General features: G+C 43.7%; 3 protein-coding genes and 2 long non-coding RNA genes across 10 annotated transcripts in view; 2 read left to right on the plus strand and 3 right to left on the minus strand.

Annotated features, from left to right (window-relative positions):
- The first annotated feature begins 1,822 nt into the window (after nucleotides 1-1,822).
- On the plus strand, nucleotides 1,823-28,387 carry gsg1l (gsg1-like). The gene is made up of 5 exons (XM_035399167.1): nucleotides 1,823-2,544; nucleotides 13,978-14,025; nucleotides 19,069-19,221; nucleotides 22,880-22,991; nucleotides 26,962-28,387. The coding sequence occupies exons 1-5, from the start codon at nucleotides 2,256-2,258 to the stop codon at nucleotides 27,278-27,280; spliced, it is 921 nt and encodes a 306-aa protein (XP_035255058.1). The 5' UTR covers nucleotides 1,823-2,255; the 3' UTR covers nucleotides 27,281-28,387.
- On the minus strand, nucleotides 28,211-35,323 carry LOC118217286. Of its 2 annotated transcripts, XR_004763157.1 has the most exons (3): nucleotides 35,166-35,323; nucleotides 34,710-34,778; nucleotides 28,211-29,134 (listed from the first exon to the last, which is right to left on the minus strand). It is a non-coding gene; the product is annotated as an uncharacterized LOC118217286 (long non-coding RNA). The 2 variants fall into 2 exon arrangements; XR_004763156.1 differs by having other exon boundaries at nucleotides 34,710-35,323.
- An 11,971-nt stretch (nucleotides 35,324-47,294) lies between these two features.
- Nucleotides 47,295-48,640, minus strand: LOC118217287. The gene is made up of 2 exons (XR_004763158.1): nucleotides 48,247-48,640; nucleotides 47,295-47,675 (listed from the first exon to the last, which is right to left on the minus strand). It is a non-coding gene; the product is annotated as an uncharacterized LOC118217287 (long non-coding RNA).
- A 6,614-nt stretch (nucleotides 48,641-55,254) lies between these two features.
- Nucleotides 55,255-72,377, plus strand: LOC118216243 (F-box/LRR-repeat protein 16-like). Of its 4 annotated transcripts, XM_035397318.1 has the most exons (7): nucleotides 64,945-65,499; nucleotides 66,166-66,287; nucleotides 67,406-68,068; nucleotides 69,747-70,255; nucleotides 70,902-70,986; nucleotides 71,110-71,173; nucleotides 71,516-72,377. In XM_035397318.1, exons 3-7 carry the CDS (start codon nucleotides 67,412-67,414, stop codon nucleotides 71,662-71,664), a joined length of 1,464 nt encoding a protein of 487 aa, XP_035253209.1. In that variant the 5' UTR covers nucleotides 64,945-65,499; nucleotides 66,166-66,287; nucleotides 67,406-67,411; the 3' UTR covers nucleotides 71,665-72,377. The 4 variants fall into 4 exon arrangements, with proteins under 4 accessions (XP_035253207.1, XP_035253209.1, XP_035253210.1 ...); XM_035397316.1 differs by lacking the exons at nucleotides 64,945-65,499; nucleotides 66,166-66,287 and adding an exon at nucleotides 55,255-55,586; XM_035397319.1 differs by lacking the exon at nucleotides 66,166-66,287.
- Nucleotides 72,378-78,181: 5,804 nt separating this feature from the next.
- Nucleotides 78,182-144,179, minus strand: part of sept12 (septin 12) — a 66,683-nt gene continuing 685 nt past the window's right edge. The window contains exons 2-11 of one of the 2 annotated variants that reach the window (XM_035397314.1): nucleotides 129,793-131,514; nucleotides 93,885-94,100; nucleotides 88,875-89,003; nucleotides 84,923-85,004; nucleotides 84,624-84,761; nucleotides 84,115-84,232; nucleotides 82,857-82,952; nucleotides 82,132-82,228; nucleotides 81,928-81,979; nucleotides 78,182-81,304 (exon numbers count right to left, since the gene is read on the minus strand). In XM_035397314.1, coding sequence (XP_035253205.1) covers nucleotides 81,148-81,304; nucleotides 81,928-81,979; nucleotides 82,132-82,228; nucleotides 82,857-82,952; nucleotides 84,115-84,232; nucleotides 84,624-84,761; nucleotides 84,923-85,004; nucleotides 88,875-89,003; nucleotides 93,885-94,100; nucleotides 129,793-131,514 — 2,807 coding nt within the window. In that variant the 3' untranslated portion in view covers nucleotides 78,182-81,147. Of the gene's footprint in view, nucleotides 81,305-81,927; nucleotides 81,980-82,131; nucleotides 82,229-82,856; nucleotides 82,953-84,114; nucleotides 84,233-84,623; nucleotides 84,762-84,922; nucleotides 85,005-88,874; nucleotides 89,004-93,884; nucleotides 94,101-100,940; nucleotides 101,280-129,792; nucleotides 131,515-144,179 lie in introns of those variants that run through there. The other variant, XM_035397315.1, reaches the window with a different exon arrangement.

Genomic DNA, 144,179 nt, shown 5'->3' on the forward strand with positions numbered 1-144,179 from the left:
AAGTGCTATATAAATGTAATTATTATTATTAATAATAATAATAATAATAATAATAATAATATGATCTGCTGTGAAAGTCTGCTTGGGATGTGAAAATGCTGTCAATATAGTTTAAAGGCTACAGTGTAAAAATTATGTCTTATTCTGTTTGATATGGTCCCATATTGGACTGATAGATTGCCCTACATTAGTCTGTTCTGCTTCTCAGAATTATTATTTTGGTCCAACCACTGCTGGTGTTGGAATCCTATTATTATTATTATTAATAAGAAGAAGAAGAAGAAGAAGAAGAAGAAGAAGAAGAAATACATACATATATGAATTAATTTTTGTTTTTCTTTCTTTTTCTGCCTTAATGAGGCGTGTAGCTCTTGAACCGTAAGTCATACAGCTACCAAACTTCACATGAACGGTCCTTTGGTCACCCGCTGCTCACTCACTTTGGCCAGATGGTGGCACTAGCACAAAATTGAAAAGTTGACCTTTTTCTGGCCATTATTTCTGAAATGTTGGGAAAAAGTTAAAAATTCATTTTTTCCAGCAGATTCCTTGGCTCAGTAAAAAAGCGTGCACACAAGCTCATCTCTTTTCAATTCATTACATTTACTGCCATTTGGACATTTGTCAACAAAAAAAAAAAACACTCTTAGAACATTTGACAGATCAGAACACTATTTTTTAAAGACTCTATCCAGGCAGCTCTTTTCTGTAAGAAAAGCTAATTATACAAACAATATGGCTGACAGAAGACAAAAAATGTAGGGTATCGCACAATTCAGAAGATTTATAATCCCTGAATGCCATTTCACATCCTCACAAATCTTGACAGACGTCATCGGTATGTGATTGCAAATAGCTGTGTAAAACAAATGACCAATTCATCTGAAATTTTGTATGCTTTGTCTTGATCAATGTTCCAGACAGATTGTTTTGGAGAAGTTGACCCTTCAAAAAACCTGGCTGTCATCAGCCAATACAATTTCAGCAGTCATTAGACAGACTTAATGATGGCCAATCATTATGAAATTTGATGGATGTTTACTACTCCCCATGGAGTACCAGCGTGTACAAAAATTTGTAGTGATCACTCAAACCTATATACAGTATATTTGAATTTATAAAAGGTTTTTGCTCATCTCCTTCAATATGCTGTTATAAACTTTATACCACGGATTTTTCTCTTTCAGAAGAATAAATGGCTTAATGACCCATTGTAGATGCAATATTAGATGTAGAGGCAATTGTTTTTTTTTTCTTCCTTTTTTCAGAGAACGGCCAACCTTTTTTTTTTAAGCTCAGTGCATTATCATTTACTTAATGTGTTAACATTGCTGAGGGATTATCTCAATAGTAAAGATTTTTATTACGTATGACGGTACGCTAAGTGAGCTTGAATCGATAGGAGGCAATAGAGCCTAGTTTCATTTCATATTTTCCACTTTAAGAGAGAAAAGCTTACATTTGTTTGACTTTCAACCAGCATTTTTGCAAAATGTGTCGATAGACCTTACCTATTTGAGAAGATAGTCTGCAAGATTTGTGCGTACAGAAGATTCTTTTTATTTTGGTCAATGTCACAAATCTCATATTTGCTTAGGCTATATTATGTGAAACTAATAATTTAATTAAATCAACAGGTTTCAGCAACCCCAGTATTATAGATTAGTGTTAATTGCAAATGTAGCCTATGTCCTGTGTTCGATGAACCCTTGATAAGCCGTTATTCGTCGTCATTCTTGACTTTTTGACAGGGTGTTTCTGTGTATGTTTTGTGAGGGCGTTGATAGAAAGAGACGGAGGAGAACGTGCGGGAGGGAGAGAGGGAGAGGGAGAGAGGGGGAGAGAGAGAGAGAGAGAGAATCGTGACTTTAATCTTTGGGCGGCAGGCATGAGGGGGCGCATATAGTCAGGCAGGCTTCCTACGCTCCTGTTGGTTAGTTTTATATCTGTCGGTGGAACACTTAAAACGAAGTATTAGGGAGATGTTGCGCTTAAGTTTGGACTGTTGTGAATTTTCCACGCGAGAGTCACTGGATCCCATTTCTGGAGCGCCAAACTGAAACATATATCCAATGATTCATAGGCAGGCTACTTTAATTTTTTTTAACAGATCGTCTTCGGTTTCAGTCAGTAGCCTAGCTTATAATTTGTGGGATTTAAATTTCACAGACGTTTTTTTCTTCATATTTTCGTTATTTGTTCCATATGACATTGATGAACTCGTTTCACTCAACCGAGCGTAACTCTCGCGGACAATGAAGACCACTCGAAAATGCCGGGCTCTGTTGTCCGTGGGTTTGAACCTGTTAGCCCTCCTCTTCTCCACCACGGCATTCATAACGACGTACTGGTGCGAGGGAACCCAGAGGGTACCCAAACCGAACTGCAGCAAAGAAAGGCGACACAACTGCATCGATTACGGGGTGAACCAGACGGACCAGAGCAAAGTTCACTACAGCTGGGAGACTGGAGACGACAGGTTCCTCTTCCGACATTTTCACACTGGAATCTGGTACTCATGCGAAGAAAATATAGATGGAGCAGGTAGGCTACGCTATGACATTTACGCAGATGAATTCATATGGTTTAAGCAGAAACAGAAATCAATTCTCCAATTCGCAGCCTATAGTTTAACTTGTTTTAACAAGTGTTAAATGTTCTCTCAACACAGGAGAAAATCAAGGTGAAAGTATACATGCTTGGCAATTTGTTGTATTCCGTGTGACCACTGAATAATTTGTAGAAAAACACAACATATATTTAAAAATTGTTCAAATAAAATAAATGAATGTGTGCTTAATTTGTAAACCCTGAATGAGGCGAGCCACTTTTAACTGAAAAAGTTATCAATTTATTTCCGAATTGTTACGTTCACTGATCGTCAGCAACTGTTACTGCTGCTGCGTCTCATATTACGAAAACTATTGTACACTTTTTTCAGAAATTATTAAAATATTTAATAGCTTAAATAGGTAGTTTTTTCTGTGCTGTTTTGTGTGGGCGGAACAACAGACAGTTGTAAAAATATGGGAAGTTCATACGGACCGCGAGAACATGGAATCTCAGCAACAGCCCAGATTCTGCGATGAAAGAAATGCCTGTAACATTATTAACCTTTCTCAGATTTTACAGTTTAGGTCCAATTCAAAGAAGAAAGGGGCTGAGTAGCCGAATTTTGGCGTTCGAGGGGGAGAAACGACTTCTTTAATAGCCTGTCTTCTGCGGCTTCATTTTGGTTTTTTCTCGTTTCACAAATTGTTTGTGGGTGTGTTCGTGGGTGCAGACTCTCTTCACCTGGAAAACACATCAGCTCATTACAGGTCGCCATTTAGCCCTTGAGCCTCTTAGTCCGGGATTTATAGGAAAAGGTTGGGCAAAGGTTGCCTGGCAGGAAATATCAGACAGCTGGGGGTGCAGTCCGGTTACGGGGTTAAGGTTGCCAGGGGCTTGAGGGTGGGGCCACGAGCACGGCCAGAGCTGCGGGTGCCATCGCATAGGCTTGGAACTGGCCCGTCTTCACAAATCACTGCATATTTAGACTGACCAGATACTGACCAGGTCCTGCATTCCTTCTGTCCTCAGCGCTCCTTAATTACAAAAGGTTCTGGTTGTTTCTGATGTTGTATAATTGCCATAAAGTTGCTCTTCATCACTCGCCTTAATAAACTTTAAAAACGAGTTAAGTTTTGGTCTCAGTGGTACAGAAACCGAATGTTATCTGGTGGATCTTAAGAATTTTTGACATGTCTTTTAAGCTGTGTCACTGTCCACTCTCTGAAGAGAATTGCAAGTGTGTTTCTGGTGCTCACCTGGAACTACACATCACAGTACCACATACAAAAGGGGTTTTGAGCAGCGGTCTACAATATTTTAATGAGATGGTGATTGTGGTAGGTCAGGTGGCTGAAATATGGATCAAACAGTGCAGTGAGAACAATGATTAAAATATGCCTTTACCATTTTGATAGAAGGATAGTTCATTTTCTGGTGTTTTTATGTTATTTTTGTGTTAATCTATGTTTTGGATGAACCCAGAGTTTTTGTATACAATTAAGGATATTTTAGATACTTAAAGAAGTTTTTTTTAATGCCCTGCTGGCCCTACAATGGTTGAGATTGTGGATCAACACTTCATGCAATAGAGGCTGTATGTGTATATACCCTGATTATTATCTTAAAATTAATTTTAATCTCATATTTGGTTTGAACCATTTCCTATGATGCATGCAGCAAAAATAAAATAGATTTTTATATTTTTAGTTGTGAGTAAATGCTATATAGAATTAATGTGTTCATATGTATTGGCCCTGGGAACTGTACAGGCTGCTTGGAGATCCTTGAAGTGTATTGCTTTAAACCACAAACCCATTAATGCTTGAAATCCCTGAAAACGGTGAAGTTGTCAAGGTGGTGCTAGCCCACAGTAATGCACAGTGATGTACAATTACTCTCAGACTGCAGCTGCACAGCAAATGTTTCAGTGTTAAATAAATGGTAGCAGAGTTTATAAGACCAATAGGGATTCAAAGTTCATTTGAGTTAGAAGTACTCTTGAGTTGAATTTTCACAATATTTTGCTATGTACGATTGCAATAACTCCAGTTCCAAGATCGCTTTCCTCTCCATTGCAGGATTGAACTTAGCATATGATTAACATCATTTTCATACTCATAAAACCATTCAGTGACCCCTCATACCCTGTGTGATGGGGGCATTGTCATCCTGGAAGAGACCACGACCATCAGGATATAAATGTTTCATCGTAGGATAAAGATGATCACTGAGAAAAACTTTGTGTTGATTTTCAGTGACCCTTCCCTCTAAAGGGACAAGTGGACCAAAACCATGCCAGGAAAATGCCCCCCCCCCCCCCCCCCCACTGCATAACAGAGCCACAGGACCCCCTCGATGTAGGGGTCAAGCATTCAGGCCTGTACCGTTCTCTTGGTGTTTGCCATACATGCACTCGCCGACTTGTCGAGAATATGGTGAAGGATGACTCATCTGACCGTATCACTTCTTTCCACGTTTCTGTAGACCAGAGCCTATGGTTTTTGCACCACTGATCTTTCTAATGTGCATTCTTCTTTGTAATGAGAGGTTTATGTACTACAACCCTATTATAATATCCCTCCCTATCTAGTCGATGGGCTGCTCTTTCTGACACAGTCTGATCACACCCTGTATTGACATTGACATCATTTGAGGAAGAGTTGCTCTTCTGTTTTTCCTTACATATCGCACTAATGAGTGAGCATCACAGTCATCAAATGTGTGCTTTCAACCACAATTTCCTACCCTATTTACTGATGTCTTTCCCTTGCCACAGAGCATGATAGCATGTTAATTGCTTAATTGTATTAATTGTAATCAAGAAAACTACAAGATGTTAGTGAGATTTATGAACAAAATATTTAATGTGGCACATTGCATTTCCAAGGAAAAAAAATACGCATGCAGTAGCTTTAATTGCAATTGTTTCATGTGTAAGGAACTTTTGCCAGGAATAAAATAATAGTTTTTTTTCTAAAACATTGAGGTCTCTTTTAAAAAGTGCAGTCACGTCATGAGTCAATGAACCCGGTAGAGTTATCTGTGTCTGATTAGCTGTGGGGTGAGGGGGCGGGGCATCGTCTGAGAGAGACAGAGGTAGGGAGACAGAGACAGAGGGTGAGGGTGAGGGTGGGGGGGGGGTGGGGGGGTGGAGTGAGAGAGCATGGAAATGAGGATTACATAACAGGGCTTGATGAGTTTTTCCTCAAAGCAGATGTCACAACCCGCCTTCCGCCTTATTAATCAATAGCTTTGCGCCTAATGCGGCCAGAGGCATGATGACGAGAGCATCTGGGGATCAGATGAGAGAGAGAGAGCGAGAGAGGGAGGGAGAGAGAGAGAGAGAGAGAGAGAGAGGGAGAGAGCGAGAGAGAGAGAGAGAGAGAGAGAGAGAGAGAGAGAGCGAGAGAGAGGGAGAGAGAGAGAGAGAGAGAGCGAGAGCGAGAGAGAGGGAGAGAGGGAGAGAGGGACGCTGCCAACGTCGCACACAAGAAGCGTTTCGGCACTGAATGAGTGAACACTAGTGCATTTAAAAATCTCAGAGCTAAGGGTCTGAGTGTATTGCTCACTAAGAAAGCCCCTGTTGGGTTATGGTGTCATAAATGACAAAAGAATCTAGGGACCAAGTTTTATTTATTTATTTATTTATTTATTTATTTATTTATTTATTTTTGTGTCTGAATGGTCAGCACCGAGGATTTAAGCTAATTCTCTATGGGTCAGTGATTTGCAGTCCATCTTGAACCCTTTCTTCATTGGGCAGTGGAGATTGGGCGGATGGATTTTTCGGTAAATTTTTAAATGCTTCATCTAGCTGAGGCTCTTATTGAGGGCAACTTACTGGCGTGGAGAAGAACAGTGTCAGCAGGTTCTGTTTAAAATTCTTCACCGTTTACTACTTTCCTGACAAAGAAAAAACATAAAAATGGCAATTAAGTGTAGATGTTGAGTTATAAATGTGAGGCTAATTAGTGATGTGCTAACAATGCCCTATGGTCAGTACTTTATTCTGTCTGTGCTTCAAGTCCGGCCTAATTAGTGATTATTTATACATGGCACTGGAGGCAACAGCAGGGTATCTGGTTAATATTACTCCTGCTAGTTTTGAATTTAATATATCTGATATGACGCCCGGGTTAGACCACTTTAAAGTTGTCAATTAAAATCTAAAATTGTTCACCCCGACTGTCATTTAAGACTTAAAACAGTGAATGTGGCTTTAAATTCCTGTGGTATTTTTTCCAGCATTTTTTCTTCTTCTTTTTAAGTTTTTTTATTCTGAGTTTGGAGTGTGAAATCGTTTTTGTAGTTGGTGCCATTGTGGAAACGTTCTGCGTCGATTCAGGTGGAGAGTGGGCACGTGAGCCAACCCTGTCAGCTTACTCAACCCCCCCCCCCCTCCATTCCTGGGTGACCCTTTAACTAATGACACCTTGCTGTCCTTCCAGCCTTAGTCAGAATTGGCACAGTTAGGTTCAATTGCTGCTCACAATTTACTGTTTAGGTATTTAGAAGGTGCTTTTAGCCAGTGTGACGTGCAGTAGGTGCGTTTAGTGTGGCTAGGAAACCACAACTGGATCTTGAGATAATGAAGGTATAATCAAATCGGTGCCATTGCACAGATGCTTGCCAGAAGACATTCAAAACAATGGGAGAGAACAAGTTAGGGTTTTAGGGATCAACCTGCTTGGTCTGTCTGAGAGTGCAGACAGACAAGCAAGCTCTGCCCTCCCAAAGACAGGATGTCAAGCTGCTGCTTCTTTTGACTCCACTGTCTACCAGTCAGACGGTCCCAAACAATGAGCCTGAGGTGAGTGGTGAGCCACTGACTGCCAAGCCATGCTGGTGATGCTGCCAGACTGCACTGCCCGGCTCCCGGGCACAACCGCTGTTGGCAGTCTGGGTTTGACACCAGTCCACGGGGCCCATCCGCACACTAGGACAGCGCCTTTACAGGACCAGCCACCCAGCAGCCCTCTGTACCGTGCACACCACCCAACAGATGGCCTCATTTGGCGTGGAGCGTACGGCTAAGCCCTTTTCTGTGGGTCTTAATTATTTCAATGAACGGCCAGGCTCCTTTGAAACATTGGGACATTTCAAACCTCGAAAGCGCCTCATATTAAACCAAAGTGGGTGAAGACGAGTGGGGGAAGGGGGTTGAACGGGCAAGACTTGTCCGCCATATGCGTCTGTGCTGACGCCAAGGTCGTTTTTTTTTTGTCCTTTTCTTTTGCCTCGTCGCTTCTCAGTGAAAGTTCAGCCAATCATGTTGATTAAACAGGCGTCTGTAGGGTCACCTGGAGCCTCATGGCTCAGCTCTGACCTTTGACCTCGGTATGAGTAATTGGTTCCTGTCCCCCTACAGGGAGTGTAATAATTGTAACTTTGTGAGAAAAGGAACCTTTGAATAATGACCGCCTGTCAATCTATCCCAAAGGGTGTGCCCTATACAGAGGAATAGTGTATCAGCAGTAATACAGAAGGGCTGTAGGGAATATGTCAGATATTCTGAATATAATAGAGTATATCAATCACCATGGACCTTTTATGCATATGATTGGAAACATAGTGCACATTCTGGAAGGAAATGGAAAATACATACTTTAAATAAGATGTGAAAGTGGCAATATGCATTAGAATTTTATGCTGTGCCATATATATCTTTCCCTGTTCTGTTGGTTTTGTGTACCTGGGGACTGATAAATTGTTTTGGCAGAATAAGAGCCCCTGGAGACTAAGAACTGATACTACGATCTGCTGAAACCTTGGATGGGAGTTTCAAGCCTGTGTAGCAGCAACTCTAAAAATAACGGATTGCATTTCTATAGCGCTTTTCACAGTATCAAAGTGCTTTGGAGTGAGGGGGAAGCTCACCTCACCCACTGATGTGTCGTACCCAACTGGGTGGTGCACACCAGCCATTGTGCACAAGAACACTCATCGCAGATCAGCTGCGGTGGCGAGGGAGGAGCATCTTGCGTCTCGTCACAAGAGAGACTATTTTGTGCATGTGCACCCCATGCAATGTGGTGCAATTAATGTGCATCTGTTCACATTTCGTACCACAGAAATTCTTTGCCTTTAACTGCAATCATTTCTTTCATGTACTTTCTGTATGTTTTTCGAAATGCATTTAATCATTTGCAGATATGTATTTTGTAACCTTTCCATTTTTAATGGACAATATTACTGTGAAACTCATTGTTGCTGTAAAACTCGGTGCCCGGTTTGTGTAAAATAGATGCTTTGTATAAAATAGGGATTTTTGTGTATAGTAGGTGTACTTTTGACTTTCACCGTCAAGTTTGCCTCAAAGTGGAATTTGCTTGAGCATTGGAGGCTGGGGGTGTGGGGCTGGGCTGCTCAAACCCAAAGCAGTCTCATCTAGAATGTCTTTGAATGTTTTGAAAGTATTTGTGCAGCTGTGTAGGAAGTGTTCACTGAGAGGGATCCGTGGGCCCTGTCTACAGACGGGTCTGTTAGGACGAAATGGGCGTGCTCGGCTTCTCTGCCTCTCCTCACCCCCGTGGCCTCCTGCATCTGTGCCATCACTCCCCTCCGCAGGTTGTGCAGATCCCAGAGTTTTCATCCCCAACATGGCTGACCCGTGCCAGCTCAGTTACAATATGTTCAGCTGGAGCTGTTTGGGGGCTTGTCCTGCTAAAGAAAAATAAACTGGGTCTCGGTGTACCAATCATCCCCAAATCCTGACCATGACATGCCCAGGGAATTTTGGGGAACAATGTGCTTGAACTGTACTTGCCAGAGCATGACAAAGCACCTGTCATATCTGGTCTGACAGCATATTACATCTTATGCCTAATGCCTAAGTGTCATAATGTTTGCTGCAGCCAGTTTTAAACAAGTTGTTCTGAATCTGTTTTGTGAAGTTTGCTGCATTCATTATAACAGGGTTATGTCATTGGTCTTGTTATGCATTTTGTTATGCCATGAGTTGTGTAAATTTATAATGACATAATTTTGAAATTAGGGCTTATTGAATTTTCCCCTCAAATATAAAGTATATTTCAAAGTGAATAGTGCAAAACTTTCAGAGAAAAAAAAAGCATAGGAGGTAAATCATGGATGAGAGTATTTTAGCACGGAAAATGGGAAGTAGTCTTGAGATGTTGAGTGGAACTCAGCAGCTTAAGATGGGGGATTTTGAGGACTATTCTTCGGGGAGGAATCGCAAGAAGGGGCAAGCACTGACCACGCCGGCAAGTGTGACTGAGATAGTGTGTCAGTGGAAGCGGGCCTTAGCGTGTGCGCATTAGACACCAGCGGCTGTAGCAAAGAAAGCTGCCTCTTTATTTCATTTAGACCCAGTGATGGTGCGGAGGGCATGTCTCACGTGGGGGCGCGTTGCGAAAGACGTCGAGGGAAATCAATGTGTGCGCCACCCTTTTAGACCCCTCCGATTCTCGGCGGGGCGGGCTGTCAAAGAGACGGGAGCGCCGGGGGCTTCTGTAGAGAGCGCCTGAGTCTGCCGTCTCCGATGCTGGATAATAGAGGCGGTGGGTCTGAGAGATCGTTCGTTACAATGGCGACAGCCTTGTTAAACAACCGCTGCTAACCGCCGCAAATTACACCCAAAAAAAGGGTCTGAATCAGAAGCCGGTATTCATTAGTGTGGACCGGGAGGGATGAGGGAGTTAATTACTCCGGAATAATTAAATCCTTTCATTCTGTGTTAAATAGAAGCGCGTTGTGTTCTGTGAGCATTTTTCTTTTTTTACTTTCACTATCATAAAAATAGCCATTCTGAATTATTTGCATGATTTTAATAAATGCAATACTCAGTATTTAGTGGATACTCTTCGTATCCATCATAAACTTCATTAATTTTGATACTGTAAAGCGATAAATAATAAAACATACTGTAAATGCGAACTGTTTGGAACACATTTGAATAAATGCCAAAATACGTGGTACATTTTTAAACAGGTCTTAATTATTGTTGTTTTCCGGTGTGGTCTTTTTCGGTGGCCTAATTATGTATGACCAGCAGCATGAATCAAACTCAGGAAATGTGGTTTTCCCCAAAGTTTGTGACAGTGGCCTATGAATATTAATAAACTGTACCCTCATTTGCATGTCCAAAAGAGAAGAAAAATGTCAACCTAAAAGTTTTTAATTACGCTTCGTATTCACCTTTTGCCATTACAAATGTTCCAGTGCTCCGAGGGAAGAGTCAATGGTAGTTTTGTTCTCACTGTGTTTAATTGGAGAGCCCTGCTCATGTATCCATATGAATAGTAAATGGATGATTAGCCTTATCTGCGACAAAAATGGGAATTAAAGGAAATGTGAGGAGAGGTGTCCAATATGGGTTGAAGCACGCGGTTGAAATAAATGGATGCAAATGGAGAGTGATTTGCAATGTTGGAAATGCACTCTGAATGCGAGTAGTCATAAGCCGTCGTTTTTTTTCTGCCTTCTGTTTTTGTATACCTTTTTTGTCCCAATTTTTTTTTTTTTTTTTTCACTTTACACAGCAAAATTGTCGGTGTTAATTCAACTCTAAGAGAGTTTTTATACAATTCCGGTGGGGAACGTGAGGCCACTAACAGAGCTGAAAGTACTCTTTCAGAATTTTCAGTGAACATTGTGCTGTATATTTCTGTGTGCTGTATAGTCTTTTTTTTAAGTGCACGATGGCTCACTTTAGCCCATTTCATCTGTCATTTTCAGAGGGTGCGTTTTATCTCTGCCGCCCCCCCCCCCCCCCCCCCCCGACCTGCTCGCAGCCAGCCGCCGAGCCCCCCCGTCCTGCGCCGCTGTCGCTGGTACCAGGGCGTTCCTTATTACACAGTGAGCCACGGGAACACCCAGCCCTCCCTCCCTGGCCGATATTTAAATAGGGATAAGACCGCTGCGATTGTGGCAAACAGGGAGGAGCTCCACCAGTCAGAGATTGTTGGCAACAGCTAATAGACCAGTAAAATGCAGGCAGCGTTTTGACCGGTGGGAGTTGCTGGAGAGCGATGAGACCGGATCCCGGGCCGACCGAACCCTCGCTAGCCGTGCGTCACCCGGCGGGATTACTGGCTGCAGTTGGCACTGGCGCAGCAGGTCCCCGTCCATGCAGGGGAACCGTGCCATGACAGGGCCAGCCACACACACAGCCCTGTCATCCTGTTCCTTTTCAATGGCAAATGATGATGTCAGAGAGTAATCTGTCACTCTTGGGGTTGCCAGTTGTCCATTTGCTCGAGTTTTTTTTTTTTTTTTTTTTTTTTTGGCACCATCTCAGAGTTGCCATATTTCAAAGCCTGAAAGTGGATGGAAACCGGCTCAAACTGAATGGTATTTCCCTCAGAATGTATTATCCCCCCGGTTTGCGCTAACTGTATTCTGAGGGCAGGCAGGCTGGGAATATTGTTATAAATGGAGCTGTCTGTGTTTGTCATATTCTGAATTATGGGCAGATGCTGTGCTTGGTGAATTGTGGTACAGCGCGTGTTCTTGTCGATGTGATCTGTCCTGGAAGGAAGGTACAAACACACACACACACACACACACAAGTACACCCATGCAGACTGAGAGAGACATGAAATCTCTCACTTTGGATGTCTTCGGATTATCCGCTCTGATGGTCAGTGCGTTTGCCTGTAAGAGAGCCTGAGGAATATAGATCCCAGGGCCTTTCTGTTCCAATGCCACGGAAATGGGTTGCGAGTTTCCTCCCTCCCCCTTCTCTGAACAAAAAAACAAACAAAAAAGTCAAGATTTCCAAAAGAAAATATGATACAACTCCATGTTTGTAATTCCAAAATATATTGTGATGTATAAGAAAGTATACAGATTGTTGACACTGTCTTACATGCAGTGGCTTTTACATAGAAATTATGTAGTTTGTTTAAAAATATTTTTATAATGTATCCCACTAAAGAAGTGAAAATTGCATTTTAAAGTGGGAATGATTGAACAGACTAGTTTTGTGTACACTGCATTTTGTAATAGTTGTGTTACCTTGGCATGCTTTTATTGTAGCTTTTCTTCAGGAGTCATTTAGTCTCTCCGGCAGCCTGGGCCTACTGTATAATGTACTCAAAAGGAGTATCAAGTGCCAAATTCAAAGTTTTCCGAACAATTTAGTCTCAAATTGACCCTGTAAGGAAGTGAGCTTTATTTCTAATGCCTTGTAAATCTACTGTGCATGCCAGTCCTTATTTAGCACAACAAGGACTTTTTCCTTTTGAAGGCGCTTTGATCTCCACAAAAGCCATTTTATCTTCGGTGAAGTGCTACTGGTTGCCGTAGGAACTGCGTCTTCAGCGCAGCTCACATTTGGTCGGAAACCGCAGTCCCTCAACGAAGGTTGCTGGGAAAGCATGCGTCGTCATGACGACAAAGTCTGAGTGGATGAGAAGTTTGGGAACTTAAACGTATACAAGAAACGCCCAAAATGGTCTTAAAATGTTTCTTAATTGCGGACTTTGCGTCCTATCAGGACTGTTGCAAAACAGAATGTGAGAAATCACGGTTCTCATATCAAACTCACACTCTCTTGTTTGCTGAGGCTCCGTCGTGTCTGTGATCAATAGTTAATCAATAGCTCGCCGGCATAACCGATGACTGAAGTGAGATAAAATAACTTTCACTGCGAGTTTCGACTTTGTGTGTTAGCCAGTCAATCGATATGCTGGATGAGTCCTGTCTATTGGGCTGAGTGATGAGGTCTAGTGTGGAACCCAGGATAGAGTTTACACATATTTATAAATATCTCAGTAACAAATTTGTTATTCTTTATAAAATAATAATTGCAAGACGTAATCCGCACAGCTACATTCTCACAGTTTATCTATGGCTCCAATAGGGACTAAATGTACCCTCGTAAGAGTTGAAGGTACGCAATAAGTAAACTGAATATTTTGCTGTTCATGCTTGGACTGTCTCAGAGGTATGCATGGCTATTTATTACAGTTCTCATTTCTTCAGTACTTGTTACATTTACCTGCATACCAAGCTTTATGTGCTAAGCAGACTGCATTTGCAAAGAAAAATCCCTTCAGTCGATTGTTTGCACTCAAGGTCATTTGCACACTTGCGCTTAAAACTTTGGAAACTATGGAGCTACCACCCACATTCAGCAATGGCACGACCCAGACTCGATCAGAGACCATGTGGCTTGTCCATGAACTGCCGTGTTGTTCCTTAACCGAGTGAGCCTCCCAGCACCCCCATAATGTGCATTGTTTTACATTGTTTGCTGAAATATTTGCCAATATTTTTGTGCGCTGCAAAATTTTTTATTGTAGCAAGCAGTGACCTCACATGTCCATTGTGTTTGGCATGTTTTTATTCTTATATACGCTGAGAGTTCCCTAGCTGTGTGCAGTGCAAAGGTTTCTTAACTCAACAACTTATAAAGTTGCACTCTTGGTCTCACGCCTTGTTAACCTTGTGTCTTCTCAGGTGAGAAGTGCAGAAGCTTTATTGATCTGGCCCCAGCATCTGAGAGGGGTGAGTATAGGCCTTCATTTTCTCTCTTAAGCCTGATTTATGCTTCGTGGCACAACCCTTTCGACGAGTGTCGCATGACAAAAAGTATTTAAAAAATGGAAAAAAGTGTCTCAACGCTTTTTTTCCCCCAGTGTCGCACACCTCTAGAATTTTGTTGTCGCAAACTTCATACTTTGTCTCCCACTGTTGATTGGACAGCCAAATGAAGTACCGGAATTCATTGTCATGGATATACGTCATTATTTTTTGTTTATATAAATCTGAGTGACAGACCGCCTTCTTTTTTCCTTTTGCATCATTTTTTAAAACAAAAGTAGATATTAAATTCATTCCTCCCCCTGTTTCTCAGTAGTTTCGCCGGGAGATAAACAGCATAAACATCAACAGTTTGGCGTCTCGTTACCACAGACAACAGAATCCTCTCCACAGACCTTCACCGAAGTATAAATGCGGAACGTTGTTTGAGACTCATTTTTGTTGCACGGCACTTGTCGAAAGGGTGTGCACGACGACGTATAAATCAGGCTTTATGATCTGTCTGGTTCTGGCAAGTCTGAGCTTAGGCATGTATATCATAATCATTAGCATCATCCTTGTCACAATAATCATTGACGTCAGCATTGTCATCATCAATATCATCACCAAAGAAGCTATATGTTTATTGGCCAACACTCAACAGTGAACCAGTGAACATACAGAGCTATAATATCAGGTGGCTTTGACTTTTAATACCAAATTGCTCCATGCAGACCACAATTATTCTGATAATGGTTGTACTAATGTAATGAGAACGATAATACGTTTGCATCTCCATTACATTTTACAGTTAGAGTGACTTTAAACTGAATGTTTTGGTCCATAAAACCCACATTGCTCAACCACTGCACTGCTCCAATTTTATACTTATCATTTATCTTAATGGGTGTTTACTGAACCAATTCGTATTAATCTCCTGAAAGGCACAGTGCTGTGCTTGCATTCATGCTGTATCTGCTTACCCACCCTTATAGGTATTTGATCCACTTGAATATATTACAATATTTATGGTATTATGGTATCTCACTGGAGTAAATGCACCAAACTGGACATGTATGCAGCACAGACCTGGGTCAAATACGTATTTGTTTAAGATTCAAATACTTTTTTTATGCTTTACTGATCTTGTCTGGTGTATTGGAACCAATGAAACACTCTCAAAAAGTGCAAACCCCGCCTTCTGGTCATATTGGCAGGCTCAGTTACACCAGGCAAGATCAATAGAGCGCAGAAAAGAATTTGAAACCAAAATAAATACGTATTTGACCCAGGTCTGATACAGTCTATCAATTAAAATAGTTGATATACGTATATCATACACACATGCTGTATGTATATTTTTATGTATAGGTGAATATATATACAAACACATATGAAATAAAACTGTTCATAGAATATGGCAGATGGTGAATATGAACAGTATGTATGTGACAATGTGAGCACATGCTTGTCTGTGCTCTTCTGAATCCGTAGCAGGAAACCAATTATGAGCGCTGCTATGTGATTGGCCGTTCCAGAAACGGGAGTACATGTGGAAAAGATGAATGCAAAGAAGGCTGACAAAAAAGGGTGTCTCTTTATGTTATTCTGAGGGTAATTTTGGTCATGCTGATGGAGTTTCTGGTGAAAGAGAATGTATTTCCTCTGTGTTATATACTGTATACAATCCCCAAGTGTGGTTTAAACATGAACATGCAAATAATCGTGTAATCATGTTACATTTATACTGCATTTAAGAGTTACATGGAACTCTTTCCCAGAGTTACTTGCAGGGCATAATGGTTTAGCAAAGAGCGGGGGCAATGCCTAGTCAGCAGTTTCACAACCAGCAGTCACAGTCCATACATAAACCTACACCAAACCATAGCAGGTGCGAGAGGGAGTTTGAGGGTGTAGCGCTTTGAACAGTAAATGGGTTTGAGGACATAGTGTTCAATGTAGCATAGCTAGGGCTAATAAACCAATAATAAACGCTTTCAGAGTTTGTTGAGCCAAGATGTAATGTAAACAGGTGTATTTTCTGTCTGCAGGAGAAGATAGACAGTGACTCTGTTGTCCTGACTGTAGTGAAAGAGACAGGTATTTACCTTAATGATGGACAGGGGAGAAGTGTGGGTTTGTGCTCTTTCCAGTCTGATTTATTTGAAAGTTAACTGCAGAATACTGAATTGGGAAGCATTTTATTATTGTTGTAAAAAAAAAACAAAAAAAAAACGGACTGAATTTCATTAAATTCCAGTTCATGCTGGCTTCTGGCAGCCCAGGGAAGCCCAGTGTCTCTTCACAAATAATTGTTTCTGAACAACGAGAGTATAAGCAACAGGGGGTAAACAATCACACTCAGATGGAAAGTCTTGCCAGATTCACCCACAGCACTTGTTAGGCATTAAAGTGTGACTGAGTAGAACCCTAAATCTGGCTGGATGCCAGCGGGCACTGTTCAGCGTGCATCCAGATAGGGCAAAACCAAATGTGAGTTGTGATGTTTTTAAAAAATAAAAACGCTCAGAGATGGGAATCAAATTAAAACACTGCAGATTTTAATTGGAAACGTTTATCTAATTGTGACCTGTTAAAATCACTGTGTAATTACTGAAATTCGGCTGCCTCAAAGGCAAAACTCTCGGTCCATGACCGTCATTACGAGCGAACCGTGAGCTTCGAATGCGGCGTGTAATTAATTCTCTTTTGTAAACACGGGCTCCTCTCAGAGCTGCACCGGAACCTTCCGCTGTTATTCATAGTTGGAGGTGAATTATTCGGAGACTTAGGAGATTTTTGAAAAATGCTGTGAAACACAAGCGGCGTTTATCCACCGAATTTGTGTGTGTTTCAGAATGGCTCTGCCGGACTCGGCAGCAGATGCCGAGGCCCTCGGGCCCCTCGGGGCCAGGCTCTGTACAGTGTGCAGTGGCGAGCCCACGCGACTGAACGGCACGTTCTGGGCATCAAACCTCCCTGCTTTTTTTTTACGCTCGCGTTGATTTGCTCATGATTTTATTTATTTTATCCTTGATCCTCTCCCGTGATTCTGCGGAGAGGTAGCCAGCGGCTGTTCCATCTGCGCGCAAATGCTCCTTTCGTTTCGTTAAGGGCCCAAAGTGTGATGGGAGGGGGGGCGTGGCCACGGGGGGGCTATTCACTTCCCCGTTGTCCTTGTTTGCGTCCGTCCCAGCTGCTCGGGGCGGCCCCGCACTGCCCTGGGAGGAATCCCAGCTGGAAAACTGAAAGGAGAAAAGAGGGCTGGAAAAAAAAAGCCCCCAGATTTATTATTACAGAACAAGCTGGGAGCAGGAAGGACGGATGGGTTTAAGGACCTCTATCTCAGCGCTGCAGCCTTTAAATTTATTGGATTCACTCTTCGGGAAAAAACCAGAGGCGACAGGGGACATATTTCTCCCGGGCTGCTACACGGAACTGTACTGACGTTGCATTTTCTGTCCCAAGCTTCCTGTGGGCTGCGCAGCTAGGGGTAAAGGGGACAGCAATACGTGCTAGCATCGCAGTGCTAATTTACCTGAGCTTCCCTAAGAGCGTGTGGACTGTTTCACAGAAATAACGAAGGATAAGAAAACAATTAGGCTTTGTCCGCATGGCATCTTAGCTGTGCAATAAATTGTCACTTTATTTTTTAACAGAGCTCAAATGAAGGGCAGGCCTGGGCCAGATTATCAGTGGAAACGTGAACTTTTCAGACACCAGCAGACACCAGAGGAATTTCTGCTGATCACTGCCAAATTTAAAAGAAGCTAATTTGTATACAGTATATAATAACACTGTTCAGATTAGCTATTCTTTCTTGTGACTGTGATGTTTTAGTCAGTAAGACGCTTGGATGAAAATTCTCAGGAAATACAGCATTTTTACTGGCATGTAAAAAGTGAAGGTATTTCAGATTCGACGCAGGTCCGGGAGGCAGGTTTGGGAAGGAAGGCTCCGATCCCGCCGTTTTCTCCGCGTGTACCGGATCGAGCCGTCCCGTCGCTGGCGGGGGGGAAAGAGAGGTCCCCCTTCGCGGCGGGAGTGACTTTGCGTTGCCCCCCCCCCCCTCAGTAACTCTCATTAATTACAGCCCGACCACACAAGGGCGCTGCGCTCACATTCACATGCGCGGCAGCCACCTCGGCCCTGACGCAGCGCGCGGGTTAGCCGAAGAGCAGTAAAGCAAATGAGCTATTAGCGCGCTAACTGATGGTGATGGTGTCATTACGCAGACCTGCAGCACAGCATTGGAGCACGGGGAGGGGTTCGGCCCTGGTCTCTCGGCACCCGGCGGCCATTACGCACCAGCTGCGTCGGCTGCGCAGTCCTCCCACGCAGCTCGTCTGCGCAGCTCGAGCGGTGGAGATGAGGGCCGGGGTAGGAAGGGCGGAGGGTGCACATGCTGCTCTTTGCCCTTCCACATGGACAGAGGACATTGCGCAGGCCCGGTCTAAATTGTGGAGAGAACTGGGGGAAGAGTAGGCCTTTGAGGAAAATAAAGGCAGGCGGTCTGTTTGGTTTGGAATACTAAGCCTCTCTAAATCAGCCCTGTGCGGATCTGTGGGTGGATTCGTCCCATTTCTGTTTAGTCAGTTCAGGAAATGAACAGAATTTCAATCTGTTCTTTGAAGAGTCCTCGTAGAATACGATGGGTGTTTTTCAACACAGGTGTTCGGTGATTCATTTCCTAATTTGATATATAGTGTGTGTGTGTGTGCATGTACGCGCGTGTGTGTCTGTGTGTGTGTGTGTGTGTGTGTGTTTGTGCATGTACGTGTGTGTGTGTGTGTGCACGTGCATGTATGTATGTGTGTGTGCATGTGCGTGCGTGCGTGCGTGCGTATGTGTGTGTGTCTGTGTGCATGCATGTAAAACATAACACCCATTGTGTTCTTTCACAATGGGTGTTATGTATTTCAGGTTGATGTATTTCAGAGCGTGTTTAATGGTGGTGTGAGGGGCAGAAGCCAGGTCCTGAGGGTGCTGTTAACACCAGCCGCTCTCCCTGCTCCCCTGTCTCTGCAGGAGTCCTCTGGCTGTCGGTGGTGTCGGAGGTGCTGTACATCATGCTCCTGGTGGTGGGCTTCAGCTTAATGTGTCTGGAGCTCTTCCACTCCAGCAACGTGATCGATGGACTCAAACTCAACGCCTTTGCGGCCGTCTTCACTGTGCTCTCAGGTACATCCCCGCCCGCACCCACCCCCCCCACCCGCTCCCCATGCCACCCCAAACCTCTCCACCCTGCCCCACCCCCAACACTGCCCTCCTTTCACCAGACAGCCCCAAATTCACCCCCAACCAGCACGACACCTGACCCCCCGGTGCCTCAACCCCAATGCCTTGCTGCTAAACGCAGCTAGCGACCCAAATCTCTCCACCCCGCACCCTCCTCACGCATCTACCGTTCCTCGTTTTGGTGACGGTTCCGATGGCATCGGTCTTTTCCCTGCGCTCTCGGAGCCGTGGCTGGGCCCGGCCGCGCCCTCGCTCCCTCTCAGGTGCAGCGGGACCATTAAAGACCTCCAGCCTGTTGTGTCAGCACGAGGGGAAATCGAGCGCGCCTGCTCACGCCACCGAAGAGCGTTCTGAAGGGTGACAGGGGGGCGTTTCTATCTGATGCATTTCTTATTTGTTTTTTTGGCGTCTGGCTGTTCTTTGTGTGCCAAGGTTGTCGAAAGGTTGCCTAATGGATCGGTTATTCTTCCGAACCTCTGTGGACCGTGGACGGGAGCAATTGTAAAATCACAAAGCGCAGAAATGCATGAATAAATAAATAAATAAAACAAATCAGCAGAATAACACATCTCTCCCACAGCTAGTACGCTGTAAACAACTGGAATAGGTCTCTATAATGGAATTTAAAATCCTAGTTATGGATTATGTATATTGCCTTTGTTCTGTGCAATATAAACTGTATCAACATTATATATGGAAAGGATAATTACATGAAATGATACATATCAAATGGATAATTCATGAAATTGATAAATAAATAAATAAATATATATATATATATATATATATATATATATATATATAACATAGTGTCGAACAGTTAAAAATGTTTTGGAGGGGAGCCTTTTCTTTAAAGAAATGCCACAGTAAAGTAAAAAAAAAAAATTTTATATTAGATTTTTCTATATAATTTAGTCGTTTCAGGACAGGTTTTCAGTACAATGGACCCTGGAATCCTTGCTTTTGGCAGCGGGTTCTGAGGAGGCAGGTAAAGCAGGCCGGTAGGGGGGTGGGGGGGGGGGGGGGGGGGGGATCCAGCGCTCGCCGTATCCGCCGCGTTTCTCTCCTGCCTTAGCGACCGCGACGGCGGCGATGGCGGCGGCGGCGTCCCTGTAATTCCCCGCTGCCTCTGAGCCCCGACGGCGGCTGGTTCCGGGCGGGGATTACTCCGCTGGTCTGCCGGCCCACGCCACTGTTCTTTTTGCCTGCTAATGCCCTGTAGTTCCAGCGCCAGTGCTGATCGAGCTCAGGGATTGCCATGCGCTCTCCCTGCTGTGGGTGAGCACAGTGAAAACACAGAGCCTGGAGACTGCACTTTTCTGTGACAGAGTACATTTGATTCCTCTTGGATATGACGGAGTTAAGCTGAAATTGGGAAAAATTGAACAGTGTGCTGTGAGCATTCCGGGAGTGTTTGCAGGAGTCACCTGGATGGGGGTGCACTTGGTCTGACCCAGCATTTTAAATCACCACAATTATGCCACTTGTTCATTTGTTGATTAAAAAAAACTACTTTTTTAGACAAAAACTCAGTGACGTGTTTAAGTTCTTGCTTCACTTCATGCTGGAGGTGTGATTGGCGCTGTCCATGGTGCTGAAGGCCTCCCGGGCTTCTGAGACAGTGTCACAATGTGTTTCTGAATTGGTGTGTAGTAACAAGCTAAAATTAAAGAAAAATGTGTGAGGACCAAATTCATCCTCACAAAACCAGGCCCCTCCCCGAGCGCTTGTCAGCTAGCTGATATTGTGCTTCACCGCTCAGTCCAGATAAGCTCGTACTCCGCTTGACCGGGCAGACCCCGTGGGTTCCCAAAGGACCAGAGGGGGTCACTACCGAGCAAGGATGTCACCTGGTCGGTTACCACCGAAAGTTGAAGGAATGATGTAGTTCTGTTTTTTAATACATATTCATTAACCCCCCCTGCCCCCCCCCCCCCCCCCACACACAGTTTTTTCACCTTTGACTCTCTTTTGAGTTTGAAACCTTTTTTGCTTCTCCCTCTTCCCCTCTCTGATATTCACTTTCCTCCTCTTTCTCACGCATGCACTTTCTCTCCATCCCCCTTCTCTCCCCTCCACCCCCCCCCCCCCCCCCCCCCGCTCTCTCCCTCTATGTCTCGCTCTCTCTCTCACTCGCCCGTTCGAATCAATGGAAGGAGTGGATGTAATTTAAAATCCGAATATCATTACCCCGAGCCGCGCTGCACCTGCATGATGAAACGGGACAACTCTGGACGGACTGCGAGATGGTTCAATTACACCCGCCATTAAAAAGCTATTTGGATAGATTTATGAGACGCATTTGCTTCCTGACAGGATCATATTCCTAATTTAATTAAAAGGACAGAGAGGGAGCGGGCCCACACACGCCGTTTCCCGGCTGAGCGTTTCCAGACCGTAACGCGTTCTCCCGCAGTAAAAATAGCATCCCCTGGCGATTGTGTCTTTGCGGGGTTACAGACTGGAGAAGTTTTTGAAAATATCTGTAAAAAAAAAGTTTTTACATATCATGGAAAAGCCTGAGGCTTTGAAGGAGAACTTTACCGCACAAAAAAGATAATAAGCTTCATTGGGATTTAATGTACTGTACAAAAAAAACTGTCTGTTACATCTGCAGAAATGTATTTTTCCACGTCAGCTGTTTCCAGTACAGTACAGCATCTCACCTCAAAACCTCAAAACTAACTGAACTGTGTTTTTTTAATGAAAAACACAAGTATACCACGCATGATGCAACGGAATGTAAACATAAAATCCTAAGCAGAGTTTTGTTCAGTAGTTTGTATTTATGGATATCCACGTGTGTGTGTGGGTGTGTGTGTGTGCCTGCTTGTGTGTGTGTGTGTGTGTGTGTATGCCTGCTTTTGTGTGTGTGTGTGTGTGCGCGTGTACCTGCATGTGTGTGTGTGTGTGTGTGTACCTGCATGCATGTGTGCCTGCTTGTGTGTGTGTGTGTGTGTGTTTGCCTGCATGCATGTGTGTGTGGGTGTGCCTGCATGCGTGTGTGTATCTGTATGCATGTGTGTGTGTGTGTGTACCTGTATGCGTGTGTGTGTGTGCGCGCGCGTGTGTGTGTGTGTTTGTACCTGTGTGTGTGTTTGTGTGTGTGTACCTGTGTGTGTGTGTGTGTGCGCGTGCGTGTGTGTACCTGTGTGTGTGTGTGTGTACCTGCATGCGTGTGTGTGTGTGTGTGCGTGCGTGTGTGTGTGTACCTGTATGTGTGTGTGTGTGTGTGTGTGTACCTGTATGTGTGTGTGTGTGTGTGTGTGTGTGTACCTGCATGCGTGTGTGTGTGTGTGTGTGTGTGTGTGTACCTGTATGTGTGTGTGTGTGTGTGTGTGTGTACCTGTATGTGTGTGTGTGTGTGTGTGTGTGTGTGTGGACCTGTGTGTGTGTGTGTGTATGTGTGTGTGTGTACCTGTATGTGTGTGTGTGTGTGTGTGTGTGTGTACCTGCATGCGTGTGTGTGTGTGTGTGTGTGTACCTGCATGCGTGTGTGTGTGTGTGTGTGTGTACCTGTATGTGTGTGTGTGTGTGTGTGCGTGCGTGCGTGCGTGCGTGCGTGTGTGTGTGTGTGTGTGCGTGCGGTGTTGTTTTGCAGGGCTCCTGGGGATGGTGGCTCACATGATGTACACACAGGTGTTCCAGATCACGGTCAGCCTGGGACCGGAGGACTGGAGGCCTCACACCTGGGACTACGGCTGGTCCTTCTGGTCAGTGCTTCACCTCCTCCACCTCCCTCTCCCGACCTCCACAGCCTGTCTGCCAGACTGGGTTAGGGTGGGGCGCAGACGTGAAACCTTGTTAGTGCCCTGATGGACTGCAGACTGCAGCCACCTGAAGGACCAGAGGAGGAGCTGTTGTGTGACGAGGGAGAATACCCAGCCAATAGAACAGGCTTCTTCTGTGGGCGAGGCTGTTAGGGTCAGATCCCCGCTGCCACACGTGGCTGCTGGCGACATTCTCCAGCGTGACAGTACAGTCATGCAGTGCTGTAACTGCTCTCATCTTTGTTATATGCTGCATGGCAAATTCCTTTAAAAAATGGCTGCGTTTTTTTAATTGATGAAATTATACACTGGCAAGTGAAATCAGTGGGGTGTTGATGCTATTGGCAGTAATTGCTAATGCTAATCAAATGTGAGGCTCAGTCGTTTGTTCAAACCAGTATGTTATGAGTAATGTGGAGAGCTCAAAGGTAAATCAAAAGCAGGCATTGTGTTAAAACTGTGCAGGACTGTGGGAAATTTACTTCCTAAACACTTGCATAATCACAATTACATACTGTACTCATTTCTGAAAAAGAATTTGGGTGCCGGCTCCTCCCCAAACACCAAGCAACTGTGTGACCTAAAATTGAAGGTTTTTTTTTTTTTTTTTTGAGGGATTCCTAGACAAGTCACTATCTGTCACAGCTGAAATCAGATGGGTGGAAAGGGTAGGTATTGAACAACCTCTTACTGAACCTGCTCAGTCAGTACTCGTTACCTGTTTGTGACTCATAGCAAATGTGTGGTTTTTTTTTGGGAAAAGACGGTTTAAAACTGGTAAATGTAGGTTGTCAGAAGGAACAGAAATAAGCTTTTGCGAAGATATCAAAATGCACTGTGGGTTCTTCGGCGATAAAAACAATCCTTTTTATACATATAAAGTCCGTCATTAGTTTCTCACACACCCAGACAGATCAGTGCTGATTAGTGGGTTCCCATGGAAACCAGCTCAAAGGTGAATGTTGGTGCATATTGTTCAGCGCAAACAGATATTCTCGCTTGGATGAAGGTCTGCGAATTCACAACACAGAAAATTCTTTGAAAAGAGTCCTCCCACACATCTGTGTTTCTCCTCACCTGGCCTGCTGTATTTCCAAGGTAAAACCCCGCTGAATAGACTCAAACCTGCTCATTCAACAGAGTTTCTGCAGCAGATTAGATCAGTGCTAACAGAACAGCACTTGATAAGACTTGATAAAAGTCACTTAAATATATTTGATTTTGGTGCAGAATGTGTTTTTTTAAATATTTGTTTGGCATTCTGTTATTTACTGGCAAAAATATTATTTTAAAAGGAATCACAATATTATTCAAGATTTGACATATGTTTTTTTAACATTCAGGTATGTTATACATTTAATCTTTGGGAGGATATTCATTATTATGCATAAATTAAAGTGTACATTTGCATAGATACATATTAATATATTTCACACTTGTGAAAATCATAATTGAATATTTAAAAATGCATGCAGTATATTTTGGTCAACTGTTAAACCTGCAGGCAGATGGCAAGCTGCTAAGGGGATTCTCATGCAGATCTAACACTTTTGCCAAGTCACTCTGGAGCCCAGCATTACACTACCGTAAAAATCTCTCTCTCTCTCTCTCTCTCTCTCTTTCTCTCTTTCTCTTTTTCTCTTTGTGCATTCAAATGAATTATTTGTTTTACCTCCTTGCTTCCTTTTCTTGCACCCTTTTCTAGCTCCTAGCTCCACCCATTGGTGGAAGGAAGGACGGAGGGATCAAGGAAACGTCTATTAGGCAAATGGAACGTCCTTGCTGTTTCAAGCATCAGTTTGAAGCCATGTCATTCACAGACGTGGCAGATGGGGAGGGGTGGATCCACAGGTCGATCGTTTATTCATTGTGTGTTCTGGGGGAAAAAAAAACTTCCACAAAGGATGCACCCGTGTTACTTTGCTCAAGCATCCTTCGGGAGCCTCTAAGCTCCTAGCTTCTTGAAGCCGCGTTTAATGGGTTGGAATGTCCTCAAAGCAAGGACTGAGGAGACAAGATAAAATAAGCAATTAGAAAGAGCGCCCTCCCTTTCTCTCTTTCTCTCTCATTCACTCTGTCTCTTTTTATGTGTGTGTGTGTGTACAGAGAGAGAAAGAGAGCACTTTTTAAGGTAGTGTACTTGAACTAATAGTATTGGTTACAATCAATACTTTTGCTCTGTTATAGTCCCATTTTTGCCAGGGATATTGGCATCTTGTGTCGTGTATCCTGGCCAAGTATGATTAATTACGCACTTCACTGGTATATTTCACAAACTTGGCTCCATTCAAAATAATCAGAACACTCGTGCATCCCATTCCAGAATACAGGGAAGGTCAAATCGTCTGAAAATTGCACTCATCTAAGTGATTCAATTTTTTCTTTTATCTTTTCCTTTATGGGGGGAAAACATTGCTATAAAACACGCAATGAAGATAAGATCCTTTAAAGCGAACAGTTTGCAGCAGAGTGATTATGTGGAGTTGCAGTGGAGCGTGACAGGAGTGCAGAGGCAAAGCGTTTAGTTCTGACAGCCGCGAAAGGGCCTTTTTCATTGGCCGCGGTACCCCAGCTGTTCCGTCGCCATTAATCCCAGCTTCTCCCCCGACCCACACCTCCCTCCCCACCATATGGCCCTGTTCTTCTTTCCTGCGATGCTTTTCAAAGATCTGAGGAAGCCCTCAAATTAAATAGCCCATTGTTAAAAATGCTCTCAGGTTCTTAAAGGCTAATTTGCGGCGCAAAGGGTTGCGTACCTCTCCGGCCGCATTGTCACAGCTGTTCAAGTGTGAAAATGGTTCTTTTGATTGGTCCAGACAAGTTTGTTTTTGACAGCTCAGCTTAGCCCCGCCCATTTTCATGTTCCTGGAACCGCCCACTCGTATCATAGGTGCATGTTTTACTTTTTTTTTTTTTTTTATGTTTTCAGCCAAACACATTTCCAAGTTCTGACTTTTCCGAGGAAACCATTTTGGATATGCATGTGAAGTAATAGTGGAAAGATAAAAGAAAGACGGATGATGACTTTTTTTAGGTTCCCTTTTAAGGAATTCTAAGCACTTTAACTACCTAAAGAAGGGCTTATCTAATGTTCTGGTGATTAATTAAGAGCGATAAGACTCAGCGCTGTGTTCCTTCAATGCTCTGTAGTTCTGTATCAAGAAAGTTCTAGTTAGGAACGGGATTTGGCAGTGATATCAGTGCTGTGCTTTCTTGCCCTTGGTTTTCGGTCCCGGGCCACACCCCTCTCATGAATTCTTATGATGACATAGCATATCAGTTATACTAAATGTCTCTTCAGTGAATTGTAATATCTTTGAATGTAACTCCTCATTCAAACTGTTGGTGATGAATTGTACAGTCTAATAAAATGTGCTTGGATGATTAATTGTATGTCGTCAAGCTTTGGCTACTTTTTTGGAATGTCTCACATTATGAATTTTAACTTAACCATGTTAACTGTAAGCACAGATTGTCGATAGTAAGCAGATGGTCAACTACTGCATTACCTTTGCCCCCTGTACTTCCTTACTCTGAAAGGGAATATGAATTGTCACAAAGAAGCATGTCCAAGGACAGAAAATCATAAGATTATTCAAATTGGAATGTTGCAGCTTCATTTGTATTGAGTAATGAGTTATGACCGTCAGACTTCTCTAGAGCATGGGGTCCCCGACCCTAATCTAGGAGAGCCACAGTGTGCTGAATTTTTGTTTGCACGCTAATGTTATTAACCCAAGAAACCAGAGGCTGCGTTCAGCACACGATTAAGTACGCGCTGAGTAACAGTGAAAGCCAGCAGCACACACCGGCTCACCAGGACCTATGCTGGGGACCCCTGGTTTAGAGAAGTTGCGGTGGAAGTGTTTTCGGGTTATTGACCCCTTACCTGCCTCCCGTTCTCTCCCCTCAGCATGGCCTGGGGCTCGTTCACCTGCTGCATGGCCGCCTCCGTGACCACCCTCAACTCCTACACAAAGACTGTCATCGAGTTCCGGCACAAGCGCAAGCTGTTCGAGCAGGGCCTGCGGGAGGAGCAGGCCATCCTGGACCAGGAGGCCTTCCACTACTTCCGGGACCGCTCGGTGCAGTCCGTCTCCGGCTCCGTCGAGGTCTTCCAGGCCCCGGGTCCGGGACAGGGCGGGGGCAGGGGCAAAACGCGGGGACCCCCGGTGGCCACCTCGGTAGACCTGGGCGACAACCCTGACTCTCTGGGAGAGGAGCAGTGCTGAGGGACGCCGTTCGGAGGGCACCTCTAGACCTGTGCCTGGAACCTTATCAGAGGACCGTGGAAAGAAATCGGCAACAAATTAGCGTTTTCTGACTGAAGATGGATGTCTTTCCAGAAGTATGATTACATGAAAGATTTTTTAGGGGGGCATGAGGTAGAGCGTTAAACAGGACAATAAATTGTATGTATTAATGTTAAGATCTTGACAAGTGGTGACAATGTGTGTGCTCTTGAAAAGGCAGGGGCGTACCAACAATCCAAATTTGATTTAATTCCAGACTTAGGAGCATAGGAGCCATTGGTTTATCAAAACAAGGAAAGGCCCACAACAGGTAAGGTTTGTGTGGGGATCAAATAGGTTTCTAGACTTCAGTGTAGGAATTTAGGTATGCACATTTTTTTGGACTGTATCACTGCCATTCGTAAATATATCGAATGTGGATTTAAATTTTATTATCAACCTGCTACTTTCTTGCCTTATCTTTGCGTGACAAATTTATGCAAGACTTTCACGCTTGCACAATATGTTTGTTCCATAAGCTGTCAGAATTCCTGAAGATAGGTGTAGGTATCACAGACAATGTAATACTTTAATTTGTCACTCAGAGTTAAAAAGCCAACACCACTGATGTTAGATGGAATGGCACTAAGGAACGAAACTCTTTATGCAAGATCACAGCTCAGTTTATATCCTGCTTGTCCGTGCTTGTGGTCGTTTATGAACTTTGCTGGATTCTTACCACAAAAGCTCAGTGACAAAGTGTATTAGTCATTTGTAATTCTTGAAGCATCCACTTATGTAAATGTACCCAAACAAACAGAAGCTACTTTGTCTGAATGCATACATTTATTCATGGTTTCTACTCTGTTTTCTCTTTTATATGTATAATTACACAATATTTGTACAAATTTAAATGCTATTATCGTGATCATCATTATATATTTTTAATTTGGCAGACTGTTGTCCAGAGGGAAGAGAGAATCAGAACATACAATAAAGAATTAAAAAATGTATTGATAACACTGCCAACATACTGTTAAAATTAAACAGAATTATAACATTCATAATAACAGTAAACTATGCATCCTTGTGATGTTGAACCTTAAACTCTGTGGGAACACTAGTTTCTGGATCTTATATTTGGTCAAAGCAATGTGAACGGAATATATTCAAAAGTTTGTTTTTTTCTCTTTTGAAAGTTTTTTGCAATATATTAAACATTAAAAAACAAATTTTGCGAAAATGCTGAACTTTAAAAGACATAAATGGCCTTTTAGAGTATGTTTAGTAATTTCAAATATTATGATGCTGCTTTTCAGCATTAATTGTAATGCACGTCAGAGCCTGCCCCTTTTATCAAACATTCTGCTTTTCCTTCAGCGCAGATTCAATTCTTAAGTTGTTATAATACACAATATTCAAAAAAGCAAAATCAACAATATCTTGTGCCAGAATAAAATAAGATTTCGATACTTTTTGGCCACCGTTGCCAACTTCACTTCTGTTTGATAACTACAAGGGGTTTGAGAAGTTCTCTCTCTCCTGGCATGTTTTTATAACTGTTCAACATGCACCCTAAATACCAGTCATAGAAGTAGATGTCAGAATTGTTATTCTTGATTAGCACATGTTAAAGTAGAACTGCAATATTTTAGGGAGTTATGGTGATCTAAAAAAAGCAATGCATAAAAACATTGCAGCTGTTAAAAAAGTTCAAAGTAAAATGTGTTAAATTGCCAAAAATGTAACTGGGTTGCAGCCATTTTCTTTGGAGTCTGTTGATGATGTCAGAAGGTTGGCTCCATCACTGCCCGTGTCTTTGGCTTGCATGCTGTCAGGTGGCATGGGAAGATCCTGCAAAAGAACAGTACTGCAGAATATTACAACACTAAAGGACGTAACAATACGGGACTGCAAAAGTGATACCCTCCATGTAGTTGCTTCTTTGCAGTTCCGCTCTTAAGTGTGACATGGCCAGTAACTGAGGAGAAGAAAAGTGACTGAATAGCAGAAACATCCTCGAGTCAAGAAACAAGAACTTTGTGCTGAATTCCAGAAAGTACACACAAATAGAATAATTGGACAGCACTCTCAAAACACTTAAAGATTTATGATTTATGTATTCGAAAGCAATCACTGAAATGGCCCGACTGAGTGAAATAAGTGACATTGATCAGTGACCTCAGTGAACACAAACACACCTAAACCAAATCTGTTCCATGATGCCGCCACAACTTGTAGGTTGTGTAACATCTTGTGGTCATTTGTCAGTGAAAGATTTGTTCTAGAGCCTTAAAAATTAAAAATAGACCCCAACTTGTACCATGTGTGTTTCCTAGAAAGAGGTTAGATGTGTTTAGAAGGGGCTAGACTGAATTTCAGGCCACGTGTGTGGAAAAACCATGAGTTGAAAGAAGACGGCCAGGCTGACCAGCCAACAACTGGGCAGTTGGTCAATGGTTGGTCTCGGAGATTTACGGCCATGCGGTCCTGAGGGTTTTAGAGACGCCGTCCAGCAGGCAGCTGATTGACACCTGGAGCGTTGGGTGACTTGAGCTCCCCATCTAATCACTGACGCCGGTCTTGAGATGATGCTCTGTTGGAACAAACACCTGGGCCACAGATACTCAATTTACCCACAAGATGTTCAGCCTGGCACACCTTCCTCGCACCCTGTGTCGGTATCCAGGACGCTCAGATTGGTTACAGGAGCACATGCGGTTGATACACAAGTGATTTTGCCAGAAAATTTGAACACTTCAGCTCAGACAATGACAGGAGACAAGTTACATACAAATCCAGGAGTTTAATATCTGATATTCTGTATGTGCAGTATATCTATGCCAGAGCACTGTGGATTTCAAAATAACCACTTTAGTAAAGAGGGTGTTTTCACCCCGGGACCCATTCCCATTGCAAAACTTACCCTTCTTTCGGGTGTTTGTTGGTTCAAGAATTTTACAACACTGAACTAGAAAAGAGTGCCCCAGAATTTTATATGTGAAACGTGCTTAAACAGGACAGCTTACCTTATGATTCAGAGACATGGCACATGCTTACCGTATTGGTTTTTACTGCCTGAAGGCCCTCCTGTACTTGGCATAGATTTATATCCATAGATGAATAATTAATTTACTGGTTATGCTTTGCATTCAATTTTGAGTGGGTGGAGGGTGCAGTCACAGTAATCAAGGAGTCAAAAAGGTCCTGCTTTATATGCAGCATAAAGTTATTTAGGAATCTCTGTGTTAAGTGCATTTATTGCCTGGGACTGCGGTTTTTGAAGAATGCTGTGAAGTTACTGTGTTACCAGTCAATAGAAACTTGTTGATAAGCACCTGAAAAACATAATTGGCTTTAGTCCCAGTGTCCAACATACTTGGAAAGCAGGATAATGATAGACATTCCTTTGAATCTATTTTGTTATTGTTCTCTGTCTTGAGAATACTATTTTTAATCCAGTGGAAAAATTGTCTGAAAGCAAAGTAATTTCAGCTTCAGAGCTCAAAATGAAGTGCTACAGGCAATGTATGTTTCAGCTAAACATGAATTTGGTCGAAGGTGTACGACAGTGTGTCCTCACCCTGTTCCTGGAGATCTACCATCCTGTAGGTTTTCACTCCATCAAACACCAAACACAGCACACCTCATTCAACAGTGATCTCTCTAAGCTGCTAATTAGTAGAATCAGGTGTGCCAACTTAGGGTTGAAATGAAAACCTACAGACTGTAGATCTACAGGAACGGGGTTGGAATCCCCTGGCATACATTCATGCTGGAATGCATGTCTCTATACCAGTGTTCAATGTTATCTGAAAAGGGGCCAGTATGTGAGCCAGGTTTTTTTTTCTTTTCGTTTTTTTGTAGCCTCATAATTAAACCCAATGCAAGTAATCAAGGTTTTGATTGGAGACCTTGATTAGTTCATTAGTTGACACAGGTGTTGTAGTGCTGGCCTAAAACAAAAGGCAGCACCCACACCTGTCATTCATTGATTCGCTTGGACACCCTTGTGATAAATTAAAAAAAATATATATATTATTAAGGTCAGTGGCTTCGGAAAGTCTTTAACTGACTGATAGGTGTTAGAGATTAAAAAATAAGGAAAACTCATGGACTTAGTTATAATATATGCAGTACCACTAAAGATATTTGAAATCATATGTTCTATGTATTTGCAGCTTGCATAGTTAGAAATTTAACAGGCATTGACGTGGATTGACGCCCTACCCTTCAACCACGAGATGCATGCATTGATGTTCATAGTTGTGAGAGGCAAGGCCTAGCAAAGATACATAATAATACAGAATTGTGAGGGGAGACACAGAAGTGAGCACCCTGACAAGCTGTTTTAAATGCTCTCTTCTGGGATTACTGCAACACTCAAATGCACTCAATTCATTAGCACACGAGAATACGTGTTGAAAAGAAGTGGCCATTCAATCCATCCAGGCCATCTCTGCCTCTACAACTTCACCAGATAAGCTGTTCCATACATTGATAACCCATAGAACTGCACAGAATATGCAACATGTATGTGTACAGAGGGGGAAAAAGGGGCAACATCACCCCACATCCAGAAAGGGAATGAGGTAAGTTCACCCTTTTCTTTCAGTCACACCCTCTGTGACAGTTATGGGGCTTCTAACCCATCTCTCTCGTACAAACGAGCATCCTTTTTTCCCTTTTGGGCAAGTGTCACAAATGCCATAGTGCAACTTGCAGGCGCTTCACTTCCTCAGATAGGAGATAAAGGTATGGGCACCCCGAGGAAGGACAGGCATTGTGGTGAGTTGGGTTTGGAAAGACTATGTGTAATAGGTTATAACCAGATAAACGCATTGGCTGAAGTTTAATTTTCACAGTAAATGGTTTTTCCTAAAACCCAGCTCACCGGTGTATATATATATAGGGCATATATTTTGACAAAGGATGGATGCATTGCTACACGCTGAGCTTGTGAGCTTCAATGTTTCAATAACTCCCTTCTTTTGGAAGGTGGAGTTTTGAGGAGGATGACAGAAAGGCACCATTCTGCAGTAGAAATGCTGTACAGTAACCTCCTTTTGGTTTCCTGTCTTTTGATTTTGTTGGAAAGACTGTTCGCAGTGCCTACTTTGATTGAGGGTAAAGCTCTGGAAAAAATTGAGACCACCCCGTATTTTTTGAAGAAGAATTGGGGTACTGAACCAAATTTAAATAGTTGAATCCATAGCAAAGACATTGTTATTTTTATTATTTTATATTTACTTGTGGGTATAAACTGGATTAGTTTGCATTATTCATTGTATACTGTATTTTAACCAGTTGTTTTCTGCAAATAAATGTTCTGAATGACAATGCTTTTTTTTGGAATCAAAATCAAATGTGGTCAGTAGATAAATGAAAGAAAATTGAAAGTTCAATTTTACAAACACATGCCCATAAACTGTGTAACTGAAAATTTGATGCGGTCTCAATTTTGTCCAGAGCTGTATCTTTCCTGTGTATATTTGTGTACTTTTTAAAAATCTAAAATTAAACTCCACCACAATAAAATTGAGCAAGAGGAAAATTCTGGGTTTTGGAAAGAGGCCAGAAGGCTGAGCTGGTGTCAAAGGACAGCTTCCTGCATCTTATGAGAAAAAGCAGAGCACAAGTAAAAACAATTACTCCAGAAGATACGGAATGCTCGTGAAAATATGTTTGTGTACCAATATATGCCAAACTGTGTATGTACTGCATATCCGTAAGTGTATCGGTTATTGCCATTTAATCAAGTATGCATACAATTTAATCTATAAATGTTGTAGTCTGTATTTCCGGTCACTTGTCTCCCCAGTACTGTCTCTGTGTCTGTGTTCCCTGAGCTGCTTCACTCCCCTGTACTTGTGTGATTTCACTATTCGGGTGGTTCCGGGTTTTCGTGGTTTCCCCCCTTCTTTCCAGTCTCGCTTTACTTTCTTCCTGCTGATTTCTAGTTTTACTAATTTCTACTAATCCCTACTAACTTATAGATTGTAAAGTACTAACCTCACTAATATACTAACATGTGAATATTACTAATGGACTAACACACACTAGTTTTGGGTTTTTGATAGTTTAGATCACTATACTAATACATTAACCAGTCTCCCCTTTTCCATGCTGCGCTGTAGCTCCGCCCCTTTTCTTTCTAGCCTGCTCTAACGCTGAGTTCTGCAATTGCCTGCACCTGTCTCTTGCTCTAACTGCACCTCTCTCTCTGCACGTGTTTTACCTGCTATACCCAGGCCGTCTGTTATCATTGTTGTCTATGTGATTCCAGTCCGCGTTTTGTCAGTCCCCTGTCATTTAATTAGTTATCCTAATGTTCTTCACCTGGATGTTTGTTACTCCGCCCTCACTCACTTAACCCCTCCTTGATTGTTATCTTCCCCAGTGTATAAATGTCAGTCTTTTCCACTTGTTTCTTGTCAGAACGTTGATCAGATTCATTGTGCCGATTATTTGTAAGCCTTTGTATTTTGAGATTCTTGCGACACCCCTTTGCCCGACTTCGAGTTTGCCTGCCCCTTTTGGTTTTGTTTGATCTGGTTCGACCTTCGCTTTTCTTTGACTTCTCTTTTGCCTGCCCCTTTGTACCTTCGCTATCTCTGATCTCCTGGTTTTTGACTTTTTGCCTGTCTTTTTACTTTTCTTCTGGAAACTCGATTCTGTACCGCACTATCTCTGATCACCTGGCTTCGAACTTCGCACGGAATAAAGATAACGTTTTCTTGGATTTCCCTGGTCTGCGTGTGGGTCCTTACTCTGAACGTAACAATAAAACTGCTAACTGGGCTAGGATGATAAATAGTTGTGTGTGTTTGTTATTTATTCATTCAGTCTCCACATAATTAAAAAAAACTGAAAGTGGGCAAGGGTTAGAGATTAGCATAAATGCTACTAAATAGAGGTTTCTAGACAATGTATGAATCACAATAAATTATAAAGAGCATAGTAACTAAGTGGTGCCTGCTCCTTTTCCTGTGCAACCTTGACTTTGACCTCTCCAAAGCTACAGTTGTAAGAGAAAACTGATGGTTTCATTTCAACATGTTGTCTTAAGAGCTTCAGATTTAATAAACAAGTTGGAATACCAATTACGGGCCAGAATGCATTTGCTAGATATATACAGACTTAGATCAGGGTTAGATGAGAGTTACTCTCACTCCCGATGGTGGCTGGCTTGGCATTGGGGTGGGATGGACAGACAGGAGTAACAGTCAAGAGGAAAGCAGACTGACTCAGAGAGAAACAACAAATGAACATTCGCAAAAAAATATGTCCGTCTATACTTCAGAAAGGAATGTTCACTGGATGCAGGCGATTGTATTGAGTGTCTATTTTCACATAAGATTACTTTTCCCCTCGCAATGTTTCTCTTGTCTTTGTTTCTTGTAAAAGAGAGAGGTAAGAAATTACTCACCCTAAGACGGCTGGCATAAGCGAAAAGCTAGTTCTTCATCTCCCCTGGTGGCAAAGTTGATTTCCTGTCCTGCCGTGACAGACGCAACATCTGGAGCGGTCGCTCGCGCTCGCAGCACATTTAATCTCAAGTATTTACACGAGAGCAGCGCTTTACGCTCCCCAGGGCTCTTAACTGCGGAGAACATTTACTGGTGGCCGTAAGAACGGCTTGATGAAGTAAATGCGTCCGTGGGAGACCGAAGCGGCTGGTCGCTTCCGTGGGTCGCGGGTGAAAGTAAGTCGGAGTGAGCGCTTCCGCTAAATCAGCCTAATTGCGCATGTTGTTACAACTCCTGGATCAAAAAGGCCTGGGAACCTCAAACCGACAGCTCCTGCATTTGCCAGGATATGTCTCTTAATTGTATGGCTCTTGTTATTGTTTTTACTCAAGAATGGATGAAAACAGGATGCTTACATTGGAGCACTTGCGTGTGGCTCAGTCCCAGTCAATGACTGAAATCGCCACCTCAGGTAGAACCGAAGCAGCTGTCTACGGGCTGTCCAAGGCTCCGATGAGGTCAACCACATGCAGCCTAGATAGCTCTTGTTAGATGCCTGCGATAGTGCTGGTCTTTGCTGAAGCGGATTGTGTGGACGAGACAAAAAACAAGTGGACAGTTTCAAATACGTGCAGTGACTGAAGAGTGTATGGATATGCCAGAGAGATGGATGGACAGGAATTGAGAAGTTTGACACTGTACATGGCCAGTCTGTGTAATGCAGTGGGCAGGAGTTCTTGTCTAAGAGTATGTGGTAGTTTAAACATGTGGAAACCTCAGTTAATTTTTGTACAGTATCACAGCACAAAGGAAGGGGGGAAGGGTGGCGCCAAGCATAGGGAAAAAATGGGATGTGCTGCATTCACGACAGTTGGAAATCCCCCCCAGTCAGTGATCAGTAACCCATTCCAGCCCCCCCCCACCCACCCCAGGGAATGATTAGTAACTCCATGCCCCCTTCCATTAAACATTACAATCAGTTTGGATGCAACTTGGGATATGGGGATGCAAATTCTCTTATCTGGAGCACTTTACACTCCTTTTTTCATTTTTTCATTTTAACAAAGTATTCATTTATATAGCTGGATATAAACGGAAGTAATGCAGGCTATGTGCCTTGCACTAGTGTACATTGGCAGTGCCCTATATGAGAATCAAATCTGCAACCTTTCAGTAACAAGACCAATTATTTGACTGTTGTACTACACTATCACCCCACAGTCCTGGTTTTCGACCAACCAGCAGTTGGGATTAACTGGTGATTCCAAATTCCCGTTCCAATTACTGGCCCCAATGCAAGTCAGTGAGAGAGTCGGAACAAAAAATCACCCGTGGAGCACTAGTGCATCACACAGAATGTTTTCACACTGGAGTGTCTGTGAGACACGGGCTGCAGCGTCATAAAGAACGCATTTTTTCAGAAGGATAAGTGAAGTGTTTGCAGCATACCTGCTTTGCTTGCAGCACGTGCCTTAGAGCAGCCAGCATCTGCCAGAGACCCCCACCCCCCCCCCCCCCCCCACCCCACCCTCAGTGGGGGGGCTCTGTCTTCACCCTCTCTCGGCTGCTGCGGCACCATCTGCTCACAGGTTACAGAGAGAGAGAGAGAGAGAGAGAGAGGGAGAGGTAGGGAGAGAAAGAGGGAGGGAGAGAGAAAAAGAGTGATTGAGAGCAATGAACATTTCTCAAAATCGTAAAGTCACCGGGCGGTGAACAGTGTGTTCCAGCCCCGCTCCATAAAACACCGCCTTGTCTTTTCAGCTGTGCTGTGGCCAAAAAAAAGACACTCAACCATTGATGCCATCCGGTATGACAGCACCTGAATAGAAATTATTTCTTTCTCTGTGATGATGGCAGTGCAAACAGTGTTACAAAATAGAATCTGAAACCCTGCCACAGTAAAACTGTTAGACTGTATATTATATATATTTACCATATGAAAGGCAGTGAATGTTTTTTTTTTTTGCTCCAAATAACAGTTAAATAGCAGGCATATTTCTTCAGGAATAAATATTGTCAGCTTTGGATGTACAGTGTATAATTTAAATGTATGTATGGCATACTGAAAGCTGCATTTTGTCTTGCCTCCTAGTGGCAACTCACTCCCACATGTATTATAAAGGAAAGCAGAAATTGAAACCGTTTTTCTCCGCTACAAAGAAGTAAATGCATGTGGAATAAGAGAATTGTGTAGTTGCTAGCTCCGGCAGTGCCAACATTTTCACTCTGGCTAATGACTTCTATCGCAGGGGTAATGGGAGCCTCTAATGCGTGCGCGCTGATGAAGGTCGCCAGCAGTCTGGAGATGCCGGGTCATATATCCTTAAGGGAAATCGTGAAGAACCTGCTGGGCTGTAAAACAGTGGGTTATTGGTAGACGGAACTGGGATTTGACAGGAGTATAAACTTTTATGGGAGGCAGAAAATATCAACCGTCTAATGTTTTAATTCTTCAGCCAGAATTCAATTTAGAGGGGACGTGATATGCAATATCCAATTATGTGGTCCTTTCTTGGCTATTTCTGAGATTTTGATTTGCATACGCTAGTGGTCCTTGACCACCGGAGGAAATATGTTGTTAGTGGCCACTTTGCTTTTGGAGAAACCAAGCAGAGTGGAGAAATTGTGGTCTAAAGGGTAACTTCACCACAACTTTAATACAGTATAAAACGCTTTGGTACTGTTGTCCTCTTATGTCAGCAAATCTACAGAGTCTGCCCGAAATTACAAAAATAATTTAATCTTATATATTTAATCGTAAAACTGAATCGCTCCCTTTCCACCTCCATGCTAAAAGAAGATCCTGTTCGTCTGTAATGTTGTGAGTAGTTAAAACAGTCTGTAATGGGATTACCGGCATCCTGAAATTGCTTCGTAAATCTGTTTCACCAATTTATTGCCGCTATTTAGACCTTAGAGAAACTGCTTTCACTGCGTGTTTGGCAGTGGGAGGGTGGGTTGGATGTAAATGTGAGTCAGATATCAGGACGCATTGGTGTACCTGCTGCACTGCCCAAGAGTGAAGGGCAAAAGGGCTGAAACATTTGGGCCCTGCATCAACAAACGAGCGCAGAGGATTTAATGCCCAAAAGGCACAATACCTGTCTCGGCGTGGGCGCTGGATACTGACATTGATTTATGAAGAAAAAAACACAACCGACAACTGGAACGAGATTAGTACATCAAGGCAAATGATTTGGGCTGTCAAACGGCTCCACAGATTGGTTCCCAGAAAAGAAATCGCGGCTTGATTTTAAATATGCGGCGACAGAGGTTGCTGCAGTTTGAGACCGGCTCAACATATGGTTGGGCATTTCAATGAGAGAGCAGAAAGAACGCAATAAATCAATTTTGGCCTCGTACTCAGTTTGCACTGATGCGATGCTTAGGCTCGTTTTCATTATCCACTTTGTAGCATGCTGCAGGCTAATGCGCACACCCTTTCTGTTGCACTTCTTATGGCTATTGGCAAGTAAGGCTGTTTTTTGAACAATGCTAACTGATGTTTTTGTCAGTTTGTCAGTTTCCTTACAGGCTGGTCTTTAAACATAGGATCAACCCTAACCCTAACCCTAACCCACTTGTTTAGGGCCACCAAAACCCTAGGGCTGGCCCTGGGTATTATAGTGTGCATGGCTCCCCTGTGCTATCTCAGTGTTTAGAGCTGAACTCCAAATCCGCAGTGATAACCCCACCTGGCCTAAAAAGTTGTTGAGAAAATAACTGCCTTACATTCCATCAGATTGTGATTAATGTTTCCATCCCTGTGTTTTCTCTTCAAAAACATTTTCTGCCCTCATGGTTTGTGCACAAACCCCTCCTTCCCAGTCCCCATATTCATCCAATCAGGGGTACCTGTCATTATCGAACTCGCTGGAGCAGGAAGACCGAAGAGACATCCTCAGTAATGTCTGAAATTCCTTTTGCGCGGGTGACACTTGCCTGTAATTGGGAAGCGCGGACTCGTTAGGAATCTGACCTGAACTCCATCAGCGTGGGGAAGAGCCGCGCTCCGTGTTTACTGGTCTCGGCGAGCGATTTCTTCAAATTGCCAAACTTTCACGAGACGCGCTTTCATTATAGACCACTCTTCCGCTTGCCATAATCGAGGCTTGAATTAGGAACATGTTCTGACGTGATTGAATTGTTTCAAGGCTCATAAACAGGAGATACGACAGGTTGTTGCAATATAAACATGGCAAAACAAGATTTGTGCGAGATCTTTTTCTTATAGGCCATATTCTTTTTTTACATTTTTTATTGAATTGCATATGATATGAACCAAACATTTTCCACCAGCTATTACAAAAACAATATATGAATAAATAGTTTGTATGTGTATAAACAGTATTGAGGTAAAATATTCATAGCTGTATTTTTATTATTCTGTAACTTGTAGGAGGTACACAGACCGTTCGTAGATGCAGACCTACACATTGTCAGAATTATTGATGTATATTGACAGTGCGTTTTAAAAATAGTTTTTTATGTTTCTCAGTGGTCAAAGAGCCAACAGCATCTCTACGTTGGGCTAGCTTGGCCCATCGGTAGTTGAGCTTTTAATTATAGCTCAGACTCCGGTAGCTCTGGGGGGGGGGGGGGGGGGGGGGGGGGGTGTCGATTGGGTGTGCTTTAAAATGCTGTCTTTTGTATCTGTATTAATCTGCACATATGGATTTGTCTACTATGCCACTTGCGGTTGTGATGTATGAGATATGCACACTTTTCAGATGGGAACAGATTCCCATGATGCATTGCCCTTGTTGGTAAGTGGTGGGGGTTGGTATTTAGAGTTCTGTTCTGAGCTGCATCAGTGACCGCTTTTAATGGATCTGGGAGATTTATACTATAAGCCCCCCAAGTAGACGGAACCATTATATTCCTAGAGTCACGTCAGCCATGTGCCCCCCCTGGAAATTTGAATCGAGGGGGTGGGTGGGGGTTGGTGGGGGGAGGGGGGCGGGTGTAGAACTGGGTTTCCATTATTCATATGCTTATCAGGCAAACTTGCCCAGGACGGCAAATATGACGTGCATCATCTGTTCATAAGGCAGAATGTTTGCTGGCAGGACTCCGTTTATGTACCGCTCAACCGCTGAGCTCAAGGTTAGCATGGCAGTACCACTCCACAACCCTCTCCCTCCCCCAACCCTGGGATTCAAACCTGCAACCCTCCTTGTTGCTGCCCCCTCCCACACCCAGTTACTTCGATCTCTCACACACGTCCACAGCCCTGCTCTCTATTTTAGACAAATCAAAGCCTTCTTGCCCCTCTCCTCTCATTCAGGTTAACTTACGTAAATTGTTATAGAAATGGACGGGAAAATTTGTCGTTCCTTAGTGGTGAGGACGTAAACCATGTTTTTATTTTATTGTGTGTTTTCACATTCACAGCGTGGCCTCAGTCTCTATCCCTGACTTGGCTTTTCCACAAAATATGAAATGAACCTGCTGTTCAGGTCGCTAGATGTAGGGGAGGGTCCTCAAAGCACTCGTGATCCGCAGTCTAAAACTGAATCCGGATCTCTCCAGTACTGGCTGTGGCCAGATGTCCCAGGGTTCCCAGCTGCCCCTATTGGTGCCCTGGCATAGTTTCAGTTTCAGGCAGCAGGATTTTCCTGGGCCTTGTCTGAAGGACTTTTCCTGCCGGGTTGGTTACCCGCAGTTTGCCTGCACCGGCTTGCGCTGCAGTGACTGCGCAGCCGAGCTGATGGGCTGCAGATGGGCTGTTCGACAGTGTTAGATTCCTGAAGTTTATTTTCGGCCCTGTGCTCCAGCTTGTCTTCGGGATTCATCCCTTTGTGGTGTATTATTTTGGGTGGAGGGTAGCGTCATTGACTCCAGACCGACAACAAGTCGAGGGAATGACAGGTGCAGTGACACGATAGTGCAGTGGATAGTACTGTTGCCTCACAAGTTCTAGGTTCGAATCCTGGCCAGGGGAGTTTGCATGTTCTCAATCTGTCCATGGGGGTTTCCTCCCACAGTCCAATGACATGTAGGTTCAGCTAAGTGAAGACTCTGTCTGTGTGGTAGTAATAACTCCTACAAGAGTTCAGTTTAAACTCTTGGAGAGAGATAAAAGATCAACTCCCAGAAGAGTTACTTAAGTTGGGACAGAGTCTATTGGATGATCACACATGTACACTCAAATTGAGTTCATTCTAACTGCCAGTTGTTTACTCCAAAGGTCAAAATTTGCTGTACAAGCTTGCCGATCTGCTCTCTCCCAAACTAGAGGATGACATTGCAGCAATGGAATTTTGACATGAAAATAAATTCTTACAAACTTGTTTAATCGTACCTCAACATGCAGCAATACAGTTGGAGAACAACTATCCTGTTTCTATCCTATTGTATCCTCTTCCTATTCTATTGTATCCTCTTCCTATCCTGACATATCCTCTTCCTATCCTATTCTAACCTCTTCCTTTATTTCTGTGGTTGCATGAACCATAAATCCCCCATAATCTCCTTTTTGGTTCTGTATTTCACGTGGAAGCTGTGCCCTAGGGGGCAACCCGATTTCAGTCAAACATTTTCATCCGTCAAAACTGTGCAACACTTAAGCTGTTTGCTCCACGTCTGTGCGTAACGCAATGCGTAGCGCAGCCTACCCACGTAAAGGCCACTCGCTGGATTTTGTTGGGAAAAGAGACAGACGGCTCTGATGGGTTTATTCAGAAGCAGTCTAACCAGAATGGACATGCGGGAGATGGGATCTAGCACTGCGCTTCTCCATCTCGCTGCTCCTCGTCTCGGTAGTGTAGCACAGTGGGTAAGGAACTGGGCTTGTAACCGAAAGGTCGCAGGTTCGATTCCCGGGTAGGACACTGCCGTTGTACCCTTGAGCAAGGTACTTAACCGTAATTGCTTCAGTATATATCCAGCTGTATAAATGGATACAATGTAAAATGCTATGTAAAAGTTGTGTAAGTCGCTCTGGATAAGAGCGTCTGCTAAATGCCTGTAATGTAATGTAATGGTAGGGAGACCTGGTTTTGACCATAAGCTGGCATGTCCTCGTTCCGCCCGCTCTGTAGTCCCTCCGGCGCTGCAGGGGGGGGCCAAGGGCTGTGTCAAAACTTTACACCAGTGTTCAGGGAAAAGTCTTTCACTTGCTTGTCTCTTCCCGATGGCTTTGTGACGCCACTCCTGAGCGCAGATATGTTTGCATTGGGGAAGAGGGGGCGATTCTCACCGTCACATCTGAGAACCCTCTCGACTTGCAAGCGTACAGTACCCTGCTAGCGGCCTGCCCTGGGCAAAGCTGACGGTCTGCCAGCATTTATTAAAAAATAAACAAAACGGAGCTTACAGTGGTCCGATAAAGGACAACTGAGGTGAGAACTGAGAATCGGCTGTTAAGACTGGGAAGGTAAATCGTTAAATATTCCTCCCATGAGGAGACGGCTGCAGTGCCGATTCGCACAGCTGGTATCGACAGAGGGCAAATAGGTACTTGCTTGCTGAGTTCTTTACCAAGTGCATGTTGAGTTTTAGTGGACGTTTCTGAACTTGTATTTTTTAAATATTATTGCAGCAGTTGTGCTTATTATATGCTTCTGCTCTGCCCCGTGAATGCAGATGTCAGGCTTGCTAACTGGACTAACGAAGACCAAGCAGTGAATAAATCATTAAATTGAATCATTGCAATAGGCCACGTACAATGGTGGGAGGGTGAGCAGAAGGGTAACTAAATATGAAGACTAATAGGTCTTCAAGTGGAGATTACAGTACTGTGCTGAATTTCTCAACCTCAGTAACTGTATTTATTATTTCAATGTTTTCTCAGAATAATTTCTTTTGTACAGCCTTTGCTCGTTACCTTAGTGCTGTGAATGCAGTTCTCAGGGGTACAGGAATGACCTTCCTTCATAAAGAGAATATCTTTTAGTATTTATCTCTTTCATTGTCAATGTTTATCTTTCCTTAGAATGAGCCCCATGTCTCAACCTTGGCATCAATCTCTTCAAATGTGTATTTCTTTTTTTGTTCCCTGTGAGAAATAAATGTGAATGTTGTGGGGTTTTTTTTATCCTGATAATGGTGGAATGAAACTGTGCTTCAGTTCCTGGGGTTTTGGCTCATGGCAGTGCCACAGGCTGCAACACTGAGAGTAATTTAAGTCATGGGGTAATATACCCAGTGTACCCAAACACATGCATCAGTTTTATAAAGCCTAATATCACCGCTCCGCCAGAAATGCAACCTGAGTGACAAGCACTGTTTTTCAGTGATTTTGTTTCTCCAAAAATAAGTATTTTAAATGACCTATTTATTTATTATTTATTATTTATTATTTATTATTTATTATTTATTATTTATTATTTATTATTTATTATTTATTTATTATTTATTTATTATTTATTTATTATTTATTTATTATTATTTATTATTATTATTATTATAAGTTGAAGTAGCAGCTTCATTGTTATGTTATTTCTTTTTCAGATTGTTTTCTTCCACTGTGACTTTCAAGCTCAATTTAGCAAAATGGATTAAAATGTGTATCACAGGAGCAGCAAAACATCGAGATCATAGTTGCAGAACAGCCAGTAATGGTACATTTGTATTAAGCAATAAAGCCGTACTAAAATATGCTATATTAGCATACGCATAGTGTGTTGTAAATCCTGGAGAGCCGAATAATGGTCAAACAGAGCAGAACTGCTTTTTGTCACAGTGTTCACATGATGCCAAATGGTGATCCGTAAGGGCAACATTATCTTGCATCATGGTATGATATGCATAGTGCTTAATAAGCTTCCATTAACCCCCATGGGAGCAGTATAGCAGTATAAGGTTTCACTTGGGAGTTTGTTGTGGTGGGAGGCTGAATACTGGGCATACTGTAATTCATTTCCAAGGTCTGGGAGCAAGGTAAAGTCCAGAGAGGTGTCTTTTTTTTTTAGACTTGGTCCAAAGACAGTGGATTGGCAGCTCTGACTCCATTGGGGAGGTATATCAGGTACTATCTAACCACCTTTAAACATTCTCACTTTACACCTTGGCAGGACTTGCCTTGGGAAGGCCTGAGGAAATAAAAGGAGTCAATGCCTGCGTGAAAGCTCCTTTTGACTCAATTTCATTTGGCTTAACTGTCTTGTTCATCTGACATGGAATATCAGGGGGTTCGATAGTCGCAGAAAAAAAGGTGTTACCCTGCTGGATCACATTTAAATCAACAGCTTCCCTCTCCTTCTCATATATATAGGACCTGTGACAAAATCAATACCTATTAAAAATGTATAGTGATATTCCACTATAAGTCTCTTTAACGTTTTTTGGCCTGAAAGGACTATATGAAATGCCAAGACCCCGGGAGGCATGCTATATCCAGAAAGTATATTTGTTGAATGAGTTATGCTAATGGAATTTCCCTATGGTCGCGGCATAAATCCTCCAAGTAATTTCTGAAGCACAAATTCAGCTCGGACCCAGCCAACTCAAGTGGGACTGAATGGAGTCCCTTTCATGGCAAACTTAAAAGCCGTTATTATTTGCCTGTACGTCTTCTGTGATGAAGCACTGTAAACAAAAAACCCACAGGACAGGCTCACGACCCGCCACTGTGAGCAGAAACCAGCGGAGCTTCGTTTGTTTCTGAAACACTGAAAGCTGAATTTGCAAGCAGTTTAAAATGGCGCAGCTTGCAATCTACAGCTCTTCCGAGAATGTGGCTCACCCGTGCTCGTGTGCAAATGGGGGGGGAAAAGGGGTGGTGGAGGGTGGGGGGGGGGGGTCTCTTGATTGAAATGACTTGATCAAATCCAGCATGTCAAATGTCTATCATTGCACATGTAATGTGAAGATCTTCCAAGAACAAAATCAATTCCAACCAGTCAATTCTCATTTGAACGTCTGTCTCGGAACAGTAGGAGGGACAGCGGAATGTATAACACATTCTACTCAGTTGGATGGAATTCCATGGAAACCCAAAAAGGACTTTAGTCCATTTCTGGTCAGTTATGCCTCCTGAATTCCCCCCCAAACACGCGCCAGCCCCCCAAAAAAGACATAAACGAATAAATGCATGCAAAAAACAATTCAGTGACCAGACTGACGAAACAGCTGCAGCGCCATATTGTCCTCTGTAATGACTGGATTTTCCAGGTGAGGATGAGATATACGAGCTATTCACCTTCATTACTGTTCATTTGCTTGGGGTGCGACGCATATAGATTAGAGCAAGGGTATCCTATTGGCTCCCGGAAGGTGTTACAGCAAAATGAGACACTTAAATTGGCATTCTAATGGACTAAGTGAATCGGAGAGGAACAGTGCAGCCATTGTTAGGTCCATGTGCAGTATTTTGGCAGATACCCTTGTTAGAAGGATCACATGGTCGTATAATTGTGAGGGAACTGGGCTTGTATCCCAAAGGTTGTAGGGGTGTATCCTGGCTTGGGTGCTGCTCTTATAGCCTTGAGCAAGGTACTTAACCTGAATTGCCATAGTTTAAAAAATCAAAAGCTGTGTTAATTGGATTGTATGCATAAAAAGTAATCTGTACAAATCACTTTGCATAAGAGCGTTGACCAAATGGCTAAAATGTATATGTTGTGTTTAACGCCATCTAGTGGAAAAGGAAGAGTATTGCCATTACATTGCAGGAGCTCAAACTGAATGCATGTGTAATAGTGATTGTCAATGAGTGAGTAAATTGAGTGAGTATGTAAATGAGTGTGTGAGTTTGTTGGCGACTAGGTGAGTACTTTCTGAGTGACCGTGCATGAGCACGTAAACAGGTGGGTGATTAAGCATGTGAGCAACTGATGTATCCATTTGGGGCTGCAATAACCTCGATACCTCAGTTTCCATATGGTGTTACATAAAGTGTGGCACCTCGTGAATGAGAGAATGAATGGAATTGTTATTACCTCTCAGGGGAACGTTTGTCTTGCAGCATCGCACAGGATGGCACACTATAAAAACGCAACACAACACTAAACACATGCACTGTACCTATAAAGCAGGATAAAGTGCAAGTGCAAAGACAAATGCCAGTTGCTAATGGGGCAGCAAGCAGACAGACAAAGAAGAAACTAGCCTGAAATGTAAAGAGGCTAATTATTTCAAGATAGTGGACTGTGTACACAGTCTGAATGTCATTGGCATGAATGAGGATCGTTTAAATGGGGCCCCACATGGCCTGAACCAGTGAGATAAGCACGGGGAGGTGAGCTCACGTAATCTCGTGTTCCTTGGACGCGTTTCACTCTGTACGAACGGACTGTCCACTGTTCAAAAAAGGCACGCCGAGAGCAACAGTTTACACTCTCCTCCTCTCTCTTCAAAATGAGCCACCATTTTGTGCATAATTACAATAATATTCCCACAGAGCCAGCTAATGTCAGTGTGATTATTTAGGCAGAAATAGCAACAGCTGGTAGGTGTGATGAATATTTATTTTTTTCCAGTAGAAAACTCACCAGTGGGTGTATTTATTTATTTATTTCTTTATTTAACTTTCCATTTTCTACTGGTGATTGTTGTCATGTACCCACCTAGTGACACAGCCTCTGTATTCTAGTCTGTGTTTAAATAAATCAATCATTAACACTTTACTAGTTAGGTTACACATTCTTTATCTTGAGCGTAAGCAATACCATTATACATCATTAAATATACATTGAAATACTTTGTCCAACATGAATATATTGGTAAATGAGTTATAATGGATGTGGGCACAGATACTATAATTTAATCATGTTAGACCATGCATCAGCACAGTATTTGTATTCTATGTTAAGCAGCTGAATGTATGCTTAAGTGAACATTTATAAATGTTTTATAAAGATGTTTTTATGTTGTGTTACTGTACATTAACATATTTTTTGAGGAATAAACTGTACAATAACATATTTTTTGAGGAATAGAACACCAGAAACTTCTGTAAATGTGTGAAACATCCTTCGTCGCACACAAAAATCATCTGTGGCAGTTGAAAACATGCACTAAAACTGAAATTATATTAAAAGCCATGAAAGTGAGCTATTCCTTTAGACCTCCCAATGTTTAAACGTGTAAGTGCTAAACTTAGAGCTGGCACCTACTGAAGTAGTACTGGCACCTACTGAAGGCATGAACAGCTCTCTCTTCACAACTGTTATGGTGTAATCCACAATGTCCTGGCACTGGAATATATGATCTTATCCAAGTTTATCACTCAGTGTATCATCCAACATTCTTGTAGATGCTTTCTTAGAACAATATTGTTGTAAAGTTGCAATTCAGAAGACAGCATGGGTCAATAGAACAACACTATGTTCAACAGTTTTTAGTATTTATAATAAAAGAATGTTATAGTTAACTGTAAATATTTAATTACAGCTTCCAGTCGTGTGCAAATTTCTTCCATGGATAGAATAAAGACAGACACAGACACGCGCGCGCACACACACACACACACACACACTCACACATACATGCAGAGGCTGGTGAATAGTATTCATATATGAAGCCAAGTTAATGGTCGAATCTTTATCTATAGCAATACATACAGTAATTTAATGGAACACCACTGAAAAAACATATTCGGATTAAGTCATTTATGCATCTATTGTTTATTAAGCAATCAGAAAAGCTTGAAGCTTTTATTTGAATTTGCTGCCACCTAGTGTTGAACATCACGGCCTCCTCTTTCGTCGCCGCCTCCTCCCTGCCAACTTGCCGCCGGCCGCTCGCCACCATCGCCACTCGGCCCCGCCTATCATCTGAGCCACAGGATTGTCACCTAGCTGACACTAAATTGATTCACGTGAACATTCACTGACTGATCATTTAAACCTACACCTTGAGCCGACCAGAGGAGGAATGGGTTCTGCCCTCGAGTCTGGTTCCTTCCAAGTTCCTTCCTTCCGAGTTTTCCCTTTGCACTATTGCCTTAGGTTTGCTCCTGTGGGGGTTTAGGCCAGGGTTATCTGTGAAGCGTAGGTGACAATTGTCTGTGAAATGCGCTATTCAAAAATAATTTAGATTTTATTTGATGACGACTAGTTTGTTACAAACCGTAATAGCAGCACCTCACCACAAGAGGGAGCAAAACTGCCACTAATGTCGCTACACTGCAGATTTATTATTTATTTATTTATTTATTTATTTATTTATTTATTTATTTATTTATTTATTTTAATCAAAATGTAACTATGAGTAGAACACACGGACGACAAGTGGAAACTTTCGGTGGCCCTAAATCCAACATCCATGGGAAATCGGAAAGTGCTGAAAAACCCCTCACCATTCGGTAATATTTCCCTACGTTTTAGAATATAACCTTGCGTCTGCAAACTAGCCGTTTTCAGCTTTCTCTTGATATGCCACAGCGTCCTGACAGTTAGGCAATGTCCAATATATGATAAAAATGTATTCCCAGCTTAAATATCAAATCATTGGAGATCAGTTTTTCCCCTACACAATTTGATAAGTTCATGCTCTCAAATTTATACGGTCGCTCATATTACATTAACCACGATCTATTATGACAGTGCTTACCCATTTGGAATAAATACGAATGTTCTCGCGTTCTCCTTTCACACCAGTGGAAAAACATGAATCACGCGAACAAATTTTTCAGGCATCACGTCGTAAAATGTTTTGATAGTGGCAGTTAACGCCGCGTCAGGTTAACTGCACTGACACGACCTTGTTGTGTCAATAACGGCTGATTCATTCTTTATTCGCGGAAAGCGCTGGAAACACCCGGGCGTTCAATGTTCACTGACTGTGTACTTTATGAACTGAGCCACCAAATGCTGCCAGGGACCCGCTCGTTTCAGTTTTACTGACGGGGTGCCAATGGAAGCATATGCGCTTTGCCAAGCAGCTCCGTTCAGTTTGCTACAAGTATGCTCTTTCCCATTTAGATACGATTTAAGCTACATTTTTGAAAATAATCCCAATTTTTGAATAAGTTTTAAAAAGCAGGTAAGATAAGTTTCATACATCCATCCATTATCTATACCCGCGTATCCTGGTCAGGGTCGCTGGAGCCTGTCCCTGCATGCACTGGGCGAGAGGCAGGAATACACACTGGACAGTTCGCCAGTCCATTACTGGGCACACACACCATTCACTTACACACTTATACTGTACCGCACACTGGGGGCAATTTAGAATCTTCGATTAGCCTATCTACATGTTTTTGGACTGTGGGAGGAAACCCAGAGGAAACCCATGCAGCCATGGGGAGAACATGCAAACTCCACACAGAAAGGCCCTGGCCAGGATTCGAACCAAGAGCATTTTTGCTGTGAGGCAACAGTGCTACCCACTGCGTCACCGTGCCACAAATACATTTTAGCTATAGCTCAAGACCTGGGAAAAAAGGGAAATAATAAAAAATAAAATGTTATATCTTACTCTTCCATTAAAAAATGAATTGTAGGCCTGCTGAATAGGTTATGGAAGCCTTATTGTTCTAGTCCATGGATGAGCCCCACGGTCCTGGTTCGATTGCAGGGTGAACTGGTGTAAACCTCACACAGGACTAAGAAGGGTTCAGTCAGTAGGGATCCGTACCGCTAAGTGGATATGTAGCAGTGTGGTCGTAGCCCTTGGGCCAGTCCAGTCGACTCCAAACAGAATCCATTTGTAAGCCATGTTTTAGGAGGGTCATTTATTGCAAGCCCTGTGACCACAAACTCATTTTAATGTACATGGTTGATATGTCAATATATGAAACTCCTCAGTTACGTTGTTTGAAATGCTGCTGACATTTTCAGACTTCAACTCGAGTTCTTTGAGTTGTGATGCTTTCTGGCAGTTTAATTTTTTTTTTGACAGCGGAGATGATTTTCCACAGTTTCACGATCTTCTCATTTTCACAGTCCTTTTCTTAGCCAGTGGTAAAGCAGCCTTGAATGATGCTATTGTTGCATTTTTGTATTTAGGCACGTGTGCTGTTTATCGCCATTGATGCAGATTTCAGTTCTTTTACTTTTTTCATTTTCAAGTCACTTGTGCGTGAACCTTCTGTACCTTTCTGAACTGTATCCTTTTGGTGAAAACTTTTTCAATACTTGCACTTAACCACACTGTTTCCTCGACATAGTAAAACATAGGGGTTTCCCGTTGAATTCCGTGAATTCAGCATCTCCAGCAATGGCTCACACCCTTGTTCCAGCTATGTCCACTATGCCCACCACCAGCATCCCACCAACCTCCTCCCATGCCCCACCAACCTCCCCCCATGCCCCACCAACACCCCCTCCCCCATGTCCCAACAAGCTCCCCCCATACCCCACCAATCTCCCTTGTTCCTCTACCACCCACCCCCTCCCCCTCCCCCTTTTTGTACTCCTTTTTCTGCCAACCAAAAATACTTCCTCTTCAGGCCTGCGTGTAGCAGCCTTTCATCTGCAGTTTACTCTGGGCCTCGTGCGTCAGCGCTGACGTCAATGGAGCCGGCCGGGGGCTCCTGCAGTAGGTGGAGGGCTGTGTGGGTGGGCCGCACCAGCCGGCATGAATGAGTGAGGGAAAAAAAATGGGCAGCAGAAACATCAGCATTGTCTGACAGCCAGGATCCCTGCTCTGCTCTGCTCTGCTCTGCTCTGCTCTGCTAAGCTCTGCTCTGCTCTGCTCTGTGCCACACTGGGTTGTGTGACCTCCTGCTGGTCGCTGACAGTTGCTGTTGCGCTCTTCGAAGGTGCACGCGTGTGCTTGGATGTCCGTGTGCACGTGTGTGTGTGTGTGTGTGTGCATGTTTGTGGTTGTGTGGTTTTGAGTTCCTGTGTGTCTGCACATATGTTCATGTGGCTGAGTGTGCGTGTGCGTGTGTATATGTGTGCACGTGTGCCTGTGTGCATGTTTGTGGCTGTCTGCTTTTGAGTGCCTGTGCATGTGTGTGCATGTGTGTCTGCAAATATGTGCATGTGGCTGAGTGTGTGTGTCAGTGTTTGACTTGTTCAGCCTTCCCTCCACTGGGCCCCCACAGTGTTAAAGCATATTTGGTGGGGGGTTGGGTGGGTGACACTGGGCTGGCTGTTTGTACAGAGGGGCTGTTTGGAGCATGTGGGGGTGCAGATTTGATGCCAGGATAACACACAGCGTAGAGAATCTGTGGGCTGTTTAAGGGCCAGAATTCACTCACTGCCCCCGCATCACTGCCTGGGAGAGTGCAGCGCTGGGCTGTGTGTTCTCACCTGCACCCTCTGGGCTGAGGAGATTCAGGAGGGCTTCTGCTCTGCAGAACGTTTCCCTGTAGAAATGAATCGGTACAGGCAGAATTACGCCTTCAGCCAAACAAGCAAAACACCTCAGTTGTTTCCCAGTCACCAATCAAGTCTGTGTGTTTGAGTAAACGTGTTTTTGTACACAAGTGTGCTTGTGATAGACATTGTTGGTCTATTTATGTTTTGTGTATAGGTTTGCGTGTGTGTGTGTGTGTAGGGGGAGGAGTTCCTGTTAATGTTATATCTTTACTTGATGTCCCATAACAGTTCTGCAAGTGGCTAATTCTGTACACACGTGAGTTTTGAAACACCATAGGGGGTGAAATTAGAAAGAGCTGCAAAGAGTGCAAAATAAACAGCCCATCATTTATCTATGGAAGACATCACATGCCTAAAAATAATACTCTGCACACAAACAACTGCACATACACATGTACACACACACAGTATAAACTCTGACACATACACGCAGACATGTACACACACAGTTACTTGGCAACCAGACAGAGTTTCTAAGAGACAGTGATGGGAAAAGGGAGCTGGTTGCTATGGCAATGACTGTGGCTGAGTCATCCGCAGTGCAGTGTGTATGCTTGCAGTGGGTGAAGCCCATGGCTCCTCTCAGTGGTGCTGGCATCACAAAGCCATGGAAAACCACTGCCACCGCGATGCCGCACCAAGACATGCATGACATGGCATGGCACCACATGACATGGAAAGAGCACTTTGAGGGTGATGTCTTTCCCTCAGAGTTCCAATGCCGAAATCACCTCAGACACTGGTCGTCAAGAAACACCAGCAGGTTCAACTGCCTTCATGACTGAAGCTCATGCCTAAAAATGCCCTAACACAGTGGTTCTCAAACTCGGTCCTGGGGCCCCCTGTGTATGCTGGTTTTCGTTCCAACCACAATTGCAATCCCAGAATTTGAACAAGATTAGGTGCTTTCATGTTTTAGATCAGGGATCCCCAATCTTATCCAGAAAGGGCCAGTGTGGGCGATGGCTTTCGTTTCAACCAAGCAGTAACACGCCTGATTCTACTAATCAACCACAAGAGTCTTTGATAAGCACCTTGATTTGTAGAATCAGGTGTGTGCACCCACACTGGCCCCCACAGGGCTCCCTAGGACTGAGTTTGAGAACCACAATATGCCAGCGCAAACAAACCAACTTTCCTTGGGCTCGGGGTGCTTGTCAAAAAAATCCAGATAACACATTGTTCCCACTTAGTGAGGACAACAACTCCCAAGAATGGACTGCCAGTCCTCACTAAGTGGGCACAACATGCTGTTTTCTGCCAATATACTCCATGTCCTTCAGTTAGCCAGGTGTTTTCAAACTTTTGACCACTAGCTCTGTGTGTGTGTGTCTGTGTGTGTGCGAGTAGCATTATTTTCAAAGTTTTTTGTGTGTGTGTTATTTACATCTCTAATATTACTTGAAATAGAATTCAACAAAAGAAAATGAGAATTTACATGCATGTAAGGCTCATCATAGTCTTAGATATCAAAGAGAACCAATGTTAAAAATGCAGATGAAGCACCATAGAAGATGTTTTGGTTGTGTCATCCTTGTGAACCGAGGGGACACAAAGTACTGAAAACATGGGTGCGAATAACTGTGGCACATCTTTTACTTCTTAAAACAATCTTTTGCTCAGAACAGTTTTATTGGCATACAATAATATAATTTTAGCATTTTCACGTGCAATTCAGCTTATTATATGTACTGCCAGCCTCAACACACATCCAATGATAACCGTGCAACCTACCTAAGATAATTATGCATTGGCCAGTTACGATTGTAAAAGTAAAACCGCTTGTTAGCCACTAATTTCTTGTTATCCAACTAATCACTACCAAAGGAAAACATTGAATTTTAATGAATCATTATTAGTGTGACTACCTGTTGAATGAGATCTTGAATCACCTGCTCCATTTGATTGCCCAGTCATTATACATCCCCGATATTATCTCAGGTCAAGTCATGACTGGAAAGCTGTGCAAAGCTACTTAAGCCCCACCCATACCAAATTTCGTTTGACACATTTTCATATTTCTTCTCATGGAACTGCAGTGCCAACAAACTTTAATATAATGACACCCTTGCCAGCGCTTATGAGATTCACCCAGCATGCTATAGGAGCTGTGCATTGTCAGTGGGTCTGCGGCCCCTAGGGCAGACTATAGCGGCGTGTCAACAGTGAGGCTGTGCTGTGAGGGAGTCCTTTGTAAGAAATGAATTAATGACTCTCGCTAAAAGCCGTGCCAGCCACAGATGAAGGACACCAGCCCTACACGACTCATTTGGCCCATGAATCATACCAACTGAGTGCGCATTTAACTCAAATAATGAATGCATGTTGGACGTGGGATGAAACACACACGTGTTTGGAACATTTATGAAATGTTTTGCATTACCTCGACATTCTATGAAAATGCATCTCAGTATAAGAATATGAGTTCATACATGTTGTAGCCTACGTACAGCACTTGCGCCGATGCTGGAGAACGCACTGAGCGTGCTCAGATGGGTTATGCCTGGAGAATGCACTGAGCATGCTCAGATGGGTTAAGCATGAAAGACACGCTGAGCATGCTCAGATGCTTTATGCCAGGAGAACACACTGAGCATGATCAGGTGGGTTATACCTGGAGAACTCACTGAGCATGCTCAGATGGGCTATGCCTGTAAGACACACTCAGCATGCTCAGATGGGTTATGCTTGTCAGACACACTGAGAATGCTCAGATGGGTTATGCCAGTAAGACACACTGAGCATGCTCAGGTGGGTTATACCTGGAGAACTCACTGAGCATGCTCAGATAGGCTATGCCTGTAAGACACACTCAGCATGCTCAGAAGGGTTATGCTTGTCAGACACACTGAACATGCTCAGATGGGTTATGCCTGTAAGATACACTGAGCATGCTCAGGTGGGTCATGCCTGTAAGACACGCTGAGCATGCTCAGATGGGTTATGCCTGGAGAACACACAGGAGCATGCTCTGATGGGTTATGCTGGACAAGCTCTGAGGACAAATAATGGTTGTCACGTGACGCAAGTGTAGGTTATGCGCATTCATATATTGACGCATACACACACTGCAAAACAAATTATATTTTAAAAGGTGTGTATGTTTGCGCGGGTGCGCGCATGTGTGGTGAAATATAAATGTCCGTTTTTCACTTTCATATGTGTTCGCTATAATGTATTCATTATCAATTAATACACTGGGGGCGTATACACGTCATCTCACAAATATATTTGTTTATACCGGATACTTGTTTATACCGGAGAATATTAGAAAGGTTCCCTGGGTTCTGATGGGTGTATAACATTTCCCAATCTGTTGTGTGGTGCTCTGTGATTGTTGTGTGTGTGTGTGTGTGTGTGTGTCTCTAGGTGGGCGGTCGGGGAGCTATGGAGAGCTAACAGACTGCTGGCTATAAATAGAACCGCTGCCGAGCTTCCGCGCTCTCCGCGGCAGTTGTCACTAGATGCGCACTGCATACATAGCGAGTGTAAGGTAGTCCAGAAGAATGGTGCTGTGTTATTACAGTCTCACGACGCAGATATCTGGGAATCTGCAAAAGACGTGCCTTTTTACAGAGAGATTGTCACTCCACCTCTACCGCCGCCCAGACAGTTTAATCTAAAGCGTTTAGCTTGATGCGTTCGAGTCGTAACATGCATTTTCAGGAGAGATTTTCCCACAATTCTGTCGACGCCACCCGCTTATTCCAGCGAGACATGGCGAGATACACAACCCAAATCGGTTTCATCAACCTATACTGCTGACCGCAAGTGGTCAATAAGTTATTCAGAACGATAGACCACTAGATTAAATCTCACAAGGTACTGGACGTGCAACAGCCACATTGCACTGTGTAGATGGACCATGTTCATGTACTCGAATGTCATTATTCATTAGCTTGTTCAATTTCAAACAATGATAACATGATACTTCCATAATAATATAGGCCTGAATCTACTATAAAATGATACAATGATATTAGCCTACTGGAGGCAAAATTATAGGCATGAAGTCTATGATAAACTGACGAGTAAATGTGAGATCTGCAAACTGATGTATAACTCTATTCATAATTCTAGAAATATGCAAAACATTTGCATAGCACAGTGGCACATATACGTAGTTTTTCAGTGCTGAAGGATCTGCATCTCAAGCTTTAAAATTTTATTAATTCAATGTTTACCCGTTCATTTAGTGTTGATTACTGATATTAATGCATCTATCTCTTTAAATGGGATTGGTCCGTTTGTGTGCACGCGTGAGAGAGAGAGAGAGAGAGAGAGAGAGAGCGAGAGCGAGAGAGAGAGAGAGAGAGCTTTGTGTGATGGAGCATTCAATGAATAGAAATTAGACTGTTATTTTGGGTTACATCGCTGCTCCTTTGTCGATTCAATTACGATTTCCCCTCAAGTATCCGTCTCTCTCCGATAGTCGGTAGGATTCAATCGCAATACCAGTGCTAAATATTTTCGACTTGCCTGGGAAATAAAGGGTTGGTCTCCTATTATTTGTCATTTATTTATATATTTTCTGATGAGGTCCGCAACGTTGTGGGAAACGTGATCTACCCTCATCAACCAAACGTGCGGACCATGGATTAACATACATGTATACTTTATAAGGTAAGGACAAATAAAAAACGCGACGTTTTGCTGTAGAATAAAGTGCATTGTTACTTAAATGCGCTTATATTTTTGGTAGCTGACTTGGGTAGGTTGCAGCAATAAGATGAATAATGTTATTTTGGGCATGCTGTTACGTGTTTTGAAGGGTGTGTGAACTGAACGGACGTAAACATATTTTTTAGCAACATTTATAGATCATTATATAGCAACATGGGATAAGGGAACTGTGGCCCTACTGAATGCCATGTTGCATATCGTATGTCTTTGTCTTGTGAATTTGTTTGTCAGTCAGATTGACATGACGTTTTAAGGAATGCTAACATTACGTCTTTGCCTTGTTCAGCGCAGTGATGTAATCCCATTCATATTTGCTGACGGTTTATTCATAGCAAATTCTCGCCAGGCAGATAGTATTCATAAGTTGCTTAAACTTGCATTCATGGAAACTGATATTCAGCGCGATATGCCTTGATTCTGAATATTACATTAATTTATAAGTAATTCACATATTAAGAACCAATGAAAAGAGTGGCCGTACTCGCTTGATTCCCTTATGAACTCAGAATAAAGCTGCGAATTAACAAAATTACATCTTTCATGTCATTATGTTGTGTACTGGTAGTGGAAATGGATTTTCAAACCTGTTGGTGAAATTATTGATATTTGAATTATGTGATTTATTTTGGTGCCATACCTGATTATGGTAACACCATTACTATGTCATTCACGTTAACTTAAGCTTCTGATTTGTCTGCTTATCCATGCTGTCAACCGAATGGACTTCATTCTGCGAAACATGCTGAAGGAGGATTTAGCCTGATCGACCACTGAGAGATTTTGACAGCTGAATGCAATATTTTGCATTTAGCAATATTCATTCTCATCGTGCGAATTTAACGCTGAGGCACAACTGCTTCAATATGCACTCCCATTTTAACACTTTAGCGTAGTCATGTATGCTCACATTCGCACTGTAGGAGAGATGTGCATTCTCTATCACTGTTCTTTCTCATATTAGCAGTGTAGTTACAACTGTTGCCCCATGCACTCCCACATTAGCATTATAAGCATGTATCTATAGACCTGCAAGCGGACATTAGCATTTCTCCACTGACATACGCGCTTACACAAGCACTTTAGCGCAGCCATTCATTCTTTCATTAGCTCTATATCACAGATGTGCATTCTGACTGTAGCATTGTAATACTGACATGTATGGCCTTTTTAGCACTGTTCATTCTCGCTTTAGTACTGTAGTTGGGTGCTGTTTGTTGTTTCTGTTGCATAGTGACGCATTCCCACGCTAACACCACTACTGCACTGTAGCACTGTAGCGTAGATGTTCATTCTCACATAAGTAGACACATGTATAACACGTACATTCTCATATTAGCACCATATCAAAGGGAAACATTCTGACACTAGCACTGTCCTTTCTTACATATACACAGCAGTCACAATTTTTTTTGTAACGGTGTGGCATTCTCATTTTAGGACTTTTCATTCTCACATTAGCACTGTATGAAATGCATTCTTGCTTACGTGGTGCAGCATAGAATAGCATTCTCAGTTTGGATGCATAGATAGCAAGCGGCCAACTGCAGGACTCTTCTAGTCCCTTGTAACATTTGAGTTACTGGGGACTGGAAGTGTGAAGGTTCTGGACTGGTGCCGGCGTGGGCTTCACACCACCTTGTGTGACACTATGACAAGAATGGGACAGAGTCACAGCCCTGCTTGGAGGTCCAGTGTGCGTGGTTGAGACTGGCAGGGTCAAGGGGTCAGGGATCGAATGGCTCCATCTCTGCCAAAGGTTCTTTAGGTGGTCTAACAGTCATATCATTCATTCTGAGACCACTGGGCTGAATTATGGTTGCCATTCCAATTTGAGGCAAAAAAAAAACTGCTTGTGAGCAAAAGAGGATATAGAGGATAACTTTATCTTAGGATGAAGTTTCATACCCTGTCTATATACATGCATGCACACACACACACACACACAGAAATGAAAAATGAAACAAGTAGCGGTATATTTTAAGTTGTGATTTAAGAACCGGAAGGAACAGAGACATTAGCTTTATTATATGGACAGACAAATTTGGGTGACATGACTCATCCACTTTTTCTTGAATTGCACATAATTGCGGAAAAACTGAATGGACTGAAGTGATACTTGTGCGCAAGTCATCCTGGGTAAGAACAGGAGTGCCCCTCCCTCTCAGGGCAGGAGATTTAAGCGCATGGCATGCTTCCCCTTGATGTCTTTTTTTGTTATGTAATATTAATTGATCTGGTCTGTTGAACATCTGCCATTTGGTGAGCTGACTGGAAAATGTTATATCAGAATTGTTTTTTAAACAAATATTAAAATTTTATTCTTTTCATGAAATCATTTACATAATACATGTCTCAGTGATAACAGGCATATTGCTCAGTTCAGTGGTAGCATATTGTCTGGTTGTTTTAGCAGTTGTGTGCAGAGTTTTAGGACAGTCCTGAAATCAGTCTACCAGGGAGTGAGGTCATTTTATTCCCACTGAGAGTTTATTTTTATTTTTATTTTTATTTTTACCTCAGTTGCTCACTTTTTTGGGGTTCAGGTTTGAATGGAATTACCCTCCATTCAGCTTATGTAAATGGTTGAAGTTAAACTATTCACTGTTTGTATTTGAGTTATAACAACTTATTCCATTTTTAAGTTGAGCCTGCTCAGTTCATTTAATAAGACCATAGAGATATACAAGTTAAGGATGAATGCGGATCAGTACACAGCAGTTGTGTTCCTTTGCATTTATGCAGTTAATGTATTAATGTGGTACCCCCTGTTGGTGGGATGACCGGAACTGCTGGCTGGCAGAGGAGTAGGAGGGCTAGCTAGCAGGCATATGGAATAGGAGTGCTGATATCAGGTCAGGTTTCCCCGTCCATATCCTAACCTTTATGAGCCAAAAGCAAAACTGATCCTGGGTCAGCACTCCTACTCTTTATGAATATAGACCCAGTCCTCCTCCTAACCTGGGGAATATCCTCCTTACCACTTTCGTGTCAACAGCTACACAAAACGTTTGAATTCCAAATTTCATTTCTTTTCATTTGACTACGAAATGGTCTTGAGGACAGAATTCAGTCCAGCTTTGTAGATTGGCAGCTCATGAGTTTTAATATCGATAATTTAAAAATCTAGGCTTGTCAAGAACACATGCACTAGTCATGCTCGTAATTTCTTTCCATTTATTTATAAATGTGACAGATGCCTGTATCCAAGGCAACGTACGAATGCAGTACAAAGCACTATTAACAGTTTAAATACCAACAACAAATATGGATGACTAATGGGCGCAATCCACTTTTGTCCTTATCTCTGACTCACAATTAGATATTTTTCCCTTTACAAACACAGCTTGAAGAGTTCAAAGATAATGATAAATGGAAATGATTGTTTGTGCTGTAAAACTTGATATTTATTTGTACTTAGCTTCAAGGATACGTTTTGATTGAAATCACGGGCAAGTGTCAAATAAATGGCACCATAAATTTTCATGTTTTATGGCTACTTAAAATGGAAAGTGGGTTTGATAAAAGGTGCTTTCTAAGAGACACATTTCAAAGGAATATTCCAGAGGTTGCCAGCAGTCATTGCCTAGAGACTTTTCCTCAGAGAAGTGATAGCTCTCACCTGTAGTACTGTGCAGACAGGGCAAGGTTACCCAGTGCTGGTCCTGGAAGGCCATATGATCTGCTGCTTGTTGTTTCTCAGAACTTTTAAAGCAGTTGATAGCACAGTTAACCCACTGCACCTGACGTCTTATGTCTAAACTGGCAGATGATTTTAAGGATAAAACATAAACATAACACCAGACCCTGCTGCTCTCCGGGACCATAGTTGGAGACCCCACCTCTAGGGTATGTAATAGCCTCTGGCTCCCAGGTGAATGAATGTGGGTTGAAAAAACAAAAGGGAGTGCAGAACATTGCCCAGTCCACCACTCAGAGAACGGAGATCGGAGACGGTCACTGAGCAGAGGGAGAGATAGACAGGAAAACAGAGCAGCCGCAGGAGTGAGTGAGTGTGTGTGCGTGTGTGTGTGTGTGTGTGGGTGGGTACATGCGCGTGTGTGTTTGGGGGTTGGCAGTGGCAGGGATGAGTGTGTGGGAGCTCTTAGGCTTGAGGACTCAGATACGCAGACACCAGAGCGGCCGCAATCAGCGTGGGCCGCAATCAGAGCACGGTGGAGCGAGACGAGGAGGCGGGCTGGCATGGGATTCTGCTGGGGGGGGGGGGGGGGGTGAGAGCCGTCTGGAACGATGGGGGTGATTTTCTGCCTGGTTTGGAAGAGTCTGGCAGCATGGATGGGTGTTGGTGGGCGATATGGACCAAATAGCAAAAACATATCTAGAGCAGGATTGGCCAACGCTGGTCCTGAAGTGCCGTAGGGGTTTGTTGGTTTTTCGCTTTCTCCTTAAAATCAGCAACTAGATCCCAGTCGAAGAACCAGGTGAGAGGAGTTAACTGGGTCATCCATTACTTTAATTGATCAGTTAATTGCTGAGCGACAACAAGAACCAACAGACCCTGTCCTTGTCCATGACCAGGGTTGACCACCCCTGTTCTGGACCTTTTGGCTGAGGAAGCTATACACTGTGATGTTATATATGCTGCTTTGTATAATGTCAGTTCTGCTTAGTTACCATTGTAGAAAGTGAGGTATGCACACTACTACATTTTACCATCACTTATTTTCACTTATAGGCCCTGCCTACTGAGGGCTGTACTTAAAGAATGACATCAGCATGTCACCACATGCACTACAGGATATCCTTAAACCATACCATCGTGCTAAATTAATAAAATGTATTATTATAAGATAAGGCTTGGAAAAGTGATGGATGGACCTGACCCATCAGTCATATCCATGAGTGTCAATTGCTCAATAAAAATAATTTTCATTGGTAGAAACCTACTTCCAGTCATTGTATTGAGGTAGTGCGGGCAAAATAGGCTTTATTAAAGCTCTGATTGAATTGCATATGCCCTTAAACATTCCACGTGCATACGATTGAATCCAACCCATAGAATGTGAAGACTACACAGCTGGCGGAGGTACCCCAGTCAACCATAGAGGGTGTCATTGAGCACCCTCGATCCTGGCCACAGCAGGCACTGGCACTAACGAGGCTTGAATCTGGCCTGCATGTTGCTTCATTGCACTAAAAACCACGCCTCAGATGGGTATGCCACTCAGGAGTCCCCGTTAAGAGATTCTCTTCTCAGAGTGCAGCCCAGTGCTTTATTTCCTGGGTCTTCTTTTCTCAGTCGCACAGTCTCACAGATTCACGGATTCCAGATGGTCTCCAACACTGCATTTCTTCTGCTTCGGTGAAGCCTCTGAGTGTCTCTCTCTCTTCCTCTTTCTCTCTTCCTCCCTTTCTCCCATTCTCCTCCCTCTATTGGTCTCTGTCTCCTCCCTTTATCTCCTCTCTCTCACTCTCTCTGTTTGTCTCTCTCCGTCTTCTCTTCGATCACTCCCTCTCTGTCTCCACATGTCTCTCTTACTCTGTCTCTCTGTGCCTGCAGGTTACAGAGAGCTATTTTTACCCCACCGTTTAAAAAGGAGAGGTCCGTGGGGCCTCTTTCACTGAGACTGTTTGGATGGGACTCAGATGTGCGTTTTGCATCCACTTGTCTGTGCAGCAGAGTTACGCGTTACGCAACGGAGGGGGTGGATTCGAGGCACTGATTTCGGGAGCCGTGTATTGATGGCAGTTATTTTAAACCACTTTCTTTCTTCCACTTTCATTGTGCTTCATACAACTTCTGTTGACCATTTTAAAAGGTCTTTGAGAGGTCAGTGGTGAATAACACTCGAGACTTTCAGCAGCTAGTAGTGAGTCCTTGCTACAGACTGGTTTATTCTTTAATAGAGCAATCAAAGGAAGACAGCAGATTAATATCTTTAATATTTTGTAATCTGTAATAAACTTATTTAGGCTGCGGGCATCATCTTCCAACTATCTTAAAGTCAATCTCTCTAAAACACTGAAGAGGTTTAGATACTGAATATGAAACACATTAACTCTATTAATACAATAAATACTGTAAGACACACAATACATTTAATGTCAGGGTTTTCAAAGAAATTTTAATATTTAAGTTAATAGTTAATAGTTTCAGATGTCCAAAGCAGTTTTGTATGTGATGAAGGATATTATGGATTCTGTATTTACAGAATTTTCTGCTGATCAGCTGGTCTTACATTGACAGGTATAGGGCATTCAGGGTTATGCAGCTTGTACAGCAATGTTGTGTTTCCAAGGGCTATGCATGTGAACTTATTCATTTTATAGTTTAAGTGTCATTTTTTATTTTGTGTCAGTACCTCTTTCATTGAGCACAGTGGTCTTAGGTTGCATGTGCCATAAGAAATTGTTCCAATCTAAAATTCCAATACATAATTTTCAAATAAAATTCCTTATGGAACCTTCTATGGTAGGTGTGAAAAGTTCCTGATTAAACCATTTTGCCTGGTAAAGAACACTTGAAAAAGGTAGGGCTCCTCTAGTGAGACACATTAGAGCCTATTGGAAGACTTCCTTCTGAGATTGTCGCATATGCATGTAAAACCTGTGGAGGAATAATGTCACTGTACAAGCTGGGTCAGCCAGCTGCATAAATTGTATGTTAAAAGAATGTAAGCTATGCAAGTTGCTTTCGTTCAGTGTGTCTGCTGAATGCCTAAAGATGAGGTATTCTGTGAATTCTGTTTACTTATTTGCATGTGTGTGTATTTCCTGCAGAAGGGACATGGTTGGTCATTTATGGTATACCATGTGACCTATTTTCTTCTGACAATTTGATGAAAGTTTGTAACAATGCTTTTATTATTCAGTCATGGCTAAAGTTTGCTAGGTACACACAGACCACGGTTCTGTGTGCGTCGTCATGGCTGCGGCGGGCTTGTGCAGTAGTCTCTGCCTTTTATGTGGGCAGCCGGGGAGCTCTCTTTCCTGCTCGGAGCGAATCGTCATGACTTAGAGAGGGAGAATCTGCGCTGTCGTAGGTGGAGAGTACAAGAGCCTGTGGGCTGCGTCCTGCACTGCAGTGCCATCTCTCTGGAGATAGAGAGCCTTTGTTTTCCTGTGGATTCGGGGCTAAGTTAGGTCATACCTTTGCTGTGGGGGTGGCTTGTGCTCACCATGAATCTCCCGAAGTGGTGGGCCAGTCCAGGGCGGGCATTGGCACAATTACGACATGATGATGATCATGAGTGTTGGTGGTTAATGCAAGAGTAAAGTGTAACTCTCATCAACTTTAAGATGTAATGGTGAATAAGCAAGGTCATCATATCTTTAGGTAAAATTTCATTTTAAGTTAGGTGAAGATTTTAAAGGTAGAGGCATTATTGGATGTCCGTTGTAATATTTTGTTATAAATGAGCAGCGTCACACTGTGGATGGTGTGTGAGTCGAGCTTATATTCACATATTCATAGTGACTCAGTTAGTTGCTGGCTGATCCTTATAAACTATGTTATATACATTTCAAGTTCAACACATTTGTACTTCTCCCACCAGGGGAAGGTGGACTTAAGATGGACATATTTCCTTGGGTTACCACTGCATTAGCACCCCTAACAGCTGTCAGAATGACTGATTGTCAGTGCCAACACTTTGATCATGGCCAGCTCTTCTGTACTATGCGTTCTGGCCTGTAGTCCTGTAGTACTGTGTGGCCTCTAGGGTGTAAAATAGTCCTTGACTCTCCTGCAGAACTGTGTGGCCTGTAGTGTGTAAAATAGTCCCTGGCTCTCCTGTAATACTGTGTGGCCTGTAGGGGTTAAAATGGTCCCTGACTCTCCTGTAATACTGCGTGCCCTGGGTGTAAAATATTCACTGGTAGGTGGGCCTGTCCATCAGAGTGCTCATGCTTCAGACGCTCCCTGTGTGTATGCAGGTGATCTGAAATCATAGGACAGCCAGTGATAAAAAAAACTGTGAAATGGAGACTCACTGTACAAACTAGTCACCTGGTTATGTGCCCTGTGCTGTGCCAATACGCAGTTATTCATAGTGTGTGAAAGCCTATTAATAATTGTGCAAACACCTGTGCAGATGTTAGTATGATGTGTCTGTGAACTGCATTGCTGAAACTTTTGTAGCTATTTTCTGGCCAAAATCTGTCATTACTCGGTCAACTTAAAAAAATCCTTAAAGGGAACCTACAAAACAATCATATATATATATATATATATATATGATCATTATGTCTTTTGCAATGTGGATGGCGAGCGCCCTGGTTCACAACCTACAGCAGATCTACCCGATTACATGAGCAATTTACGATGTTGTTATGGGAACATGAAAGTCGGAGAACAAGGTAAATTCTCTAGTTAAGTCCTAGTTATTATTGTACATTTTGTTTATTTTATTTACCTCACAGCAGGAATATAGCCAGTCATTTATGATAAAAGGCTACCGTATGACCCATTTTCTTTGGAGGTCTGTTTTTCTCCAGCAATGTTGTTATTCAGTCTGAGTTTAAATCACAAATTTCCTGCATGTAAAACATGTCCAATAATATCACATTACAACTGTTAAACAATTGTATTGTTTTGCAAATAGTTTACAGTAGGCTACATTACAACTATTTATCACATTAAGACACACGGCAAAGTAATTTGAGTTGTTACAACAAATGTACGTCATGTTATTTACAATAGGTTTTATGACACTTTCCTCAATTTTTCTGTGTGTAAAATGTGCTCCAGCTTCGACCAGCTGTAGCTCTCTGACACTCACCCGCTGCAGCATAAACGAGGAAACAAAGTGAAACTGGCCTGCATTGGCCATCATTTTCACTGTGCTTCGTAGTTTCATTTGGAAATACTTACAAATTTATAACCGCATGCATTTGGCAGTGATTTTCAAAATTGAAATTCAAAAGTGATTTGAAATTTTAAAATAAAGGCCGGAAAACGAATGTTCTATCTACCTTCTTTAATAAACAAAAAGGCAAAGGTAACCTCGAGGCGCGGGGTGGACGTGCGGCACGTGCTGATCATGACAATGCTTCAAAGAGAAAAAAGTACCCAACACCAGCTTTTAACAGATAAAAATGTATGCTTCTTATATATAGGGTCATTGTTAATTTAGACAAAGCCATATCCACTGGTGAATCATTTAATGAATGTATCAGTGTTGGTCAGAACACCACGCAATTTCTCATCTGGGATTTCTCTATAAATTTCAGAATATAACTAGGCCACCTGACAAGCGATACTTGTAATTATATGACGACATTTTTAAATTTAGAACATTTTACTTGTGGAGTTCAGCTATTGATAAAGATGAATCATTCTCTCCACATAGCTTCCTGGATTGCAGGTTCATCGTTTAATCGAATTAATCGCGCTTGGCAGCGAAAAGTAATTGAGACTAAACAATTTGAAGGGAACCTCTTTATTGTGCTGACAAAACAGCCCGTTGAATACACAGGACGGATATAAAAAATAACGCTGCAGCTGCTTCAGCGCGTTGTGATCTGTTCTCCCTTGTTTTCCATGGTGATGCTGAAAGCCGATCGGTTACCGCTCGGAGCCTGCTCGCGAATCAGCACAGATGTAAACAGATAGCTGTAACCGAGTTGCTGAAATCGGGAATTGTGCATCACTGATGATGATGTCTTAATTATTTATTGATTGTTTGCCTCTCAGTCTCGCTGGTACTCTCGCTATGAACGTTTTCGATATCGTTTTTAATAACGCTAGTGATGTTTCAAGCTGAACAACGCTCACTCCGCCATTCCCAGTGGACGCTAATAGAGTAACATGGCGATTTCGTTTCAGAAGAAAGGTGCAGTCACATCCTAAATAGCCTACACGTCGCAAACCATCAGGTTTTTTTTTTCTTTTAAGGTAAGAAAATGATGCAGATTCACTATGTACGGTGCACTGTGTGCCGCAAGGGTGTCTTTTTGTTCTGCTGTTCTGGAGAAGCCATTCGCTGTAGTCACAATGCTGGTACTGTCGTTGCCGCATGACAAGCCCACTTCGTATCTTGACACTGGGATGTTTCATACAAAAGGACGGGATTGTATCTAAAGATAAGTAATTGCTGCTCAGAAAACCCAGTCAGTGTGAAAGCAACTGTCAAATACAATTTGAGGGGACATTTGTATACTGTAGCGGTCCTATAAATAGGCTGTGTTTTTGAATAATAGTCTGAATCGAGGCAGCCTATATGCAAGTGATATTCAATTGTTCAACGCGAGTAAAACGGCCTGTTCAAGAACATGTTGTTGATTTTCTCATTGTCGGCTCATTGGTTCTCGTTATGTTTTCGCTTTCAGGATTTTATTTCAGCAACGCATCTGTAGGCTATTTTTAGATGTCACCAATAACATAAATATTAAATACTGAAACGTATGCTATTGCAGCCATTTTAAGTATTTGTTTTTAGACCGATAAAGCCATAAAGAATTCATGATTACTGTTCAACAGGGATAATGCCCACAGCAGAGCTGGCCTACAATCGCGTTATGTAATTCTAATTATACTTGCTGTTTCATCTTTAACATTAAGGTGGACCCGCTGCGCTGTCACTATGAGGTCCGGGAATATGGGGGGTGGAATGGGCCAAAATTAAGACGAACGACCGCAAATCATCGTAAACCCAAGCTGAAGAACTCACGAACAGAGCAAAGGTGCTGCTCAACTTGTTCAGTTTTGTACTTAATGGTCAAGTTCAACCTGTTAGGCTACATTGCCGTTTTGTCTTCAAATGCGTTTAAATTCGTGAACTAGCGGAACGAAGCCGTCTGTGTTGCGACCGTTTCAATGGTCTGTTCACATTATTGAAAGGGAATCTCCTGATTCCTGAGCTGCACTCAGCATGTACCTACAGTAACCCCCAATACTCTGGGGGTTACTGTAGCCTTATTGTAGATTGCTCATCAGCACACCTCTGTGCGCAGATGTTTGTGAATATGCACAACGGGCCCTTGCGTTGCCTCAATACCGAAAAATTTGCATGTAAGCTAATACAACTTTGACGAAACTGATGCAGTGGAATTTTCTCTTTTTGCCTCATGCTGCTGATCTTAACATCTTAGCATACCTAACGATGATCGGTTTGTGCACACTATGGTCTGCCACTTGATGGCCAAACCGCTCAACTAAAGTTAAAATTAAGTGACGACTAACTTTTTCTGGCTTTTGTTGATATATCTGTGTGGTTAGTGTTGAAACCTGTTGTCTACATTAGGAGAGGAATGAGAGCCAGTGTGTTCTAGTACCTCTGGAACAGTTAAGATCCATTTCAATCGGTAGGTAACTGTGCACCATAAATGGAAATTGAGATTTCTAATATGTCATTTAGTCACATTTCATCATTTTAAAATATAAATGCTGTAGCTGCTCTTTAATATCCCTGTACATAGATGTTTTGCATTTGTACACAAATCTCATTTGACTTATGCATTAAACTTTTGTGCGGGACCACATTCTAATATTCTTCTTGATTTACTTAAGGGTGCAGCACTGGTTTGTTGGAAGATATATGAGATGTAAGATATATGTTTACTTTAAATTGGTTGTAGTCCAAAGATTCCTACATGCAAGTGACACCTTTTATTCAGTGTGTGCACATAATTATTATTATAGGGTTGCATCTTGGCTCAGTTGCTTGAGCATAGAGTTTCCTATGTACAGATAGGTAAATTTACTGAATGTATTGCATTTCCCTCTGGGGATTAATAAAGTCAACAATCTATCTATCTGTCTGAAAAATGAAATTATTATTTTTATTTTTTAAATCTTCCAGCTGTAAATGCTGAACATGTCCACCCCTGGTGACCTGAAGCCCCCGTGTGTGACGAGGAACGGCATGGTCAAGCTGCCCCCCCAGCCCAACGGCTTGGGCTCAGCCAGCATCACCAAGGGGACGCCGGCCGCCAAGAACCGCCTGTGCCAGTCCTCCTCAGTGCCCACCATCCTGCCCCCGCCTGGCCTGCCGTACCACGCTGACCCGATCCCCACCGCCGCCTCCCTCCTGGGGCCCGACCCCGACCGGATCTCCCCCACGTCCGCCCATCCCCCGCTCCGCAGGTTCCCCATGCCGCCCGGGGAGGGCCAGCTGGTGCTGGACGAGAAGGTCCTGAACCGGCTGCTGTGGTACTTCACCACTGCCGAAAAGTGCACCCTTGCGCAGGTGTGCAAGACCTGGCGTAAGGTGCTGTACCAGCCAAAGTTCTGGGATGGGGTAACTCCCATCCTGCACGCCAAGGAGCTATACAACCTGCTGCCCACTGGGGAGAAGCAGTTTGTCAGCCTGCAGGCCTTTGCCCTCCGGGGCTTTCAGGCCTTCTGCCTGGTGGGCGTCTCTGACCTGGACATTTGCGAGTTCATCGATAACTACCCGCTGTCCAAGAAGGGCGTCAAGTCTGTCAGCCTCAAGAGGTCAACCATCACAGACGCCGGCTTGGAGGTGAGACGTGTGCATTTGTTTCTCTTTGTGTTCTGTGGTTTGCGCTATGGAGGTGATGTGGTTAAACCTTTGGGGAGGTGGTAGTTGTTCTTGGTAATGGAATACAAAATGAAGAAATCCAGCTTAATTGTTGATCCAGGATAGAGCATCAATGGCAGTGCCACTCCTGGGAATTGAACCTGCAGCTATGTGGTTATGAGTCTGGTGGCCTACCTTACACCTTTACAGCTTCTAGTAACAATTGGTCAGCTAGAGCTCTGATCAGACGTTTGCTGGTTCTAGACCCAGGTTTGGTATTTACATTGTATACAGCAAGGAGTTACCTGTGCTTTCTACACCGGGAACCCTTGGAAGAAGCACTGAGACAGCACTCTAGAATCTCACGTTTTCCATAATTTGTTAAGCCACCTTAATGGGTGTGTCTTGGAAGCAGGGCACTTCCGTTTGCGCACAAAATAACAGGTTGGGCTTCGTGTTCTTTCAGCAAAGAGATGCATTATGGATGCTACAGGTGAGCTGTGTCTTTGCCCACCACGCTGTGCCCCCTCCATTTCTTTCCTCTCGCCCCCCCCCCCCCCCCCCCCCCCCCCCCCCCCCCCCCCCCCCCCCCACACACTCGACAGCCCCAGTTTGAATGTTACTTTGTTGTCAGTCATGCCAGCCCCAACAGAGAGGCACTTTGTCACTTGTCTTTCCTCTCCTCCAACCACCCCCCCCCCCCACCCCCCCCTCCACAATCAGGCAATCTAAACCCTTTGCACTTGATGACCCGAAGGCAGTTACTGAGAGACCCTTTCCAGGAAAATGGGCCTTGTATTCTGTGGGGCAGCAATTAGGGCCATTAAGGTCATGGCGCCAGGGAGCCGGGGGTCATGTGACTTTTGTCTCTATGACTTCATTGAGCATGTGGACACAGGACATCTAGTTATATAATGATAAAAAAGAAAAGAAATTTTAACAAAGTGAAATGAACCATAGCAAGATCAACTGACAGTGGCTCTCAGTGCTGAATCCTATATTCGTTGCACTTCTGTGTTCACGTTAAGTTTTCAGTCTTTCATTGGCTAAATTTATGGCTGGGTTTCATCCCCAAAATAAAAAATGTTAAATAATAAATAAAAAAACACATCCAGAAGTCACCCACTTAATTGAGTTCTCATAATGTCTCAGCTTTATGTTTTGTAGCATAAGGAGTTTGTTTATATATCTGAGATATCATATCATGTTTTTGGAACACAGGTTATAATTGTGAACTGTAGTGTGTGGGGTCAGGAAAATGTTTCTTTCTTAGAAATGGCAAGTGGCTGATTTTTTAATCGGTTTATAAAATGATCCTCACTCACTTTACCTACGCTTTACTGACTTAGTAGCAGACCCAGAGGTCCAAAAAGAAGAATAGTCTACACTCATAAAACAATCTGCACTAAATTTTTAATCTGAACTGAGTGTTGGTTTTTGATTTCATCTTAACTTCAGCCTCAAATTCAGACCTTATGATTTTATATGTTATGGCGGTGGGTATTAATGTGTCACAGAAGCCTTCTTTATTGTGGAGAGGTCCTTAGTTCAGTTCAGTTTGTTCAGTGTTTGACTCATTGCTGAATACGCTCATTACAGTAGGCAAAAATAAGCCACCTTGAAACGCAGAATTAAACGAATTAAATGTCGCCCCCTGCAGGTAATGCTGGAACAAATGCAGGGTCTGGTGCACCTGGAGCTTTCGGGCTGTAATGACTTCACGGAGGCGGGGCTGTGGTCGGGCCTGAACGCGAGGCTGACTTCGCTGAGCGTGAGCGACTGCATCAACGTGGCCGACGACGCCATCGCCGCCATCTCGCAGCTGCTGCCCAACCTGGCGGACTTGAGCCTGCAGGCCTACCACGTGACGGACACGGCCATGGCCTACTTCACCGCCAAGCAGGGCCACACCACCCGCACCCTGCGCCTGCACTCCTGCTGGGAGATCACCAACCACGGCGTGGTCAACATGGTGCACAGCCTGCCCAACCTGACCGCGCTCAGCCTGTCCGGCTGCTCCAAGATCACCGACGACGGCGTGGAGCTGGTAGCCGAAAACCTGCGCAAGTTGCGCAGCCTGGACCTGTCCTGGTGCCCGCGCATCACCGACGTGGCGCTGGAGTACATCGCCTGCGACCTGCACAAGCTGGAGGAGCTGGTGCTGGACCGGTGAGTCCAAAGACACCGCGCCCTGCTACTGCGAGTTTCTGCAGGCCTAGGCTGAGTCTTGGGCAGTTCTGAGGCAGTTCTGGCCTGGTCCTGAGCTGGTTCTGCCTCGTTCTACCTGGTTCAGCCTGGTACTGGGGCCAGATCAGAATGTCAGAATGTTATTTGTCAGCTTATTTCATCTTGCTGATTCATTGTGCTTCTGTTACTAGTGTCATAATGACATTGTTATTGACATACATTTATTGTGTTATTGCTGTGAGTTGGCATATCATGGCGAAAATTGTTATTTTTATCAGAGAGTACATAAATTAGTGTAAAACAAAGATTTTTAAATGTCCTGCATTCCAAAAATGCAGCATTCCATCAGCATATGACCACTGTGCTCTAATAAAGAGTAACTTGATTTCTCAACATAGTGATGTTTTGTTTGAAACAAATTATACTAGAGACTGTGTTGGATCAGAAAACTCAAGAATTATATCTGCTGAGTCAGCGTATATAAATTGTGGTGGTTTTTGAAGTAGACATGTTTTGTTAAGCTCTCAAAGTTAAGAGCTCAAAGAGAGATTTTTGTGATGTACTCCCTGGTGTGAGTCTCGCCTAACCCCCCTCCCCCCACTCCCCGTGGGGTTCTCTTTTCCCAAAGGTGTGTGCGGATAACTGACACAGGGTTGGGCTACCTGTCCACCATGTCGTCCCTCCACAGCCTGTACCTGAGGTGGTGTTGCCAGGTGAGCCTTCTTCACCATGTTCTCAGCCCAGAACGGAGATGGTTGTGCTTTTGAGCCAGGCGTCGCTGGGTCCTTTAAATCGCTCTCATGCGTTTTCTCACCGTTCTCTGCTTTCCTCTCCAGGTGCAGGACTTCGGGTTACAGCACCTGTTCGGCATGCGAAGTCTGCGTCTTCTGTCCCTCGCAGGTACCTGTAGATTTTTTTCTTTTAGTTCAGGGATCCCCAGCCCTGTTCCTGGGTAGCCACGGAGTGTGCTGGTTTTCTTAAAACTTAAAATCATAACCAACTCACCAATTCAGACCCAAAAAACCATGCAAGGTGAGTGAAATGAACTGTTTCAATTAAATTCTTAGTAACGAGGAAAACCAGCACAAACTGCGACTGTTTAGGTAGTAGTTTTGGCCACCCCGGTTTACAGCAATGTCACCTGGAGTTAGGCAAGTTTTTTTTTTTTTTTCACATTTTTCTGAGAAAGATCTGTTAGCTGAGCTCATTTCCCATTCTGATTCCCTCTCTGTCTTATCTTAGGCTGCCCCCTGCTGACCACCACTGGCCTGTCAGGCCTGATACAGCTGCAGGACCTGGAGGAGCTGGAGCTGACCAACTGCCCCGGGGCCACCGCCGAACTCTTTAAGTACTACTCCCAGCACCTGCCCCGCTGCATGGTCATTGAGTAGCAGCAGAGCAGCCACAGAATAGAAACACAACATGTCCACACCTAAAATCCCCCGCTTTGGTCAAAAGAAAAAAAGAACAAAATCTGACCCACGTGGATTTCACCCAAAACCCTGAAGGGGGCCCGCGCAAAAGGGACACGTGAGACGAAGAGAACGTAGAACGCCAGAAATAATTAGAAAGAAAATTCGACTAATAAAATAAAATCTCGACATAATAACCACAGTTGGTGAGATGCTGAAAGCAAAAGACAGCCCTGATGGAGTTTTTTATTTTGCTTTTTTTGTTTTGTTTTATAAAGCAGGGAAAGTGTTCAAATGTGTTTTACAAGAAAAAAGCGTGCTGAGATTAACACCAACTTCACTCGCGTACATGCGTGCACACGTATTGTATGACGCATAAAACTACATGTTTAACAGTGAAACTTGGCTTTGGTGTGACATCATTCCATGTTCTTTTATTTTTCAAAAAAAGAAAAATTAAAATAAAAATCAAAAGGAAGAAAATACAGAGACCCAGGAGAGGGATCCTTCTTGTTCTGGCTCTGAGAGTCTGGAGGCTGGGGTGTGTGTGAGGAAGAGGACAAATTTGGACAGACATCACCTGACAGGATTTAGAGGCATTCACTTTACATTCTGCAAACAGTGGCTTTTTTTTTTACATTTCTGTGTCTTAAAAAAAAAAAAATATGAAAAAAGAAATAAAACGTTTACCTGAACGTAAGTAGAAGATTTTTCAAAAAGCTACTTTAGAAGTTTTGTTTTGTGTAAAATAAGCTGCACGCTTTTACCCGCTTGTTGTCATGCAATTTCTTTGTTTAATTTAACATATTATTTTTTTAAATATTATTTTTTGATTAACAGAAAAAAAAGGTTGTTGACAAGCGAGGTTTGCTGGAAGAAGTGGTGGCCCTGTGTTGAACGTCCTGTTTCAGAAGGTTTTGAAAGCAGAGCTCACTGTTCTGTGAGTGTTCAGAAGAGGACTTCCAGCGCTAAGAAGATCATTCTTTGCAGAGAGGTCTTCAGGATTGACTCAGGGGATGAGGGGAGACATGTGGATGTAGGGTAGAGGGGATATTTTGGTTGCATTTTCCTTATCATAAGGGCCTGTTATGTATATATGCCATAGATAATTATGTCCAACTTGACCTTTTAAAGAAAAGAGTTTTATTTTCTTTCCATGTCTTAATGTCATGTAATGTGGTTGCTTGTGCACTGGTTGCAGTTTAAATCCTATTTCAAAGGAGGGTGAAAACAGTGAACTGTACGTCCTTATATGCTACATTTGGCTGCTAGTGGTGACCTTAGCGGGAACCAATGCAGGTCATTTCAGTGCGAGAAACTGTATATTACCTGTTGTTACCAATGATTCGGCTACATGATCACAAGATTTTTAGCTGTACAGCTGAATTACTGCACTCGAAAGTGGCATTGCTTTTGAAACGTAAGCACACAACGTCTGTCTTAAAGTCTTATGTGTACAAAAACATGACGCGCTAATGTAAAAATGGAATTTCAGAGTAGTTCATTGTACTAGTGTCTAAATGCACACACTGGTGCACTGGAATAATTATTTGAGGTTTTAGTTTAAGTGAATTCTAAATTTCAAAAGGATTTTCCCAGCATAGTGTAGTGATGACAGGGTGCCGGTATTCTGGTCTAGGATTAGCTGCTTCGTGGAAAAACTGTCTGCATAGGGGCTGTGTAAATGTCACTTGAAGCGCAGCTAGATTTATTCTCTTGGGCAGCTGCTGTGCTTCACAGCATTTAGAAGCCTGCACGGTTTCGCATTGTGGGGTTATGGATAAGCTGCATAAAATATTCTGCACAGCAACCTTCAGTTTCTCAGCTGGGAGATGGTTTTGTTCATATTTTTTGGTAGCTATCACTTCACAGTGGAAATCCATGCCCTCGATATCTATCAGCCATCATAGAGCTACTAGAGTTATTCAGACTCTTGATGAAATGCAGCATGAATTCAAACCAGGGTCCCTCCAAAGGCTGTTCTGCATTGTCTGAACTGTGACAGGTGAGGAGTTTCCAATACGAGTTTTATGGATGTCGTTATGTCTGTCTTCTAATGAGTCTAGCCAAGATAGACTGCTGTTTTTGAACATGATATCTTAAGTGTTTACAAAAAAAGTAGGCTTTTTTTTTTTTACATGAATCCTTGATGTGTTTGCAGGGGAGGAGTTGCTGACAGTATTGTGCATTCTTTTGGTTTTTTTTTTTGCATAGATTCAGGGAATGGGATGGTAACACTGTGGATATGGAGCAGGGAAAACACTCTTTGACCTCATGGGTCGTTGGTTTAAATCTGAACTCCAGATGTGGATGGGGACGAGATGGCCGTAGTTCTTTTCAAGTTCTGTGCTTTTGTTTAAGCGAAACCGCCTACACGCACACCCACCTCCAACCACGTGGACTGGTGTGTTGCTGTAGCAACAGGCCAGCGAACGGCAGAAACACTGAAAGCATACGGTGCATTGACGTAAATGCCTTTCGTGGACATTTGAAAGACAGAAGACCTATTGAGTTGAGGGGGGGGGGGGGCCGGCTAGCAGAAGGACGGGAGAGACGGAAGAACAGTGGTGGCCAGTTTCGGAAGAGACGACCGATTTCTTTGAGAACCAGATTAAGCCTACCTCACGGTAGGCTTAATATATGTGGCCTAGAGAACGCTGTTTGAATCGAGTGAATTTGCATGAGGAGCCTTGCTCCTCTCTATCACACTCTTGGTTGCTTCAGCAGACACTCTGACACAAGTCAACTGCATGCTCAAGCATACTTTTAGTTTTGTTCGGTTTCATTTGGCGAAATAAGCGCCCCGTGCGGGATTGGGATTACTGGTTCCTTAGCCACCGTTAGCCTCCAGCTCTTTGTTTTCCTGTTTATTTATCTGTCAACAGAATCAATCATCTCTTTATTTATTTGCCGTTTTATATCAGAGTGTTGATTTGTTGAATAATTTATTCATGTACATATCTTATTTATTTGCGAGGATTAGATGGCAGGGCTTAGACGGTGATTCCTGTGGGTAACCAGGGTGATAAGTTGGCAGCTTTATTGTAATTGTAAATGTAACGGACCTCTGATTCACAGAGTATGGAGGAAAAATATGAAATCCAAAAATGCGGGCATATGTATGTGCGTATGTGGGAAAGTATACAGCATATATGGCAAAATATATTGTTATTTTTTGAGCATTGCTTATGTTTCGCTTTAACTAACATTTTGCAGTGTAGCCTAATTGTATGTTACAATATATTATACAATAATTAATAAAATGACATATAGAGTAATGTCAATAAAGTATGTATTTGCTATATATGCTGTATAGTTTAGAATTGTATGTGAAATGTATTCCTTACTTATTGGATTTTGTATTTGACAGGATATTTTTTGTAAGGAAGATGATTGTGTGACTGGTGACATTGTGATACATTGCAAGGTAATGACACTACCTGCCATAACCTGTTTTGGTAGCTTTGGTGTGTCAATATTACAGAGACTGAGGGTCAGATTTGTCACACATTTCACTTAGATAACAGATTAGAGGCCCAAAGTTGATATTTATTTAAGATGCTTTGCTTTTTTAAAAACTACACCATGACACATATTGTCCACTGTAAACACTTTTGTAAACCTGGGATGTTTCTCAGCAAGAGAAGTATTTCTGGATTTTCAACCTGTGAGTTTCATTAAATTGACAGAAACGGGCCTGGCCAAAGCACAGATTCTCGACACTGACCAGATAGTCATCTCCATGCACAGTAAAATGTCCAGTGTCCATTCAATTCTAAAAGAGTTTTATTTGAGTCCACTTTGGCCATAGTGTATTCATATAAACTCTGTAAGAGTTGATTTAACATTGAATATTTTATTGTGTATTCCTTGAAAAAGTTCTGTCTGGCTACCATTAAAGCTAAAAGGTTCTGAAGCTGAGACTCTCTATGTTCATGAAGGGATGCAACTAAGGGCTATCTTGGCAGTGGATGATTTTGTCCTTCGGCATGCTTCTTAATGAATATTGATAAACCGTAATATCACAGGGGAAACCCCTCAACAATGGAAGTCTCCTATAGTTAGACAGAACAAGAGCTGACTGCAGGAACTGAGCATCTGGTTAATCTGTACCAAATCTGTATTCGAGAGTCTTGACCAGGATGTAGAACTGAAGATGAGGTGTTGTGAGAGTTTGGCTTCTTAACTTCTGGTTCCTCTCCGCCATCCCACAGGAATTCACACAAACGTGTTAATATTTATTGCAGAGAGGTACAGTATACAAATAAATATATGAATTGTAAAATAGTACAATAATAAAGTAATATTAATATCACTGGGGCATGCGTACTGATCAAAGAATATTATCTCAAGCCTGCTGTGGCATTCTCGTGGTGCTTTTTCCTTTCGATTTTTAAAAAGCTATTATTAAATAGTATTTTTATTTTGGGACTGTGATTATAACTGATATTGGAGAGAATGATTGTGCTACAGTATGTATGCAAGTGTGAATATTTATGGAGCAGTTTGCAATGACCAGAATTTATAAACTGAAAGTGCAGCACTAAAAACAAGCTGTGTTGTTGATACCTGCCTCCCGGTGGAGTTTAATAGTGCTGGCGGGCTATGAGAGATCATCTCACATCATTCAAAATCCGTTTGTTTATTTGCTAATGACATTAATATAACATGGAACACTTAATAGGTCAGCCCCAGGCTTCCATTCCAGCTAACCACAATGCACTTTGTCCATGTTTCATTACTTAGTTTAATGTTTTATATCACTTTTCCAATTGTTCCTAAAACAGTGATACAAATTGTGAAGATGAGGTGAGGGGAGAAATAAGCTAACTGAATTTTTAAACCAATCTCAAAATGTGTCCCTCTAAAGTTCAGGACAAAGCACACCGCAGTTAGATAGGATCGAAGACAAAGACAGGAGAGTGAGGTTTCACAAACCTCATTGGTGGAGTGACCTGTCAATCACTGACAAGTTTTATCCATTTTAAAGTGCTCTCCACAGCAAGTCACAATAACTGGTTCACATCAGTAAGCATAAGATAACTCCTCTCAGTTTGGGTTTCATGAAATAATCACCATCCTATTAACAAATGGCCGAGAACTAAATCCCACCTCGTTGGGTACACTGTAAATTCTGGTTTTCATTACCACTGAGTTGTTTTTAAATGGCATCCATTGCGCTCCTAACAATGACCTCAGCAGAGTATTTTGAGTGGTCTGAACAGAGAAACCAGTCAAACTAAACAAATAACTACATGGGTAGTCAGCTTAACTGAACTGAAAAAACAGCCTGCACAGTTAGCCATAGAAGGCCTGGAATAAGGAACACTGATTTCTCCAATATGTGCAAAACCCATTAAGATAATTCTGTTTTGAAAATCTCCAGTCCAGGTTGCAATTAATATATATATCAATTACAAACTTTTGGTTTTCAGTGCCAATGTAGGCCATATGGTAAAAAAACTAATAGAAAATCTGTTTCAAAACACCTGGGGTTGCAAACGATTGAGAGATTGGGCATTACTGGAAGGCAGTCTGCCTATTAATTCTTTGCAGGTGGACAACAGCAGGTATGTTTTTTCTAACACAGAGGCATACTATGGTTGCATAACATTACTCCACAGTAAAAAGATACAAAAGAAAAGGATAACCACCCCGGAGCAATAGCACTACAATTAGAAGCTATTTATGAAGTTATTCCCCCTGGGTAAAATGTTTTGTGCAACAGGTTTATCAAGACAAGTCCCAAAGATTATGTGCTCATTCAAAAATCTTACATTTCATAAACTGCTGGGCTGAATACAACCCAAAATAGATGCTGAATGGGTATTTTCCGAAAAGGAATTGCATGACAAAGAGCATTGCCCCCTCTAAGTACAGGTAAGACTTTACCGGCTATTTGATTATAAAATAGTGGCTAAAAAAATAACGTGGCATCACATGGTGTTATATGGATAAAAAAATGTTGGCCATTTGTGTTGCACTGTTATCTTCAAATTAAAATATGTAGGATCAATAACGAAACTGACCTTTCTTCGTCAAACAAGTTCTGGTTTTAAAGCTGACACGATCGACTGTGACTTATTTAATTATGCTAATTATGATCAATGTGGGGTCTTGAACCCACACGATGAAACTAACCGATATTGTTTTCATTTTATTTATTTTTTTTCAGCTGTTTTCCCCCATTTTGCTGTGTTCATTTTTCTGTAAATAACAATGGTTGTGAAATTTATTTGAGGAGAACTTTGTTGTTCATTTTATCTCATGGCTGCAGTGCCTTGTCAGACAAGCGTTGTCGTTTTGAAATGGTTTGGTTGCAGTCTGCACCGTTTTAGTAAAAGTTGTACAAAACTAAACTGTGGCTTTTTTTGCCGTCCTCTTTTGTCTCTCAATGTGCTATTGTCTTTGACCTGTCATTTAAAGGGGTTTCCCCAGATTTTAGTCCAGGGACCCCCAGGAATCTGTGAAGAAGTTCCGAAACATTTCTCTGCAGTCAAGAAGAATTTTGTTTTTATTTCCATAGTGCATACATTACATATTTTAGATTTACGATTAAATAAACACATCCTTTATAATATTACAATCACTATAGTGTATTACATATTTATTTTGTGCTGAATCGCTACATGTCTTCCATAGATACATAATTCAAACATGCTTCCATGTACTTGTGATACCCATTGCATTGCATCCTAGAGTAGTTTTTAGATAGTCAAACATAAACCGTTTCATTTAGACAGGGTCCTTAGCTACAGGGTGGTCATTTTAGGGAGTCTTTGGATTGTGAAGTGAATTTATAAGAATGCATTCTAAACTGCCGAAAGAAACCACTGCACTCCCGATGTGATATGCAAGAGGCACCATTGCCTGTAAGGCAGGGACAGTGTCATAACATGAGCGGGTGAGTTAGCACTGGAGCTATAATGTATATGGCACGATTGAGTAGGTTATTTTATCAGAAACGAGGAGCCAGAAGTGCTTAATTGTAAATACACTTAAAATTTAATCAGAAATAAGATACTATAACATGGAAATGCAGCTATCTTTTTGGCCAGTCCTTATCTCTTAATATATGCTGTAAGATTTATATGTAACAAATGCCTATTTTAGTAATGTGAAGATAAAATGCATTTATTGTCAAATATATCAACCTCCACCGTATGCAAATGTATGTATATATATATATATGTCAGAGACTGTTGTAGGCTGCAATATAAAATGCCTTGTAATCCTCACAGGTTTGTGGCCAGTCATATGGTGCAACGTTCATAATCCGTTTAAATTCAGAGCATCTTTTTGTTAGGGCAGTGATTGTGAGTGTACTTTTCTACCCTGGCCTCAAGATGGCGCTTTTGTTTCAGACTTTAAGGCTTTCAACTTGCAACTACGCCGTATACTTTTTAATACACTCAATTAATTAAGGTGGATGAACTGAAGCATATGCCGACCCAAAAGGAGCCCAAGTAGCAAGTGGTCATTGTTTAATTGATATTTGGAGTAATTACTAACAGGGAAATCCATTAAATATTTACAGACATTCATTGCCTACAACAGCCTTAGAAGTCAGAACAGTATACTTTTAGACTAAAAACATAATTTCCCAGAACACCTAACTCAACCTTAATGAAAACAGCTGTGACCCTCCGTCAACACTCACACTGATTTTCTGTCGACTCAAACAGGTAAGGTGTCGATTATTATTGCTCTGACAAACATTGTCTTTTGTTAAACAAACTTAAGATAAAGATAAATAATGCAACTTATGCATCTGAACTGGAAACGTAACGTTATTATTATTATTTTTACATTGTTGGAGTTTCCAACTGGACGCACTTTTACTGGTTGTGTATTTTTCTGATTGTTGATAGCCTACATCTTTAGGCTGGTGGCGGTGTCAGGCCACAATTCTAGCCCGACATTTACCACAACTAAGTTAGGTGGATATTTTCATTTGGCATTAGCTATGAATTCGGCAACGAAATTGACATTAGTCAATGCACTCGCACTTCAGAAACGGTTTATTTGTAAGTGGACTATACCTTTTCTGTTCAGATCTACAGGGTGAAGTATTTAGTTGCGCCTCCCCATGAACAGACAATGTTAAGTCAATGCATGCAAGCCTGGGGTGCCAAACTCCGTCCTTTGGAGGTGCCCTGTGTGCCCATGTATAGGCTACTCAGTTTTTGTTTCAGCCGTAACTTCCGTTTATGTTGCCATAACAATCAGTTAGATATGCAAATGTAGCAAAATATACGTTTAATTCACATTTGATTTAAAGACCAAAATTTATCATTTGAGAAAATGATGGGTTCTTACCACAGCGTTAACGCGGCACTAGGGACGGAATTTGACTCTCCTCACAAGACATCTATTAGGCCTACTCATTTTGTTAAAGACACTATCAGAGTGGAATACGTTTGTAGAAGAACATAACCGGGAAATAAGATTAATGTGTTTACACTCGGATGTCTTCTTTGAGGCATCCCGGTTTTGAAGTATCGACCCATGAAGTACTGTTAGCCATCAGTTACGAAGCAGGTAACGTAAGAACAATTGTGTTAAAACAGCCACCGCTTCAGATAACTCCTTAAAAGGCACCAAGGGTGGTTCCAGGTGAAAATGGAACTCCGGCCCGAGTCTGCGTTTTTGTTGGACGTTGTAAGCATTTGTACGGCTTTGTATGCACCGCCAAACGGCACAACTGAAAACATTCACCGGGGTTCACTTTGATATACCTTTGAAGAAAAACATTTGAACCTGACAGGAATTTATAAACTGCATGATAATTATAATGTAAACCGAGGATACATTTCAGCGATCAGGCCTTGGGCGCCCTTTAAGATGAAAAAGCAAAACATGGCAAAATAAAGTCCTATCACTTCACTCGCAGTGTCTAAAAAATGGATGTAGATTAGAAAGCAGTAATTACTGTCTGTAAATGTCTGTGTTATTGATGGTTACACGGCCATTAGCGCTCTGAAGTCGTCCCAGTTTCCTACTTTAATCCAGGGACAGCCGTATGACTGAAGACTGGGAGAAAGAGCTGGAAGTGAGCCATTCTGTACTGCAAAAAGTCACGCAGAGATCAAAGCATCCTTTTACATTTTTTTTTGTCTGACAGTGTTATTTTCTACAAAGTGTAGCCTATTCTTCAAACGTGGGCAATCCTTATCGCCCCCCCAGGTAAAAGCCCACGTACAACTCCAAAAATATCTGCGCATACATTAATTCTTTATAATGAAGAAATATGCTTTATTTAGCGGTAATGTGTACGCGAAAATATTGCAGGTGATTTCTCTCTCTCCCAATCAAATTGTGATGCCACGCATTGAAATTCGCTTATAAAAGTCTCTCTCGCTTTTGATTGGTTGACAGCGGGATCGTCCATACTACAGTCCCTTAGAAGACGGAAGTTCCCACAAACGTCCTCAGCTTTATTAGCCTACTCCTGGCTTCAAATCAGAGGCTTTCAGGCTCGCTCTTTTCCGCCACGCCGTTCACAGGGCTCAGAGCTGAAATCCCCAGTCCATTCAGGTTGCTTTCGTTGAGCCTTCTGACCCTGTAGGTCTCATAGTGGATGTTGTGGGTGACGTCCTTTAAGTCTTGCAGGTGGGACCTGGGGAGAAGAAAATTAATAGGAATTTTAAACAATATACCAATTAAATATATATATATATATATATATATATATATATATATATATATATATATATATATTTGGTGAGAAAAAGTTGACAATGTAAAGACATTTGAGCTGCTGCTTAGCAACTAAAGGACAATGTTGCCCCACTCACTCACTGACTCGGATGAAGCTCGCACAAAGTAAGACAGTACCCCTATGCTACCACTAGATAGATCTAAAAGCACTTAAAAAGGGGTAAACCAAAGCGGCCCCAGCCCTCCAGTGACTGGTTGTTGTGCAAAGAAACCTGGTCCTTTGTGGGGCTGCTGAGTGGGAAACACAGCTGAGATGACACAGCAGCCACAGGCTATTGGCCACAGTCGGCACTGGCATGGTAAGGATTCAATATCAGGGGGGCCTTCAAGGACTGGGGCAGTGTCTTAACAGCATGCCCCCCTCCCAAATAAAATGTCCAAAAATGAACAAAAAAGTTTTCAAACTTACGAGGCATAATGTAGTACAATTCATAATATGTAGGACATTATTCAGAATGCCTTATGCATGTGTGTGGCCCCTACTAGAAATAGAAAAACACAGCACCATCAACAGCCACTTACCTGATGAGCAGATCTCTTAAGTTGGCAAACTCGCAGTGTGCAACGTTCTCCACTGTAAAGACAAAATGAATTAGGATTTCCCCATTCACAGGGTATTAGGAATGTGGCCCCCATCATTGAGGGCTTCCTGAAGGCTTGTTTGTTTTGTTCATATTTTTATGTGTTTTATATACGTCAAGCACTTACTTCACACGTAGTACTCACCCTCTATAATTCCCCATTTTGTTTTTCTGCCAAGGACCTTGTTCCCGTTCACCTGGTGCTCTTTGTCTGTCCCCACTACTGCAAAAGGGATCTTTTCCTAAAAATGTAACAAACACACTGTGATGCAGATGGGCAAAAAAATATATATATATATACAGCATCTACTGTAATTCATATATAATGTAAAAAACATATTGTGGCATTGGGTCCGCTGGAGAAGCGGATTGATCTCGGCAGCCCCGGCTGGTGGAAAGAGCACACGCACCTGGGCTGCGTACACTAATCAGCCCAGCTGCTTAAAGGTGTATTCCTCTCTCCACAGTTTGGAGTCGAGGCCGGGAGCACATACTAAGAGAGCGAGTTTTTGAGTTTTGTCTTAATCTTGTTTAGTTTGTCAGAGCACTACAAGACGGAGAAAGTAACCCACAGATGAAAAGTGGAGGAGCTGGTCAGCTGAAAAGAGGGCCTAATGAGAAAATTAGAGATCAATCTAATGTTTTTGAGAAAAAGACAATGAACCAATGGCCCATATAACAGTATATTTAATATAAATGACTATTATTTGCTATTGGACCTACTATTTACTATGTATATGTAGAGTATGTGTAATAATAACTTTCTGTGATATTTATTTCCTCATAGCAAAAAAACAATAAGAGATGGCCTTGAGTGCGAAAAGTAGTCATTACTCAAATTTTATCATTCATTATCCTGTCATTCATTACCCTAATTTTGTCATTCATTATCCTGTCATCTCCGTCTTCATCGTACTCTGTCTGTGGGTACACCCTGATCCCGTTGGCCTGCAGATCCTTTCTTATCTGTTGAGACAAAAAAACCAAAACAGATTGAGCAACTTTTTGTAGCATTTTGTTCCCCCCCCCCCCCCAAATCTGAGCCTTAGTAACCTCTTTCCCTCTTCATGTCCACTGCCATAATTTACAGGCCTGCACTTCTGACCTCGTACTCCTTACATTCTGATACCATAGATCTGGTGAACATACAGTTTGATGAATATACATACGGTTCTGTATTACAAATTGTACTGATAGGAGAGCGGGTGGTGCCATTGCATGTACTTGGCGACTCACTGGCTGGAACCAATCGCTATTCTCCTACAGAGAAGAGCTTTTTGATTGGGTCATATGAGTCAGTGACTGATGGCACAGAGTCCCTCCCCGATTATGGGGTTCAGAGACACATCTGCTGGGCCTCGTAACAATTTGCATCGCGGTTTCATATTTAGAGCACAGCCGAGGTCCTGCGTGCTTTCCTCCCACTCAGGTCAGTAGCTCCAGCACTGTAATCAGAGGCCAGTTCGTGGACGGACAGCGAATGATCAAGCACGTCATAAAAGCAGTTAATTAGTCCCCAGTGACGGGAGGTTTTTTTGGCTGCTGGAGGTCGCAGGTCAGAGCCGGGCGAAGGGCTTAGCGTGCGCTCCGCTGAGACGCGCTGGCCGGACGCCAGGCTCGGCTTCCTCTGTGCGGAGCCGGAGCTGAACAGACTGTGTTTTAGGTGGCGCGGCCTGCGTCTCCCGTCTGGCCACCGCACGCAAACCGCTTTCGCTAGGAAATAATCGACCGCTTGCGGTATTTCGGGCTGAGCGGTCAAATCAAATGTCGGCATGGCTTTTTGAGGATGAAACTTTTTAACGATTTCTTGGAGCATTCGCTCCCCTCACGTTCCTGTTTCAGCTCATTACCTTCCGCATTATTTAACTGTAGGAATGCTGACGATGTACAGAGTCCGTAAGCAGTGCTTTTTATGGAAGTATTAATTGCAGAAAGGAGAAACATATGCCTGTTCTGCTGGACAGAGCATTGCCCTGAATTATACTATCCACGTATTTGGGCCTTCAGGTTATCGCCATTGTATCGTCATCATTACCAACACTCATTATTTTCATGGCCAAATATAATCATTGCCCTCATCATCTTAACAGACGTGGCTGGAGGGGAATAGCAGTGTTAATGGAGTCACCCTCTGTTTGAACTCCAGCCTCTCCTCGATGGTGAGCGCGTCTGCTTTAGCGATCACCGGGACGATGCTCACGATCAGGCCAAGCCGCCTCATGAACTCCACGTCTAGGGGTCGCAACCTGCAAAACAGTTGGAGAATGCATGGATCTCAGCCTTCATGAGCATTTAAATTAGGACTGCAAGCTAGACGATAAAGACACGTTCCGTTTCATAGTGCGGTGTGGAGGCTGAATGCTAAAATGGGTTTTGGATGGACTTGGGTGGACCTCAGGGTCGGCGAGTCTAATTGCAGGCAATGTGGAACTGTACTTTCAGGCCCTCCAAATGTACTTGAATAAGAACCACTTCAGTATGTTCTGTGCAGATAGAAAACTTGTCAGATACACTGTCCCCATCACTAGGGCTGCTGCAGATTAACCATGGTGACAGTGAAGCCGTTTCTGTATGACTGTTGGGCTGCACACGTGACGGCTGGCTGCAGTGGCCCAGAGGGGAAGTGGGGCAAGTTACCAGTGTCCGGTGGCCGGCAGGAAGTAGACGCAGCAGTGGACCCGCGTGTCGGGGATCCGCCTCTTCCTGTTGACGTTGAGCTCCTCCTTTAAGTACTTCTCGTACTGCTCATTAATATATTCCACTATGGGCTCCCAGCTGATGAAAGACGACATGTTGGTGAGGAATAAGGATTCTACTTTGTTTCTTCGGAATTTACTCTGAATTGTACAAACAGCAATGTGTTTCAATGCACAGAAATGTAATCCTATTCAATGAGCTAAGAATCATCGGGCATTTTTGACATCGCCCCCACTTACCAGTTTTCATTGTTAATCTGGTCTCCGAAACCTGGGGTGTCAATGACAGTTAGCTTCATCTTCACTCCCCGCTCCTCGATGACTGTTGAGGAATATAGAGGCAGAGAGGCTTAGGCACATCTTTCAAACTTTGTTAGCAATAGTTGGTTCCTGGTGTTATAAACAACAGATACACTAGGTGGCAGTACTATTCAGACAAACTCTTACTCGTTCTCAGTAAGTGGTTGATTGTACATCTCTGAAATTTGTCCCATGTTTAAGGGCTGGTGAACATCTCTCCTCAAGAGTATTGTTGGCTGTCCTCAATAGTTTACCATAGAGTTATTATTTAATGCAATATATATTTTGTAATTGTATAAAGCCGAAATTCCCATTAATATTTTAGAAATTAACCCATCGGTAAAAGATGCCACAAAAGGTTTGGAAGATGTTCACACTTACAATCACGTCTCAGGTCTGGTTGGGAAAAAAATGCTGTACTTCAGCTGAGCAATATTGTCTGAGAACGCCAAGACCACACATTTAACCTTTGGCAGAGCGAAGATCATTGAAAATCAAGGCTTATCTCGTTTGTGTAAGTTTGCAGGTCCACGTTCAGACTAAAAAAGATCGGTTCTCTTTCCAAACATGCGGAACGAATTCTGGGTTCTCCAGGGCGCTGAAATCAGGAGGTATTCAGCTCCGCGGCCAGCCTGCTTCCCATATTTCAGTCTCTGCTCCAGCCTGTTGGCTCTGACTGCGTAAACCTCTTTTCCTGGTACTTGATTTCCAACCCAGCTCTTTGAAGGCCGGTGTGAACTCTGCTAGCCAGCGTACAGTGGCCCTCCAGCAGCCCACCATCTGCACGGCTGCGGGGCCTGCCAGGGGTTCAGCGCTCCGCTAGCAGACAGTCAAGGTGAGGCAGCAGAGATGAGGACCAGATGTTAAAATAGGGCTAAAGAGTTGGTGAACGGCTCTGCCGCTGTAGCACCAATTTGCATGCCGCTGTCATGCCGACAGCTGTTGCCAACAGCAGTCCAATAGGTGAATGGTTGCTGGGCCATGCATGCGCACTGGCAGAACAGCTGAGCTGAGGTTTTTTTGTTTTTTTTTTGGCCATGTACGAGGACACAAGTCTAAGTTTAACCTAACTGCTAAGCCATTTGTTCTTAAGTAGCAAATCTCCATGAACATTTACACCTTTTTTTCTTCCATTGCTAATGTCGTTGAACAATTTATTCAAGTGCCTTCCAATAAACAAGTACTATTATTTTATTGCCTGTATACACACTTGCACAAGCTATAGTTGCTTGACTATGTTTGTCATTCATTTTGACTGATATTTTTATGAGTATAATGATGAAAATGTTTGCTTTGGAACGTGAGATTTTCACAAATTTCGCATTCATAAAAAATAATATTTGGTTTCCGTTTGAGGACATTGTTTACATTGTGTTCAAGTGGGAAGGCAGTGAGGGCACTCTCCAGTTTCCTGGGGTGACGACTCAGGAAGTCATGTGACCCCTGGCAAAATGGCCTTCATTCTAAAGTGGTACCGTGTGCTTTTCTCACGGACAGTACCCCCCGTCCAACAGAACACTTCCACTGGGTTTTCTTACCTTCTGGACACTTCAAGTGAACTGCAGCTCCAGTTTAGATGTAGGCCTACAGCCTAAATAATCATTGTACACTAGAATGTAAATCCTTCCGGGTAAAGCCCTAGATTCCTTTTAAACAAATGGGGTACATCACACACACGTGCACACACAAAACACATGGCACAGATCTTGTATGCGGTGGAAAAAATCTCAAACGAGAACATCAGAGATTATTGCAATTAGCCTGGTGAACATAGCCGCTGTGCGAAAAATGACAGGAAAGAAACTGCAATGATAATTTCCCTTTGACACAAGGCCCGCAGCCAACAATACCAGATTTAGCAGGATTAAGGAAACAAAGCTGAATCATGAAGGCAGCGAGGGAGAGGATGGGGTGGGGTAGAGGGTTGATTGTTCAGGGAATACGACTCTCAGCCAGGCATTTGGTTCGTTTCGTCTTACACCTCAAAAATATTGAATACAGAAACGGTCTACAAGCATGCACAATTAGACTGGCCTGACCTTATCGCACGACTGCTTGGCTCCGAAACCATAAAATATAAACAAATAAAAAGAAAGCTACCATTTTAAAGTTTTTTTCTTTTTTTCTTTTTGGGGTCTTCTCAGTCGTTCTGGGAAGGGAGGCATGAATGCATGCAGAGCTGCTACACACAGCAGAGGGGGACGTACTGTATGTGACCAAACATGGCCCCTATTTAAACAGTCTGAGGAAGACGTTTAAGTTTAGCTTCGTCATGGCAATGACCTTAATGCCTCTTTCCAGCTGAGCATGATGGCGCCTTGGGTGTCAAGAGCCCCCAGCCTATGTTTGGGGTGGGGAGGGGGGGTGCAGGGGAGCTGAGGGTACGTGCGGCTCAAAGCATCGCACCAGCATGGAAGAATGATAAACCATGTATGATCGCTTTAAAGCGTGAAACTTCCCCTGGGGTGCTCTGTGGACTTCTCCCCATTTGACCTGTCTGGGTGACGCAACCATGGACCACAAATTTTGCAGACCAATTTAGACGGTCAGCTCCTGCTTTCCTTCAGTCCATTGCATTTCCTAATCGCTGGAGGTTCTGAGAAAAAAGTGTTTTATTGTACGTGCAGAGCAATCAAAACTGTAGGTGTGGGTGTGATTGTGTACTAATTTATAGAAAAGGAAGCAATGTCATTTTTGAAAGGTGAGGATTCTTACAGTTACATGCTGGGCTATTTTTAAAAAAAATGTTGCTCAGGTCACCAGCCAGGTAATACTGATAAGACATTGTACGGATAACCTCTGCGACTATAGCTCCGGCAAAGTGTCTTATGGCGGAAGGATATCTGTCTGCAGAGAGGTAAGCAGGTTGTGTGCCGTGAGCCATTGCTGAAAAATTCAGCTCACTGGTGGCTGGGGTGAAATTGGCACGAGCCCCATGATAGTCTTCATTCTCTGTCCTTCAGTTCTCTTAGGGGCCCCAGCTTTACTGTTCCCAGATCAGTGTCTTTAAGCTGTTTGGCCCCTCTCCAAGTTAAACAGCAGATAACTTATTTTTACAAACGACTGAAGCTGACAAGGTTTTTCTTTCCTCCAATCTAATTTTTTTTTTTTAACAAATTCTCTGCCTCATTCCTAAAGATGTTCAGTTTGAGTAATTGAACATGACAAATTTGCTTTGTGACCCGAGCAGTACATCGTCAGTCACCAAGCTGAACAGTCAGCTGATTGAGACATAAGCAGATGTTTTATGTAGGACTCAACACCCAGGTTTTGTCAACAAACATATGCAGCCAAAAACCTGCAATTGAAATAACAATCCTAGTACTATCATTTTGATCTATTGCACATTTTTCTAGAAGCCGGTCTCTTTACAACTGACAATGCAGTAAACATCACCTGACAGGTTCCATGTAGCATTTTTAAGGATATGATAGGTGATGGTCATTGCCAATTGGAGCCAACTTTGGCTCATCAATCAGCAGCTAAATTTTTTTGCATATACAGCCAAATCTGGCTAACCTTTGGCAGGGTCAAACTGGCCTTATGTCATACATGCCACCATTGGATGCATCTAATATGATCAGTCAGAAATACACAGTGGTTAAGAATGGCACATTCAAATAGCCAAGTAAACAATCACATCTTGGTTCCCCAAAGAGAAAACCCACTTGGATGATGTTTTTTGGGCCATTGCTGAGGCAGTCCCATTGCCCTTTGGCTTTCTGAAGGCAAAGTTGATGTCGGCTCAGAGGCACTGATAAAATCGACCCAACTGGGTCGTCTTTACTTGGAGAGGGGTTCGAAAAATCGCTCATACTAGCTGCTGATTGGGAGTCCTTCTCGATCCCATCTCTAACGCACTCTCCTGTGATTGTGATTCGGCGGGTCTCACCGTGGCTGACGGACTGCAGGTTCACCGTTTTGGAGATCTTGTCCTCGTAGTTGGGCGTGCAGGACTTGCGGCTCACTTTGGACTTGAAGAGCGTGTTCACCAGCGTCGACTTGCCCAGGCCGCTCTGCCCTGAGAAAATGAGACAGGCAGGTTTGACTTGCGTACATTACAAAGGCATCCAAAACGAACACGTTCGCAGGCACTGCGGAGGACAGCCGTGAGTCTGCAGTGGGTCCCGTGGTTTGGAGGATCATGGGTGCGTCCAGCAGCGATGGAAACGGCACTCCTAATGAATACCGGTTTAAGCCATTCGAGGTTTTGCTAGGGCCAGGTGAAGGTGAGGGTTGAACCCAGCTGTCTGAAATGTCCGTTGAGTACGCTCACCTGCTCCTAGTAAAACCTTGTGTGTTAACACCCGTTCATTGGGAGTTTTTGTCCTTGAGCCAGTGGTACTGCTGGAAGTAACTACTAGCAAAAATAGTCTTGCGATGTTGACGCCCCTTGTAAAGTGGTGGAGAGAAGTCATAAGAATGTAGTTGCGTGATCCTATAAAAAAAAAAAATTATATACAGTCAAGCAGAAATGTGCATTTATTTTCTGGGTTGGCTTGTAACTGGAGGGGTAATGGGGAGACGGGGGTCTGGGTGGAGGTTGGGAAGTGAGCCAAAAACTGCATTTGGCCAAAATCCTGCTCTTGCTAATGACTCGACTGGAGCACACCGCTCACCGTGCTTATTCCCTGAAACATCGACGTCAAGCACAAACAACGCAATTGACCGGAACCCTCCAATCGAGGCAGGAAGCCTATAAAACCCATTAAAAATATCACAACAAAGAGCGGTGCAGTGTGTAGGAACTATACTATTACAGTTAATGTCATAATAAAACATCAAAGCGACTTCGATGCTATGAATGTTTCCTAACCTCATCTCAAAGTCCAGTTAAATACATTTTTTTTTATAAAGGAATTTCTCCTGCCTTTGACAAACTATGTCAATCATCACAGAACTTGCCAGATGCGTGGATGTGCAATAATTAACAACCCATAAATATTTGTTTTTATTTTATTTTATTTTATGAGCTGGCTTTGAGGTTAGCCAAGCAAGCATGGAGATGCTTGCTGTTCTTTGAGGATAGCCAATAAAAGATGGTTGATATTTGACTTTGGCCAATCAAACATGGAGGGAAGGCACGACTGAATGAAACCCTCGACAATGACAAATTGTTGAGGTCTGATTGAAGGAAAACCTTTTATGGTACACGATGATGGCTTCATGGTTTGGTTTCCTTCCTTGGCGTGCACAGTACCGATGCCCTGGGCCAAGTATTTTATCTAAAATAATATATTTTTTGTTAAATTATTTGTCGCAGGTCTGACAGGTGTGTGTTTAGTGCCAGTGCCTATACAGTTCTGTATGTACCAAAAATTCCATGTTATGGAGTGTCGCCAAGAATTACATCTTTCACTGTGAGGAACCTAGTTTTTTGGACAAGGAGGAAGGCTTACATTTAATTCATTGATTGCTATATTGCATCTCATTTTACAGACTGTGTTATATTTTTTAAATGATTTGTCCCAGGTCTGATTGACAGGTGTGTGTATAGTCTATTTATAAAAAGCTATTTGTGAAGCATCTCAGAGAATAAGTGCTGATCTGGGAAAAGGTTTCACTTATCCTAATATCCTAGCCTTATCCATGAGATAAAAAAGAGATGAATGGGATAAAAAGCTCAAGTGTTTCCATACAAGCCACACTCGTTGGAGATGCTTAATCAATAAGGGCTTGCACGGTGTTTAGTGTTACGACCGTTCTTTATTTGTTCTGACTCTCCCCTCCCACTTTCCGGCTTTCCTCCCTGTACAGAATTTCAGCTGAAAGACTAGGATGCTGACCACTTCCTGTTGACAATTCCCAACTTCCTGTGTCTTTGTAGTTCTTTCCTATCAAAAAAAACCTGAGCTCATCGTGTCTGCGGATGGTTCAGCTGATTGAATTGTGAAATTGCAGACCTGATTCGAGATTACAATAATGAAATTCAGTGCTGTTTCTGTTGTTGCTGTTTTTCCCCCAAGAAACAACAACTGTTATGAATCATTAGTTGTAGCTATGAGATGAAGTGTAAACAGTGTACTACAATATATTCTGTTGCTCAGACAACATTGGCATGTAGCCAGTGCATAACATTATTAAACCTAATAATTGCTGCTTGATAGTAATGAATCATTTCTACTTGATTGCTGTGTGCCTCCCATGCAGAAACACTGGCTGAACTTTATGCAGACATTAATTAGCCTCTTAACTTGAAATTAAAATCAACAGTATGCAGTAATAATTTACAGTTATGCAAATGCAGAGACTAACAACACATCACTGCATCACCAGGGATTTTATGGAAAAAGTGTTCTTCACTCAAACTGAATGGAGCAGAAGGTGATGCTCATTGGGGAAGTGGAATCTGCATTTTGGCCGGTTCAGCAGTGACCTCTGACTGCAACTCTGACCAATTATCCTTCACACATCATTGCTAATGTACACAAGGGGACCCTCGCCACCTGTCCTGCAGCAGGGACGTACTGTGACCCCAGTTTATTAAAGTCTTAATCAGGTTTGAGCCGTGACCACAGCGCGCAGCTGCCGGCGCAGTTGTGAAGCCATTGTTGATCTCTGAATGCGGATTCAGCACTCAGTGCAGTACGAGAAATACAGAGCGCCTCAGCCTGGGAGACGGAAAGGGTTTCTGCTCCTTACGGTCAGGGGATGGGGGGATTTGGATACTGAGAGAGGGGGAAGAGAGGGAGAAAGTGAAAGATGGTATGGAAGAATGTTCTTGGAAAACTCAGGAGGGAGGAGATGCATTGTTGGAGGGTGAAGGGGGGTGGGGGGGGGGGGTGGCAAGTGATAACGAACACCTGAGGCACAGAGATTCCAGGGACTGAATTTGCTGAAGTTCCTGGAATTCCTACATTGGTTTCCTGCACTTCCTACCTTAAACAGAAAGTGTGTATGTGTTTTTCTGTGTCGGTGTATGAGTGTGTGTGTGGTATGTGGTGTGAGAGAGAGAAACATGGAGTGCGTTTGACAGGAGGAGATGTAGAGAGTGCCTGTACAGAGACTGATCATGAGGCAGGGAGACGGGGATATTCTCATTGAGCTGCAGCAGCTGTAGCACTCCAAGATTACAGCGTGTGAATAACCCCAAGAGCTCGTGGGGAGAAGGAATGCACAGAAAATGTTTGTTGACAGACTGCTTCGGGGCCCTGAAGGATTTTACACGACTCCAAAGACCAGCGTCTTGTAACTTAAAGAATCAAAGCACTTTTCACACGCTGTTAACGGACAGCTAAGGTTTTGTTTGCTTTGAAATGCATCTAAAATGCGTCGAATCAAATTTGAACTTAAATGAACTCAATTCATTTAAATAAATTCGGGAGACATCAGCATTAAAAACTCCAGGGAAAGTGTTCTGCTGCATATAGCAAGCACAAGTCATTGGCCCTTGACCGACTGACTGATATAAATTCTTGGCACGTCCAGGCAGACGTTTTCCCAAGGTTTAAATCACCCTGGGTAGCCAGAAACAATTTAAATGTCAGTTACTGAAATTGATTACCCCCAAACTTAAAGAAAAGGACCTGGTGTTGTTGATCCTCTTAAGAAGGGCTCATCTTATTTAGCCTGGCATGCACAGCACTGGAAAACCAAGGTCCTGAGTTTCATAATGTGGACTTGGCAACCATAGTCATGGGCAGTTGGTTCCAGGAACAGGATTACTCTGCAGTGTGTATTTCTGGGTCTGTTCTGTCTGTTCACCCTTAATAACCGCAGGCTTAAACTGCACTGTAGCCTCGAGTCACGCACAATATGGCTCTCTCCGTGGCCCATGGCATCTAACTTAAAACCAGCACCGCACCACAACCTGGCATTCTGTTCAACGGTGTCATAAATGCATGGTAATGGTAATGATTAGTAGTTGAGGTAGTAGCACTTGTTGTAGTAACAGTAATAGTCACAGTAAAAGTAGTACTTCTTAAAGGACATTTTTCTTTTTCATTGTAATGCCCAATTGTGATGGATTAGGTGGTCCGCAGGAAGGCACCGTTAATGTAACCCATTAGTGACAATTTGGCACTCAAGGTAAATGAATTCTAATTCTATGTATTTGTGTCGTAGTTACTGCAGAATGCTTAGCAGGATATCGTTAAAAGGAGATTTAAGAGCTCTTGAATTAAATGGCTCCTCTGTTTACATGTAACAGGTGGTGTCTGAGCTGAAGCAGCTGATCGCTGGCTGTTAATGACTGTTTTCGCAAACAAAAGGGAAGTACTCCCATCCGATGCAGGATGTCGCTAGTGGCGATAAAAGGATGATCCGAAAAGTGCAGCCGAGGCTTTTATAGCCGTCAGCGTCACCGTTGTTTTTTTCACTCCCCTGCCCGAGTGAGGCCAAAGGTGGCTCCGCCCCCCCCCCCCCAGTAATGGGGCACGGCGTTTCCTGTTCACCTGTCCCCGCGCTTCCTCTCCGAGAAGCTACGGCTTTCCTTCAGCCGCCCCTGCGGGGAGCCGCGGCCCGTGCCAGAGGCCGCTGCCACGCCCCCTCTGTGAACATCAGGCAGCAGACACAAAAATCCGTCCCGCACACACACAAAACGCACACAAAACGCACACACATACACACACATACACAAACATACACGCCCGCGCTCACAAACGTGCTTGCACCAGACTCCTGACTTCGCTTCGCTTATCAGTGAGAAGAATCCCCTCATCCACATTCGCGCACACACACACTAAATGCATTTAATTTTGAATATCACCACATTTGTTCACATATGTGAAAGAATTTTGAGCTGTCTTATCTGTTTTGTTGGATTTGCATAATAAGTGAGAGAGAGAGAGAGCCAGGGGACCATGTCCAGTGTGGTCCCATGTGTAGAGAGGGAAAGAGACATGGTATCAGTGTGACCCATCTATGAAACCCCGCCCCCGTTGCCCGGGTGATGCTTGCTTACCTACAACCATTATGTTAAACTCAAAGCCCGTCTTCATGGCCTTTCGCCTCATCTGGTCCAGCACGGCCTCGATGCCCACGTAGCCGAACAGCTCGTGCCCCGTGATGTACCCGTCCGGGCTGGGCTCTTTGGGGCAAGTGGGCGGGGCCTGCTCCTCTGGCTCCTCCTCCTCCTCGGCCATCTGGACGTCTGGCTCCAAGGCCGGTGCTGGCATTTCTGGAGGGGGAGGGGAGAAGGGAGATTAATGGTTTTAATCTCTATAGGTGTTTCTATGAGAAGTTATGTGTAGGGAGAGATCCTTGAAGTGCCCAGGCCTGATGCAGTGCTGGATACTCCTTAGACTGTAGGTAAATGGGAAGCCCTAGATGGGCTGAATGACCTATTCTCCTGAATATGTATTCATATGTGTCGTGTCATTGAGGCCCACATGACAGTTGCACATTGGTACACAAAGCCTGTACTATTCAAAGGGATTGGACATAAACCCTATTTTATTTACTGCTGTGGACATAGCCCATTCATCTGCGTAATACTGCTCTTCAGCAACAGTTTCATTACGAAGAAATGCACTGAACATATTGCCAGACACACGCACAGTAAATCACGAATAGTAGGCTTGTCTAGTTTTACCGCCTGCATTACACCCATCAAAGGAAAGCGTGCGGGCCGTTTAGTTGGCTACACTCACTCCTGATCCTGCCGTTCGAAGGGTGCCAGCCCACTTTTGAGGGTGAGTGTTTACCCGGCGGTCATGTGGAGTCAGAGACGCGGCGCTTCAGGGGCTTAAACTCGGGTGACGTGTCTAAATGCGGGCCGCGGCTTAGCGGGTCCCTCTGGGCGCTCTAGGAGGGGAGAGGATTGGCCTCACGCGGCAGGCCGTCCCGCAGCGCGCTCGCCGCGCGGCCTCCGCGCTCCTCCGCCTCGGGAACGATGTAACCGCGTCGCCCCTGACGACATGCGGCAGCAGTATGCTCAGTGTGGACGCCCGTACTCGTGTTCGTTTTTGCTGGATTACGTTGGTGGTCAAACCGCGTTCAGTTTAGCCACAAATTGGCTTTCCCCATGAACAGAACATTTTAGTTTCAAACGAGCAAGGCTGACTCGAGTTGCCGGCACAGCGACAGGTGAGGGCACATGACAATTGAAAGGAAAAGAACAAATCCAAATCTTTGAGTTTCTTTAATTCTCAGTGATGCTTTGTGTGTGATGTGCTGAAATGCTGTTGAGCGCATATTTAGTATTCACACTTTCATGTACCGGCAAACCCTCCAAGTCATACGCCGCTCAGAACAACTTGATTTACTTTTTTTTTGTTTTTTATTTTGCTTTAATATCTGAGATCACTGTTGCGCAATGCCAGACCTTTATTTTTGCAAAGGAGCCCCGCTGACAACATGAATGTTTCTTTCAACAGCTACAAAGCATCTTTCATGCTGGTACTCAGGGGTCGCGACCTTGCCCGGAGGTCACGACCCCACTTCACTTCTGACACTGGGTCAAGTAGGCGGTCTGGGAAGAGTCGCCCACTTGCCACATAAAGTGTGACCTATAGAGGAGTCACATTACATGAGAAAGGACTCACTCACACTTGGTTGTATCAATTTGCACACAGTATGTGGTCAAATGGCGCATAGTCAGTGTATCTATTGTCCCTGACGGCAATTCATTAAGCAGCATATTTAAAAATCATTAGTGAGCGAATGTGTTAGTCATCAAATCTAAGGCAGTACATAGTGCTGTGAGTCAATAAATTTAAAAATAAACAGTAAAATTTTAAATTATTTGCAATACCAGTAGAAAACTTCAATAGAAAAAAGGAAAGCAAATACAGAAATTCTGAGGCCTGGTGCGTGTACTCTTCAGCCTTTATTACTGCAATGTTGTAAAAAACCAATACTGTTGTTGCTTTTAATTTTGGGGTCTCTCTAGTGTCTGCCAACTGAAATTCCTTGTAGAGGATTAACTGGACTGCCAGCTCATAAAGTCCATGCGGTCTCTTTCAGTTAGTGGGAGGGTGTAGCCAATTGCTTTATGGCTCATCTTCAGGAGTCTGGCAGGGGACACTGAGAAGAAATGGACTTCAATCCACCAGTAAGTCAGTTTGTCTAAAGCACAGTCTGAAGGAAAGCCTTCTATTGAAGCGTGAAACGAAGATGAACCGACCAATGACTGCTCAACAATTGGAGTCTGAGACATGCGTACGTGTGACTCACCCCACCCCCACCCCCTTCGATATGCCCTGTCTCCGGGTGGCACCCACCCAGAAACGGTGCCACCATGAGACGGGGCAGGTTGGAGGTGGGGGTGGGGGGGGCAGGGGTTGAGTCACACGTCCATGGTGTGGGCCGCAGCGCACCACAGACGATGACGACGACGACATCATGACACGCGGGACACCACAGATGAGCGCGGCAGCCATTGTGTGGCAGGTTAACAAAGACGGTGCTGAAGCACGTCCAGCCAAGAGGCCTGCTTCTGGAACATAGTGCACATTGTTTTCTGACAAAAGACCCCACAGTGTGATCCCCCACATATCTAGCCAGCCTGTGAGAGCCATCAGGGAATGTGAACTCAAAAGTATACATACATAGATGTTTTTTAAAGCGGAAAATTTAAAATGAGAACACGAAAACACAGCTGTACGTATATATTTAAGTATCTGTTCAAGTAGTGGAAAGTGCAAAACCTTGTTTCTAAGTAATGCATGTTTACAAAAAAATACAGTCATCATTGACCGAGTTAAAAAAAGAAAAACAATGAAAATGGCAACTCTGGTTCTAGTGAATGACATCATGACAGCACATTTAAAAAATCTGCATGGACCCCCTAAGACAGGCCTAATACAATCATAAGGGCATGGGACCTGTGCTACATGAGCCTATCCTGCAGATTATCTGTGAATATATACCTCCCATCTTGGCCATTATTTCCTATGAGGTTGTCACTGTTGGCACTGCCCAGTTGGTTCACTGGCACTAGAGTGGTCCAGAATCTGTTAGCCATCTCGGATCGCCACGGCGACTCGGACCCCATCGACCTTGGAGGTCTCGTTCATCTCCGTTCTTATCAGCTGGACTCAGTCCGGACTGTCTAGCTCCCTCTCCCCCCCGCCCCCCCCCAAAGGGAACAGAGGCTGTTCTCCAGACGCAATCAGCAATTTACCTTCACAATTAGTGTGCTTATCTAATAGCAGCCAGAGATAAAGTGAAGGCGTTCTGGGTAAAGTCATTAAGCCTGTAAAATTGTCCCCATGGGAGTGTTCTGGTCTGTGTTCCATACTCACAAACTAAGTGAAAGGACTCGGCAAGCCACATCTGTGAAGGCCTGCCATATCTAAGTAGACCCTCTCGAGCTTTATGGAGCCATAAAACCTCTCTGGGTACCGCTGAGCTCCACCCCCTTATTTAAAACTTGCATTCTTTTCTAATCTAAATGTTTATTTTCCCTTCTTTCAAGGCGATTACATTTTAGTACTTTAAATTGCAATAGATGGTGAAGGACTCATACTACAATACTCAAAATAAACAAATTGCACAGTCTACGAATTTGCATACATTAAAGGTATCTTATGCCCAGGTGTCTCCTAAGGTGTGCCCAGATGTCAGGATCACCCTTGTCGAACAAGACGACTTCCAAACTCCCATTCAAACCAGTTGCCACTCACCACTGTTGCATGTGACTTTCTCCATGGTTATTACACCCATTCCTAATATACCGTGACGCGACAGAGCAGAAGACTGAGTGAGGCGAAACAATAAATAGAAAACAACTTTCTATTGCATTGTCCTCACTGATTGCATACGAAAATGAACATAGCCTACAGTGTGACATCATTCTGCTCTGTCTCATCACCTCCGAAGTGTTGCTCTTAGTCACCCTGTGGGGCTGCTGACCACAGTCGACACCGGCATGGTCCACAGCCAGTGCCTTAAAGGGATGAGTCGCCCTGGAGCTCTGAGTTCATTTCACAGTGGGTAGGGAATGGCAGGGATTGTGTAGCCCATCAGATGTACGAGGGAGAACCAGGTGGCCAGATGTAGAGATGCAATTTTATGGGAATTGGGACACCATGGTTAATGCCCTCACGGTTAATGGGACCACAGACAGTCAATTACAGAGAGTGTTTGAAAAAGACATTGACCGACCCTTTCAGCCAAGGATCTTCAGTCAGTGATGTGTGATCCGAAAACAAACCGTTTTAATCTGCAATAACACAAACACAGATGGAGTCTTGTGGTCATCAAACCATAAAGCAACGAGACTGAAAAATGCAAGGGAAGGGTCTGGTTGGCTGTACCAAACTCAGCACTGACCACTTAGCTTTGTAAGGACAATAGTTTGGCGACAGTCAAAACCACATAGTGCACAGACCGCATAGAAGCGTGCGCGCTTGTAGCTGATGCATGGCGTGCGGTCCTAAAGCTGAACTATGTGAGAACAGCTATGCATCGTAATTCACCGCATGCGTCTTTGCTTTCCAGAAATCATAACATGCAACCGAAGCCACTGACCTCATGTGCTTTGACCTTTGTCACTCCCAAAAGCTCTTGCTGTTTCGTGCTACGTTGCCAAATTCAGTTGACGAAAGTGGCAGGAGGAGGAATTAGAAGTTTGATAAATTTACTGAAAATGCTGTACTTATAAGGTCAAAGTTCATGGCATGGTGGTGACAAAAAAAAGTGCATTCCAAATCTAACCTGGTTAGCTGGTACTGCACACTTACACACTTGGTATTATACTCACCAGTATGCTTGGCAGTACATCTTCCCAAGTACACAAGTGTGTCGTTTACAAGTATGTGTTTTGGAATGTAGCCTTAGTGTGTATAAAAAAGAATGCGCTTTCCCCACGTGCTGTCAGAAACCTTTCCCAAAACTCTTTAAGCGAATCTCATGCTCTCTTCGTTGAATGGATACTGTGACTGATACGTTTCAAGTTTTTTTTCTTGCCGTGAGTTCTCTTTAAATCCCCCCTCGGCTCTGTGAGCGGGAGCGGCGGGGACTGCGCGCCAGGGCTGGAGGAACGCGCGGAGCGCCACGACAAACGGAGCGGCGGGGAGGAGGCCCGACCGGGGAGCGTACGCGGTTCCTCTCCGTCCGCGGGCGCCGTACGAAAAACAAACGCGAGCGCTGAGCGCATCGGGAGTCTCGAGGAACTGGAAAAAGGGCCAGTGGGGAGTAATGTGTAACGTGTCGCGCCCCCAGTAAAACCCTGCTGATCGATCGAACAGACCCGCCTGCTTTTCGCTCCTGTCTCCGCTGTTTGTTTCAGCAAACTGCAGGCTATTTACTGCGACCACAATCAATACTTTGTTCTTAACCTTAAGTTTTGAGCAAAAAGCCATACTTTATTGTTCTGTCACTTTATCAGGGCAGTTTGCAGGGTCCTGCTGCATTCATCATTTGGGGGTAACGGTGTTCCCCCTGTCACGCTCATGGCTAAAACTGCCAGACGCAGTCAGCACCGCTACGGTCCAGATTTGATACCACAGCGTGGGGCCCACCCGAACAATGGAACAGTGCCTTAACAGGATGAGCCCCCTTATTTAGTTCAGTTTTAATCTGCCTGTCCTGTTGTTTTATTTCCCGTACCGAAGATTAGGTTAGAGGTGTTTTATCAAATACGCACTGCAGCTCATAGATAACACTGCAGTGGCAGTGCACAGTGCTGTAGTGTGCACGTGTTTCCAGGGAATATCGTTGTGTTGTTGCCTTGCTCTAAGGCACTGCCATTGGTGCTTTTCTTGGAATAATTAATGAACCGGTCACCTGGCGGCTTAGTGTTTTGGATTACAGTATTAAATGACAGTGCGCAGATCTTGTTGGAGCACTGCAGTGACTAGAATGTCCTTTGTGTGTTTAATTCTGTGCAGGTTACACCTGATTTACGCAGCTACGTGTTAGCTTTCAGTGACACAGTAGCATGAAATCTGGACCAAACATATACTCTTATGGAAAATATATAAATAAATACTGCGTATGATCAAATCTAAAACCCAAATCCATTTGTATGTCTGTTCACTGATATGCCGTAGAATGAATTGGGTGATACTTCATGTCCATTACTGCATGACACTTTTATAAATGTAATGGTATGCATTCGTCACGTAACGTGTCACAACAGTGAAAGAAAGCATAAATTCAACTCTAGCCCTCTGCCTCTGTGGGTAACCTCTGTTTTGAATGAACACACTTCTGAGTGATGTCATCAAACTCTGATAAATCACGCTGCTGCAGCGGACAATCGCACATCTGGGGGACAGACGCACGCATGCGACGTGTGCACGAAGAGCCTGATGTACCAGGAGCCACCCTGGATGTGCTGCTGGAGGGGGGGCGGGGCAGACCTCCCCAAAAACTGTCAAGGGCCAGGCTTCCGGATTACTGCCCTGAATCATTCTCGCTAGACGTGCCGACGCAGTGCGATAAATCAAAAAAGCACGAGTCAAGACGATCGCACAGCCGATATCAATTTCTGCAGCAGAGCTGAACGCCCAAGCGACCGTGAAAAAGAAGGCGGGGGAAGCAATGTTTGTTTCTCAGGATTTTGTCTGCGAGGGGGAAAAAGCAACTAAAAGTAAAAAGCAAAGTAAAATGAACCAAATTCAGTTTAGACCCTTCAGCTCTATGTGCGGGTCAAAGGAGGGTTGATGAGGTTCAGTAGTAGCAATATTGTATGGTGGTACCCTGCAAAAGTTTGGTAATGAGAGAACAAGAGACAGAGAGGAAAACAAGCCCTGTGGTGTGAGAGAGGCTACACTTCAGAAAACAGCCGCCACCTGTTCCCCCAAGGGTGAGCGTCATGCTCAAAGGGGTGCCAGTAAATCAGTGGTGGTACACCCCAAAATGTGGGGTGGGGGCCGTGGGACAGGTCCGACATGCCCACGCCATCATGGAGGTCTAAACCCAGTTCTAAAGTCATCAAAAAAATAGACATCCCCCCCTTCCTTTTCTACCCCAGCAGCTGCAGACCCTTCCAGGCAGCCTGCATTGTCTCTCTATAGCGCAGCACTGAGGCCACCCGCATTCAAACACACATAAAAAGAACGGTTCCTACCTTCTCTCATTGAGAAGCAGTTGTTTGTGGCCCACTCTGGACGTGCCTTGTAATCTAATCACTTCTCAGAGGCAGGGAGAACTTTCTCTCTGTTTTACTGCACTTACTTTTTCTCTTTCGCTCTCCCTCTCTCTTTATCTTTCCCTCTCCTCACGAAAATCTCCAATCAAGACTTTTCCCTCTCTCTTCCCTCACTCTTCTTTCACTTTCTACAGCTAAAAGCGCACACGGCGGCTTTCTCTCTCCTCTATCTGTCTCTCTCCTCTACATCTCAAGCTGCACACAGTGACTCTCCCGTTTTCTCTTCCCCACTTCTCTCCCTTCACTAAAGCTCCTGCGACTCCCTCTCTCTCCCTCCCTCCCTCCATACACCTAAAGCTGCACTCATCCATTCACATGCAGATGAGCCAGAAGCCTTCGCTAATCCAACAGAATAAACACCCCCCCCCCCCCCACCCCCCCAGCCCTGTTCCTCCCAGTTCTGCAGACTCATTTACACTCCACTGAAGCTGCTCACAAAACTAGCCGAATAAATAATTGACCTATAAAACGAGTGAACAAGCGCTTATTCTTTTGGAGAGAGGCAATCCCCTCTGTCCCTTGTCCTGTAATAAATTAACTGATCACATATACACATTAAGAGCATTGTCACTTTCACTTAATACATCAAAAAAAGAGAGATGGGTTGGTGCTGGTAATAAATGCCATCCATTCTGGGGTTATCTGCCGCCCCTGATACCACCTCTCCAGACATCGGGCCCTTAGAAGCTGCCTGTGGAGAAATCTCCTGCCAGATAGCGCTCGAGTTCACGCTCTGAAAGTTTGCAACGCCGTTCTGTTGAACGTTTTTGCGGGGCTCGGATATCCATGGTAACGGTCTGCTCTCTGTTGGTTTTGCAGCGTGCAGTCTCTCCGTACCCTGGCAGGTCTGTTCAGTTAGGGGCTTGTGGCCCGTTGAGAGAGAGAGAGAGTCGTGGGAAAACTTAACATAAAACAGGTTTGTCAGGTAGCTGGGAGTAATTTTTCACGGTTTATATTTTTAAAAAGTAGGCCAAAATGAGTCATGTTTTCAGAAATTCACATTACTGGCCCATCAGTGATGACTCCCGTACACCACTTGTTGAATAAGTAGCCTATACTTCATTCTTGGTAAATGTATATGCCCTGGGCGTGTCGAAGTGTCCTTGAGCAAGACACCTCACCCCTAACTGCTCTGGCGAATGAGAGGCATCAATTGTAAAGCGCTTTGGATAAAAGCGCTATGTAAATGCAGTCCATTTATATGACGAGGTCAATATGCTTTAACTTTTGCATACTGTTCTACAGTATATGGCTTGAGTCAGAGGTACTTGCCGAGTGAGCATTCTATGAATATTTAATTACTAGATACCTTTGCAAATGAATAAGTATGCTTGTGGGAAAAATAAACATGTTTAACATTGTCCTTGTTCAGTTTTAAACTAAAGGTTTTGGTCAGCGTGATTCTGATATCTGATACGCTGTGCAATATCGCTGTAGAAAAGCAGGTCAGTGCATGCTTCAGAAGTGCCGTTTCACACTCCAGACTCCCAGCTAGTCACGCAGGAACGCACAGCTTTCCCCAGACCCGAGTCACACAGCGGCATCTGAGAAGACGGACTCTCACCATGAAGCCGTCTCCCAAACATAAAGAAACCCCACTGAAAAAACATCACGCAATATCTCCTCTTTACGCCCTGTATCAGCACCATCCTAACCCGTTATATTCACAGAGTGAGCTGAAGGATGGGAACGCGGTCACGGGTAAAAACGGGAACCGGCTGCACTTGTGCAGCTTTGATTGTATATGCAGGCTTGTTACTCGTGAAAAAATAAACCAGAAACGGGTTCAGGACGTTGATGAGGTTTGAGTTAAGAGGTGTGCTCATGGAAAGTCTGCACTCCCCCTGAAATGGTCACCTTTTCTTGCTTTAGAGCCAGAAATTAACAAGTAATAAATGTGAATGTAAATAAGAACTTTCTATTTTATTTACTCATCGTAACCTGTCATTTCCAAGTGAAAATAAATTAGAGAAAATGGATAAAAAATACAAAAATATAATGGTTGGATAAGCATTCATCCCCCTAGTTTAATTCTTCTTGGAAGCTCTTTGATACCTATTACAGCTGTGTGTCTGTTGGAAATTTGGGGTAGGTCTCTACCAACTTTGCACACCTAGATTGGGCAATATTTTCCCGTTCTTCTTTACAAACCTTCCGGCTCAGTCGAATTGCATGGGTAACATCGATAGACAGCAGTCTTCAAGCCGTGCTACTGATTTTCAGTTGGATTTCGGTTGTAGCTCTGACTGAGACACTCAGCTAGGTTCACCTTTTTTGTTCCTCAGCCATGTCAGAATAGCCTTGCCTGTGTACTTCATTCAGGCTGTCAGGCTGACAAGAGAACTCCTGTCCCGAATTCAGCCTCCTCGCAGCAGGCAGTGGGATTTTCTTTTGGATTTTTCTGTGTTTTGTTTGGTGGTCCAGTCACTGCTAATGGGAAACATGCCCATGACATGGTGCTGCCACCACCATGCCTCACAGAAGGGGGGATGGATGGTGCGCATTTAGGAGAAGAAAGTTCCATCTTGGTTTCATCAGACACCACAACCTTTTCCACATGGTTTCAAAATTTCCCCGAGTGAAAATGCGTTCCCTTCCCTGTGCGCTTGCACTTCCTGTTTGTATCTGACGATGTCTGAGCAAGGTGAGCAAGGCAACACGGCTCAGGTTCCCCTTCCCAATACATGTCCAGGTGCTGACTGCGCTGTCTCTCTCTCATTATGAGCTTAGGTGCATTGTAGTCATGGCAAATCATGTAATACTGTTACAAACAAAATCATCATGAATTACCGTACATTACCGTAACTGAAAATAATGATGATATAGTTCTTTGCAAAAAAAAAAAAAAACAATTATTTTAAATGTAACACTATTGTATTAGATTGTCTTGAGCTACTTCTCCATGAGGAACTCGACACCAGTTTTGGAGAAGCAGTGTTTAATTTGGAGCCCTGACTATATCAGTCATTATTCGTATGCCTCTTGGCTGCGTGTTTCTCCAATTGAGGAGAGGCTGTGACCACCACTGAATGAAAGTATTCACTTACATTGAGTGGTTAAGGTCACACAATTCCAGACTATCGACATTCCCATCCCACACTGTCTCTCTCTCTTTCTCTCTCTCGCTCTCCCTCCCTCCCTCCCTCCCTCCACCCCCTCCCCCCACTGGCCTGTTGTCTGGTACCACTTAATCCATCTCTCCTCTGCCACTTGCCTCCACCAGGAAAGCTAGAAAACAGTGCTCCCCTCCTCCCATTCATGTCTAAGACTACCGCTGAGCAGCGTGGGTGGAAACTCTAAAGCTAGCGGCATTTTGTAATTCGATAAATCACAATTAAACCCTCAGAGGGGAAATTCAGAATGCAAACCATATATTGTGTAGCATGGTATAAAGAACCCCAACGGACACAGAAACAAACATACGTCAATGAGCACTCAACAAGACAAGCACATATATGAGAGTGGTTTATGCAAATGACCAAGCAAATGCAACAGTAAAATGATAACCGTAATTGCAACACAGCGAGAGCAACAAATGAAACCATGTACTTCCCACTAAAGCGCTGTACAAACACTACCCCATCAATCCGCATCGTAATGTTAAACATCTCACTGAAATCAAAGCCTTAATCCAACATAACCTCAGCTCATCCACTCTCTAACTGCAACCCTCATACTCACATCCTGACCATAATTCATGTGCCTTAACCCTGCCGCTAAGATACTTCAGTTGAACCCAAACTGCTATTCTCCTACCAGCTAAAGCACTGTCCTCAATCTATCCATGACCCCAATCAACACACTTCCACTAAAATCTGTATCTTCATCCAAACATAACTTCCAGTTGTCCACATCCTGACCATAGACATTCCACTTAAATCCAAACTGCAACTTGACTATACCCTCAGTCCATCAACACTCTAACCTAACCCTGTCCCCCCCACCTTACTAAAATACACTAAAAACGAAATGAAGTATGAGCTTATTTTTCTTGTCAGTGGTCACATTAATGGAGGATTCTGGCTTTTTGTGCAGAAAAAAGAGCCAAAATGCTGGGGGAAATTTCTTAAATATTTTTTGAAAATATTACAATGGGCAGTTACCCATACGTGAACCACAACAAAATAATTACTCCGCTTTCTCTGAGCCAATCATCTTTCGGTGTCTGACATTTGTGTTGTTTTTTGACCATGATGTTTGCACAGCCGTCGGTTGCATTGCAGGATTCAAAGAGAAAGTTTTCTCAATTTGAAAGAAACATTGAAAACGAAATGTTGCGCTCTAGCTAGGCTTTAATTTACATGAGTAAATTAAAACAGAAATAGCTCCTAGGGTTTAAAAAAAAACATTGTGGCAAAATTTTACTTTCGATCAGAATGCCAAACCGTTATTTGTAGTTTATTTCATCCTGCCAATCCCACTATTTCATCCCTGTGTCATAATAAATTTATGAACGACATACATTTGTGTTATCATTTTGAGTCAGCATAGCACTAGCTCAATTGTTATTATTGTCCACGAAAGCAAATAAAGTGGATTTTCCCTTTATCTGTTTCCCTCAATAGGATATTTCATGATTTTTCATTTTCTTAAAGCCTTTATATTGTATGTGTAATACAATTTATGGATTATTTTACTTTATATATAACTAAACTTCCATCAGGATTATGGGTTGTCATAATTATGAATTGTTTAAATAGGAGAAACTGAGAATTCCTTTGTGAGGAGTGGCATTTAAAGTAGGATGTGGTTGATATTGTGTTCATTTAATCTCTTTGGCCAAACGCAGAATGTCGTTTTCTTGGTCTGAAATTAAACAGCTCACATTATGTTGTCAGCTTTCCTGGAGCGGCACGGCCGTTTTGAAATGTCTATGATACACGAAACCTTTTGAAATGTGGTTCCAATCACCTACCGAAGACTTGCCAAGAACACAAAAAAAATATCTCCGGGATCTGGAGCTTTTGAGCGGCGCGGTCACTCTTCCCGGTAAGGCACTGTTGCGGTGCGGGCAGGGGCCACACGGAGCGGTATCAGATCCGGAGCGCGGCAGCGCCGAAAGTGACCGGCGGCAGCGTCGATCGAGGGGGGGAAGAGCGGGGGCTCTGTTCACCGACCGGCGCCTCATTGCACACCAGTGACCCCTGCTGGCCAGTCAGGCACTGTAAAGCCGTCTCCCTGCGAGCCTGACATGTGAACTGCGGTGTGATGAGAAGCGGTGATTGGCATCGTGCGCCTCGTAGGAGAGCACATGCTCATCTGTGCAGTCCTGAAGTGATGGTGTTACATGTACAGTAGTTGCAGTGATAAGAGGTGACACACTGTATGTACAGTATATTCCATTGGGTGTTTCCAAGCGTATGGAAAAAGGGGATAAAAGCACAAAATTGTTTTTAAAGTAATGTCACTACATCATTTGAATCTCAGGGAGCCTCAAGTTATCCTTATCTGTTTAGCTATGCAGTGGACAAGTACAGTTATAGTGTGTACAGTTACTTTTCATGCCATATTCATCTTTCATAAAAATTATTTAAGTAAATGATTTGTGCTCATTACATAAGAATCTGTAAGGTCCAAAAGATTTATTACAACGAATGCCAGTGTTTCAGCGCTGAATGCACCTTTCATTGTGTCTTGAGAAGTGGCCTTTAAAGTCAAAATATATTGTCAGAATGTTGTCACAAACTACATGAGTTGGTTACTACAGCAAATGGACAATCTTAAACGATAGTAGGATCTGAAGTAGGTTTCATTTTAGAGTGATTCCATAGGTGCTTCACCAGAGGTATACGTACATACGTGTGTGTGTGTGTGTGTGTGTGTGTGTACATGTGTACGTGCGTGTATGCGTGTTGCCACGAGGGAGAGTCACTGAATCCCTTCATTACTGTTTGCCTTATAATCGAAACCACATGACACGGGTCTATTGCTGCGGGTTCAACCCGGAATGGACGCTGGGAAAATGCTCCAGAAGAAACAGGAAGTATCGGGTTGCCTCAGAGTTCAGTGGCTCACATGGCAAAACTCACCGCCCCCCCGGCTTCCCTGACGCACGAGGGGTTAATTTAATCACGGCCCGTAGAAACGCCGCCAGTAGGGGGGAGGACGTGTGAGGCAGAGGAAGGAGTGCATGCTGGGAGATTGGCCCCCTGGCTCTTGATCAGCATCTGCTTACGCTGCACCTCAGCCTCCAGTGCAAGTGGGAAACAGCGTGGGGTGGGGGGTGGGGGGGTTTGGGGGGCGCCCACTCGTATACAGCCATGCTCACGCTACGTCACCAGCCACTTCTTTCCACACTGCAGCCCACAGCCTGATTAGGTTTGTAACTCAGAGGTTATAGAGGTCCTCTGGTTCCTCATCGCATTAAATTCAAAGAGACGTACTCAAGTCTACAGAGTGTGTGTGTGTGTGTGTTTGTTTTTTTGTTTGTGTTTGTGTGTGTGTGTGTGAGTGAGTGTGTGAGAGAGAGAGAGAGAGAGAGAGAGCATGTTATTTGTATGTTGTGTGTGTGCTGTTTGTATGTGCCGTGCATGTGTTTGTATGTTGTGTGCATGTGTTGTTTGCCGTGTGTGTTGTATCTATGTTGTGTGAGTGTGTTCTTTGTCTGTTGTGTGCATGTGTTCTTTGTATGTTGGATGTGAGCTTGTTTGTATGTTGTCTGTATGTGTGTTGTTTGTATGTTGTGTGTATGCCGTGCGTGCGTTCATGTGTGCATGCGCATGCACGTGTTTGTTGTTTCCCAAAGGAGGAAATGGGTTAGTCCTCAGGCCAGCCACAGAATAGAAATGAGCCTCTGCACTCACAAACTCAGAAGGGTCTCCCCCTTCTCTCTCCCCCTGCACTTCTCCCACATAGTGCTGGCGATTGTTCTGCACACCAACATGCACTCACTGAGAGGCTCCCCGGATTCTTGCAAAGCTGACCCCATGGAAAGTTAATGGTTGCACATTCTGGGTGCTTATAAATTAGCCACGGAAAGAATTTTAGTGGTACTTTCTTGGTATGTCCCTCCAAACCTAATTCCCTGGGTTAAATTTTAAAATGCATAACCTGAGTATTTCTTTTGCAAGTTAAAAATAAATATCTTCCAAAATAATTTCAGGCTTCAGTTTTGGGGGGAAAACTGCTAAAAAAATAGCTGGAAGATAATATATTAAGGATAATATTGCAATCAGAAAATGTGTATGTACTTTAAAATACAGTCAGGAAAAGGCACTGGTCAGGTTTTTTTTGAGGTAGCAAGTGGCAGTCACCCTGAGGGAAGGCTTCCTAACTCACAAATCAGACACTTCATCACTCTGTGATGGGACTCGAGATAAGAACTGTGGCGTTGGCCTGACTAGCCGCTCAGGCCGCTTGGTCTGGGAGGAGGAGCCATTTTTCGGGAAGCCCCGCCTGGTTGCTGGAGAGGAAACGGACTCCTTTCGTCCGACTCCCTTCCCTGCCGTTCCCCAGGCTCTCCCGACCTCTGACCCCTGGCTCCGCTCGCTTTCTGCCGCCTCGGCTGGGAGGGGCGCGCTCGCTTCTGACCCGCCCCCCCCCCCCCCCGTCCAGAGGTCATGCCTCATCTTTGGGTGACAGGAAATGGCTTTTTGATGGCGCCACCCCAGCAACGTCCAGCGGGGATTTTTTTTAAAACCGCAGAAAGCAGAGAGGAGTACTCAAAACAAATCATTAGTAATGTGGGAAATTATAATGATAAATGTATTAAGCAACAGTGTATTTTTTTGCATTAAATATTTAGTGAAATATCTAAAAGCGGCAATAAAGGGGCCAGTAATATATTTCCTGTCATGTATTGTTTTATTTATTGCAGAACATTTATGTAAAAAAACTACAGGCCCCTCTGAGACCAGATTTCTAAATTGCGGTTTGTTCAGCCATGCTCTTTCTTTGGTGCGTCCTATCCTACCCCCCCACCCCCCCCCCCACCCCGGAGACCCCAGCTTAGGCCCTGTAAATTCAGCACAGTGTGAAATCTGTCGCGTCTCTCACGCAAGGAGAATCAGATTGCCTCTCTGTGAATGATTCATTACATCAGTGGGTCAAACGCAGAGCGTCCCAAAGTATGTAGGCTATACGTTCGGAATCGCTCACTCGCTGGCAGAAACTCAAATATTTTCCTCCAGTATACAGATAAGTCAGAATACACTGCACACTTAAGGGAGATGTTTTAGTTGTTGACAGTGTCTTGTATGAAAGATTTGTATGCGTAATGTGCATACCAAAACATTCACAGTGACTTCCAACTGTAGCAGCTTACATAATGTTACATTGTTTTCATGGGAAGTGGCAGTAACTGATGTATCACATGATATTTGTGGTATATTTTGACATTTAAAACCTAATACATAGAAGCTTTGTGGTTTTACTTAAACACATATTACTTTATTAATGAGAGTATCATTACTCTTTATTAAAGAGTAACGGGTAAGAAAAAAAACCTGCAATAATAATTTTGTGAAGCTTGAGAAAGATTCCAGCCTAACGTGACCCGAGCGCTGATTACAGAAACAGATCCGCTCTGGGACAGAAGCTAGCCGTCTGACAGATACGACACGTAGGCCTGTAGCCTCATACATCTCCCTCCAAGGCTCTGTGAAACTCGTACCGTTAAAAAAGCACCGCGGAGGCCCCGACTCCCACCCGTAGGCCTGGTCCGCCCAGGCAGAATGGGACCTGGACGGCAGCTCTTAGGTAATGGGAGCAACAGACCCTGTTGCCTTGTGTTATTTTTACAGCCCGAACCAGACCTGGGTCCGATACGCATTTCAAATACTTTTAACTCTTAAGATGTCAGTAAAATGGGATAACATCCCTGGAGACCACCAATGATCTGCACTCATTTTAGGCAACAAGCCAAAATGTATAATCTAAAGAAATAAAAAAATTTTTATAGTAGTTTTGAATAGCTGTCAGTGGAGCCTGTCAGCGGAGCTGCGAAGCTAGACCTCCGGCCAGCCGTTTCCTGCACAATCCCGCGGACCGCGGTTTACAGCGCGCGCTCTGCAGGAAGCGCATCACGCACGCCGAGATGTTCTCTCTGTCCTCCACACCTACAGTCTATGATCCGCACTCTCAGGTGCCCGCCCGGGAAACGTCCCAACATTAACGCCGCTGCGCAAAGCACTGTGGACTGCTTAAACCGCCACCCGTTATGTACCGCCGCAACAGCCAGTAATGCTGCTAACGATTATCTAAAGCACCCCTGCTGTTTAATAAAGATAAAGATTATGGCTTTGTTCCCTGCCTTGCTTGGGCACAAGAACATAACAGGCGCGTACTTATTGGGTGTAAGCACCGGAATAGTGTAGTCAGAATCACATATTTTTCTGTAATTCAGATTAACGTGCCACTTGGATTGTTGTTAAACCAGAAAATGTGGTTTACAGTGAAAAGTTTAGTTGTAGGGTTGTGCCAAGTGTGCCAAGTTTCCCTGCGTTTTTTCTTTCCACACAGAACTGTATTTACACACCTTTGAACAGCTTTTAAAACTGACAGTTTGGTATTTCTCCATGTTATTGCTAGCCAATTGACTGTCCATTTCTCAAGAAATGCACACCACACTGTCTTGTTCTGCTGCCCCCTGTTGGTGACACATAGACTATGTTAATGGGATCAAACTGCTTGCTTGATTATTTAATCTCCATTTTAATGGTTTTAACTGATTTTTATGCCACTGTATATTGTGCATTTTGTGTGGCATCATATATCAATCAGCTTGCTTGATACCTGGTTATTAACAATAAATTAAAATTGGAGTATTTTGACTGCACTGTCAAAGTTAGCAGCATTTCACTGTATCTGAACAGGAGGTGAATGGTGATATTTCATCACAAAACAGGCATGCTTGGCCAATTCACTGGTTCAGTCAGGGGTTATGTCAGCCTGACCAATCAGAGCTACTGCAGACAATTGGAGCAAAGCTGTCACTAACCAATACTGTCACTAAGGACACTGTGCACAGTGCGCACTCAGAGTTGCAATTGCATCCCTGCTTCTCTAAATGGTTAGAGGAATTAGTGGAGTTTATGGAGTGCAGAGACATCCCTCTCTCTGTTCCTGACACGGGCGTGTGACTCTGTGTGGCTCTGTTGTTCGGCAGGAAGTGTGTCTGGCATACGACCCCAACTTCCTGTTCATCCCAGCAAACGAGAAGGTCGCGAGGGTTCAGAATACATCATGTTTCCCTGTGTGTGCGCCTCCACGGGTGTGCCTGGGTCTGTGTGCGCGCGCGCGCGCGTGTGTGTGTGTGTGTGTGCGCGTGGCTGCGCGCGTGTGCATGCATGTGCGTACATGAAGTCACTTTTTCCCGTCTTTGTGTTCTCCCAGGTCAGGCAGCACTGGTGCAAACAGGCCGCTCTGTCCCCTGTATCGCTCTCACGTCCAGCATTGCGTTCCTGCAGCAGGCACATGCTGCTGGCAGAGCAGAGACAGACTGCCGTGCCCACAGGGCAGAGATGGGCACAGTCCCGCGCAGCCCGGGCACAGAGTACCGATGGGCGCAGCTCCTCACTTCCCAGTGCCCGTCTCGGGTGTCTCGGGTGTGGTTTTTTTTTAGCGCCTACGTCAGCCGTGACGTTTAGCTGACCGCACGCGGTTCAGATGAGAGCCGATGTTAGTCTACGCTCTCCTGGTTTGGAGGAGGGAACTTCAGGAATGGGACAGGGCCGTGAAAAGAACTACACATCCCAAACTGGGAGAAAACAGAAAAATTGAGGACTTTGAAAAATGGTTTGAGGCGAAAAAGTGTTTTTTCCTCCACATATGCCTATGGCACGGTCACTGCTTCAGTGCCACTGCCATGGGAAGACAGTGAGGACATTACGGAGCCTGACGCCATTTTACAGAATTAGTCACCAGTATCTATTATTACAACTCTTATGTCAATGGTGCTGTGACACAAAGGGCCTTGTGAGAGCTTCACTGTCGAGTCTCGGTGACGTAGTTTCACAAACGTGAAAACTGCCGCTCGTCAGGGCATCTGACAGCACGTTTTGATCGCGTGTCTGCAGCGCCAGAGAGCTTCTCAGCACTCTCACTGTTCACAACCAGGTGCTCCCCCCCCCCCCCCTTCCCCCACAGCCCCCCATTCTGGAGTCCTTTTCAGCTTGGAAGTGTAAGATGTGCAATTACAAATGTGGGGGGGGAGGGGGTGTAGAAAAGACAACAAACGGCGCACTGGAAACGACTGCTAAACGGTGCGTTATGTCACCTTTGATTACATCTGTTTCCAACTCCCAACATGTTCCCCCACACCCCCCCCCCCACCCAACCCCCGTCCTTCCAGCCTGGCTTAAAAACAACACTATCTGTGTTCCATTTCCAGTGTGCGCGGTGGTCAAGGCCTGGCGGAGCTGGAGCGCGCTCTGGAATAACAATAACAGGATCCCAGGTCCAGATGCAGCCCCCCGGCGGGCTCCCTCCAGCCACGGGGCCCCGCTCCGCCGTCCCCGTCCCTGGCCCCCCGCCAAATCACGCTCTCCTTTCTGTTTCCCGCCAAGCGGCGTGCAGATAAAGACCCGCCCATCCCCGTCCTATCAGAGACTCCCGTTAGAGGGGGGCGGGGGGGGATCCGTAGGCCCCGCCCCCGATCCCATATCCAAACTTACATCTGTTTTTTTTATTTTGGATGTGCCTTGTCTTCTTTGAGTTTGATGGTGATTGTAAGGTGTTTTTAGATAAGGAGTTTTTGCATTTACGAAGCAGCCATATTAGTTTTCTTTCAGTGAAGCGATCAATAAGCATATTTAGCCCTATTGACCCTGAACCTGTCACCCGTCTCCAAACTGTTTCTGTAAACTTACCGCACTTTTCTTTTTCATGAGTCTAATCTAATTTGAGCTTGACAGGGTTTTTTTTTTTAAAATAAAGAAGCTTGGAAGTTTGCTTTTTTAAAAACGTATTTAGAGGTTTGGGTGGACACGCAATCAGGTCAGATCGACCAGGTTGTGTGTGTGTGTGTGTGTGTGTGTGTGTTTATGTGCATGTGTGCGTGCGTGTATGGCTAAGAGGTGAGTCTGTGCAGTTTCAACCAAATTAAAGCCATAAGAACACAAAGACAAGGACAGACCCTCCAATCCCTCTAGGCTTGCCATTTACCAAAAATGACATTCTATTTGGTAGTAAACATGGCTTTCAGTTAACTTCTTCCTTTTTAGCAGAGCCTTGCACAAAAATATGCTTTCAATCAAAATACACAAGAGAACTGCACAGATTCAAAATCACTTGGGCACGGGCAAAGTAGACGTTGTAAATGCCACTTGAGTCCTAGCCTGCAACACACTGCCCTGTCGCGGTACCCGTTTTAAAAAGCAGCGTTTCCAGGGCATTATCAGATAGGAACAAAACTGCCTTAACCGGGAGATTAATGATTTAACTGCGTTAGCCAGGTGAGCCGTGACCGCGTGGCTCAGGGCCGCGGAGTTTGGCATTCCTGCGCCTGATCGGCGTGTCGGTGCGCCGCGACGCCGCTCGCCCGGGAGCTCGTCATCCTTTCTGCCTGCGAAGTGCCAGCTAGCCGGAGACATCTGCAGATCGTAATTATAACGACATTCATCGAAGGCTCAGACTCTTTCCACGTGCCTTTCTGCTAAGATTAGGCTAAAGACATAAAAAGCGAGTTCAGAACTTTTATCAGTTTAGCTACCGAATTCCCTTTATCTACATTCTTCTTTTTTTTAACACAAATGACTTGAATCCATTCCAAATACACAAATCTGTACAAGAAATACATGCAAACTATTAAAATTATTTTAATAAATGCACACAATCTATTTATGCATGAAACTAATCACAGTTAATTATCCTACTAAGCATCATTGTTTGTCCTCACTAACACTTGGTTTTTTTGAACAGGCTCAGTGTTTATATCTGTGTTTATGTACTAGCTTGTGAGATTATTATGACTTTCAAAAAGGAAAAAATATACAGTTTAACTCACTGGAAAATCCCTCATGTTTAAGGGAGGGGGGGGAGTGTGGGGGGATGCCACCAAGAAAAATAAAAACTGCATGAGTGGTGGGAGTGTGAGGCTTTGGGAGTGTGAGGGAGTGTGATGCATGTCGTCAGTCACTGAGCTGTATGACCCAGTCAAAACTATTCCATAGCAAAGCAATATGATTGGTTCAAATTGTTGAGCCACAGATACAGCCTAGTATCTTCATTAATTTTGGGGTTTCTGAAGCTCTCTTTACTAGATTAACCACAGTGCTGCCTCATTTAGCTTTTTTTGTTGTTGTCCTGTATGAAATCAGACAAGAGGACTTACAGAATGAAGCGAATAGCTGTGATGTTCAACTGGATTGACATGCAGTGACATAAACTCACTGCCCCCTGCAGACACGACTCAGCCCTCATAAAGAAGTCTTTCTAACGTCCACATGGCCAATTCTGAATGTTTCACCTTCCCTCCCCCCCCCCACCCCCCGTAGCTGTTCTCAACAAACGTCCATTATGACCTGCCCAAAGCCGGGCGTATCGAGTGTTACAGTGTCATCGGGACCTCGGCCGGCGAGCGGGTCCGACCGGCACAAAGGCCCGCTTGTCTGACCGCGGCGAGCGCGCCAAAGCCAGCCGCGTGGCGGTCGCTCATGTCTGTCACCCGCAAGAAAAGCTGGTGCACACAGAGCGCAGTTTTTCTGTTTGCGCGCTACAACACAGCTGCGTGAGGACGAGCTACCTGTCAAGCCCTCTTCACCATCTCCACTGTTCCCAAGCGAAGTGTCAGCGGACAGTACGTCTACAGATAATGATGATGTCAACACATGGACACGCATGCAAATGACAAGGCATCCTCAGTTGTGCCACAACGCTGAAATGCTTCTTATCTTCTGACCAGAAGGCAGTGTTGGCACTGTAGGTCTGCTCAAAACGAGTCGTTATACTCAGCAAAGTCAATGAAGCCAAATTCAGAAAGCTTCCTGTATAGCTCACAGCTGGAATGGTTGCCTGTTTGTCAAGCCTCTACTCTTCCCTGTCAACAGTTAAGACAATGCAGGTAGTGACTTGCTGACAGTTTTTTGTTTGTTCACTAAAGCAGTCTCTGTGGGTTTGTTCCCCAAACAACTGAGAGTAGCATTTCACTTGTATAGCTCAGTTACCACTCAATACCAGTCTAATCGATGCATTGCACTTTGTTTCTCTGTAGTGATCCAAAAATTCAGAGGTAAGCTAATGTAATTGTTTGACACATTGCAAGCAGGGCCCTGTTGCCACTTTTTGCCCTATTAGGCCTCACCTCTTTACAATGAGTGAACTACAAGACATATCCAACCCTTTAAAAAATGTCTTATTTGAAGGAGTCCTTTCTCAGACCACAAACCGCCCCACCTCTAAATAAATACGACTCCAGTTACTACGAAACTGCACGCATCTAAAGCGTTTTCACCACTTTGTGCTTAACACCACACGTCTAACGTTCCAAACAAACTACATGCTCCGTGCTTCGTTGGCCGACTCCACCAGCAATTCCCTTCGCCAATAGCGGGAAACTCCTTTTTCAGCAGGCGATCATAAACTGCGTTTATTTTAAAACGCCTTTGTGTGCTTTTCCTACAGCCGTGAAATACAGCCGGTGACACGGCGCATAACTCTGTCATTCTCCTCCCTTACAAAAGGTTAATTAAGCAGAACGTTAATAACATAAACTCGTCTGTCTTCATTCTGTCTTTGACATCAGGCAAAGGTACTGTGCCAACAGTACATAGAGTCCACCATTGCTCGCGTCGTCTCTGTGCTGTTTTTAGATGCGATCCCTCGGAGAGAGCGTGCGCATTTCACGGCTGAGGACGGCGTAGGTGCTCCAGCAGCCCTAACAAACGGTGGAATCACGTCCAGCCAGCGGCGGAGCGAAGGCGTGACTCACTGGCGTGGAATGAGGGTACGACAAGTCCGAACTTAAAAGCGGATGGGCCCGGGTGGCAGTTAGCTCACTTTTACACTAACCCCCAGTACCTGAAACGTGAAAACCGGCTCGTGAAAATGACTTGCGCAGCTCTTGATTATAACCATGTGTTTCACGGTTGTATCCCGGCCACCATTTGCGCTCTGGCAAGGCCGTGCAGCCAGCTGTTGCATAACCCAGAGTCCTGGTTGTGGTTACCATGGCATCTCTTGATGCCATTTCACCGTGTCTTCTCACCCTGACTAGGTCAGGTCATGTTTGTTTTTGTTTTTTTTGACCTCGGCATATTGAAATATTTTATATTTTGTCTTGCATTTTTTAATTTATTTTTTCTCTTAATAACAGTTTCAGATGTCAGCTCGCAAGCACTAGCTGTGATTTAATCTATCTGGTAGTGATACGGATGCCAAAAAAGTCACATTTATTTATTTATGGGATGATTTGGATTTATGCTCTTTCAACAAGCTCTTGTCAGTGGAAAGGAACTGAAGGTATTCACTGGGCAGCGACTGAAGTTTAAGCAGATTTCACAACACCATGATCTAGTTGGCATTGACTTCGGTGTTAAAACATTGGTAATACTTGAATTTTCCCTTAAGTTGCATTCATAACATCTTAATAAGCTTCACATAATGTATAATAGACACTGTAATTTTAATCTGCATTTTATAGCAGCTAGTTTCAATACTGCATATGTGTGACATTCACTAGAGTCACTAGAGTCATACTTACTTTCATGATTCATAACCTTGTGTCAGTTGTTATAAGCTTGTCGTCATGCTTGTGTATGCTTGTGTGTTTTAGTCATTATTCAGAGCTGATAATAGGCACTATGAATGCTTCACAAGGCCCATTCCGTGTGTTCTTAACATATATAGGCCACTTATTTTCTGAATATCCACTCCTGATTGGATGATTTAGTAGTCCCCTAAACACAACTCTTTTTAGTTAACTCCAAACAAACTGACAGACATGATTGACAGCATGTGTGTTTGCTTCATCTGCATTTTAAAAAGTCGATTAAACCTTTCCTTGTTCGTTCATTTGTCCTAAATATGAAATCACTGACTGTCGATCTGCACACAGAAAAACCTTCTCCCATGGCATTTAGTAAATTATGTTGTGGTAGTCAAGCGATCTACAGTAATTACACACTTACTGCCTATCAGATCATATGGGGAAGCACGTAGGCTTTTAATGGTTAACAACCTCCTAAGTTTGCAGTTACCCATGAAAAATACACTCCCAAAGGGTTTGTGGCATGAAACGGCCATCATAGCCTGATTTGGTTGAAGGGGTTTCCTTTTAAGCATGCTAACAATGTTAACACAAGTTCTGTAGAGAGAGTGAGGACAGGCCAGTGTGTTGAGCAAATTTGCAAACACCAGGACTGCAGTCTGTGAGTGTAGTCTCCCTGGCAATAAGCAATCTCTGTACGTTTACATGTATCTATGTACAGTATATCTCTGGTCTTTTTTTACTTCCTGTTTACCATTTTATTCCATCGGTCAAATATGTTTTTGGAAACATCCAATAAATAGGTTTCAACTTAGTTAAAAACATTTATCAGCATATTATACGTGTGTAGTATGCTTACAATATGATTTCAATCTGATAGTTGTGATTATATTTCAGTTGAGAAGCGATAAATTGTATTTAACTCTAATTGTCAATTGTAGAACTTCACATTTGTTTCAGAGCCATAAATCTGTGTAGTTGATATAAAGTGTGACAAGAATTTCCCTTTATTCTATTAAACCACCTCATACATCTTTGCCCAGTGGGTTCACCCTGTGGCAGCTGTGCAGATAAAGGCTAATGAAAACACGCAATAAAAATGTTCCTCTCTCCACCCCCCCCCCCCCCCAACCACCAAAGCCATTAAAAAATACATTTGTACGTGCACATCCTGTTCTCCTTTCAAACGGAATCACGCAACATATCTGACCGTCCCAAGTGCTTTCGAGCAGCAGGCAGTTGGAAAAGACCCTGCAGTAATGCGTTACGGGCAGCGTACTTCCTGAATGAAATGTCTTTTGTTAAAAAAATATTCTCAGCTGGATTGCACAGAAAAGCTGCTCTTGTTTATTTGCACTTCCTTACCTAATGGAGCTCCATCTTTTGAAACGTCACAGCTGAGTAACAGGACTAGAATAAACCGAGATGGCCTATTTACAGAGGACAACTTCCCTTTGCCTGAGCCGAGATGAGGTAGATAAGAGCTCATTCAGGCCCTATGAATAGAGATGTTGCCACAAAAGTGAACGCCCAGCTACAGTAATACTTGTCTTCTGCACTTATGACCAAGTATGTGGAACTGTACGGTGACTCACTCCATCATGGGTGTCCTGCCTTTCCGAGAAAGCAGAGCGGCGTCTTCAGCGATCTCTCGTCACCGAGCTCTCTGCGCCTAACGCATCGGAAACCTGGGGCCGCCTTAAACAGCCGCGCTTGTAATTAAATCTAAACAAACGAAACAAAGTGTGCTTTAATGGACCCCTTGTGTTTGTGCAGAAATAAACTGGATGAGACAAGCCCGTCTGTGTAAGGGGACGTCTCATCACGTTCGTTCAGCCCTGGGAACATGTCGCCGGTGTGGCGGAGGACCCCGCGGTCTCTCACGCGAGCGTTCGGCCGCTTCAGCACACACCGGGGGCTTTCAAAGGGAGCAGCCGGAACATGGCTGTTCGCGGGAAATGTTTTGTAATTGTGAAGAACATTTACATGACTTTTATACGTTATACGACTGCACTTCTACTGAGGCAATTCAGCTTAATTACTGCACAACAAGGATTTAGCAGTGCCTCAGCCCTGGGAATCAAACCCGCAACCTCCGATCTATAAGCCAATTCCCCAACCGTTATACTACACCGCTGCCCACAAGCGCCTGAAGAGATGATGCATTTCATTAAGCAGGCAGTCTTATCTAGATGTATCCAGACGGTGTTAAAACTTAACAGAATTTAATTCATCTGATTTCTATGAGAAATTGCCAGACCTGGCTAACAATATTTGTAGATGAGCGAGTGTATATAGGTAACATTACAACAACAAAAAAAAATCAGCTATCCTGAATTCATACATGCAACATCTATAAAGAGCCCTAAAATAATAGTAATGTAGGCTGAGAGATGTGAATCAGCCACAGTGTTAACCTCAGGACTGTATTGTGGCAAAGAGGGATTTTCCAGGAGGATTTTTCCAGGCAAAGACTTTACGTACTGGATACGAGAAATGGACCTCTGGCCTTCCACTCCACAATGGCGGTGCCACATCACTGAAAAGGCCTCTGTATGAGAGACAGTTTCCAGCTACATTGCCCTGCATAGGACCCACACCCCGTTAAAGGGAACTTCGGGTTTTTTGCACAAACAAAAAGAGAAGATAGCTCCTGTAGTACTGTTTGCCTTGGAACCCAGTCAGCTCATAATTTAACGACTGCAATTAATAACATCTAACAGAAGAAAAAAAAACGAACTTCCTGTGCTGATAGCATTTTTCAGGCTGAATAGAAATGTCTTGTATTTTTCAGGAGGACAAAATTTAACAGGACACCTTTATGCTATACTGTATGTCTTAATAAATCTGAAAGAATGCATTTGGCTTGACGTACATAAGCCCATTCTTGCTATCCCCAAGCCTTCTCCATACTTGTCCAATCAAACCCTTTCCCTGGTGATCAAACACTTTCTCAACCAATTAGGCAGTTTCACATCAAATCACAATTGTTTCTTATCCAGTCAAGCACTTACAGAAAATTTATTTCCCAAAACTTATGTGGCGATGTGTTCTTTAGTTAACATAATTCCTTTAAAGGAGAGCCACAGTCCGTATGTACTTTTAATTTTATCCAGATGGGGTAAAGCAGAGAGGGCTGGAATCACAGTGCCACAGCAGGGAATCAAACCCCTGACCATACTGGGAGATTCCTAAATGGGTTGAGATTGTAATTTTAACAAAGTAGACAAACCCATGGTATTTCTGAAACCCTGTAATTTGGCAGATCACTGACTTGAAATCTACATCTCGGTGTACCCAGGAATATAAAAGTTCATTGCATCATTTTTAGAGGAATTCATAGTTAGGAAATCCACACACAAAGCAGGCAGTTAACAAAGGAAATGTTGGTTTTCTTTTTTCGCTCTTGGACTATAATAATGTCTTTTTTTTCAATCATTCAGTGCATGGCTCATTCAATTTTATAGTGCCTTACATGTCTGGATCACGAAGTGCTTTACAGTGAAGAGGCAGAAACTCGTCTTCACCACCAATGTGCAGCACCCATCTCCATGAGTGATGCATGGCATCCATTTTTTGAGTGATGCATGGCATCCATTTTGAGCCAGAATACTTATCACATATCCTCTGAAGTCAAGACGGATTATTAATCCAGTTAAACGGATGGATGATTAGGGGTCCAGATTAGGCATTAGGCCAGGACCTCGGGGAATGCCTTGCACTAATTGTTGCAGGGTTGAGTCAGGGTCTTGGTTCTACATTTCATCCAATAGACAGTGGCTCCTACATTTCAGTATCCCCATCACTGCAGTAGAACACTGGATTTCTGTTTTGTCCAGGGGAAAAAAGTCCCCCTGCTAACCCACCAACACCTCTTCTTGCAATAATTTAGTTTTACTTGGTGCTCTCCATCCAAGTAATTATCAGACCCAGTGGTAATGGGTCTTTATTAATTCAGTACTGTGGCAACAGAGACAAAAAGGAATAAAATACACACTATCGAAGTTGACTAACATTGAACATTGTATGATGTATCTTTAGGCACCAGGAGGTATGGTATGGCTTTTTTTGCTAACATAATCGCTGATTTCCCTAATAAGATTTGAGTATTTTACTACAAAAAGGAGAGATAGAAAGACATAAATGATTACAAGAGCTACAGAACTCTGCTCTTAATACAGCAGCTGCAAGAAATTATTTCACGCTGTGAGTCAAAGGTCTGAGACAAGAAATTTTAAACTACACTGTGTCTTGTGTAACCTGCTTAAATAGAGAGGGGAAATTCTCGAGAACCCAGGTGTGTTGCCTTGAAGATGTATGTGTGTATACGAGCCTTTTTGTCCTGCTGGCTAATTTACAGTCAATTTGGTGTAATTCTCCATCTTAACATAGTAGTGCCTGTCACTGGATCTTTTTTCTTTCCTGAAAGGCCCCAATGACTATCAAGACTTCAATTGAACTTTCCTGTAATGGGTAGTTTAGCTCACCAAATGTCAAAACACTTTAAAAAAATCTATACGTCTTTACATTCCTAAGCTCTCACATTTCTAACCAGTACGAGTTTGTTTTTCCAGGTACAGTGGATTTTACAATGCCTGTGATTCAGAAAATGCCAGTTAGGGGCAAAGTGTCTCAATCTGCTGCAGGTGGCTGGCGTAGCATTTCTACATGTTTCTCTGGGGATCGAAACAGAAATCAAGGATCCCAGTCTATCTTTTGCCTGTGTGCAGCCTTTAAGATGTTTTGAAATTGAGTGAGTTCTCCCAAAGTTATTGGACGTGTGCCTCAAAAACACCCCCACCACACACACACCGTCCAGCCCCGTTCCCTCTTGGGACTGCTGAACTGTGTCCCAATCAAGATCAGCGCTACTGGCAAAATGAAAGATCAGCTTGGATGCATTCTATGAAGAACCCTGCTTTCCTGGATTCTGAATTCTGTGGAAACTGCATGAAGAAGCAACAGGAAACAATGGAAGAGTTCTGCCTTTCTCACCCTATCACGGGTGAATTCTGAACAGCAGGTTCAGAGTAGTTTTGCTCGTGTTCCTTATTTGGAGACTTAAAAGGACAGGCATTACCATGGTAAAGCACCAGCAAACAGTTACCGTTAGTAAATCAGAAGTACTTCTTTTTTAAATTTACCCTCTCAAAACATTTGTTTACCAATTGTACTAAACTTATAATGGCAAAGTGATGCAGTCATTTTATATCCAATGGAAATGGTACCTTGGGGGTTCTTGTCAATATGTTGTTGTGACACATTTCGGGTAATCGTCCAAAGCAGCCAAAATTGAGTTGATATCTTTGTCTTTCTCCTCCTCCACAATGTTCTTTCCCAACATTTTCAAACATTATTCCTCCATTCCTCCCTCCCCTCCTGACCTCTAGCTTCTGACCCCTGACCGCTGAGATTCAGGCTGTGGCATTCCACATGGCAAACTGGCAACTACATCTGTCATTGAGCTACCGTGAGCTAGTATGGCATTGTGCAGTAGTAATTTGTGTGTGGGAACATCCCAAAAGATGTTGTTTTACAATTGGGGCAAAAATGCATGTCTCCACAGTGTTCAACTTTGCTGATGCTGATTCGTTAATGCCTTTCTCTGACACGCTACACTAGCAAATTGTCAGTGATTACCAAAAAAAAAACAAACAAGTGTAATATGTCTAATGCCATGCCATTTGGGTATGGTGCAAACCTTTTGCTGCTGACATGACAAAACTCACATGACAAGACCATAAATAGTGTGACATTTGTGGTTTTATAAACATGGCCATATTTTCGTTCACTGTAATTGCTGTGCAATCATATGCGTACAATAAGATAACAAACAACAAAGAGCATGCCAAGACTGTCAAAAAAAGTTGTCTCTCCTGCCAATCCCAAACTTAAATTGAGTTGAAGCCAATTGCATAGTCATGCCCCCTGCGCTGTGTTTTTGTTGGAACATGGGTGTCGGTAAAATCCTTCAGTCAGAAAAAAGACGTTACTCATCCCAAAAAGTCAGTGACACTCTTTACAGAAGAAATTGTTGACATGGTGGCTCAGTTTTTTGGGGCACTTTGAACTGATGCATGGTTTTGTTTAAATAGCATTGTCTTCTTTGGGACATCTGACTTAAATGGAGAAATGTAAGGAGGAATGTATCCAATGTGAAATAGCCAGAAACTCAGTGAATATCTGGATATCTGCACAAAGCTGTAGTAATGACAAAAAAAGAGAATGTATGAAAGAAAATGGACAAAGGGACAGACGGATGAGATCACTGGCAGCGCTGTAATGACTCTCTGAAGGGAGGCCTGGGGGGGGAGGGGCCGGTTCTCCCTGACAGAGGAAGTTTGACCCTGGGGGGGCGGTGAGGGGGGCAGGGGGGATCATGGAAGGGTGGAGGGGGTAGAACATCTGCAACAGAAGAATTTATTCCCTAAACCACTGTAATTAAAGCCAGAATAAAGTGGGCTCTAGGAGGGAGCGAAAGAAAGAGAGGGAGCGAGAGAGAAAGAGAGAGAGAAGAGAACCCCAGCCTGCTCTGCTCAAGACCCAACAAGAACTTGGTGACAGAAAGAGAGAAAAGGGGAGGAGTGGGAATGAAGGAGGTGAGAAGGGAATGAGATGAGATGAGGGGAGCAAGATGGGAATGGGAAAGGATACAGAGAGAGAGAGTGAGAGTGTGAGAAGGTGTGAAAATGTGGAAGTCAGCAGAGAGTAGTGATGTGAAGCATGATAGAGTTTTAGAATACTCTCGCGTTTGGAACGTTGCTAGTCAAAGTTTGCAGAGATAACATTATCAGTAGCAGTTCACCAACAAAACTATCAGAAGAGGGAGGTGGTGATGAAATGTGACATGTGTACTTTCTTGCTCACAAAAGCCCACTATACCGGCCTGTACGTCATTAGAAACTTCTGTAAGTAAACCTGAAAAAATAAGCTTTGAAAACAGCATTGAAAACCTCTTTAGAGTCACAACTGCTGCTGAAGTGCATACTGCAGAGCAAGGGTTCCAAAAGCATCATCATCCATAAAACAACAAACTGCTAAATCTGCAATGCAAAAGTTAATTAAAACCATTCATTCACTTCCATTTACTTCTGAGTCTCCCCCCCCCCCCCCCCAATACTGTATAGTGCTTGAGCAGCCCTCGCCTTTTGACTGCTCCAGCGTTTGCGTACTTGTCCCGTCCCTAGCAGAGGCGAGGAAAGACAGAGGGGGTGTGAGGGACATGGCTGGGAAAGGAGATGAAATTCACATAAAGCGGTTATTTGCTATGACTCAGAATGACGGTATATAAAACTCACTAAACCACACATGCTGTTTCTTGTCAAGCTGCCAGAAAGCGCGGCAATCCGAATAAGCCGCTTTCAAAATCTCTCTGTCGGGTGCGGAGATCAGCGTAATCTGATTTCTGAGACATAGAAATTGAACGGATAATCCTCCAGTGTTATACTGGCTAATTTACAACCGGATGGATGTGATGCTGTGTACTGCTTCCAGTATGAAGTAGGACCTCTGACTCCCATTGTACATGTGCTGTGTCATAAATCTCATTTAGTCTCACACTCAAGGGAAGGAGGGTGCAGCACACACCACGCAGTGCTTTTTAGGTCTGTCAGCGAATGAAAGCACTTTTTTATGTTGAAACTGAGAGCATTTTGTGTAAAATATGTACTTCAGAATCAAGGACCAACTATTACTGCCAACAACAGTTACAAATTCTACTGCTTGTGCTATACAACTGTCTTTGCATTGAAAAGAAAGAGTAGCTGAAGCTTAACAAAAAGAAAACATTGTGATACCAAGGAAGAGCTATCGTTCATGTCCACAGTATAGCCTTATTTTTGAGATATTATGATATTGGGGATTTAATTTAGTTGTAGTCAGGTTTGCACGCAGAACATCGTTATCTCTGCTCTCACGCTTTCATAATTCTGTACACACACACCCTCACATTTCAAACATGTAAAAAGACAAATTAGAGCAGTTCAACAGCCTTTTATAGTTGATAGCGTTTCCTGTCTTTCAGTGGGTCGTGTGACATGTCGTTTGAAGAGTGGGAAGGTTTGAGCGTGCTTCGCTACAAAGACGCGTACGGATCTCTCTGACATCAAAAGCCTGTTGAGGGATTTCACTTCTGATGGATGAAAGGGATGGAGACATGGGGGAAAACTGCAGCTTTTTTATTTATTTATTTATTTCCACTTTGGAAGTCTTTCAAAACACTGCAATAAAGGTTCAGGTTTCAAGGTCAGTATTTGCAGTACTATTGCAGTCACAGTCATAACTTTCTGGAATACATGATTCAATGAAAATTGAATAGAAAAAAGCCCATTACATTTAATATTTTTCATCTGTTAAAAGTGTGTGCGTGTATAATGATGCAAACATTTTTCAAAGTTAGTAGGATTGCATACTGCACCCTGGGAGGATATATGTTCATCAGTGCTTTTGAATACAGTATTTGAGTATAGTCTTACTCAAACATCAGTAATCAGATAAGCATAAAGATTTCTGCTGGCAGTTTGGAGATACTGAAACTGACCACTTGTTGGTTATGAAGGAAACAAGAAGTAACCATAGCTACATATCATCCTAAGGACAAACCACAATGCAAATGAATTACTTCTCCACTCGTCCTCTGGTTTAGGCCTTAGCATGGTGACTGACACACCTCATAAGCTTCATAAGGGCAGCAGAGTCGTTATATTTAATTGCACAAACTAGTCCTTACATACAGAAGCTGAACATGATAAAAATCTATTTTCTTTTCCTTTTTTGCCTCATCAGGTGACATAATGCAACTATCTTTCCAAAAAAACTTTAGAAGCTTTTGCCGCAGGGCAATTTAATTAAAATGAACAAAAGGAAATGCTATCGCAGATGAGCCCCCGTTTCAAAAACTGAAAATTCTCACCATACTATCGAGTAACAATTCCAGCTGTACTACAACACCATCATCAGCACTTTCCCAGCTCTTGGCAAGGCCCAGGCTAAAATCTGCCAGTTGCAGATCTAATGAGTAAAAACAGACGCTATTCAGCACTTCACTTCTGGCCTGATCTGGGACAAACAAACCTCCCCTGAACACTCTGACTCGGGGCAAACCCCTAAACTCTGGACCACATCTGAGGCTGCAACACAAAATGAGTGCTTGTGAAGTCCATCCTTTCAGCGTGGCTTATTGATGTTGTTGGGACTTGTGTTGTGGTTTCTCTGTATTGTACCTGTTTCCTGTATAAAGCATTTTTAAATGTTGAGAGGAGTTTTTTTTAATTTATTGAACACTAGCTAGAAGGCAGGTGTGCATAAATGAACTTGGCTCAGAAGTGGGCACCACTTGCTTGGGGTTTGCGCTTGTCAGGCTGGTCCGACCAAACACGTTCCCATGGATCCATTTTCAAAATTCTTTAAATAAAATTTCTGACGTCATGGCGGAAAGATACACTGTTGATCTTTCTTTTTTTCTTCCTCACTTTCTTCTTCAAAGAAGGGCCTTTGGCGACCCCTTTCTCAGATGAACAGAAGCCACAGAGAGCTGCTAATTGCTCTTCTTTGATTCACACTGTGATGTCTGATTGGGAGGGTGGGTCGTAATGGTTTCGCATCAATCGCTCTAAACGCTTTATACATTTCAGATGCACTTGTCAGACCTGGGTCAGCTAATTATTTGGTATACTTTTACCCTTTAGACATCAATAACATTCCAGCAGTAAAATTACTCGCAATTTTAAAGTAAAAATTTTTCCTTGATTGCATGTTTTGGTTGCACTGAAAATTCTCTCGCAGGAATTTGCAGGAATCATTTCAGATTTCACCACTATCTAAAGAGGTAATGTTTCCAATGCGCACAGTATTTAAGCCAGGTCTGGTATTTATTATTACAATTATTCCTGACAAAATCACATCAATAATGTTTTCTTGGGGAATTGCCTGCTGCTGTAGCACGATTATCAAACGTTTTTTTTTAAATTGTGAACCAGTTTTTATAGCCCTGTGGTCTGGGATCGGATCCCAACCACGCCAGTGGCGACTGTGGCCAGTAGCCTTGCAGGACGATGCGTGATTGGCGGGAGCCTCACCCAGAGTTAGGGCGGGTTCAGTTGGCATGGTTCCCCATCTCATTGTTCGCTGGTCGGCGAGGTGCCTGGAGGTCTGCCTGTTAAGACGCACACAGAGTGTCGTCCTTCGACTCAGACTCTAACTATTTTTTTATTGGTTGTTCAATTTTTACTGTTCCTCAAGGGTCCTCAGTCAGTTTGAGAGAGTGTAGACTAGCACGCATTCTCTTCCAGAGCCTGTACAGCCTGACTCTGGGGCTGAGCTGTGCAGTTGTCGTCTTGGAAGTCCATTGAATGTGGAACTGACACTAGCTCAATGCTAGTCAATGCTAAAGCCAATTAGTGCACCATCCTGTGAGATTTTGAGCCATAGTCAGCACTGGCATAGTCAGGATTCAGTATGGGATAAGGAAATGCATCCCCACGCTCGAACCAAGTGTATTAGCGGGATGAGCCACACAGCACCCCCATGCTATTTGCATATGTGTAAAGCTGTTTTTTTTATTTTTGTTATTTCTGATTTTTGATGAATGGCCTCTTTTCCCTTCCTATCTCCAGAATCAGGAACAGTGATTCTGCCCTGGCCCTACACGTGAGCCATCAGCTGAGCTCACGGGGTGTAGGATGTAAAAATCTAAAAATACATTTTAGAATAATAATAAGAGTCACAAAGTGTACAGGGCTGGATTACAATGAGAAAAATATGCCGGCGTGTGTTTTTCTGGCTGGGTGACATTTACACACCTGCACATGCTGGGGCAATGCCGGAACTGGACGCTGGCTGCCCAAACACAGCAACTGTGCCGTGGCATCGGTGGAGAAAAACACACACATGCGTCACCCAAATGCTTCATCTCACACTTCCTGTTGGGCTGCAAAGCACACACCCCAGCAACAAGGACCGGACACCCGTAGAAATATGCTCATTTGAATTTTCATTGTTAAAGGACACGGGGCTGTTCTATTGGATATTTATCAGTAGCTTACCCTACAGTTCTGATTTAGCACAGTGGTGGGCAGGGAGAGAGCTGTATCTATCCGTGGCTTTCATGCCAACTTGTGCCCTTAATTATTTATATATTGTAATGATTTATTGACATGTCAAATGAATTTCCTGATTAACTTGTGAATGTCAGCTGGAGACACAGTAAGATACATTGTCTAATCTGCGGTTACATTTAGGTGTATTCTGCTGATTAGCCTGGGGTAATTAACAGTAAAAAAAACCTGCATACACTGGTCTGCATACCCCAGTATTTGAAACTGAACTCCGGAATGGCCCTTAGAGAGGGATTAACACCAAGTTAATGGCCCTTAGAGGAGGATATCCATAAGCTTAGTACGGCCAACCAAATCCTTTCCCTGGGTTTTCCTTCCAGTCTTGAACTTTCTTCTTCAGACCTCTTTGCCTGTTTTAGTGTTGTCCTTCCACTGGATGTCATTCATTTGGACCCTGTGAATTAGGAACAGGCTGGCTGCCAAGGAGCACACTAAACACACTGCTGCAGGGGCCTCCTCTACACCCCTGTGCAAACGGCCATCCTGAAACTCATCCTCTCTTTTTTCCGTTCTTTTTTGTAGTGCATTGCTCATCTTCTTTCTTGTACTCTCCCTCTTTTTATCTATTGTTTTTTTTTTTTTTTAAATCAACTCACTTCCTATTCCTACCTTGCCTTCCAACTTGTTCCTTTTTCCTATGCTCTGTATTGTCACTCCTTCCCTCCTATTTGTCTTTCCTTCAAGTCCTCTCCCTTCCTCTCTCACTTTCTCAAATAAAAAAATGCATAATTTGCATGACAGGAGAACCTGATAAATACTTCAGTGACGAGATGACAAAAAACTGTCTTTTTGGCTCCCTCACTCCCTCTTTTTTCACACCGCTCTCCCCCTCTCTCTGAGGGAAGGATGTTTGTAAAAACAAAATGCTATAACAGTCTAACTAGGCACAGTACAGCATGCTCATGCAGTTGACCCATAACAGTTTCCTTTGGCCTGTAACACAGAAACTTCCTCTTCCATTTAGAACCCCAGCACCCCTCCCCCAGAACATACAGCAGAAGGAAAAAGAGAAAGAAAAGGGAAAATGGGGGGGGGGGGGGGGGGATAGAGAGAGCCAGGAAAATACACAACCTTTTATTCTGGAGCCACACTCTTAATTTATCACACCAAGAACCCAAACACTTATAGCGCACTAAGGAATGACATGTACAATTTTGACATAAGGGGCTTGGGGGTGATTGAGACATATGGCTGGAGGTTTACAAGGAGCCGTCGGACCAGTTTGTAACATATTACATCAAACGGAGCAATAAACTTCAGGTCTTTGAGTTCAGCGGGTCGTCCACACCCAGAACTGCACCCAGGCCTCTCTCTTCATTGTTCTAAGCTGGTTTCCACTGGTGGGAAACATTAAACTCCCTAAACTAAAGAGGCACCAGCAAAACTTCCTCTCCGCACCCTTCAACCTCTCTCACAACCACCCCCTCCCCACCAACACCCCAACCACAGTGGTGGGGTAGCCCCACAACAAGAGACTAAACCAAAGGGTCACCAAACCCCCCCAACCCCTCCTCTGCTAGTCGGCTCTGGGCCAGATTTCCTTATTGTTTCCATACAGACAGATGGCTCAGATCATCATGAGCGTTAGCCGCTGCAGACTCCACTCTGTCCTGCCCTGTTATCATTGTCAGTGATCCTCACTTTTGCCATGGTGTATTTAATGCGTCATACCGTATCGCCTCGTATTAGCCTGTGCCAAACAGACAGATAAACTGCTGTCAGCAATGTAATGGTATGCCATAAATTTCTCCAGGTTTTTTATACTGATTGTGCCGCTGCCACCACAAGCACCACAGGTTCCCCATTATTTTTATTTATTAGCTTGTTTATGTAACTAACTGCTGTGGTATGCACTGATAATGAAGTTTTATTTTCCTCTTGAAAGAATTTTTATTTTCCCCAAAAGAAATTCTTGTGAGACTCCCAGCCCTTCCAGACTTATATCAGACAATAATTAACTTCTTTCAACCTGTAGGGTTAGCAAAAACACATTCCTGCTGATTGCAGCTCTTACCTTCCTCTCTCTCCTTCTGTTGAAAGTCTGGCCCCTCCGCCTTATCTTTGTTGCCCTGGCGATTGTCTTCCTTGGGCCCGGGCTCTGTGCTGTCAGCCTGTGAAAAGGAGGCGATCCTCTGGAGAATGGATCCTACACTCTCATTTGCCTGTGGCACTTCCTGGCTGGGTGACACTGTGTTCTCATTGGCTCCTGGTATTTCCTTTTCTGGCGATTCTGTGCTCTCATTGGTCTGTGACAATTCCTTATCAGGCAAAACTACGTTCTCATTGCCCAGTGGCACTTCCTTATCAGGCAAATCTATACTTTCATTGGCCTGTGGTCCTTCCTTTTCAGGCAATCCAATGCCCTCATTGGCCCTTGGCAATTCCTTATCAGGTGATTGTACACTCTCAGTGGCCTGTGGCACTTCCTTATCAGGTGAGACTATGCTGTCATTGGCCTGCGGTGCTTCCTTTTCAAGTGATCCTACACTCTCATTCGTTTGTGGTACTGCCTTATCAGGCGAAACCATGCTCTTATTGGTCTGTGGCACTTCCTTGTCAGGTGATCCCATGATCTCACTCCCCAAGCTTGGCAATTCTTGGCAGGTTTCTTTGGAGACATTTGGGGATGTGGGAGGTTGTGGTTCTGAGGGGATAAGCTGGACAACCTGCGGCCGGGTGATCAGAGTGAGCTCAGGGGTCTGGGCTGGGGAGAGTGGGACTGGTGTTGCGGTGACAGCTGGCACACGGAATGGCCCTGGGGCTATAACGGGCTCAACCATTTTGCCATTTCCAGGGGACAACCCCAGATCCACCCCACTCGAGCCACCAGCAGCAGGCATGGAGGGGCCAGCAGGAGCAGGGGAGGAGGCACCGGCTGGTTTGGGGTGAAACCGTAGCGGTGGTTTGGGGGGAGAGGGGGTCTCAGCGGGGGGTGCCTGAGGCTTGGCCGCCAGGTTCTCCAGATCCAGGGGGAACTTATTAAGCTTGGCCACCTCTTTCGGTTTTGGGGTCAGGTGGCGGAGCGAGGAGACGGCACCCTGTTGGCGGCTGGCACTCCAGGTCGCTCCCGTCTGGCCAAACCTGTCAACTAGCGAGGCTACGCCCCGGCTGCCACTGCCCTGCAGGTCCAGTGAGGGCATGGAGCCGTGGATTACCGCTACAGGTTCACCAGCTGGGACCGACGACACCTCTACCTCTGAGCGGAACACATTCCCATGGGAGGAGAACTTTTTGAGGGCTGGGCCAACCAGCCCCGTGGTTTTGAACTCCCGTCTTCCCATGGGCCCCTGGGGCAGGCCACCCGAAGAGAGAGTGCCAGAGTGACTCTGTTTGGACAAGGAGGCCTGGGAGTCCAGGCTGGAGGAGGAGCTCCGGAGGCTGTCGTTGTGGCTCCCCAGCCCAGAGGAGGAGGAGAAGCCATTGGGGTTGAACCTGCTCTGGAAGGATGAAGCTCGGCTGATTCCCGAACTCGCATTCCCATTGGCCTTGACACCGACCTCTGCTGTCCCCCGGTTGAAGGACAGGCTGGTGACGATCTTGTTCCTCAGCACCGGGCTCTGGGCAGGGCTAGGGTTGATGCTGATCCGCGATTGGTAGGGTGGAGGAGTGTGGTTTGCTGGCCCTCTTCCATCATTGGTCTTGTTGGAGTTGGGGGTGGGGCTGAAGGGAGAACTGTGTGCAGGGGAAGGAGAGTATGCAGGGATCTCATCCTCAATGTCAAATGATCTCTTCAGTGCTGTAGAGGAAAGAGACAGACATTAAATGTGGTGTTAAACTATTTCAGTTCATAGTACCTTTACTTACTATAATATTCAAAATGTAAACTGGATAGCTAGGTCCAGAGACATTTTACATGAAAGCTTTATTAGATGTTTGAATGAAAGCTTTATCTTTTAGTGAGAGCTGATTGATGTTATGACACACAAGCTTACATGGGAGAAACATTTTTTTCCGTTTACCTTTCCGAGAAGATATGTCATTCATCCTGTGTAAGTATCTTTCGAGAACCTCACTATGTTTTTTATGAAAGAAATGTTGAATCATGCATCTCACGTCAGTTGGCTTTGCTCTTACAAAATGCCCTTTGTTTTACAAAACAAAAACAGACGTTTTTTGTGAAATGGAAACTTCACAGGACTCTTTGAAAAAATGAGTCCCTGGTCTGCATGTGTGTGTGTGTGTGTGTGTGTGTGTGTGTGTCCTTGTTGAAACGTAGGATTTTGAGCCAGATACAGGTGAGCTCCAGTAGAAACCTGTGCTGAAGGCCATGTGTCATTGCCGTGAGGCTCCGCCTGGTCCACATCAAAGCCTGTGACACTGAGAGCCCTTTTAATGGTAATACGGAAATGAAACAATAACAGTAATTTCCCAGATTTCTTAAATGCGGGGGGTGTGAGGAGAGCTTTGACACTGCAAGAGCCCACAGGTCTATGTTCAGACAGATGGGAGCCCTATATCAATACAATTCTGCCAGACGCATTGTTAGAGAGGCCTAGTCCTAATTACAACCCAGTCCATTTGATCTGCCTTTGAGCTTCCCACATACGAAGACCCCCCTGGCTGGTTAGCTGGGTTATGGGGGATCTCTCTGGGGGGTTGTTGGCAGGGTTGTGTGTTTGTAGAAGCAGGGGGTTTTCCCATTGGAGAAATGGAACCAACACTGTCATGTACTCGAGCCACAGTAAAAACCCTCACTGTTCTATCACCTCTGATAGAGTACATCTTGCACAAATAGGGTATATTCTATCCCTTTTTGTTTTACTCATGCAAACTCTTTTAGTTTGCTTAACATTGACCATTCTTCTATGCAAAACTAACTGAACCTGGTAAGACACAGTACTGCCTTTCCTTTGCATTTCCTGCAGTCACAGCTGTAGCATGTGACTCCACACTTAACATTACTGTCTTCTGGAGGCAAGATGGCTGCCTGGACTTTGTCTGAAAAGCTGTTGGCTGAGGCTTCTTTCCTGGACAACAAAGTAGACTTCCTGTCTGCTGCTTTGGTGTCATCAGAGATGGCATTGTGCTCCTCCCCTCCCTTCCGTGATTATCTCCTCAGTTTTTAGTGAGGACAGCTCTGGAAACAGCGTGGATGCAGAGCTTTCTCACTCCGCTCACAGCTCATTCTTCTGGTGTGGCTTATATAGCCAGTAGGCTGAGACGATATACATCAAATACATCATCGAAAACCACCTGGAGCCAGCAAGCCAGCTTGGTCCCAGTGTTACAGTGGGGATGGGGTGCAATGAGCCAGCCTGGTTCCACCTCTGCAGCCAGTTGCCAGTTCTACAGTGGTAAATGACTATCTAGGTTTTAAGTGTAAAATCAAGAACAGTCAAACTTCCTGCCAGACTAGCCGGCCACCCTACCCATTACAACAAGTGATAACATGCCTTGCCTGTCCCACACAGGAAGTGCTTCAGAATAAACTGAAATGTTTTGGATCACAGACAAATGAGCCAGTGTAACAGATATCCAAGCTTCCAGCCCATCCAAGTGAACGCCCAGGTATTTTTACCATGTAAATCAGACAGGATGTTGACTCTATTAAAAGCTGTAGGCCTCTGTTTTCTCCAGCAGAGGGCTGACGTTTGTGGGCTGTGTGACGTTTGGAGACATTTTGTTCAAAACTGGTAGACGTGGGCCTGCATTGACTCAATGTTCATCATTAACGTTGACTTAGAAAATAAATGCACGCGGTAATGCTTTCCTTCACAAACACAGTTTAATAAGTTAATTATGGTGGTTGCTGAACTCCCCAAACTGTAGTCAAGAAAAAATAACATAATTGTGAGTCATGGTTAAGGACAAAAGTTGATTTAATTCAGGCTCAGAGTCCATATTTATAAAGCATCTCAAAGTATGAATGTTGATCTTGGATCAGTTTTGCCATTTTTTTAAAGGTCCATAATTATTTTGAAATGTAAAGCATTTGTACCACTAATTTATCATTCTAACATACTGGATTTCTAAAACCAGGCCTGTTCAATGCCTGGCTACAGGATTTTCAACTCCAGACAGGCACCAATCCCACCCACTTCAAATAATAAGTCTTCAGTGAATATATGCAGCTTTTTCCCCCCAATTATGAGGGGCTGAGTATCCCTCTTCCGGACAGATGCAGACGCGGTTTAAAATGAATGAGACCACTCATCCTGCAAGCCGTTTTAATAGCATAAACAGAATCTGGTTATTAATGTCTCTTTCAGGGCTTGAGAAAGGTGTGAATCAGGCCTTGGGAGGTCTGGCATCGCTGCAGCCCCCTTCAATTAGTTAATAGCCTGTCTCATCCACACCTGCTCCCCCCAGCTCAGCGCATCTTAATCCTCTTCCCCTGTCGTGCCGGAGCGGCGGTCTCTATTACAGCCTGTACGTCTCGGCACCAGCTTTGAGGGGGGCCCATTCCCGTCTCCGCGGGAGACCAGTAGACGGATAAGAGTGGGTCGGTTGGCTTTTCCAAGAATTTCCTCCAAGATGATTAGAAGCAGGATTTTTTTTTTTTTTTCGAGCTAAAATGGAAGATGTAAGAGAAGAAACGCGTCCAGATCCAGAACATATTGGAGCGCGTCCCCAACTGCAGGGGAGAAAAAAACGGAAATGCATTTAAAGGATGTTGCTTGTAAAAGCTCTGCTGGGGGGGAGGAGTTTGCGTTCGCTGGGAGAATGCTGGCTAATATTTTCTGCGCCAGTGTTCGGCTGCAGAGTTGAGGACATATTTCTGCATTGTTTGAAAAATGTCATTTAAAAAAACCACAAAGGAACATTAGACAAAAAAAAAGAAAAAAAACGGAGCGCATGCTCTGTGAAATCGGCATGTGCTGTCTCATACTCTCATTCTCTTGGGTACAAGCGGCCATTGGTAAACCGCGCCAGATCACCCTGCCCCTTTGCCAGTGAACGGGCCGGTCGTGCACAAAGAGCCAATTCACAGACCGACTCGGGGGGGGGGGTGTCTGAGGTCAGGGTCAGATTACAGTAACTTCCCCAACTCCCAACTTCTTACCCAGAATCCCACCGTCATTCTGAGTTTGCCTCCTCGCACAGAGGAAAACTGACTGCCATATAAAAGCAGGGAGAGGGAAGTTTTCGCTGCTCTGAGCTGCTCTGAGCCCGTAAATCAGCCCCATAAAACCTGCCGTTTTAGTGTGTGATTGACACATTCAAATAAATGCTGCCCCGGGCACCTTATCGATTATCATAGACACTCTTTCATGTACTTGCGTGTTAGATACCCACTGCTTTTGGACAAAGGTGTCAGATGTGTCTACATGTCCAAAGTTGGGGCTCCTCGGACATAGGACGACCTTCATAGCAGTCTTCAGATTAAAGGAATTTAGGAGATGCTAAGTGAATATTGACCTTCAACATGTTGCCTTCTCAGGGTTTATCAGCGGTTTCTGAGGCATTTCTTCCTGTTAGCGGGTGCTACTAATTAACAGCGAGTCCGAGCCACTAAATCAAATGAGGTGAGTGAATGGAGGGTACAGTAACTCCAGTGCGAGCTCCATAAAGCAGCTGCAGGAGATTTAACGGCCATTAAACCCGTGTCAGCGTGACCTCTTTCAGCACCTCCACAGACGCGCAGCTCTCTCTCTCTCTCTCTCTCTGCGTTTGAAATTTACTGCCGCGCCGTTCGCCTCTCGCAAAGGGCGGAAGTGTTTGCTATTGAAAACGTTCGCGTTTGAAAATCCCCCGGCAGGGTCTCCACGGGTGATCAGGTGGTTTCATTAAGGCTCAATTACAGGGCAGAGACATTTTAAATCAGCCAGGAGACGCGCGCTCGCTCTCGTCCACACCGCACGGCGCGGTGAAGGCCTTTTATAATGGCATCTGCCTCTCGAGCCGGCCTGAGCCGCTTCCTGAAGCCTGATCGAGGGAGCGCGGGGAGGGACAGCATCAGGTCATTACTGGCACCCTCTCAAATTCTCCTGGGTATAATTGCTGCCGCGGTCGAGCGTGATAGTCGAACGCTCACTGCTTCCGCGTCTCGGCACTTTCCCACAGGTCTGAAGTCTTAAGTTACACACCGCGCTGCGCTGCGCTCTCACAGTCTGACAGGAACGAGCCTCTGTTTAAAGGAAGACTTGAAGCCTGTAATAGGCGGAGCTTCAATGTGCTGTCAATCACCGATTCATATGAACCAATTCAATTACTCTGCTTAACATCAAAGCGTGTTGGTCTGAGTCAGTGTAGCTGCTTCATAGCACTGATCACTGTGGCTGCAGTCCATTTTGCTGAATGTTCTGCCCTCAAACTGCCCGAGCAGGATGTGCTGAATCACCCAAATAACACAAATACACACTAGTTTAGCAAGGCTACAGAGTGAGGTTAGAGAGTAAATTATTTTTTCATTATTTGAGTTGTGGTGAACTGGTCCGCCACTTAGAAAATTGTCACAGGAAACCGTATATCATCATGATATTGTTTGCTGTGCAGTTTCTTGCTTGTTTAACTTTGTGCAGTTCTTACATTTTGTATATGATTCACTTTCCTCATTCTGTGGGGCATAAACCCCCGCTCTTCCATCACTATTTAAAAAAATAAACAATGAAAAAGTAGAATTTGACATGTTGTTCATTTAGTTTCCAATTTATAAAAGCTGTAGTTGTATCACAGTGTCACAAGACATTATGATTGCGCTCCATCTACTCCTGGCCACAGTCAGCACTGGCAGGGCCAGGATTCAGTTCCAAACTTGGGGCTTGTCACTGTAGCAAGGGCAGGGCTCTACAGTGCTCCCATTTTAGCAGCATTTTGCTCCTAAAAATTTAATTGTGTGTGCGCTAACTGTAAAAATAATTTAGAAGCACTACTTATCTACTTATTGGAATGCATTAGTGTGCTCCTAAATGTTTCAGCTTAGGAGCACATGCGCTCCCTGGAAAAAAAAAATGTTAATGTAGAGGCCCTGAAGGGGCTAGTTCGTTAACTGGATAGGACACTGAAATGATTAGTTTTTAATCTTCCTGTTAAAACGCTATTTAGAAGTCCCACGAATGTGGAGTAACGCTGATTCCCATCAGCGGACAGGCACCGCTGTGAGACAGGCGCGCCGGCACTTAACTGCACCTCATCGCTTTTCCGGAAAGTGTGATCCTAACCTCAGCATCTGACCTGGAAAACACGCCAGGGTCGACCTGGACACCGCTACACATGCACAGCTGACCCCCGGGGGCCGGCTCTCAAAGACCCGACGGCAGGCCCCGCCCGGCCTCACACGAGCGCTTTTAAGGTGGCGTGAATCACCGCCAAACCACCACGAAGGCGAGTTTGTGCATCAGTCACGGCGCCGCCTTAAAGAACAGACCTGCTGATGTTTGACATGCCGTGTGTTTCCAGTGCCGCTGGCCCACAGCGAGCGGGCCGGTGAATTGAGGCACTAAATTAACAGCCTGTTGGTAGCGGCTCTGGCTGAAAGGTCACGGGGGCGGATTTTGGAGAGTGTAAATCACAAACCCCGCTGTTTGTTCCCTGTAGTCCTGTAGGATTCCACTTGAAAGATTTCTAGTAATGGTCACCACCCTTTAGGAATATTCACGAGAGGAGCAAGCTGGGAATGAGCTTCGGCTGCAAGTGACTGGCTTCTACAGTTGCAGTGCTTCAGCATGCAATGAGTAGAATCAGAAACAAGAAAATCTGTATCAGTCACATGGGGTACTGAACATTTGCAAGAACCTGCTTTTTGAGCTCAACAAAGCAACAAACCTTCAGTTTTCAATAAAGCAGAACATTCAGTACCCCCAACCCAAGACAAACTCAACTCAATCCACTCTGCCACCCTTCCAGAAATTGCTTGTTACCACAGTGATGCCCCCAGTGCATTGTGGGAGGTCAATTCCAGCACCAGCCTATAGGAGAGCAACACATGGTCGTCTGGCTGCCAACTGCCGCCCTTCCCTGAGGCCCCAGAGACCAGCAGCCATAGCAACTCCAGTGATGTGCCAAGTTCCTGTATGAAGCCTTTGAAAGCAACAAGACAGTTCCTTGGGAAAACTAAAAACCACAGTTAGTGCCAGGCACCATGTAAATAAGCCTCATTAGGCCTTCCAGGATGGATACGTATTGACATTGATCAGCAAAGTAAGCTCTTTCTCAGAGGTTCATATTTCACATACTAATATCGGAGAAACTTTCCAATTAATCTACACCTGTTATACTATAAAGGCTATACGTTGGGCTATATGATAAGGTACTGATGTATAGATGTATATGCCAGTATTTAGCCTGTATAGTGTTTCCCCCAGACAGCATCCATGTCTGTTTCAAGAGAGAAAATAACATGTTCTTCAGAGGGCTGTAAAGTCTGCCCATCGTAACGCTGCATGGGTGAAAGTTGGCTCTCTCTCTGTTTGGTGTACAGACATCAGGACAGGATGGAGCTTGTCCCAGGAGACTACCCCAACCCCCCATCCCCCTGACTAACCCACAGCCTGACATTCTTCTCAGGTATTTACTGACGACCCCCCACCCCCCACCCCCCCAGCAGCTCAGAGAACAGATCAGGTGTGTTCAGTTTACCTGTGGAAGACAGACTCCACCCAGGCACATCTGGACCCAGAATTCTGAGCAATTTTTTTTTTTTCCCAGGGCCATTGCCTTGGAAACGGTGACACCAAATTTGCTGCCTGAGGGAGGTTTTTGTGCTTTTCCCCATCATTCGTCTCATCTCCTCTTTCTAGAAAACACTTTAGTGGCTTTTCGCAAGTCAAAATACTGTATTACCCCTGACTTAAAGGGCACCTGAGGCTGTCATCTCTCAAAAAAAAAAAAAAAAAATTGGTAGTTTACCATATATTAAACCTGTACTCTGTGTCGACTGGAACTCAAAGTGAATTTGAACATGTCGGTAAACAGTAATTTCCTGAAAATTACCTCCTCCAGACAGTGCTTATTTTGATGTATAGGTCAAATTTTTCAAGAGGTCTTTCAAAAAAAATCATTTCTGCTTCTTAAAATAATAAATAATACGTCACCGTGTAAAAATAAAAAACAAGAGTTCACAAGAGGTGTCTGGTCTTATACTGTGTGGCAAAATGTCTGGGTCCCTAAGCAGAAATCCGTGATTGGGGCAAATTCCTTGTTTTTGTAGTTAGAGGAACAGCCTGGCAACGCTGTGCAATACCTGCATGCTCCCTGGTTTACTCACATTCCTGACTGAAGCAGGTAAAAAGAGGCCGTTAGCAGACCGCTCGGTCAGCCGGCGCGTTCGGCACGCGGGCGAGCCGGTGACTCCCGCACCGCGCCGGCTGCGCCCGAGCGCTTAGAGACGGGCTGTTTGCCTTTGGTGAGACGACGACAAAAGCGCGTGCCCTGGGGTAAGACAGGAAACGCACATAAATCATCGCCGCTGACTGAGAACCGCCGCGGGTTTTTTTTATTTTCAGAGGAACAGTCCTGCACCTTGTTCTCCCTCAGCGGGGGCAGAGTAATCAAACCAGTCCGAGGTGCGCAAACAGCCAAAGAGAATTCTACTCGCGCCCAGCGGAGTCCGGGCAGTTACCGTAACAACTGAATGCCACTGCCGAAATGGCCACATGAACAGCGCGTGCCCCTCCCCCCAGATTACTCTCTGACCCCCCCCCCCCCCCCCCCGCCCCTCCCCACCTCTGCTCCTAAAACATCATCTCCCTTCGACCTGGTGCCCTGAAGCTGGCTGGAATGCAGGGGGGCAAGAGGAATTTGGGGGGAAAAAAGGGACTGCAACACGATCCCTTGTTTTGATTTAGAGGCAGTGGTCAGCGTGAAAATAGGACTGTGGCCCTGCTGAGGACAGCCGAATCAAGCCCCTGCCCCCTATCACCCGGTGTCTGGCAAACCATTTCTATCAGAGCTGGCAGGGCCTGGTGACCCCTTGATTTTTTTGTACTGGACTAATAGTATTTCATGTTTTTATTATCCATTTTTCTGCCCAATTTGGAGGGACCCTCGTAATTGTAGGCCTGTCCCGTTGTGGGTTTCTTTCATTTGGAAGCACTCACACTAGTGTACATGTGCTGTGCAATGTGTGCACAAATGGCTGCCATTTCTGTGGTTTAATTGGAGCCTGAAGATCATTTGTATTTTTTGGAAATAAAAAGTGACAAGCAGTGTTGGGAGTAGCTGAGTTTCTTGAACTACATTTTCCAGTAGTGTATTAACTTAACTTCTTCCAAAATCAAGTTGCATTGAAGCATTTAAGCTTATTTTTTCAACAAGTTTCAAGGTAGCATGGGGGGAAAAAAAACTATCCATTACATTTTCATAGCGCATACAGGTTTTTGAGTAATTTTAGAATAATAACAATACAATTTTCTTGTGAGTACCACCCTCTGATCTCTGACACTGACCTTTTCTTTTTCTGTTTTAGTCTTGATAAATTTGCGCTAAAAATGAACACCCCTCTTCCCTTTCTCGGTCTGAGAGCAAAAGCAAACGTGAGCTGCCAACATGGTGGCCATACTTAGCGTGGTTTATGAAGTGCATTCGTACTACTGACAAATGCCCCCCCGCCCCCCCTCAAAAGAACTTATATGCAGGTCAACAACTACATTTGGCCTGCTAGCCAACATCATTAGCTAGCAACCAGACTGATACTGATACTAATACTAATAATGATAGGCGCGCTCAACCGAACTTCAACACAAGTGAAGCATTTTTTTCCCGATGCGCAGCTCGGCTTGGCTGACTTTAGTGGGGACGTGGTAGATGCGCACTTCGGGTGCAGTCTCACTGAAAAGAAGGCGTGTCGCATTGAATTCCAAGTTAAGCAAATCCTGGTTTGAGGCTTATTCCATTTTAACTGGTCAAAACCTATGGGCCACTATGTGGAATTTCGGCTCACTGGATATTTTTCCCAAGTGGATAACAATGGTTTTACGTGCAGTACTTACAAAATTGATTCAACAATGTAATTTTATGGTGATTTGCACTGCTATGCTCAAAGGAATAACATGAAGAAAAGTGAAAATGACATACATGTCTAAATATTTGAAAGTTACCGCACTTCATAGCCCATTACTAATGAGCTGTAAATATTCTATGCCCCTATCATAAAAACAATCCAACCAACACATTCCTAGATTTTTTTTAATAGACAAAACCACCCTTGTGTGAGTCGGCCTCAAAAGCCTGCAGTATCCAGTTACTGTTCGCATGGACACTTAAAGCTATTCTGCAGCTTTTGCCTCATCCCCTTTTTATCACCATTATTTTGCTTATGACAGAATTATCCAAGCATGTACTGGTTTTTATATGGATGTACAGCAACTGAGCAAAGGCAGAGTTTATTGCTTAATTCTTCCAGCAACTAACATGCATACTGTTAGACTCAAAGCCCCAGAGCTTTTAAAATATTGATGACATCTGTGAACATAATTTCAAAGACTTAAAGTTCTCAAAACGTTCACTTTACAGAATTTTCTGTGCCCATTGGCAAGTAATTAAATTTTGTCTCACACAGCACCATACTCTTTGTGCAAGGCAAACAACTTTCAATTGATTTGAGTTTAATCACTGTAATCATTACAAAGACAGCAGTTTTTGAGTTTGCATTTAAATTGCATGACTTAAATCACAAACTTGAGCTGCAAACTCTTCTAAATACTGCTTATTTTAGCTTTGTTTCCATATCCTAAATGGACTAATGAAAATTCAGCTTGTAAATTCTATATCTAAGTGTGCCAGGGTCTGATATTTCTGACAAGCTATACTTTTATATCTATCATATATCCATTTAAATGAATGGAGATATGGTGCATGTGACTAAAACAGTGCGGTGCAAGTTATCAAACTTGGCTTGCTTAAGCGCTCGCACTATGTTTTGAATGTTATGTCCTCAGAACCGGTTGTGACTTCTGATTCATTCATACATTTAAACCAAAATATTTCAGTAATAGCAGGAGAGCCTGAGAAGGGAAAATGTGGTTGATGTTTGGTTCACTCAGTTTATGACCAGTCTTTCACACATGGTACCAACCTTCCCCAGAATCAAATACATGTGCTTTGTGAATCCATGGCATTTCCATTGGTGGAATTCACAACTACATGGGCCTATGAACGGTTTGGGAAATGGCCCCTTGAATCTTGTCAGCTTAGCTAAAAGGAGGGGCTTCACATCCAAAAGGTCACAGTAATGTAGGTAGCTACATTCTAATAGTCATAATGTAGCTCATTTTCCCTCAGTGGTAGCCTTGCTGTAGCTAAAGTACTCCCAATGTGACACAACTGGCAACCTAGTTAACTACATTTTTTAGTACCTTGTTCAACATTGTTTAAAAGCATCTAGTCAGTGGATGGTACAAAAGGGTTTACTAAAATTGACATAAAAGATGTTTAAACTCTAGAGTGTTTCAATAAATATATTCCAGGTCTTGTCTGGGGGAAGTTTGGAGGAGATCCAAAAATTGTACTTTTGCATTAAATTGGTGCATCACCAGCCTTTAGTGTCTGTTGTAGAGGTGAGTTGCTCTGTTCATGTATGTGATTATCTGGTCATGATATCTTACAGCTTAGCATGAGACCGCTTAAGAGTAGATGTTTTCTAATGTCAACCATCATAAATGTTTCCTTGATGCGTCCAACAAAACCTTTTCCTTGGGTTGTAGTTTACAGGCAGTGCCTTTTAAATATGCTCTGTCTCTAGGCTTGGGACTCGACAGGCGCCCTCAGGTTTTTCACGTTGACTTGATTTGCCGCGCGCAGTCAACTGTCCGTTCTCCCAGCGTGGACGGAGGGGGGAGAATGCTCTGTCGGTTACGCCCAAAAGAAAGGATCGCGAAATGTCTCACGCAACCAGTGGCAAACCTGGCAAGCTCAGCCCTTGGCTTGCTGTGTGTTGACAAGTCCACCACGGACCTTAAGTGGGACTAAACACGGTAAAATGACTCCCGTGCCAGAAAAGGCAGGGGGTGGTATGGCTTAAACCGATTAATGCGACTCTTTCTATATGATTCATTCTAACGTACACCACCAGGACGCTCCAGTTCTTGAAAAAGAAAGCTCACGCCAGAGCTAATTGAGCCTCATGTCTACAAAAGCAGAGCACTGTAGGCTGCATTTCAAAGGATGCCACAGAAAATTGCAGATGACCACAACAATCCTGTCCTTTGACCATACTGACTTTATAGTTGTCACACTTAGTGAATCCCAGTTAAGCAGCCTACATGCTTCTGGCTCCCGGATTGTCGTTGAAAGCGCTCTTTGAAAATATTAAGGCCTTTAATACAAACAATTTAATGGCAGCTATATATACCCTAGTATATTGTGGATTTCCACTTAACACCATAACCATAAATATGTTCTTGTAACTTGGCGATGTTAATGACTTCATGGGGTTATGAGGGTCAGTTCGTCCGTTTATTTTCTTTTTTCTTTATAAAATGATTACTCGGTTGGAAAGGGCTGCCTAATTAGCTCTTGAACAAATGTCGTCATATAAGGCGTGGCCTCACACAGTAATTGGCCGATGAGAATTTGCCAGAAATTCTGTGTTTTGCAGTTGCATTTTATTCTAGGACATTGAAAATGCCAGTGTGTTTTGACCTCTGTGTTCATTAACCGAATAATCACTAGCCTATGGGAATGTGTGTTCTTGTACAAAAAAATCAACACCAATTCTCCAAATAGGTTAACAACATTGGCCGCGCGCGCCCACGCTCACACACGGTCCCTCTCTCTTTGATCATGTTCTTTTCCAGGTTTGGTTTCCTCATTAAAAACACCACCTGTCAAAACATTATGGAGTCTGTCACCTTTTTGTTGACATGGGGTATTTTGTTTTTATATATTTGCCAATTCAGTTACATGTAAGGATAGAGAAATGAACTGTTTACCACTTCTCTTAAGTGAGACTAATCACCACTCCCATGCAAGGACAATTCACTCGCATTGCTAAGTACAGGGCGGGCTGGAAAAGGAGAGATTGAACGTACATAAAGTTTAACCAAAAAAACATGAAAGTGAAATAAAATTCGTATTCAAAAACAGGTTATTTAGTTGAGTGCATGTCGAAAAACTCACTCGTCATACGTTTTGCCGCTTCGCAGATTAGCTCAGTTACAAATGACAGATTTTAGTTCTGAGAACCCATTATATGGTTCCAAAATTCCACAGGTGTAGCCTGACACGACGAGGCTGCGCAAAATGAGGGCTGTGCAATTCCAGTCGAAATCTGATCATGTATAATAGTGTCATGTAAAATAAGTGTCAATCAAATCATCAGTAATCAGCGTGTGCTTTTTCCGGATACATCGGATTGATTTTTGTGCTTGTATCCCACTGCCATTTACTAGAAAAATTCCAGTGAAACTCGGGAGGTCGGCATGAAGTAGGCTATAAAATTAAACACTTCTGTTCGTCCTTTGTGCGAAAACAATACATTTAATTGCGCCGCTCTCGTATTGAAGTTTAATGTCCAGTACCGCT

Source organism: Anguilla anguilla, chromosome 17 (genome assembly GCF_013347855.1).
Source record: "Anguilla anguilla isolate fAngAng1 chromosome 17, fAngAng1.pri, whole genome shotgun sequence".
NCBI classification, from domain to species: Eukaryota; Metazoa; Chordata; class Actinopteri; order Anguilliformes; family Anguillidae; genus Anguilla; species Anguilla anguilla.

Coding starts and splice junctions, on each gene's coding strand:
- gsg1l (XM_035399167.1), top strand. CDS start 2,256: ATGAAGACCACTCGAAAATGCCGGGCTCTGTTGTCCGTGGGTTTGAAC. Junction 14,026..19,068: donor GGCCCCAGCATCTGAGAGGG/GTGAGTATAGGC, acceptor CTGTCTCTGCAG/GAGTCCTCTGGCTGTCGGTG. Junction 19,222..22,879: donor CGTCTTCACTGTGCTCTCAG/GTACATCCCCGC, acceptor GTTGTTTTGCAG/GGCTCCTGGGGATGGTGGCT.
- LOC118216243 (XM_035397316.1), top strand. CDS start 67,412: ATGCTGAACATGTCCACCCCTGGTGACCTGAAGCCCCCGTGTGTGACG. Junction 68,069..69,746: donor TCACAGACGCCGGCTTGGAG/GTGAGACGTGTG, acceptor CGCCCCCTGCAG/GTAATGCTGGAACAAATGCA. Junction 70,987..71,109: donor ACCTGAGGTGGTGTTGCCAG/GTGAGCCTTCTT, acceptor TTTCCTCTCCAG/GTGCAGGACTTCGGGTTACA.